The following is a 115,644-nucleotide window of genomic DNA, read 5'->3' as shown; positions in this document are numbered from 1 at the left end:
ATTAATGATCTAAGCCTGTGTAAACCTACAGCAATGTCAACTACAGTTTGCTGGTTTTCTTAGGCCTCTGTGTGTGTGTACAGATATATATGTTTGGGTTTTTTTAAATTTTTTTTCCCAGGATTTGTGAATTCCGGGATTTGGGAATTTTGGGAATCTTTGAGCTGGGGAATTCTGGGATTTGTGAATTCCTGGGAATATTTGGGATCAGGAATTTTGGGATTGGGGAATTCTGGGATTTAAGAATTCTGGGAATATTTGGGATGGGGAATTCTGGGATTTGGGGATTCCTGGAAATATTTGGGATTCTGATTTTTATATATATATATATACACACACATACATAGACGCACACACACATACACTGATACATATTCACTTCTGAATACATACTACATTTATAAGTTAGTTGTCAGATGCATCTTAACTCAAGTGAGGTCTCAGTGCAAAAGGGAAACTGTCAGTTCTGTTCCCAAGGCAAAGTGGAAAAAAGTCAGAAAAAGTGAGGCAATTAAAAGAAGCCATCGTGATATACACAATAGCTCTTAATACATGGATACAGAAGTCTTCCTGAGAAGCAAAACAGCTTTACAGGATATATTCTATATTCTCCCAGTAATGAAACACCTTTTGAGGGAGGTGTTCCTACACCCATTTCCACAGACGAACAGAAGTGTGAAGCATCTAAGGCAGAGGAGAAGAAAATGTCTCTTACAGCATTGTGAGTTCACAGCCTAGAAGTGTATGATTTTTTTTTCCTCTTTAAGGAAAAGAATTTTAGACAATGATACATTTTGTTTCAGAAACATAGAGAAAGCAGAGTATATGCAGCATTTCACTACCAAGATGAGCTGCTTTAGAAAAAGCCTTTGATGAGTAATGGCAACATACATGTTTCACACTATGCTACAGAAAAATGACAGCAAACCTCATGTCATAAGGAAAAGATGATTTCTACTGTCATGTGATGAAAAGTTTTGAAGGCTTCTGAAGATTAACTATTCTGGTGAATAACAACCTGTAGTTAGAGTAACATGGCACTAGAGTCAAATGCAAGGGACTCAAAACTGATGTCTCAACTAATAATTTAATTGCCTTTATTGACAAGGAATATGAAATAAGACCTACAAGCGTCTGCATCTCATATGCAGGATGCAAAAAGCTGTGATTTTAAAATCAAGCTTTCATTTTTCCCAAATGTCAGAGGTGAATCCATAACAAAAAAAAAAAAATCACAGCACACAGTGAGAAAAGTAACTACCTTTTTTCTTTTAATATAGATGTAGTACAGAATGTTTAATTACAGCAGGACAGTGCTTCCAGTTAAATAAAATTAAAAACCTTTATTTTCCCCAAATATAAAATTACTAAATTAATGTCTTAAAAGAATAAGAATATGGAAAAAGCTTTAAATTATACCACCATTTACCACAGTAACCATGATTACCAATTACATACTCCATTGCTTTGGCAAAAAAGGTTTTTCTTTTAATAACTGCATATAAACCTACCATAGCAAAGACTGTATACATCTTTATATTGCACTTATTTATATACAGGGATAAATGAACTGTAAAGTCTGCATATACTTGGAATGAGCAAATTTTCAAAGTAAACTGAAAGCAGAATGGTAAGAGCAGGTATGAATATTAAAAAAATGCTTAGAAATGTAATACATTTATGTACAGACTGTACGGACTGTATTAACAAACAATATGTACATAACAATTTACTACTATTGATATTTTAGTATAATTCAGTGTTCATTAATACAGACCTTTGGTTGTATTTAGTTGTTTAGTAAGATCTAAGCTTGCATACCTCCAAAATGCAACAAGGTATAAAATAAAGCACAACAATTTGCCAAATGGTACAAAAACTACTATTGTCAGTTCCATTAAACCCCAAAAACTAGTGTCTCTGTCTAGCCCCAAAATAGTTCTTGTACTTGGAATCTCTATGTGCCATACACAAAAAGAACACCTGAATGTTACATATCTGCAAAATTACATCCCACAACACTTTTTTGTAATGTGCAATTCATTTTAATAATACTTTCTAATGAAAAACAGAAGCTAACTTCATAATTTTCCAACACGAACTTCTGCAATGACATTGTGAACACTTTTAAATTTTACCAGCAAGATCAAAAAATATATATGTGTGTCTCCCTTACTCTAAAAGACTATTACCAGTAACTGCTATTTGCTAAGTGTGCTCAGACATTCGTATGAACTACGCAGTTTGCATGTGCCCGACATTTAGCTTCAAGGTCATCCTGAGTTTGCACACAATGAAGCAAATCCACAAACTTCAAAAGAAACAAACATACTTTCCTTTACAAAACAATCATGCAACTGAAGAAGAACTGGGCATCCCGTGAACTGTTGTGCTTGTCGGAGTTCCACTTATGGCGTTGAAAATGTGCAGCGAGTTGGGCATGACACTGGTCTTTTCTTCCACTGGAGTAATCTTAAAATGAAAGACATGTATTTACCAAAATGCTTCAAAATGGCACAGGCATGTCTAAAACAGCTAACCAATTTCTTCACGTGCTGCTTATCAACTCAACCTCCCAGTACTTTTTCAACTGCACAAAACTTTTTGGAAATGGTTACTCTTTTCAGCCATCTCCTAGATTTAGGAGAAGTTACTTCTCCTGTCTCAGTTCTCCTAACTCAGATATTACACGTGCTTGGAGAGTTTCTATCATTCCTCCTGCTAACTTTCAAAAGGAGTTTCAGAGTGACAACAAGCTAACTTTTTGCCCTTTTTTGGTTTTTCTTTTTTTTTGACTTAGAGGTATAATTTGAGCATTTCTTACAAAAAGCTATTGAAACACCAAAAAGATTTCCGTCTTAACAACTATAAACAAATTGATGCTAAAATTAGAAATACCATAAAAAAAAGAATTATATAAAGATTAGACAAACTAATAGAACAGAAGTAGAGAAAACTAATTACCATCCCATCTGATCATATTGGCAAGCAGCATAGGAGAAAAAAAAAATCTGTTAAGATTCTTTTATGCATTTTTATAACAAATTTTTTGCAGTTGTTAAGACTTGGTATGGTTACATTACAGCTAATAGTTTATTCAGTGATGCAAAGCTCTTTTTCCCAAAACAGCAATAGGCAGATACATAAAGGAGACATTTAAAAAGATTTTAGTGAAGACCTTCATGTTTCTAAGCCTTCAGGGGAATTATCAGTCTAACTGAAAAAAACCCAAAACACTAAAGCAAGGGCATGTTTTAATTATGTACAACTAATTAGATTGGTATAAGAACACAGTGGTAGGCCTATAGTACATATTACTGCAGTCAGTGCTGTACTTTCATATTCCTTTCACAGTGTCTTATGGATATCAGTTGTTTGCCTAAATGTAAACCAACAGAAGAAGGGGCAATGTGATTTACTGCCGAAGTTTCAGGACATGCTTTTGCTTATCACCAATCTTTGGAAACTCACAAACGTCAGCATCTTTCAAACATCTACATCTTCCACTGAGTTCAAAGTACTTTTCCTTCTGTACAAATTTTCATTTTATTCTTTTACTTTTTCCTATGCCAGGGGAATGCAAATCTTGCATTTATCATTAAATTCTTTGACCAAAACACTTGCCTCCTTACCAAAGGTGTATTCTGTATCACTGTCTAATTCTCTCATGTACCTTGTTCATCTCAATCAGCTTTCCAATCAGTTATCCTCCATTCCAAATCCTCCTCTGCTTATCAATAAATCACACTGAAATATAGTCAAACTCTCCCACTTCTGTTAGCTAAGCAAATTCTTTTTCTTTTCCACAAATCTTTCAAAAGAGTTTCCTTCTACTACTATTTTTTATTAAAATAACAAATCCAAGCACATAATTCTGGAAAAATGGTATCGCTTCCTATAAACTTTGGTTCACAAAGTTTACATCTATTGATGGCAACTAAAAAGAGTTAGTTGTGTCATAAGCTTTTCTCTGTGACAGGATATCAAAACAGGTGAAGGAAAATAAAGCCAACGTGCTTCATCATAATTATATCACAGAGTTACTCAGAACACAGTACCTGAGAAACCACATTGGGAAATAATGGAAAGCAATAAAACATGTGAAGTGCACTTTAGACAAGTGACACATTTTTGAATAAAAAAAAGTTGCCATAAAAGTTTTGGGTACCATCTAAGCAAAGGCAGAATAAAGGCAAATCTCTCTTTAGAATTATCAACCATTCTGTGGTTCTGGAAAAAAGTTATAAAAGTGGATGAAAGAAAAGGGAGCTGAAGTCATGAATATAATGAATAAAAATGTCAAGCATGTCAGGGATTGAGCACTGAACTTCAGCTCTTCCTGTCCTCCTGGAAATAATATCTTTGCCTCTGAACTCATGAGATATTTCTGCCGTAGAACCCAGATGCAAAGGTTGAGTGGTACACTCCACTCCACAAAAGTTCTGGTTTTCCTTCCCCCCATATTTGTAACTTGTCAGTATTGGACTTCCCTCAAGAAAATGTATTGGAATACCTCTTAAAAGAGATTTAACTCCTTGTTGTAAAAGCAACTATTTATACCTCCAACAACGATGAAGAAAGGGCTAAACTTGCAGATCATACATACTAATTTCATTACAATTGTTTTATCTTTATTGTAGTCTTCCTCACCTACAAAAAAACAGGCTGGTGCCAAGAAAACACACAAGCAAAAAAAATGAAGGTCCACAATTTCATGACAGGCTTATATTCCCACAGAAAGGAAAAAAAAACCCCATTATTTTGTGTAAAGCATCCATATATTTCCCCTATTCTTTTCACATTATGGTTACATTCTAAGTGACAATACTATCATTCATAATAGTTGCATAATGCAACTTCAGCACATACTTGCTCATGCATTATTTCAGAAAGCTCTTTTGCCATTTCTCTGTAGTTTGCCTTCATTTCTTCTTGATATTCCAACTGATCTTCCTTTATCAGTCGTTCATTTACACCCAGAGCATGCCCACAGGCTTCAACAAATTGCCTGATATAGAGAAAATAAGAAAGTTCTCAAACAGAAATCCAAATGATTGATTTAAAATGTCAGCTTACAGTATATTATTAATGAATCAGAACATTTTAAAAGTTGAAAGTTTCAAAAATTATTTTTATGAGTCTTGGGAAAAAGGTCCATATTCTTTTTTTCCTCTCCCCCATCCCCAAGAAATCCCAAACCTTCCACGACATACCTAAAAACTTCTTTTAGGAGCTTTACTTTATTGTCTGGATATCTTTTGGTGTTAGTGTCATCTAAGAAAGCTCTTGCATATGCTAATGGACCAGCATTAACCTAAAAAGAACAAGAATTAAAGAACAGTCAGATATATGACATACTGTCTTAGCAATAACAGGTGCTACAGGTGTGTATTGGATCGGATTTTCTTATGAGAATACATTGATTTCAAAAAAGCTGGACTTAGAAAACCAGAAAACTGCTAAAGATGGAGCACTAAAGCAGGAGAGGTCTCTCCAGTGCTATAAACCTGTGCTGGCACAAAGAAACCACTTCAATGATGTGGCAAAGTAACTGCAGATATTATCAATCTGTCATCTCTGTTACGCAATTAGGGTGGGAAAATGAGCTAACCTACTACTGTTTGGTCTGTGTATCTATTGAAAACACATTTCCAAGCTGAGAATTCTGCAAAAACCTGCAGAAGTTTAATTGTGCTCTTAGGGCAGCTACAGGAAAAGTGGTTTCCGTGACTTATGACTCATCCTTATTATTCTTCATCTTATCAACAAGAGCCTCTCCCTTCTCATCCCATAATACTAGCTTGACAGCTTACTGATTCTGGAACCTTGGTTTGGTTTTTTTTCCCTTTTCCGCAGAATGAGACAGCTGGTCATATCAGATGACTGTGTTAACAGTTTCATGGTTTCCAGTCAATTTAAAATAACAGAGCAGCACATTTGTCACTGCATTTTTTGAAGATCCTTTCCATACTGACTTGTACATGCTACACCTGCTTCAGGTACCCTATTTTGGTGAATCTGATGGCTTCTTTATACATTCCACTTCCTGCCTGCCTTAGGCAAAAAGGCATGCACAATGAGATTTTCTATGGTTATCTTATTCCTATATGTTATCACTCACTCTTTATCTCCATAGTGTTCTTACAAAAATATCCTAGACCTACTGTGGGCAGACCTACAGCTAGGCAAATTATGCTAATTTATCTTCAGCTTCATCTATTATCTTCTAGCAGTTTCAGCTTTACACCAAAATCTGGTGGGGCTTGGAACGCAACATATTCCAGAGATCAATCTTAATTCTTTTGTGTAACTGTCTCTGATCAGTTGTTCATATTAAATACTTTTATTTCTTTTCCTATTCAGGAAATAACTGCAGACAGTGAGCATATTTCTAATTTAGGACACTCTTGAATGTGCAGAATAGAAACCAACTATGAAATGCTCCTTATATAACTTTTCAAGGACAGAAGTGAATGACACTGTATGGCAAAGGTCTTACCTGAACACTGACACTTCCCTGTAGCTTCAGCTGCAATTTGATCATATCTACTTCAGCTGAAGAGCAAAGCTGCCTAAGCTCTGCAACTTTTTTACTCATTTCATCAATGGCTACTTCAATTGGGTTTAAATCAGTGTGGTGCTGGTACATCACTGGAATGCGCTTTTTCACATATGGGAAACAATGTATGGCTGTGGACAGAAACAAGTTTAACTTAGGAAAAGGTTTTTTAATAGGGTGTGCTTTGAGAGAATCTTATGCTAAAATCTCATTTTGATGTAATTAGCTGCCCAATTTAATAACTTACATAATTAGAAATATTACCAAATGGACTGGGAAGCAAGACACTGAAATGTAAATATGCAGTGTTACATGCATTACAGCAAAGAAAGATCACTGTCATTACTGCTGTTAATAACCACCAAGAAATAAACCACTGGAACTTAATTTATATGAGAACCCTGAAAAAAATTGCTTAACATTCACAAATCTCAAGGAAGAGAAGAATCCCAAAATAGCAAAGCTATATTTTCTATTTCCTCACAAGTACTGGCCATGGACAGCTATAAAGTCACTTTTTATTATAAAGTCACTTTATTATTATAAAATCACTTATTAGTTTTTACAACTATATTAATACAGAAACTCGTACTTAACAGAGACAAAACACAAAATAGTCTTTTTCTAAGAAAAAGGAAAGCCAGAGTCCAGATTCAGAATTCTGAAAGCTTAAGGAAAAGGAGATAATAATTTTGAGAATTCTCCACTGATGAAATCAATCTGAAAAACCTAGCTGTGGCCAAAAATATGAAAAGGATTTTAGCTGATAGCTATAAAGAACTTAGGTGAAATAAAAAAAAACATACAGAACAAAATTAGACCATTTCAACTAATGTTTCCAGTGGAAGCATCCATTCCATCAGTACCTGTCAAAATAGTCCTTCGCTTACACTGCTCTTCTACTCCTCCTTGTCTTTTACCACCTTGAGTAAAAGGCATCTCAAACATAAAGCGACGAATGTTATGAGTCCTTTCAAATTCTGTTTTTCTTTCCTGCAGCTCCTTTTCTTCAAAGTATGGAATTACATGTGTAACTTGAATATATGCGTATTTTGAATCTAAATCCTTAGGATTTACCTTAAAAACAGGACAAAAAAAAAAGTCAAATAGCTACATTGTGAATAAAGTGGATCTAATAGTAGTCACACAACTTCCAGAAATTAAATTTGGTCTCTTAACCTCTAAATTATTGAAACTATGGGAAATGTTCATGCTTTCACAGGGGTTTCCTGTATTCACTTTTTCACTAATAGGAAGAAAGACAGCCAGATGCATTACGGTGCATTGTGGACTTTTTGGTTTATTTTGGTTCATTTGGTTTTTGGAGGTTTTTAACCACTCACTATCAGGAAACCCAGCCCTTTCATCAAGTCCTCCTCTCGTTTAAAGTTCAAATATTGAAATGTCCACCATTACTGCACTTTAAGGCCAAAATGCACAGAAATTTTTGAATCAAGGATTCAAAATGATCCTTATCAAGGAACAAAAAGAGGCATGAAATTATACTAAGAGGAAATCATCCTGAAGTCTAAGGATGAGGAGAAAAACATAATAAAGGTTGAGGTGTGGAAAAGGGAAGAACTTCCAAAGAATGACTGTGCATGAATGGGTAAGAAATATAGCTAAAATTAAGACAGAATATGATCATAATCCAAATTTGTTCTAAGATACAATTATTCTTTTGAGAGGTAACACTCAGAAATTAAGCTCTTTGGTTGTTCTAAAAGGCACACTTAGTAGGAGATAATACTCCTCTCATGCCTTTCCAACAACAGAACTTTTAGACGCAGATGCTCGTGTGCCAAAAGAGTAACAGCCAGTGATCCCACAGCATTTCAAATAAATTAATGAAAGCAGTATATTAGAATTTTTTAGAGAAAATAAAGTTCATACTTTGCCAGAATCCTGAATCATTTTGACATTTTCAGCTCCAAATTTGTCAGAGTAGAGTTTTTGGAGTCTTTGGGAAATTTCTGAAAGAGGTGTGAGTTTAGGCTCTTTATAGATATATTCCTTTCCATCTTCATCCTCAAAGAAACCCTGTAAAAAATGAAGTAATCAAAATCTTGGAGAATAAAACAGAGGAGAAATTACTAAGATGGACATAATGGGTGTGTTCAAAGGAAATATAGACATTTAACATCAGTATTCAAGCAAACATAAATAGACAAATTAAAATCTAAGTAAAAAGATTTTCTAAGAGAATAAAAAAAACAACAGAAAAATGTAATTCTCTACTACAACATGAGCAAAAGATAATGGAAACACAGAGTTTAAATTTTAAAAGTTTGTAGCAATTCTATGGTGTGACAAGCCTTTGAGATAAGTTTCCTTCACTTTTTCTTAAAAGTGAACTTGCAGCACTGTTTCACTCGCCAAAACAGGTAGTCTTGCCCAACAGGACTATCTGATTCACAAGTGACAACTTTTTTGGCAGAAGTTTACATAAAAATAATCTGAAATTTTTCCTTATGTAGTTATAAAAAGTTAATTCCACAAGATGAAATATAATTATGCAAAGATCTTAATTTTATGATGTACTATTGGCATATACTTCTTTATTTTTATTACACATACCATTGTTTTTAAAACCACACTTAAATGCATGGAAAGTGAAACAGTTCGTTGGTTTAAAACAACAAGCCATGTTGAGTTCATGTTTGAAACCAGAAAATAAATATTTTTGTCATAAACGAAACAGACAAAATAGAAAAGCACAACATATCATGTATAAACACAGGCTAGATCGACAAAAATACCCACACCAAACTAAGGTGAAATGCAGTAGTTTGTACTGCATTGCTTGCTTTGTAAGCAGTTACTGTAATTACCTCAACATCTGTCTCACTGTCTGTAAACTGGTATTGCTATAAAGTCATAAAAGACAACAGAATACATGTAAAATTATACTGCTCAGAGTATTTTACAATTCTCCATGCTCAGCTGGACAATTAAGCAACTGGGCTATGCATGTAGAGAGTGTAGTACTCGATACTGCGTGATACCATAGGGATACAGAGGCATTCTAGACACGTACCAGAGGATGTGAAGCTGCCCAATACACAGCCAGAACTTTGGTTTGAAGCATGCAATACTGATGCATAGAAAAGAGTGATTTGTTCTCTAAATGGAGCTTGATGTTACTTTTTGACTTGCAATGGCTATTAATGCATACCAATCTAAGAAGCAGCCTTGCAAACCACACCGTAGCACTACAGACATTAAGTCAATGCATTGCTAAAAACTGACATTACAGAAAACTTACCGCTGCCTTAAGGGAGTAAACAAAAGAAGAAAAAAGGAAAAAAGGCAAAAAAATTTACTGAGGAAAATGGTAAGAGTTTTACTGGAATTGATAAATGTTTTAAAAATAAATTACGGATGGCATTTCTTTATTTCATACAGAATACACTCCATGTGCTTTTGATGTCACGGCATCAATAAAGACGATGAAAGAATAAACCTTGTAAAATAAATTCAGGTTTTTCCTACTGCATAGAGCAGGCCAATAGAAGCAACACTCACTTGTCCAAAGAATGCTACCCTGAAATAAGTCCCCAGCAGCCTCTTGCCTGTATGCATAACTTCAGTAACTTTACTGTATGCTCGATGAAGGGTGTCATATAAGTGGGCAAGCCTCTAAAAGTAAAAGAACACAATAATGAGGGAGAAGAACAAAGCACAACTTTCCTATCTTAAAATGACAAATTATGTCCTTGTAGCCAGTAACAACTGAAAACATTCTTTTACTGAATGGTAGTATTAGCAGTTGTACAAGGATGGCAATACGTAAGACAAATTTTTAATTATTTATATTTAAAGAAAAAAAAAAATTTAAATTAAAACAAACATTTCAACACATTCAAATTTCAGTTACTATTTTAATACTCTTATTATGTGATGGTCAATGTGTCATGCAGTTAGACTTGAAAATTCAGTACTTTTTTCTTGCTCAAAGTTGTAAATACCTCAAAATCTCTCCGTTTTTCGTAAATGGGAATGATAAGTTTATATATATCAGCAATGAGTTCATAGCGCTCTGCCTTCCAGAGTCCATCAGCACACTGCTCCAACAATTCCATCAGCACATCCTAGATTTGGATACACAATTGAAAGTGTAAATCAATTCAGTACTCATCAAAAGCACAGCAAATAATTATACCAAAATTCTTCCCAGTGAAAAGGGAAATCTTGCCTCAAAACAGAATTATGTACACTTTGTAATTTAAGTTTTTGTGGCAATCAAAAATTGCTAAAAGGAAACAAAACAAGACAGAATGGTCTGAGTGTACACACATACTCCTTGTATTTACAAACAGCATGAATCTTTCAGATATTCTTTAAATTTCTTTGGATCTTCTTCAACCACTCTTGCACCACAGTGGTGAAGCCAGAAGCTGGAAAAAACTCCTTTCATGTTTTGAAGCTACTCCATTCCACCTCCTTCTTCCCTCTGGTAGAGGACTAAGTCAGCTTAAAGACATCACTAAGAAAATCAATTTTTAACACTGCAAGCACAGACTAAAAAATGGTACCATTATCCATGTGCTGCAACAGACCTTAAAATATTTCCTCCTTTCCCCAGTCAGACTCCCCAGTACCTCCATTCTCAGCAGCCAAGTGGTGACAAGTGACAGACCAGTGTCACTGCTGGACCACAAGGGCTGTCCACAAACACTGGTTTATGACACAAGTCTGAATTCAGACACCAGAGGGCATCCAGATGCAGCAAAGTAAAATTTTGTTTACAAAAGGAAAAGAACATGAAGAGCACAAGCTTCTAGTGGGAGAGCTGATAGGAAGGAGCAAAAGAATACAATATTTTTGAGCCACATGTCTCAATATTTATCTATTCTCATGGGAAAAGTTCTTTTTCACATACACAATATTTCCCTTGACACCTGTGAGAACAGGCTCTTGCTCTTAGTGGTGCTCTTCTTGGAAAAGTCTGATTATGGACTGGACTTTTTCCAGTTTGTTGACACCTGTTTTGGGGGTCAGTGCTGGACACAAGGTTAGAGATGAGGCTCCACAAATGCCAGCATAAAAGGGAAAAAATTCACTTCCCTCTGCTTCTTGAGTCAATGCTCTCAAACACCACACAGCCTGCAGTGGCTTTTGTTTCCACAAAGCCTCACTGATGATTCCCATTCAACAGGCTCTCCACTAGAACTTCCAGGTCTTTCTGCAGGGCTGCTGCTTAGCCTGTACTGAGATTTTTTTGCTGATTTTTTTTTTTTAAGGTGCAAGGCTTTGCACTTGTCTTTTCACAGCAATGAGAGGACACTGTGTTCCTGAGAGGCTCCTTCATTTACCCATCTGCCACCCAGGACAATGCCTCTCATGGAATGTCACAGGCAAACAACTGTTTTGATGAAATGCACACAGTAGCCCTGTTAAAAAGCAAAGTCCCAAACTAAATTTTTGGCTAGCTTAGGTAACCCTGGCCTCAGACAGAATTCTTTTAAAATGAGAATGAAATTGAGAATTCCAAAATTTCAATTTTTTTTTTTTTAATGAGGAACTATACAAGTCTTTAGAAAAATCTCACTTAACCATGAAGAGGTTTTTTTTAAACTGAAGAATATGAAAGATATTTGATCCTTTTAAAAACATGAAGGGATTCTCTCTCATCCTCCAATACTTGCAAATGCTCCTCTGGAAATTTAACTCTAAAATAACTAGCAAAAAGGGAAATCTCAAGTTTTAAGGGAAGAAATTCCAGATGGCTTGTTACCATGTATAGGAAAAATTCTCATCAGGGCATCATTTTGCTAAGTAGTAGTAAAATACAGCCTGAAAGATGTTTCTGCTTTTTGACTTCTGTATCAAATTGATCTTTTTTTTTTTTCTCAGACAATACAGTTCTGCTTAGTTTGAACACACTGAGGAAACATCCCATTTATGAATATGTTCCTATTCCTGAAGGAACAGGGCTACCTGTTCTGAAGCACTTCTCAAATGATTTTTAGCCTGCTAAAGCCAAACAGTTTTTCCCTAGTGTTACTCTTGTTATCATTACTATTATTAGTTCTCCCCTATTATTACTTTTCCCATGTTTCAGATAACTTTCAGAAGTTATCTGAAAAACAGTAACTTTTTTCAATATTTCATCAGTTAGAGTACTACATGGTTAAGTTTAGAAAGGGTTGCATGTAGGGAAAAAATGAAATTTGGCTTGGTTTGATCCTTCTGCAAGCTGTACAGGCTTATATTTTCACTCTTGGCTTACTTCCGTTCCACGGAAATACTGAGAGATGGAAATAAACTTGTGTAGGGTTCAATGACCCAGAAAAATCTGTACATTCTTTTTGCAGGGAGTGACTAATGAAAAAAAGAATAAAGACATTCCAATTTTAAAAAATGCATAATAATTTAACTCTGACAAATGGTCTGGCAGGAAAACAGTGACAGAAATTTCCAACAAAACTTTCCATCAGCAGTAGTCACTAGAATTCCTGATCTTCAGTAACTTAGAGCAGCTTACATTTTGCTTTGAGTAACAGCTAAAATTCATGCTGGATCAGAAGAAACAATTATTTTAAAAGGCAGCACAAAAATTGAAAAAAAAAAAACCAACAAAAAAAAAACCCCACAAAACAATTTGCACAGTCAAGTAATATTGTCATACAGCTTTAACATACACTAATTAAAACACAAGAAAAATATTTTTGTTGTACCATTACACTTACAAACCAGAGGGTTTTCCAACATGACTGCTGCCAGTTATAGTCTGCCCCTCTCTGCCACAACTATACCAGCAAATACATAGTGCAGACATAACTTTTCTTAAGCAAGATCATTCACATTTTCATACAGGCTGCTTACTAGTAAAATTTACTATACATTCTGCACAGATGGATCAGCAAAGACACAAGGAGTGAAACTTAAGCCAGGAAAAACACATGGACATGAGTTTGGTGTCAGCAAAACTACTTTCATGTTATGGCATATTTGCTTAGGGAAACTGTAAACAGCAAAAAACCAGTGACCAGATTTTCATGATTTCTGGTGGAGTAATACTGTAAATCCAAGTCAGTTTTACAAAACAACAGATTTTGCTAACTCTAAGAAGTAACCCACACTGGTGTTCATCCTGTCAACTAGAATAAACCCCCAATTTGCTTTTATTCCAAAAGTGGAATAAAAGTTGAGTTGATGTGCTAGCATTGTATTTTAAATATATGTCTAGAGTAAATTCTCTAAATCTAGGCCACCTCACAGAATTTTTTCATTTCAGCTTTAGGGTATGAATAGTAGATCAGAAAACAGCTATTGTATCCCTTATACCTGTAATTCTCCAGACTGAAACATAAAATTTGCAAAAAAACCTAGCCCTTCCATGTATGTAAATTTTAACATTTTTATGTTTACTTACTTCATTGAAGTGAACATCTTGCATTCCAACATCCTCCATCATTGAAGCCTCTTCATCTATATTCGGTGTGATTACTCTGAAAGCAGTACAACCTTGCCTAAACATCCCTGTCATTGAAAAAGAAATTTGACAAATTTAATTTTTTCCAGCAGGATAACACTGGGCCATTTTGTGATTCTGGATAAAGCAGAAGCCATGTTTAAATATACCCAATTCCAAATAAATAAAAAAATAGATCAGCCTCCCACTGCATTATTAAAATACAAGACCTTACATTACCATGAATGTACAAATGGGTTTTAAAAAATTCAAAAACATTAATACCTGGACCCTTACCTACCAAACTGAGTAGTGTCTGAATCTTCCCACTTCATTTTAAATTTATGTCTAATCTACTCCACCCTAAGTCCAAGGTACTCAACGTAATTTTTACAGTATTTAATTAAACTGCCATGAAGTTTACTTACTCAGCTGGAACTGAGTACAGGGGCAGGACCTGGCACATAATTTTTTCCAGTCTGAACAATATGAATGTCATTAACTATAAAAAATTATCAAGGGATGGCAAACCAGTTTATTCAAACACAGAAAACCAGGAAAAAATTAACAAAATACCAATCTAACTTACTTTACTGAAAAAAAAACCTTAACAAAAATGGAGTATAGAATGTTCCAACATGAAACCTGCGTCTTTTACTCATGCTGTTTAGATCTTTTTTAATTACATCAGACTGCTGAATTTAAAAAACAGGATTTTCTCTATCAATTAAAACATCAATGGTGATCAGTAAATATTATGGAAGCTTAAGGATTTGCACATATTTATTTTACAACGCATTCCTGCGAAGATTCTTGCTTCTCAGTTAGGAGTTCTGACCATCAGAGGTTTTATTGAATGATTGCCTCAAATGCAAGGGGCTTTTCTGTTCTTAGAAGTACCACAGATAGAAGTCTGACACTCTACTGAGAGGAAACGAATTTTATATGACAGTATACAAAAACACCAGAACACCCAAAGGACTCACAAATAAATAGAAAGTATCACTAGTTCTCAGGTATCATCAGGCTTCCAACTGGATGCAGAAATTTGTCCTAGCAGCTTATTTGACATTTGGTCTCAGAGAAGGCTCTGAAATCACTGGGGCAAAGAAAACAGCCTACACACTGCACAAGCATTTGGTGAGAAGCACAACAAGAACAGAGATAAGTCATCTTTTAGACTCATGATTTTACTTAATTTTGAACTGTCATGCAAAGGCAAAGCTAAAAAGATGCAAACATGAATTTGCCCACAAATCCAAAACACTATCTCAACATCATAATCAGTTTTAACAGATTCCTGAAATTTTCTTCAAGAGAGCTCTTTTTGTTAATTTAAGTCATATCTGAAATCCCTGACTGGGAACTCTTCTGATCCTGTAGATGAAAGGCAGTTTTTCTACTCTATCTCAAGGGTCATCAGAATCCACTTTTACAAACAGCTGCTGGCACAGAATATACCACAACAAGGTGAAACAGCCTGAGCACTATTGCCATCGATTGAACATCTGAAAATTTGTACAAATTTATTTTGACTCCTCTGGCAATGCCAGGTTTCTCTAGAGGCAGTGAGAGACTGCCTACTTGTAGAAACAGAAATATGCATGGATAACTTTGCTTTAGAAAGGATCTGATTTGTGCTATTAGCAGCTCCAGTGTATAATTAAAATTTTTACTTTCCAAAAATTTTACTTTGCCTTCACTTGAAATGCTGCTCCTCAGATATGCAAGTTTAATCTTTAGTATGTGAGTTTGCTACCTGGTTAGGTCAGAATTTTTTTCCCTAGTGGACACTGAAATACCTACAACTTCCCCAAGGAAACTATTTATTTTCCCAAACTCTAATAAAAAAGATATTTGAATACATTAAAATAAGGTTTTGAAATCATACCTTTTCTTGTGAGATATTCTGCAACCAGTGCTGCTACATGGACATAGCACATTGCTGCCTAAAACAGAAACAGTAACAATCTTTTATAATACAATTAGAATGGGAATATTAAAAACAAGGTATGTAAAGAGGGTAACAGTATGAGACAAGTTGTTCAGTTTTCCTTTTTGCTGCTTTGCAGGAGATACTCTATGACTAGTGCAAGAATTCTCCACCTCATTTATGTAAAGCAGTAACTGTGCAAGTGCACTCCTTCTTAACCAGAGCACTGAGTGGCATGGACAGCAGCTCACAACATAAGAGTGACCCTGGGTCACAAATCACAAGGCAGGAACATCATGCTGTAATCAAACAAGTGAATCTCTCTTTTGGGGAGAGGTATTTTAAGTGTTAAGCTATTAATGATTCTACTCAACATTTGATAGCCCTTCTGCTAACTTGTTTTATCTGCTTTTTGGCTCCTGATCAAGAAAAATGCAGGAGAAACTGGTGACAGGCCATTTGAGAGCAGCAAGAGAGAGCTAAACTGTGAATGGAATTTGAAGGAATTTGATTGGTGCAGTTTGGAAAACAGAAAAAAAAAAGGAGAGGGACAGAATAATTTTCAGATGTCTGAGTTTTTTTATGGATTTGACACTGACCACTTTTCTCCAAAAAATTAAGAATATTTCACATTCTTGTTTTATTAAAAAGGCTTAGGCTTTCAGCAAAGTAACTATCAGTTGAACAGCTCAACTGTGGAGGCTGCACAACCTCAAACAATGGAGGTGAAGGAAAAAGGTAAGAATCTGCCAGCAATTCTAACTCATACTTTGTATCAAGTTCAACTTGATGATTTGCAGACATCTTCATCTAGTTGAACAGTCAAAGATTCTAAGATTTTAACAAAAAATGAAAAAAATAACTGAAAAGGTCTAAAAGCCCTTGTCTTCTCAGATAGGTGAAGCTGTTGGGTTCAAGAGACAAGCTACTAACAGACAATGTGTATGCCTTCTGTGTTGCTACCATGCAGGAGAAGAGAATTCTAGTACTAAGAACTGAGTTTGGAAGATAGCACCTTCTATTTCTCGGAGGTCTAAACTTGCTTACATGATGCTCATTTTAACAGATGTTTATGAAATGCAACGATTTCATACAAAGCGATTTACTTTCAGATGGAAAAACCTTCTAGAAAGAGACAAAATTAATCTGTATCCAGTTAAAGTGTTAATGTCTCATTAAGATATATAACAATCCCCAGTTCTGCTTTGTGCTAGAATTGAATATTTTAAGACCATAATAAAAACAGAAAGCTTTCCTTTTTTTCAAATAACACAAGAAATTATTTGTCAGTTTTAAGAACATTAGTAGCTTTTTTTAGTAAGCAATTTGGAATAAAATCAAGCTAATTCTGTAAGGGCAACTGGAGAAGAATTCAAGGAGTGGCTTTAAGTGTTTAAGCAAGTAATAACAAAGATATTTTTAAGCAAAAGGCCTCTCTTCCATGGCTTGCATTGCGCATTCCATTCTTAGAAGCATGTCAGCTATAGCAGTTAAACATGTTCCTTACATTAATAACTAGAAATTACTTACAGATGTACTTGGGTAGGACAAAAACTTATCAACTATTGAAACCAATCCAGCAACAACTCAAAAATTGTTAAAAATACTTATTATGTTACATGCTAGCAGCTGCATATAGTACATTCCCTTTCTATAAAGATAAGCTTAAGTTTATACCAGAGCTAAAACTTATTTTTTTTCCTCTTACCTCTGAAAGATCTCCATTTTTAACATGGATCCTTGCCATGCTGTCTAACCATGTCTTCCTCAGTTCAGGTGTACTTGCATAAGACTTTGCCAAGCTGTACTGGAGGTCTACAAGCATTTCTGGATCATTCTCATGTTCCTTCATCTGAGCTGTAGCCATCAGCACTGTTCGAATCCGTTTGGTTAAATCCTTAACGTCAGAAGGGAATGTAGTGTGCTAAAACATTGAAAAGTCAGGTTAACTACTGTGTTTTCCTAGTCATTGCACAACAAAGTGACAAAGCATAACTGCAAAAGATGCTATGAAAGAGTCTTCAAGCATCCTTCTACAGTATGGAAATAGGAATAGAAACAGACCTTAATAATTCTGTCATTATTGGCACAATTGTTGATGATGGAAAGAGACTGCTGAAATCTAGTTCCTCCAATTCCAACCACATCAGCAATTAATTGGCTTACTGAAATAATAACCTGGAAAGAAACAAATATCTTGTTAGTGCATATTTCATTAAATACCCTTGAGATGTACCTATGAGGCAATTACAAAGGAAGTTTTGTTATTCTTAATTGGAAAATCATTCTCCTAAATAAAATAATGTTTGGGTGTTCTTTTCCAATTACTTGTACAATAACATAGGCAAGATAAAACAGGCTTGTGTAAATTCAAGACACGTGACTGACTACTAGGTGAACTAGCCAGAGGTCATTAAACTGGCAAACTACTGTTCCCAGCTTTGTCAAGACACACAATTCTCAAGTTATTTGTTTTATTTTAGACTTCTATGTGCTTGTTGCTGCAATCTTTTCCTTCTTCAGATGCAACAGCACTTAACAAACAAAATAACATCTACAAAACAGAATGTTTGCACTGACAAATAAAATTTATTTCCTGCTAAACACAGGGTCATGCAACTGTTTCTAAGTATTTCCTTGTACTGAATATATTTTTATGGCCATCTTCTTAGTCTTAGTACCAGCCTTGCTTGAAGCCCAAATAAATTATTTCAAGTCTATCTGACAGGGCTTTGCACACTGTATGCAACTGTGTATCTACAATATTTTTTAAAAAAAGAAAAATACTAACTTGCAGATGTGTTCGAACAAAAGACTTCTTCCCTGTGTAGTCAAAATTATTTCTCATCAAAAAGTACAGTAACTGTGAAGCTTCATTACGAATTGAACTCAGCTTGGAATTACAGTACTTCAGAATTTCATAGCACAGTGCAGAACACATATCAGCTCTACCTTCATAAAATGTAGAAGGAAACTGAGGAAAAAGAAGAAAACAAAGAATTTATTCATCAAAACTAGAGTCAGATCTTGATAAAATAAGCATGTCAAGAAAAACACAAATGTATTCATATCCTCAAACTATGGAAAGAAAAATTAGAGTAGTTCATGACATAAAATTATTTTTACAGCAAATCAAAGGGCAAGCATTCCACACTGTTGAGATCAGATTAGTCCTTATTCACTAATTTTATTTTAGGATGTTAGTTCTTAAATTCTTATATAGTATATTGTTGACTAAAGAACTGGACAAGTACTTGAAGATTAATTTTTTAAAACTTCTTACCTTGTAAATAAGTGCCCTTAAAGCACTGAATACATTTTTCAATGCTGTTTCAGACTGATTCTTCTGAAGGAAGCAGAGGTATACATCAAATACTTTCTTCATCAGCGGATTATGTCCATGATCAGTCAGTAGCTGATTCTTTAAAACAATAGCAAGGATTTAGGAATTTTGTACAGCAATACATTTATACTACTCTAAGAACATATAGAGATCACCAAAAAGCAGGAGATTTAAAAATATAAGATGTTTAATAACACACATACCTGAATACTAACTAGATATTTCTAAGACTTCATTAATTTTGCTTACAAAGGAAGTTTTGCCTTCTGAACAGACTTACAGAACACAATTGTTTTTATCAGTTGTTAATTAAATCCATTAGTATTAATAGCTTTTTGAGGGGCACACTCAAAGTATTAACAGACTTTGCTTACACTGGCTTTAGCAGCTCAGACAGGGGGATTTTCTCATAGCAGTATCTCCTACTACAATGGGATTTTACAAGGTCCTGCTCCTTCTGCAACTCGGGGCACTCCACTCTTCCTTGCCACCACTGCATATATACAGGCCTCCAAAGGAGTGGAAAAGCCTGGGTTCAGACTGGACATAAGGAGAACTTTTTCTACAGTGAGGGTGTTGAGGCAATGGGACAGGTTGCCCTGGAAAGCAGAGGATTCCCAATTCCTTGGGAGGTTTTTTCAAGACCAAGTGGGATGGGGTTTTGAGCAACCCAGCCTAGTGGAAGTTGTCTCTGCCCATGCAGAAGGGTTGAACTAGATGATCTCCAAATGTCCCTTTCTACCCAAACCATCTGATTTTATGCATTTTAGTGCAGTTTATTGAATAGAAGCTCCTGATTGTCCTGTTTTATTTGTATCTTTGAGATTATTCTGGCATATTCTTGCCTACCTTCTCAACATAGAACACACAGATAACCTTGAAGGATTGTCATTCCAAGCATGATGGGTTGATAATTGAAGGAAGAGTGTTCATTCCTCTTTAGATCTTTATAGCTAGGTTATTAATTTTCAATTCTATAACCAGGTCTGTGGACAGAACTGGCTCTAAACTCTACTAATTAAATTACCAGAAAAAAAGGAATCTCATTGTAAATAAGCTCATGTTTTCATAACTAAAGATAAGACACTAAATTTGAATCTTCAAGCAAGAATGTGGATACACTTCCACAATTAGAGGAGAAACAAGCTAGAGTTATCATCTCTCCTTTTTATGGCTTCGACTTTAAAGTCTGGAAAACCTCAGAAAAACAGCCAAGAGGAGTAAGTAAGCAGGTGTGCTATATAAAGATTCCACAGGAGAGGTACAGCAACTGATACAACTAAAAGAAGTCTTATTAGTGGACAAATGGAAAACAGTTACAGAAGAGGAACACACAAATCACTATTAAGGAGTGCATTACTATAATAAGCAGCCAAGTTCGATATGAAAGTCTGAGAGTATCCAATTATGGTTTTGCCATAGATCTCTCACCTCACATGGCCTTTAAGAGCCACTTTTACCACTAATATTAGATAGATACTAAAGCTCCTAGAACAATTTTTAAGTAAGGTTGAGGAAGGAGCTTTTCCCACAGATTACTGCTGGTGTATGATGTGTAGCTGAAGCCAAAGCATTTTGCTGTGAGATATTATTAGTTTTACATGCAAATAATAAAATACAATGCTAGAGAAGCTAAAAATAGCAATGCTATTTGACTAGACTATAAAAATGTAACTTAAAAAATAGGTTTTTTTAAAGTATTTATTCTCAAAGATACTTAGGGAAAAAGTTAACACCAAGTCATGAACAAACCTTAAAAGCCATTGTGAACAATGATAGAGTGTCCAGAATTGTAATGCAAACTTCAGTGGCAATATTTGCTTCAAGTAAAGACTGGTGAAGGACATCTGCATCTGAATGGCCATAGCCTACAGAAATTCCAAATGAAGTGTAAGTGCTGGATACACTCATTAAAATGTTTCTTATTTCCAAAAGACTTGCTGAACTAGGAAAAGATTAACAAGCCTGACAGAAGTTAGTATTCAATACAGAAAAATAATTCATATGCATATAAATAGTTTCAAATATGGTCAGACAATTATTCTAACATAATTTGCACAGGACTATATATATATACAGGACTATATATATAAAATACATTAAGTAAGAATTCCAACAATAGAAGCATTAAACAGCAGTTAAAAACTATGTAATATTTCATATATATGTGCATCTAGACACACATGTATATATATATATAAAGCTACACAGTTATATATATATATATACACACATATATTAGTAAGTACTGCAGTAGGATGAAGTTACAGCTGAAAATATGCAGTTTTGGCAATTTAGTGATGTTACAATGGTTTCAAAGTTAATCACAAGTCAACCAGGATAAAAATACAAAATAGTAAGAGTTGAAGGAATACAATCCTGTACTTATATGCAGTTTACCACCCAAGTAATGAATTCTGCTCTTGTAGCAATACAATGAAATAGCTCCAGATTAAACAAAAACATTCTATCACTTCTAACTCCATAGTGAATTTTAATAGCTTTCAAAACGTATCCTGCCTCAGCACTGATAATAATGTGTCACTTATGTTCCCTAACACTGGCCATGAAGCACCCGATTGACAAACATGACTGGGCTGCTTTACAAACATTGGTCTGGGTCATGTTTATGTGTCAGATTTACAGACAACTTGGCATCACTAAATCAATGACAAGGATGACAAATATTTTGAGATCAAGTAAAGAACAGAAGAAATACTAAACTCTTTTGTGATGACACCTGGCCACTTCTTTCTGCACCTTCTGGCTTCCCTAGCTGAACTATGCATGTACACACATAACCAGCAGTTTCTTTAGATTTATATGTTCTTTCTTTAAGCACAAAACTATGCTGAAGTTTCTCAGAGATGAAAGGTGCCATACCAGTATTTCAGTTCTATTTCTAGCTTAGGTGGTTAGAAAGGTTGAAAATAAGTTTATAATTTACAGTAATAGACAACTGTCTTGCCAAAGAATCTTGATTTTAGAAACAAGTAAAGCTACTATTTCCACCAGACATTTCCTTTCTTTATGTATCCCACACAAAATATCTGCAAGATTATTCAAGCTCTGAATGTTACTATGGATACATGATAGAGGCAGACTGACAACTGAACAAAACTGGAAGTTAACAACAAGAACAAAGATATAAAAATCAATTTCACACTTGACGTGCTTTTTACAGCAACATATTTTCAATTTGTAAAACCTTGGTCAATACAATGTGTAATATCCTGATATTTATTAACTGTCCATTAAAAAAAACACCTATTATCATTTTAGACAAAGTTATCTGAATAAGACACCTTCCTTCATAATTTCCTTCAGTTGGAAAAGAATGGAAAGTTTCTTTTTACATAAGCATGCATTTTTTAAAATCTTTCAGCTCACTGTTTCCTAAAAAATCAGTAAACATTGCCAAGTTCTGAAAGCATGAAATCTCTTTGCAAAGGGACACGTTATCTGTTTCTCAGAGTTGTTTTTTTTTAAACCAGTCTTTATCTGCAAAGTATTATACTGTACCAAATGTGCAGCCACATAGTGTAAAGGCTTTCTTCTGTGTATCAACAACCATGTAGAAATTATGATGATACAGCAGTAGCAGACTGATTGCAAGGGGAAAAAAAAAATAATTTTCACATACTTGTCTGACATTTTAAAAGCAAGCAATTGCATTTCTTACATTTAAACAGATGTGATAATTCATTTATGAATAGAGAGGTTTTGTGGGATTTTTTTTTTCACTTTTACACAAGACAACGTGATAAGTCTTGTGCAATTAGGCTAAGTTTTGCTTTATATTACAGATAAAGAGCTAAAAGATTTTAAGGGACAGTTAGATACGCTTTGAGAAATCAAAGAATGAACACAGTGAAAATATAGTTAACTGAAATAATTGTTTTACTGCACACAACTCTTCACAATACCAGTGTTATATTTTACTGAATTAGTCAACCAGTTTCATTGTTTTTGAAGCTGAAATTTAAGAAATGGTGCTTTAGAATACTTTATATACAGTATATTGCAATTTAGAAGCAGAATGTTTAAAAAGATAGGCCACAAGCAGATTTAGTTTTCAATACAGCAGTCTATACAAGCTGACTTCAACCTGATTAAATCTTACCATTGTCTACAGAAATTCCAAGAATACTTGATATCTTTCTCACACTGAAAACAGAAAAATCACTTCATTATTGGACGCTTTTTCACTTCCAGACAAACTAAATCATGGGCTCACAATCTTTGTAGAAATTCTAAGAAACTTATTTCTCTTCAGGGGATGTCAAAACATGGAGATATGGTCAGAATACATATATTTAATTTGAGACTAGTAGTTTATAAGACCACACAGTACAAAAAAATTGAAGCTTAATAAAACAAATAGAAAAAAAAAAGTAAATTTTGTTACTGTGCGCAGCAAAAGTTTGAGGTGTACATAATTAAAAGAAAATATTAAAACACAGTTTTAAGACAGACTATATGCTCCATGTTATGGCATCACCCAGCAGTGATTGTTCTATCACAAAGCAGAGAACAGACCATGGACTGCTTCCAGCTATTCATTTCACCTGGAACAGTAAAAGTCATTGGGATGCACTGGTGTGGCTCTGGCACCTGTCTCTGGTGTTGTGGTACTGGTTGAGGATGACAGATGTTATCATGTCATGAGACTTACTGTGGTTAAAAGTGAGAGAGTTATCCAGGCTGCTCAGCTGCTGCAATCTGGCATGCATCATTCCTGTTCTGTTACGGGAAACAGGCAATGTCTGAGATTTTCGATCATGAACTATGGATCCTAACCCCTCCTGGTTCCTGCAAGATGGGTGAAATGGGATAGAAGCAAAAGTTAGACATGTCAAACTGCAGCAAGAAAGGAAGTGCTGTTAGTTAAGCACAAGAAGTTTTATAGGAGGAATTGTAATGCAACCTATTCACTGTTTTCTTTATAAAACAAAAATAGGTAGCTCAAAAAAAAAGCATCACAGCAAACTCTTTCTTAAAACCTCAAAGCATGAAAGCAAAAGCACACAGGCTTTCTTGAAGTGCTAAATTTACTTCAGAGCTTTCAAAAAAAATAGTATTTGCAAACATAAATATTCTGAAAATATTCAGAACCCAAAACTGAATCCTCTATTTAGATTGCAAAAAATTTAGCAAAAAAGTTACGACACACAGCAGTAAAATTAGAAAGCATACATGCAACAGGAGAGCAGGAATTAACTGAGATAGTATCATATACTTCTTACCCAAGCAGGAAGGGAGAAGAGCCATAGACTTTGTTAAATTTGCAGCAATCAAATGAAGAAAACAGAAAAGTGATCTGTGTTAGCAATCAGTACAGGCTAACTTCCTATTGTGTACCACCACCAGAGCTGATGAAAAATGAAAACCAGTGCTTGAACTGCAGAATTCCCTGTTCCCTTTGGTTCTCTGTCATTTGTGTATTTTAAGAGTACGTGCATTGACTGTGATACACTTCAGTGCAGTGACAATGTGAAAGACATGAAAGTTACTTTTACTGGGAAAATTCACAACACCAGATGCTTTCCACAGCTCAACATCTTCAACATGAACATGCAGCACACAGACCAGGTGATCAGTAAACAAAAAAGAGGTGTAGTAGTGTCCTCTACAAACTCATCAAAAAAAGCAGTTGGAAGAACTTTTACAAAAAGCCTGAGAATTAGAGACTCCTGTACATCCAGAGTTTGACATTTGAACACAAAGATTACAATCAAAACCTTAAGAAAGCCAGATTTATTTTTGAGGTTTTTACATTATGTGAACCATTTTTCCCCCCCAGAAAAATCTCCAAGGAGATAGTCAAGTCTGTAGAAGAAGATTCACATTATCTAAATTAAAACCAAAAAAAGCTAACATTATAGTTAGAATGTATTACCATCCAAAGCCAGCAACAACTTCCTCACTGAGTTCAAGAGGGCCAGTATTTTAACCACACCAGTTTAATTATAACACTATTACCATGTCAACCACAGCATAAGGCCTAAAGAAGTTGCTATCTTTTACTCCATTAAAAAACACTTCATATTTAAAAAAAATTATTGTAAGGATATTTAAATAAATTAATACAAGTTTCTGACTCCCATAGATTTTCTTCAGACTCCAAATTTAAAAACAGCAGTGTTGGAATGTTCACTACTCACCTTCAAGTAAAAACACTATATATATGAAATTTCTAAAACATTTCAATTTACGTGGTTTTATGGCCAACTGAGTAAACAAAACATCATAAAATTTCTTTCCCAAAGACATTATTTCAAGGAAAAAAATGCTGTGAAAGATAGCATTTAAGGGGTGGCTCCTGAAGTCACAGACCATTCTTAAACAGATACCAGACTTCCAGACAGGATACAGATTTGTTAATATGGTAACCAGTTACTTACTTCAAAATCTTATGCATTTCACAATAACTCTTCTACTTGTGCACTTTGTTTGTTACAGAGGTTCAAGGCATACCTTACATGATGCAATTATTAACAAACAAGACAATGAAATTTAAATTCCACACAGTACCTGGCTATGTATCGCTTCCCCATGTACTGGAACTGATGTAAACACACTCTGCAGAGAACACAAGACAGAGAAGCCACACTTAAAAAAAAACCTTTTCTAGATTAATGTACACTGGAATTATTCAACAATTATTGTTAACTTTAAACTCTTAAATCATAAAAGTTCTTTATTTCTCCCAGCCTTAAAATTCCCTTCCAGACCCCAAGCTAGGAAAACGTAAATGTGTCAGTTATCTACAAAGGGACACAAGACAGGACAACTAACATGGAAGAGGGAAGCAAAGAGATAACCAGACATGGCCTATTTACACAAATTTTATAAATTGTGTGTAAGTGTTCAAAATCAGGGCAAAACATTTTGCTTCCCCTCACCCCAGCCTAAACTCACTTGGTTACAAATTGGCTTTTTTTGTTTTGTTGGGTTTTATTTCAAGTCTCCAGATTCCAGGATAATAGTTTCTGAAATAACTATTTTCAAAAGGGAATATGCTTTTATAACAAGATGATGACAAAGACAAATTAACAAAAAAAAAATTCATTAAAAAAGTAATCTATATTATTGGTGAGTGCACAACACTAATTACTAATTAACTAGAAGTCATATTTTAAAATCAAGAGAAGTGTTGTGAAGGGAGCTGTAATACTGATTTTATTTTACTCTTTTCACACTGTAAACATTTATTCCAATAATACAGAAAGCAATACAACATCCCTTGTTCCTCCAATAAGATGTTCTAAAAGTTCTTCTTCAAAGTGTAAAGCCAAAATGAAAGCCAGTTTTCAGGCTCTGTCTTCCATGTGCCAGTTGAGAATGAAAGAAAAGACTGCCTTACTGACTCTTCAACTCAGCTTCATTTTTTTACTGAGACCTTGAGTAGCTCAGCTGTCTCCAGCCTTGCTGGGCAGAATGGTGTTTGCCTTCCCCAAACTTGTCATTCTGAGCACAAAATAACCTCAACTCCCCCTTCTGAGATCTCCTTGTCTTTTAGACTAGTGGACTCATGGTGGAACAGTGGACTCATCCTGCACCTATTCCCTTAGGGAACAGCAGAGGACATGTGCTGTTGATGAGTCCAATGCTAGGAGCATGGTTCTGAAGTTATGCAATGCAACCAGTTCTGCTACACAACCACGTATTTGCTATTGAGCAGCTGATATTACGAGACACAGTTAATGCAGAAGGGTATCAAGACAGTTGGTTCCTCCTCCATGAGCACTGCAATACTCTGAGCACTACTTCTTGTTCAAGAACTTTCTGAGATGCCTTCTGTATAGCCTGATTCCAGAGACTATCATGGACTTGGACAGACACCCAATTGTGGACATCAAGTTAAGGACTTCCAAACAGATCATGACAATATTATTAAAAAAAAAAAATCCAACAACAAGCAAAAAAGCATTTATACATGCTTATATCCACACTCATGTTGTTCACAGAACAGCAAAACATACAGATGCACAACAAGCACAGCAAAAACCTACTCTGTAATGGTGAAAAAGTCCATGAGTTCAGATTTTGTAGCCTTGTTCCAATATGTAAACAATGCATCTAGGAAAATGAATAACAATTTAAAAGATAACAATTACTATTTGAAGTTCTCCTTAAAACTGATTATACAAATGCTCATATCAATTCTCCAAATGAGTTTCTGCAACATGATGTTAATTAATAACCCATAATATTCCCATCCAATTTCATATTTTACATAGTAATAATTGTGTAGCCTGTAGTGCCTACAGCCCTGTAACAATGTAAAACTTCAGAGTATTTCAGACTGTTAGTCCTATAACCTGCTTCTTTACAGATGGGTGCCAACTTTTTTTTTTTTAATTAAAATTAATTTTTTCTTTGATTACAGACAGGGATGATTCCAAGATGTATGATCCTAACAAACAAGTAAGATGTGCCATTCACGCCCTATTTCTATACCTCTGTAACCTTCTCCAGGATGACACAACTTTCAAAAATGTTGGATCATCTCACAAACATCCCAGGAGAATGAAGAAGCACTAACACCCCCATATTCCAGAAATGGAAATATATACAACAATCAAATCATTTGGTTCCTTTTAATACAGAAAGTTCTACAGAACAGAGCCCAAGACACTTTTACAGAATAATGAATTATTCTTCATCTGTGTTTTCCAAACCAAACTGTACCACCACACACAAATACTCACTTTCTTAAAAAGTCCTTTAGTTGACCTCACACTTTGAATAAATAAAGAGTACTTAATGCTTACAAGGTTTCAGTCAGAGTTTAATTTGAGTGATCACACATATTTGTAAAAGGCAGCACATCATGGTACCTACACCTAAAATATTCTGCTGATTTTGAAAAGCTATTGAAACAACAGGCATAAATCCAGGAAAAGGCTTTGAATTTATAAAAAGCAGGAGGAATTACCTACCGTCTGACATGCTTCTTAAAATATGCAGGAAACACATGAGCAGACTTTTGATCTCTGCCTGGTCAAGTTTGTCATAGCGAACAACAGAACTTCCTAAAGTGCTGCTCTGTTGGTTCTGAAAAGCAAACAGATGTATTTTGGCTGAAGAGTCCTTAAACTGAAAACAAATGAAATTGTTTTCAATTGCTTTAATAATTCCTGCAGCAGAAAAAGTATCTCCAAATGGAGACAGAAATATTTCATGTAGAGACAGGTCACTAAAACACACATTACACACACCAAGTGTACCAAATTAAACCTCTTTGCTTTGCTTGTTTTTAATTCCTTCTAGGTATAATTTTTTTTTCCCTAGGAGCAAAAGGAAAAGTTACCTAAGAGTGATTATTGAACAATCACTAGGTACCCACACTGTAGAAATCAAGCCTGACCCTTCTGCTTAGACTGAATACTTGAAAACCAAATGCTATTGTTAAGTGATACATATATGCTCCTTTGCTTTTCAAGAGACTTTCTGCTGAACTGTAGACAGGACTGCCTCTACAAAATTCATTCAATTTAAAGATCTCAAGCAAAATTCAAAGATCCTCAAGAAAATCATACATGAAGGGCAATAATATGCATTCTGGAAGACTAACTACTACTAAGTAACTTGTTCTTGCCCTCCCCTCCTTCCCCAACATACAAACAAACAAATCCTCTCCCTGTTTCATTTTTTAATGTAATTCCTACTCTTGTGGAAAGTTTATCAGCAACCCACAATACCACTGTCAGTGCAAAAAAACCCTCAATAATAGGTCTTTCAAAATGTATACCACCAAATAAAATGGAAAAACAAAAATTGTAAAAACAAATTAATTGAATTTTGGGCAAAGACTTGTAAAAAATAATTTCCACACAGTCAAGTGTTAAAAAATCCTCAGTCTGAAGCTTTATAGATATACTGTATAAACTTTTGTTTAAAGTATAAATTATGCCCTTTATAGTGCCTAATTCTCACATCCAATATGCCACTTATACAAATGGAAAATGAACCAGACATTTAATAAGTTTTCTGTAAAGTCAATAGTCTGGTATAATTGATCTGTACAACTCTTACTATAAAAAATTTACAAATAAAAAGGTAGACTCAAGGGAGAAAAGCACTTGATTTTACAAACAAAGCAAGAACTGACATTAGAATAACCCTTCCTGGCATACTCCTAACTGAAAGCAGGAGACACACTAACCATGAAGGAACATTTCACAGCAACCATTGACTGCTGAGCCCTTTTTATGCATTCTGTTGCATTAAAGAATTCTTGTCCTAAAGCAATCTGTGAATCTAATACCAGTAAATGTGTGAATCACATACTAGTCATTGAATGGATGCACAGTGAAACTGAATGTGAAACGATGATGAATACTAGCCAGAAGTTACTATAATTTAGGAGGAGGTGGACACCTCTAGAAGCCAAATTAGTGCAGAGTCTAAAGACCTCAAAAACTGTTTATCTTTAAAATACCTCTGGTGAACAAGGAGGTGCTACTCTACAGCTTTTTGGATGCCATAACAGAGCAGGCAACCAATGGGTGACAGAGCAGAAACAGAATTGTGTTTCCAACACTTTAAGAAACTGCCCAGAGCACCAGATAATATTCCCACTAACACTGTTGAAGATACATACAGATAAAATAGGACTATAGCTACTCAGAAGCTTAGTTTAGAGTCATGTCAATAACCTACAAAGTACGCACAAATTGAAATAGAAACTGATATACTTCCAGTCTATTCTGATTCCACAAGCATAATACTACAGACTATTCTGAAAGAAAATTAGAACAAAAACATGTCTCTTCACCATAATGATATCAAGCAATGAGCCAAAACTTGGAGATAACATGCACTGAACAACTGATCCACTAGAAAGTAAGTTTAGAAAGCAACAAATAAGAAGCCAGGATTAAGTATTATTTGGGGAAAATATCAACAGCATGCAAAACATAAATCCTCTGTTACCTAAGTTGGCAGACCAGAGTAGAATTTTCAAAGGATGTTGACTCCTTTGAAAACCCTTTTACTTGGTGAAAACACTACACATTAGTAATTAACAACATGACAACTAAGTAATAGATGACAGCATTGCCATTTAGCAACAGTGTATACCAAGATATTTCTTTATTACCTTGGTCAATACCAAAGAACTTTCAGTTCTATCAAAGACCACAAGACTCAAATTCTGTAGTTATTGAAACTGATTTGGTTTTTTATACTTGAACTAGATCACATGCATGTACCCCAGGTTTGAACATATTTCACATGGTCAAATTGCATGTATTGGGTTTGAGATTCAACTGTTGCAAAGAAGCGGCAAAACTACTGACCACACACTTCACTCAGAAGCTTAACTATACCAAGCACAAAAACCAGATACTTCTTGTAACTGAAGAGAGAAAGTAGTATGCAAAATTTTCTCTGGCAAAGCTGGGATTGTCAGAAGTGAAAAATCCATAGTAACACGGTTTTTCTTTGGAGGGTGAGAATTTTCTTCTTCCTCTCCGCTTGGGCGCAGAGCATGAGCAGAGTGCCTTCTGAGAAGCTTCTCTCTCTAACCCACGAAGGCATGTCAGAGCCAAGGGGAAAAAGTCAACATGTTGTGACTTGCACAATGAGAGCTAAGCAAATGAAACGTGATCAGTATTGACACAAACTCTAGAAAGACAGGACTCAATACCTCATAGCACCCGCAGCCAGAGTTCCTAATTTGTAACAGCTTTAAAGTGAAATGGTTTAGAAAAGTCAAACTAAGATAAAAGAAATCACCCAGGGAAAGCACAAAAACTGGTTTTTTCAACGTTTTAAAAATGCCAAGTATATTGAGCATAGAAAGGGATGGAGTGATGGTCTCCACAAAATCAAAGAAGCTGTTCAAACTGGAATTCAATTCTCTCAAGCAACAATCAATACAATTCATCTAGTGCCTTTCAGTAGCAAAGGAAACAACTGTTTGCTCTTGTCTCTACATTGAAAATCTGTTTGCATTTTTTGTGAAACAACTCGGTTAATGCAATGCAAAAGGAGTCTGCAAGATAATTATTTCACAAAAAAAATTATATAAAATACTGCTTTGGAGTTATTCTAGAAAAGCCCATTCAAAATAGAGATCAGAGAAGTTAACTTCTATGAGACTTAGGATGAAATTTTAGAAATACACTTTTAGGATTTATTGGTTTGGTTTTTGTTACCTTGTCAAGAGAATTGCTCTTGTCACTGTGTCTTTCTGGGAGACTGTTTCCTGAGTCTGTGCTTATAAGAGAACCTCTTGAGTCAGCATTCCTCACACTATTAATATTTGGAGTTGATGTGGTGTATGGGGAAGCTAAAAAAAAACCAAAACCACAACCTCAAACAACATAAAAATCTCAAACAATACATACAACAAGTCACTCCATAGCTCAGTCAGATTTTTAAAATCACCATATATTTTTAAGAAAGCAAATAATTAATTCTATTTACTTATTTTTAATGAAGACAAACTTCTTCTAGAACTTCAGCAAAGTATATATGTAAACATAAACACAGACTTATGTACAACTACGAGACATGCATAAAAAACATATGTAGCAATACATACACACTTCCATGAAGAAGCATGTCTATTTAATAAAAAAAAACAACAATCTTTTCCCATTTTTTCTATCTTAACTATCACCTTTGACAGGGAAAAAAGCAGCCCTGCTCCAGAAAATAGTGTTAGTTTCATACAAAAAAGCAAACTCCAAAAGATCCCAAAAGACAAATTTCGTTTACAGAGTGAAAAAGTAAAACAGTTCCTCTTTAATTATTTTCTTTTGCCTTTTTTTTTAAGTGCTTACCAATGCCAGAGATAACACCAAACAGATCTTTAGGAAGGTTGTTATCCAATGTGTTTCCTGATTTTTGTGGTGTTACTAACTGACTTGCAGTCGGCAAAATCTGTGCATCATCCTTCGTGCTCTGTTTGGAAAAGAGAGGAAAATGTGATTATTTTCCTATATAAAGGACTTAGTGAATATGTTGTCTTCTAGAGAAATATTTGTTAAGTATTTCTTCCTTAAACTCTAATTTCTATTAAATATGCTCAAAAGAATGGAGATGCTCATATACTTGCATAAGCTTGGAATACCTTAAAACTTAAGATACCTCCGGAAACATTGAAGAAATGAGTATTCTGTTGAATTTGAAACACTATAAAACAGATATTTCAAAAAGACTCACATTAATCATATTTCAAACACCCAAATATTTATCTTGTTGGAAGAGTTTAGGAGATTTTTTTTCTAATACTAAATGGAACACAACAAAATAAGGACAGAAGTAAAATATATGAATAATTAAATCTTAGATTCAATAGCTGTGTGCAACTGTATCAATATACACCCTTCTCAAATTGCATTTTAATTAATTCTCCTGTAGTCCTCTTGCACTATAGGTCTCTCAAAATGACTCCTTTAGGGTTAAGTTCTTCTTTAATTTCTAGAAAATTAACAATCTTTCTGTGGTCCATTTTTTTCAGTGCTGGACTGTGCTGAAAAATTGCACAATTCTGAAGCTTACGAAGCTCTTTTTTTGGCAGAAGTATGCAGTGTTTCATATACAGGTTACCAATAAATTATGATAAAAACAAATCAGAATACCAAACAGAAATTGTCACTCACATTGCTGGAAGGGTTAACAGGAAATGGAGACACATCTTTCACATTGATACGCTGAACATTTTCTATGAGCAGACCAAAGAGTGGCAAATACATAGTGGCTATTCTTGCTTGATGGCCCTAAACAGAGTTTAACAGTTAATTTAAAAACTACAGTTTTAATTTTTAATCACCTACTAGTTTTAATCTATTCACCCCTAAATTGCAAAAAAAAAAAAAAAGGCACTTGATAAATATTTGCCAATCCAGAGCTTCATAAATGGCAAAAGCAGTGATCATCACTGTATTTGATTCTAATTTACAGAAGATCAACAAATTTTATTTACTGTCTGAATACAATGCAGAAAAACTCCAAAATTTATGTCATTTCAGCTAAGACCAACCAAGTAAATTAAGATTGTGTTAGCTCAATGAATTAATGATACCTTTCATTACAATTTTTTGGCTTCTCTACAGCACTGCTGACATTAAAAAGAGTCGGAAAATTAAAAATCACTCAAAATTTACCACCATGACTTGTAGTTGTCTTATACCCATTTCATAAATAATAGATGATGGAAAGACAGCTCCAAAATATTAAGAGCTAATATTTAATGAAATGAAGAGCTTAAAACACACTTGTAGAAATCTGATTACTTTAAGCACAGCAGTTAGAGTACACTGTGCTAAAATACAAACCCACGTATAATTATATTAAAAAATGTTTTGTCATTTCATTTGGTAAAAAGATGGAATTTGCAGATTGGTCTCGATACAGTTTTCATCACAGTCTGGGTGTGGAAAATTAACAAGGGTTTCTTCTATGAAAAAAAAAACATTCTGTAGGTGTGCACACCTAATCTTTATTATTTTGTACTACTAGCATAGCAATAGACTTACCCTGGTGGCATATCTATCATCAAAAGAATGCTTTATCATCAAATTCTTGAGCACACTGATGGCAATCTGCCGCACATCTCTGAACTCTTGTAAGGCATTGCCCACCTCCCTTAGAAGCAGTCCAACCAAGAAGTGATTTTTACAGAATTCATCAGTTAATGAATAGTCCAGCTGAAGGTCTGGAAGTAAAATACAGATTTCACATAAGGAATGGTTTTATTTAAATCAATTTATAAATCAACTTAAAGCTGAAGTAAAACCCAGCGCATCAGATACAGCAAACTGCTCCCTCTTTAAAGTACCTTTTGTGTAATAAAAGCATCCAGTTTATTTATGTACTGAATATATGACCTCTTTAGAGAAACTTCAGCTTGAAGGGCTCATTTATTAGAACATATTTATGTTTACAATGTCAGCTGAGGAGGTGTCCAAGAGTTTCTCATGTTCATTGTCATTGCTCAATACAGTAATCAAAAACGAGATGCTAATCTCAAAGCACTTTCATTTTCCAAAGAACTCTCTCAGTAAGGCAATCCCTCAAGTCAGAAAGAAGCATATCTGAGACAGCACAGCCATTACACAGACATCCTACAGGTGTTCTTGTAACACAAGAGCCAGCCACATCACATGAGATATCTTTTGCTCAACGCAGCAAAACACAGCTAGAAATACTTCTTATAAAGGTCTTCTTTCCTAGCTGAACTCCTAGCTCCCAGGGAGCATTTTATACTCTTATTTATTGTGCAATCAGAAACACTGTCTTCTCTGGTTTTTCTATTTTCTAAGGTTCCCTAAGCTCATAGTCTCTCTTTTCTATGAAAATATTTACGCAGTGTTATTAACCAAGACACTCCCAAAGCTAAAAAAAACCAAAGACATAAAAAAATTCTAAGCATTTGTTCAGCTTGTGGTCTCAAATCTTGCTTTATCTTGCTCAACTTTGATGAAAATGTTAATTAGTGATATTCAACTTTACTAACTAGCAGAGCCTACGGAATAAATATTTCAGAAAAAATAGCCTATTCTACAAAAATATGTTAGGCAGGTTTACTTGTTCCTTGTAAAAGCACCTTCCTTGCCTCTGTTTAGTGATTTCTGCTGTAGTTCAGTGCCTGGAAGAAATTAATGTGTCTTCAGAAGCAATAGCAAACATATGACTTGTTTTGGCACAAGACTGGATGTACCAGGAACCCAGCTGGGCTACACAGAACTTTCATGACTGAGCTCCTACACACACACACACAAAAAAAAAAAAAAAGAAAGAAAAAAAAAGAAAAAGAAAAAAAAAAGAACCATGAAGTGGCTCTGAGAACAAGCTACAAAAGAGGAATACAGAAGTATTCAGGGAGAGTGCCAGGAAAGCCAAAGCTCGGCTGAAACTGGTAATGGACATCAAGAAAAGCTTTCACCACTACATTAGCATTAAATCCCTGAATAAGGAAAACAGGAGATATTCGCTAAATGGGGATTGTGATTTAGAGACAATGGGCTTGGATAAGGCTGAAGTACTCCATAGCTTTGTTACTTTATCCTTCTCTGACAGGAGTCCCAGGCCTTAACAATCCAGAGACTATCTTCAAGAAAGACAATTAGTGCCAGTGGATAAGGATCAGGTCAGATTGCTCCACTGTCACCTTTGTTAAGCCATGGTGAAGTCATCTTTCGGCTCGTGAAGGAGAAGAGTGTGACTGGGAATGGCCAAAATAAATTTTTAAATTTTAAATAATGTTTTAAGACTGGTCTGTTTTAAGGGGAGAATAGCAGATGTTGACATAGTCAACATGGTATCCAAGCTGGGACATTTCAGTCTAGGTGAAGAGACACCCAAATGTGAAAAATAACTATGTGGATCATTGGGCTCAAAGCTGGAGGTTAATGGTTTGTACCCTACTTAGAGACAGCTCTAAGGAATTTCCCAGTGGCTATCCTACTTATTACTACTTCATCAACAACCTGCAAGGGGAGATGGAACACACCCTCATGAAGTTTGTGGGAAGGCCTGACATGATCAAAGCAGAAAACTGGGCTACAGACCTACTCAAGTCCCTTTAAACCTGAATAAATATATGAAAAAAAGTTTACCATGTCTCGCTTTGGAAAGATTACTCTGCTACCTAAGCACTTCCTTTAGCTTTCAACAAAAGGAGTGAAACTTTAGACTTGTATTTAACAATTTGAAGCTTTCCATCATCTCACAGACCTGAAGTTACACAGTGCACACATTTAATAATAAAAAGCTGACATACAAGAAACATGCCATACACTACTTCAGAAGAATTTACCTTGGTATCTCTGAACTCTGCCTTTTCCAAATGGCATTGGTAGATTCAATGGTATATAGTGCTCATGATTACAGACTACACGAAGAAATTCAAATTTGAATTCAAAAAGAGCCTGCAAAAAGAAAACATAAGTTAAACAACTGATGCAGTGATTTGAAAAACATATTAAAAACAAATTTCTAACACAAAAGGGTGATTCACTTCAGTCTTGCACTATGTTGGATATAGACCTGCCAAAGTTCCACATGTCAGCACAAAATAAATCCAGAGTAACTCATACTTAACAACTGGTCTTATTTACAAAACCCACTGTCCAAAGTTTACAACCCTATTATATACTGATGTAAGAAAAGTTTGGACACACAGCAGAATCTCTTTGGGCATCTGACACATGCTTTCCCCATTCCAGTAAGGGTAGCTTACAATATTCAATATCAGCTCTTCCAACTTCAGACTTCTTGTACTCAATGCTTAAAATTTCTGCTTAGTGTGGCACCCCCACACCCCACTACTTCTGTGATTCACACACTCTAGTGTGGCCAAATTGCACCTGAGGATGGGAATCAAAATAGGAAACAGTGGTTTGATGGAAAAAAAATGCTCTAGGCACAGAGCAAGGACTTCTAATGTTACTGGGAAAAGATTTAATGCAGGACTTTATCCCCAAGCATCAAGAAGAGACAACACTTAAAAATAGCTTGTTTAAAAACACCAAGTACCTTCGGATCTCCTGGGGCAAAGCAGCTGATGTAGTTATTGATCTGCTTGAAAACAAAGCCTCTGTCCATAAATGTGAAACATCTCTGGGGAGAACAAGTAAAACCAAGATAGAATTGATTTACAGCCGTCTGTGCATTCAGTAATTATATTTCTGTATTTAATAAGTTTATTTTTGGAGCACATTATTGACATTTCAGTTTGAATATAAAAAACAATAAAACAAGCAAACTAAATATGTGTATACATATATACAATATATATATTGTATATGAATACCAAATTTTCCCTTAAGAGTGCTGATCATAAATCACAAATAAAAAGTAGCTTGAAAAGAACTCTATCTTGACAGAAATGAAAATGTCATGCCACTAGAAGTTTTATCTATCACTTCAGTTCCCATCCTTTTCTATCCCCTGTAGATATTATTGGCTGAAAAATAAAAGACAGTGAAATAAAATGCATTCTAACAAAGCACTGCTGAAAACTATTGCAGGATTTGAAGGCAGCCTAATGATATTTTTAAAGGAAAAAAAAAGAAAAATCAAAATACATTTTGAATAAAATACAAATTCATTTCTTAAATTGCCAAATTTCTGAATGGATGTCATCTTGTTTACAGAAGATGCAAATCATACTTCAAAGCTTTTAACATGGATATAAAACTATATTTAAAAGGCTTTATGCATGTTCAGCTTTATATGAGTTGGCTTTCAGATTCCACAACAACCATACAGAAGCAATATAACTGAAAGAATAACCACAGAGTCCAAATGTCTTTGTGCACCTACTTTTATAAAGGCAGCCAGGCTATGGTTTGCATTTTTTGAGGCCTCTGGATTGTCTCTGTACTTCTGAGTGATGTGTGGCATTAGCATATTAACAACTGTTTCCACTGCATGATGAAAGGAGGCAGAAAATCTCTGGTTTCTCAACAGCTAGAAATTAATTCAGATGCAATATTAAATATGGTTTATAACACTAGAATATATCAGAAAATTTATTTTAGATAGCATAAAGATAATCTGAGAGAAAGAGAGAAAACAGTTTTTGAGCTTTCTCATTTTCTAGAGTGAAGGATCATTTGTTTAAAAGAAAATATTGTAACATGCACTAGCATCTATTACTGAAATTCAAGTAAGGCAGTCTTTGATGACAGAAACCACATGTATAAAAGCTTCTAGGTATAATGCATTAATATTTTTATATACTGAGATAAACAACACAAGCTTAAGAATAAGAGGGAATCTTTTAATTTTACCCATCTTCCTCTCCAAAGAGACACCAGCAGGTTCACATCTAGTAATTACACTATCAGACAGTCTTTTCTGTCTTGAAAAACAACCCTTTTTTTGCTGTTCTGCAACCATCATGGTAATAACTGCTTTCACCATTGAGAAACTGTCATCCATGCTTCTTTCTTTCTCTTACTCCTCAGCAACTTCAAAACCTCAGCTCTTCAGGCATCAGAATTTTACTCTCTCTGTTTTTAAGTTTCCAGAATCAGAACTCTTTTCTCTTACTTTTTGGTAGTTTGCCAATAGCTGAAAAGATTTCCTCTTCATTTATAATTTCTTTTTTCCACTCACCAGCTGTATTATCTTCATCAATGAATTTGTACACTATGACAAATTGGTTAGTGAGTGCTCCTCAGCTTTTTGGCACTGCAGATTTTCTTTTATTTCTCTACATCTTACAACGTTTACTACAGATTCTGTCTTTTGTGTGAAGAGACTAAATGACATGTGGTGTGAGGCTGATGGCATTGACAAAAATTGTTTCAATTGTACAGTCATTATCTCTTTTCTTTTTGAAAACTGAAAGTAAAACATGTGATCTAAGTACTTTTATACAAATGTAGTTTTTTGAACTGCATTAAATGCAACATTCCTAAACAGAATAAGTCATTGTCAAGGCCCTGCATAAATCAATGATTACATAATTTGCTTCCTTTGTGTTGAATTTTGGTCCAAAACCTCCAGCTTTAGTTTAAAACAAAATTAAAAATAGACATTAACGCTGAAAAAGATCCCTTTATAAATATAAACAGTATTATAAATATAAACAGCAAGAAGAAACAAATAAGTACTAAAGGTTGTTTTGGTGAGTATGCCAGTGTTCTACAACACCCTTGTAACTCAGTCTTTGTTTGACAGTAATTAAACATATTCCTTGCTACAGAAATAATTTGGTGCACATAGAAATGCATCTTTTTATCAGATATCATAAGCAGGAAACATCTGAGTGCATGTTGCATTTATTACATTATCTAGTCAGGCAGAAAATTATAAATTATTTAGCTAGATTTTTAAGGGACTTGTAAATCATGAAGCAATGTTCAGGGGTGAAAATACTTGCAAACTGTAGCAAGTTCTACTCCTCTCTCTTTCATATTACAGAGAAGGTGACAATGAGGTTCATTGAACTGGGACTCAAACTCTACTGATGATACCACAGAATACAAAATGTAGAACTATAAAGCTTTTTTCCTGATTGTACAGTTATTTTTCTCTCATGTACTTCAGACTTCCAGTTGCATTCTAAATACACAGTGAGCATATTGATAACAATATCACAGCTACCTGATATGTTACTCAGATGAGAATGTGTTGTAGACTTGAAACTTTCAAAACTTGTTTCAATCCAGAAGTAAATATACTAAAAAGTTGTCAATAATGCAAAAACCACTGCCTACAGGCTAATCTTGTAGAAAAATGCATTTCTGAAGTTTTAGCATTCTCCTTCCAGCATAGGAGATAACACAAAATTAAATATTGACACTTCTTACTACATACAGAAGACTGTAAATTTCATACCTCACTGTTCCCGGGGTCATTTAATATCACAGCTACAGTACTGCTCAAGAAAAAGCCCACATTTTTTTGGATATTGCTTACATCAAATGCTATCTACTGGTCCCAACTTCTTTGTACCACAAGAATTACAAATTCTTAATAGAGAGAGTCTGATGATTTACACAGACTGCTCTACTACATGAATTTTAAGGATTTCCATTATTTTATATTAACGTTGAATCCAGCCCTGTAGTTTCTTCCATCTAATATTTCAACTGATTTCTCTTGCTGCCTCTTTCTCTCCCTTTCTTTCTAATGTACAATAAGAAACGTGATTGGAGGAAGAAGAGACCATACAGATCTTCCCTAGAATATTTTTGGCAAAAGTTGACATACCTTCACTTTGGAGTTTTCTATCAAATGTTGAGCCATTGACTTTATCAGAACTTCAAAGAAAAACCATGAATACTGCAGAGGAAAGAAAAATTCAGTAAGATTGCCACATGTGTTCAACAACTATTTCAGTACACTTAGTTCCTGTTTTTCAGTTATGACTAGGTAAGAAGAGGCAATAAAAAGTACAGTTCAACACATACCTTAAGCAGTTTGTTGCTTGTAAGAAAGTCAGCAGATGGCTTTAAAATTGTTGTCATTGACTTTGTCAACTCTTCATGTACTGTCTTATATTCAGAAGCAACATAGGGTTCTGCTTTATATGCATACTTGCGGAGGAAAACCAGAATTAAATACAAAATTATGGCACAATACAAAAGAATTGAAATTAAATAGATGCAACTGAATTTAAATAGATTCTTTCTTAGGGAAATAAAAAAAGGAAATATTTAATTTACTTTTACCTACCTTCACATAAGATCTCAGGTAGCTATCCAAACCTTCTTCATGACACTGAGCAACAATATGGATAATAACCCTAAACAGAAGTCAGAAAACAAGTAAACTTATAAGAAAAGCTGTGATTGCAACAGCAAAAATGCTACTCAGTTACAGATTTATGTGATAACTCAGTCATCATGTATTAACCACTTTAAATTCTTTAAATTATTTATTTCTTTACCTTGTCACATTAACTGCAACTTCCTCTTGAGTTGCTCTGGTGAGAACTCTGAACAACTGGTTTAGAATAGTTGGCAGGAAAGCTATCATCACATGGCCTTCCATAGCATGAAGGCTCTAAAAGAGAGTAGTAATACTGTCACTCCTGTGAACCAACAGCATTTAAATCACAAATTCTGAAACAAAAAAATTTATTGAAAATATTTTTCCAAAAATACAAGCTGATTGCACCACTTGGTGTTTGTTAGCAAAAATATGGCAGAGAAAGCAATTGAGGATATTTTCCAAAATAAATATTTAGTAAATGTTTTCTACAGGAAAGCAAATTAGGGATACAAATTAGGTGTTATTAACAGCATTTTAGAAGTACTTATTTGTACTTTTCCATTGAAATGCACTCTAGGTAATGATTCAGTGAAAAGTCTGTCCATGTGCCCAACAGCACACTGTTTTGTATTTCATCCACCAATGCAGACATTTAGCAAACATAAGTTCCACAAAAACATGCAGATTTCTTGCCTGAGCTAAGTGCAATACTAATTATACTAGTTACTGCTAAACAATAAACTAACAACTATGTTAAAACTGAGGATGAACTAAAATCCCTAACTACTTAATGGAAATTGGAGACTGTGAATTATTAATGACAATTTCTTCCTGAAATGCCTTTGCACTCCATCACATGCAAAAGATCCTACAGACATAACCACCCAAACAAAAAAGGAAGTGTATGAAGTTAATCCTACAAAGTATTATGCCAGAAAATTCCCTGGCATTAAGAGAATTTGACAAAAAGAATGTATTTGCTGAATGTGCATGCAGATAACAAATATCAAACGTTTCCATTTAGTGTTGGGTGTTAGGCAGCTGTCTTGTCTCTGACTATTTGCCTGCACATCCACACTATTCAGGAGACAAAATGGCCTTTCTTCCTAAGTGATCTGTGTCAGAAAAAATTGACGTGGAAACCATTCACTCACTCTATTGATCTAATCTCAAAAGAGAACTGAAGACATGACAATGATGACCTTCTAGGCAAAATTTTAGAAAAACCAAGAGTTGTGATTCCTTACAATTTCCATACAAAGTTCAATTTGATTATTTTGACAAACTAAGCCATTAGTATTTTGAAATCATGACTCATAAAGCTGACCAATTCTATCTCATTATTTCTTTGTGGTTTCCTCTTACATTGCAATTGTAAATTTATTTAAGGCTTTGTGGGCTTTTTCCACAGCATATTCCATTATTACAAGTCATAGTCAAAGTACTAATCCTCACACTGAAATATGAGACCAGTAAAATGTCTGAAGCTCCAAGGCTTTGCAAAAGCATAAATGAATTATATAATCTGTTATTCACTCTCATTTTATACCTTAAGATATTTCACAAGATCAGTTCCTAGTGCACGAGCTCCGGACTCTGTTTTCTGACAGTACTGAAAAAAATTATGCAAGTGCTGGTCCTGTCAAAGACAAAAAGAACAACAAATTAAACAATATATAACATTACTATCTATAATCCATTTAAATATTCGTTTATGTGTAAATATGTATCTTTGTCCATAGATTCAATTTTCAAAAGTAATAGCTGAAGTCCACTATTCTGAAGACCTATTACGTCTTATTTTTTAATGAAATTTCGAGTGTTATACAAAATGCTACCCATATTTGCTTCCTACTGACATGCAGAAAATAACATACTTAATTATCCCAACCAATCATAATATGTTTTCTATGAAAAGGTCTAACAGGACTCATTGCTTTGCAGACAGTGAACAGCTTTCAGACAACTATGACCTCTCATCTAACTGGAAAATTCACACTAGAATGGATGACAGGAGACAAAAGGCTCATGGTTTGAATAGCTTCCATTTAAAATCTTCTGGTTTTCACATCTGATGTAAAAGAAAGAGACCATCAGAAAAGCCCAAGAGACAAAAAAGAAGTGAGCATACTGAGTTTAAAATCTTCCCATGTGTTGGATATGCATACTATAAACATAGGTAATTCCTAAAAAGTTCTCTAACTAAATTTGCTTTATAACTCACCTGTGTATACACAGTTGACACCAGATGAGTGGATATTTTCAGCAGTTGTTTGCCTCCATCTACCCATTTAATTTCAGGACCAGAATGCTGCACACACATGAGGAGAAATGTAGTAGTATATTAAAATGAAACAATTAACAGTCATTAACAATACTTCTTTCAAAAAGAAAAAAACAGGTTGAAGAAATGCAGTGTGCAATGAATAAAGTCATAAATAAAGCAAAATTATGCAGGCAATATTTCCAAAAGCATTTATGAAGCTTAGAATGTATTTTACAAGTCCCACAGTATTTTCCTTGGTGGCTAACAAAATTTACTCTCTGTGAGTCACAGATTTTGTGTTTCCCCTACAACTCTGCAAAGAAACTTCTGACTAGAGAGAAATATTTACTAGATTTCTCAGAAAAATAACACAAGGATTTCCACAGATACTCATAAGATTTAAAACTTAACATATGCCACTGATAGGTAGCAGCCACTCCTTCCTTCTCATCCCATTTCCAAATAACTGAGAATGAGAATGCTGACCCTGATATCCAGTTAGGGAGAGATTTTATTGCTAAATCTACCACTTGTCATATTGGCCCTTACATTCTACCCATGGGCATGAGCAGAGACAAACAGCAGAGGCATAAAGAATACACCTACAAGGTGAGAAGATGAAAGATGTGAAGGAGACAATGGCTGGAAAGCTTACAGCAGAGTTTAAAAAAGACCAGGTGGTAGAACAGGAGGAGAGCAGCACCTCTTGCAGTTGATTTTAGGTCTCATCCTCCAAAATTAGTCAGTTTTGTCTCTGCATTCAAACTTTGTCAAATTCCCTATCACATTTTAATTTTGTATCCTCCTTGGTATGATTTTTATGACTACAATTATGCAAGCTTTCTGCTTTGAAAAATACAACCATAAATTTTACTTGTGAAGTATAGAGATCACAAAAATCAAGATGTGAGAATAAGACTTGTTCAGGAATAAAGGACTTACTGAAAGGAGACAGCATGAAATGCTAAAAAAAATTTAGTAAAGGACTTCAGATTATTTGCATACCTTCATAAACTCAAAATCATTTTAAATGGTTAAAAATTACTGTAACTTCTGTTTAATTATTACTATAGAAAATGAAACATAAGCATTTCTTAATTGTATCAGCTAAATAACAGCAGAAGTAAGTATGTAACAACTTTCTGACTTTTACAAGAATTTGACTCAACCTGTCCTAATACTTTTTTTTTGTCTCCCACATCTCTTTGGGTTTGGTTTTATTCTCTAATCTGGACATCTGACTTTTGCTAAGCATTCCATTTCAACTATACAAGAAAATAAATTCTATTAGAAAATTATTTAAATCTTATCAGCAGACTGGGGAATTACAACCAAACCTTCTCTCCACTATGTTTGGGTTCTTTTTTAAGATTAGAGGCATTTTCTACAACATACCTTTCCAACACCCACTTCTTGATAACTAAGATAGCCTGAGGGAAGATTTGCTGACACTGGGATTTGTTGCTCATTGGTGACCACTCTTCCATCTTTTATCAAAGGAAGCCAAGAATACCCAACTGCAGAATATGAAAGGTAAGTAACTTTAAATATTATGAAACTCCACATACACCCTTATAACAAAAGTCTTACCAAATAATTCTGACATGTAATTTATAAAATAAAAAATGTTACTGTAAAGGCCAAATGATTTGAACACAAACAACTACAAAACACTGAAAGCACAAAGTAATTGTCACTGATTTTGAAAAACACTGTACGTTCAATGGACACTCTAAATCAAAATTTGAAACATTTAAATTAGAAGAAATATTTTATTATATCTTCCAGTCAGTCCTACGTAATTAGAAAGCATGATATAGATCATACAAGTTATGGGTTACCAGATAAGCATACTTCAAAAAAGTTCCCCAGTAAGTACTGAAAGTAAGGCATTAGTGTACAAACCTTGTGTTTCAACAACATCTTTCTTCTTTGTACTCCCTTTGCTTGAATTATCACAGCTGACATGGTAGAATGTGAACAACAAATGGTGCTTTTCATGTAACTGAGTGGGGAGCTCTATTTTAATCTGAAAGGCAAAGAAATCTCTGCAGAAGTTTTCAGCTGGAGCACTGACATGTGTAACTGGTTCTACATTTAAAGAGCAATTCCAGGTTGTATGTTATTTGAAGCTACACCACAAATCAAACACACAAAACTTTTAAAAAGTCCTTAGAAAGGGGACCTGATTTAACTGGGAACTTTGCAATCCTCTAATATTTTCTTGTATTTTGAAACTTACACAGTAGCTGACCTGGTAAAGTTTCCTCAGAAAGGCAGCTTACCTCATCATAAAACTCTGGGTTTTGATGGTGATGCAGAACAGCAGCAAATGCACTTCTAGTAAATACTGGTCCACCAGGCCTACCATAGATACACTGAGAACAGAGAAAAGGCAAAAAGAGCAAAAAGACCCTGTGATCCTTTTTTATTCTCAGCTTAGGATGTCTCACCCAGAATCTGAAATACTTTAACTTGTGTTTAACTTGGTTTCTTTACATGATGTTAAGTCTGCCTGCTGTGCAGTAGAGCTGACACTGTGATCTCACTTCAGGCTGTCTCTACATTTCTCTACTTCTGGTCTTCCAGGCACCTTTTATACACTGTGATAGCTCATCAAATGGAGTTTGGCTCTGCAGTTGAAATAAATCTTTAATGTTTTAACTTACTGGGAAACAGGTAAAAGCTACCCTTGTTTGCAACAAGTTTATTCCTGGAATTTTAGTAAAAAAATATTAAAGACATGAAATGCTCTGAGGACTCTTTAGAATCTCTTTTATCAGAAACAAGCAATCCAGAAGTTACTCTCAAGCCACCATCCCAAACTAGATCAATGAATCCAGTACTACTGTTACTTAGCTAACTGCTCACTACTTACTTCTATCAGCCACAAAAATGCAAAGACTGACCTTCAAAGGCAAGGAATCCTCTTCATCAGAATCCTTGAACTCAACACACACTGCAATATTTCTAGCCTAAAGCAGTAGTTAAAAACATAAACCCAAGCAATTAATCATAAGGATCATCACAGAAATAAATATGCAAACAACTAAACCTGAGAAAGAAGGTGGTACAGTTTTCCCCTACTCACCTTTGCAAAAGACTTTTGACTGTCATATTTTAAGTGCTTGGGGTAAACATAAAGATGATTGTTGTAGATGGTAAAAGGCTGAGTGCATTTTGGTATACAGGGAACAAACTCCTCTATTTCAAATGCTGTGAGTGTCTTGGTACTGTTTTCAAACTGTTTCATGGGAATGTATGATGAGTTAACATAATCTGAAAATACATTGAAAAAAACAAATAAAGAACTGAAGAGGAAAAAGCCTGAATGTTCATTTAACAGTGTTTGTTAATACTTACTTGGAAAATCTGGTGACACATTGTCAATTGTAACATCCAGATTTCCTAAAATAACAGGAAGTTTGGCCATCTTTTCAGGTCTGCAGGAAGGAAAAAAAGAAAAAAAACCACCTCAAAGTCAGGCTAAATGCAAATCAGATGCCAGTAAAAAAAGATAATAGGAAACAGAGGCAAAAGTAATATCCTGAAACAGGAGTATGAGAGGAAAGGTGGTCTGAGGGTGCATGACTGACGTGGTCTTGCTTTTTGCCTAGATACACAGTTTTCTTTTCCTTTAGATTCTCAGGAAAAAAAAAAAAAAAGACTTGATACACAAGTGTGTCAAAGGTCACAGAAAAGCATGACTTTTTCTTTCTTTAAATTGAGATTAAACACTTTTTCAAAAGCAAGTTTTGCTATGTAATAACTCACTATCATTTGCAGGAAAGAGGGAATCTGTAAGTTTTAAATCTCAGTGGCCAGTGATAAGGATTCACAGCAGTAAGATAAACTTGGGGGAAGAGAAATCAGCAAGTTTCTATATTCTCCATTTTCCAGACTAGCAATTGACCTTGCAAAACCCAAGTATAGATGTTATGGTGTAGCTACTTCAGAAACATGAAGTACAAGTATTTTCCATGCCAAAACCATGCAGAATCCTTTATTAGTAAAGACAGTCAGCAGCATGATTTTTTAATATTATTGCACAGAAAGTGGATGCAAAGTTTTCCCAAAAAGTAATATCATGCTGTGAAGCAAACTTCTGGTTGGAGTTGGGATTCTAATTCCAACAGATATGCCTTAGACATTAGAACCCCTTTCTTACTGTAATTCCTATGAAATACTGTACATTGTTCCAGAAACAGGATGCTGAAATAACCAAAAGCACTCCCTTAACTCACAAAGTTGTATGGCAGGCTAATTTACTGCTTGTTTCAATTCCAGCAATTGCATTTATGGCAAGGAGTACCAGTATAGAGAGCAATTCCACTGCTACGTGAGGTTCAACAAAACCCTCAGGCACTTGCTAAAAGTGAGCTAAAATATCTATTACAAAGTGAGCTAAAGTATCTATTATTGTCAGATTTGCTAAGCAAAAAGAAACTATAGCTCATTTTGTGCTGAGTGATTGTTCAAGTTAATACTCATAAGCCTTGCACACAAACTGGTGAAATCTTTAAGAATACTTGGTAAAAATGTTCTGCTATTTAGGTACACATTCCCAAGGAAGGTGGACTGGAGACTTGCTTTAATCCCTCTCCCTGAGAGCCAGCATCCCCTCTCCAAGGTCAGGGAACAGATGATTTATGCTCACTTGTTTTCTTTTGAGAAACAGATGAGCATATTGTGCAAACATAACTCCTAGCACACAGAGATACTTCAGGATATAATGCTGCCTGCATGTTACATGTGGGATTATACTTCAGTCCTGCTTACAGCCCCAAACCGTGTAAAAGAAAGATCTGTAGCTCATTTGAAGGCCTTAGTTATATTTATACAGCTTCTATATTTGGGGTGAAAGACATAAATACATACATCAAAATATTAGATGCTCCAGTTCAAGACCATAACAAAATATGGTGTGGCTTAGGGTTAGGAGTGAGGGGTTTTAGGTTGGTTTGTTTCTGTTTTTTCAAGTGGGAAAATCAGACTTACTTCCTGAAATCTGCTAACAATTTTAACATGTCTTCATTTGAGAGTTTATTACTGTCTTGTCTGAAGAGAGCAGAAAATCTTGCATTTTTGTCCAGGGTTCCTGAGGCATCTTTAAACAATGTCCTGAAAGTAAAAATCCTACTTTTAGTTGAGTTTATGAAAGTGTTGAAATTCATTTCAGGAAATTTTTTTATTACAAAGCAGATTATCCTTCACCTTCCTTCATTAATATTCATTAAGCATTTAATATTCTACTCATTGTAGGTGAGTTTAACATATAAATAGCTCAGTCTAACAAATAAGTGTGAACCATTTCATCCTTAATAACACAAAAATATTGACAACAGAAAACAGCTGGCAATATCAACTGTTTGAATAATAATGGACATTTATAACTTTTTTCCTACTACAGAGCTGAAGTGCAAAGTTGTTGGAAATCTTTAGTTAATTGAAAGCAAAAGAAGAAATCATTTCAATAGCACATTAAGTTTTACAAGAAGGGAGATGCAAAAAACCATGTTAGAGAAAAGTTAGGAAAAAATACAGATTGACAAGATTTGTCCTCACCTAGCTGCCCAGGCAAAAGGCATTCTATATTGACCTAATCTCTGGCATGCCTGCTTAGCATTCTTCAAAACTTTCTGTGCAACCTACAAGGGACATAAGAAATAGCCATATTGGAAAAGCTACATTTTTCTGAACAATTAGTACTCAAGAAAAAACCCCACATATTGACAGTGATATGAATGAGAAAATCTTCTTTAGAAGATTATAGATTAATCCTAAATATGTGAAGGGAACGACAATTGATAATGCCTCTTAACTATTCATTTCAGGTTAAGCACAGCCTGCTGATTTCACAGCACTTCTTGGGTGAAAACATACCTATCTACATTTATGATAAGAAATAATTAAGCTTGAGAAACATTATTATACACAGAATACAGACTGAAAGCTAAATTGTTTTTAAAAATAAAGCTCCAACTCAAAAAAAAAAAACATTTCCCCTCTCACTTGCTCCCCCACCTATATCCACCACTCACTCTATGTACCAGAACACACTTCTGCAGAATGAGTAGTACAATACTCTGCAAGATTTGTACTACAAATACACAGAGACTAAGGGGAAGAGTTGTACGAAGATCACATGGACAACCCTGTGTATGGACTTTGCAACACTGTTCTCATCAAAAGTTAAAATTCTTGATTTTGTTAACTTTTAAATGAACAAAAAACTCCCATTATACAGAACCAACAAATACAACAATCAGAAGCTAGAAACCCATTGGTTTGAGATGTTCAAGCTGAACCACTTGGGCTTCTCTCTTCCAGAAATCAGCTTTTGCCATGTGTTCACACACAGCAAAACACTTTGCCAGAGGCAAAACCAACTACAGAGTAAAACTTCCTGAATATTATCCCTGATCTGTGCTGTTGGTATTATAAAGAGGTGATTCTATTATTGTGTTTGAGAGAACTCTCCATTACCCTTTCCTGCAAAAAGGGGGAAATAGCACTCGGAAGCATAAAACCTTAGTAAGCAATGACCATTAAATCACTGTATTCAACATTAAAGGGGAGAAAAAGTGATTTCTTTTTGGCTATAGAATTTGCTGTTTCATTTTCCCTTTTTCTTGTTCAGAGTAGTAAATTTCCAGGGAACTGGAATTCACTCCCTACACTGACCCACATGGAGGCTTATATAGCTGGTACTGTTCTATTTTATTTCAGATTAATACAGTGTAGTCCCTGAGAACAAGAACAGAAGAAAAATCCAAACTAAGCATTCATTTGTATAAAATTGTAAGTGATTGAATGCTAGAAAGCATAAGTTAATATAACCATGATCATTCTCATTGTCTACTCCCATCATACAGGGCAACTACAAGTCCAGAACCCAGCATCAAATGTGGGAACACCTGGACTTACCTAACCTCCCCACATGGCTCAGGCCCAAGGACACCAAAATCACCTACACTCAGTTCAGGTTTTATTTTAACTCAGTAACAGTCAACATCAAAACCAGATTCCTAAAATACAAAGCTGCTGTTTTCCAACAATAGCTGGGGGGGAAAAAAATAACTTGCACATTCCTGGAAAAACAAATCAGTAGGCTGATCTATATTAAGACCAAGTGAAAAATACATGTTTTTTTACATGCAGCTTAGCCAGCATCAAATTTGTAGGAAAGAACATTGTCACCCTGCAGAGACTGAAAGTTAACTGTTTCTTCTTAGCTGAAAACAGGCAGAATGTCAACAGTAGCTGACTCTGCTTACAAAACACTTTTCTCTTGTATGCTGGTCTGGCTACTTAAGCATAACTGTAAATCAAAAACATTGAACCTCTGCTTCTTCACTGGCAAACAAGAAGTAGCAACTAACAAAACTTTTTGTAGCTATGTTTCAGAGAAAATCAAAATGTTATGCCATCTTAGATTCCTGGAAACTTAAGATGTTCCAGTGGATTATTTCCAGATGTGATTGGGGGTTCTATCAAATCTGCAAAGCATTTTATACATAAAACCAGAAGCTTAATGATCTCAGTGGTTCTGGAGGAAAAAACCAGCAAGAATGCAGATGAAGTTATAGTAAATATTGTCACCAAAAAGTAAGACAAAACATCAACTGTGTTACACTAAGTAAGATGCATTAACTAAGAGAGACATGCAGTTATGATCTATATTTAACATTTCACTGTTCAACAATTTTCAACTCAACTTTCACACTGAAGTTCAATATTCTTTTGTCAAATCAGTCTACTTAAAGACATCCCAAAAATTACATTGGCACAATTATAAGAAGTGAAATAAATGTTTCCAATGAAATGTTCCTTTATAGATAATGTAATAATAGTTACTAGAAATAACTACAACTTACTGAATCAAATTATCCAGTTACATGAATTTACTATAAAACAACCAAGATTTTGATTTATAGTTATTAATTTGAAATCAATCTGGTTTGCCTCAACATTTTTTTCACGCCACAGAAGAAAATTACATACCTTTGATGAATCTGAACTTTTCATATATGGCTCAGCACAATGTGTAATACTTCCCTGTAACACCTTTTCTATTCTAGCCACAAGGAAAATGTCAGTATGAGGACATGTGACTGAGAATATCCCCTAGAAATAAAACAACAGATAAATAAAGAAGGAAAATGCACATCTTACGTCACTTACTAGAAAGCCAAAGAAATCATGTAGGAAACTTGTATCCAAAATCCTACTAGTTTAAGTTCCTAGCTCTTACCTGCTTTGGGTATTGCAAGACAGCTTCATGAATGTCCTGAATTCTGTGTAAGCTGTCACCACTGCCATTCATCATTTGTTGAGATGCACTGGACAGCATGTGCCTTACTGAGGCGTGGTTCAAATCAACGTGGAAATCTGCTGAAATCTTCCTGTTGTTTTTAATATCAAATAGTGACAGTGTGACAAAGAAAGGCTCTACCTAGACATTAAAATAAAAAGAATCAAGCGTCAGTGCCAGCATCTAGATCACTGTAAAAATGTGTACGAAAAAAGATAAGTAACATTGAGGCCTTCATTATGATTTAAAAGAGCAAAAATCCCCCTAACATACAATTCTCAATCACAACAAGGAATCTCTGCCATTAAGGATAGTACTAACTAAACATTAGGACACTCATTTCCGAATTAACAGAAAGTAATTAGATTAATTATTTACATTTGTTGTTGGTCCTTCTTCATTTTCTGCAACGCAGCTTTGCAAATTAAAAGATAAATCATTACACCTTACAAGAATTTTTTTTCCAAATTTCTCTTCAAATGGCTTCACTTCTGGTTCAATACTAGAAAAGTCAAGTTTCTTTAAAAAGAAAAAAGAAAAATAAATGTTAAGTTTGCTTTCATCTCAAAAGGATCAACATAAAAGAGCCCTGCTTCCATGTAAGAAGTCTAACCTGTGCATCTGGATCCAAGGCAAAAAGTTTTACTCTGCTTTCAGTTTTCAGCTTGATTTCTGCTTCTCTGGTACTCTGTTCAAAATAAGAAAAGAGGTCTTGATATCACACTATTAAAGTGGGCTTTAATTTCATGCCTTTTTCTGTGATGTTCAAAGCCCCACACATTTTTGATTTATGCATTCATTTCTCCCTCACTGAGCTTTGTACCTCCTTAGTTCACACTGATCAAACATGACTAAGCACAAAGTGAGAGCCTCTTCTCCTAATGCTTTTTTCCAGCCCTAGAAGTATAAAACCTTACATCAGCAACACAGAACCTTCCAAGCTCATGGGAATTACACTTCAGCACAATTTATAAATCTGCCTCCTTAAACAGTAACTTTCATAATCCTATTTTATTTAAATAAAACCACATAGTATGACTGCAGGTTAAAGCTCAGAGCTATCCTGAGACCATAAGATTGCTGAGGAAACAACAGATCACCTAAATTAAGAAACATCATCATAGCTTGCTTTCTTTTTTCTTTTTGTTGGTTGTTTTCATTTAACTTTTCTTGAGCTCTACAGCCAAAGAAGTGGTTTTCCTGTGGGCAGCTGGAGAAAACCCAAAAACTTACCAAAGATAAACCCCTCATATTTAAAAGTTACTTTGCAGAGTTCACCGTACACTGGGATTTGTGGATACCTATCTATTCACAGTAAAACAAAAGTGAAGTGGAAAAAAATGGAATGTGAAAACTGATGGTATACATAGGTTACCTTTGTTTGAAAAAGGTCTTATTTAAAGAGCATTCTATGATTTTTAAAGTCAGAGGACACAGCAAATGAACAGATGCATGTACCAAAATTACCCACGCAGAAGAAATGCCATTCTTAAAGTAGCAGCTGGCTAAACAAGGATACAAAATATTACATTACAGGCAGGTGTTTCTTTTTGGATCAGCCTGTATGGGTTAAAAGAAGTTATAAACCCAAAATGCTCATCACTGACCATCAGCAGGAAGTGATCTACTGTCTACATCTGCTTTGCTGGAGACTGAAGAAACTTCTACTATGTCTCAAGAGAAAGAAAAAACAAAAAAAAACAAAAGAACAATCTCTAAGAGCTCATAACCATATTTTTAGGTTGATAACAGGAATTAAAAAATAGAATTTTGCTTAGAGGATGTATTGCAGGAGAGAAAATCCTGAGTTGCTATTTTGAATGTAAATGCTCCAATGGTTTTCATTTACTTTACTTTTTAACCTTAACACAAAAAGAAGAAAAGAGGAGAGTTGCCATGAAAGAGACGACCCAGATACTCAAGACCAGCAGAGTACTGGCAGAATTAGCTTGTTGAACAACTAGTATAATTGGGAAATACAGGAAATATTAAAAAGTTTAAGGATCGCAAGAAAGCTGTGTGCATGTTTTGCAAAGGTAGTATTTAGTGGCAAGACCTGAGGAGGAAGATTGCCTGGCCGTAGGAACTAGACAGAAACTGCTTCAGCTAAAGCATCTTGACTAGTTTTAGATTCTTTAGTGTTTTTTGCATGAAGACCAGATGATTATATGCATTTTTGACTGACAGAACAGGGGCAGTTGTCAGAACTTGAGAATTGAGAATGCATGAACCTGTTACCTGCTACCATGAACCCTGTCTACAGCACATCAGTGGCTCTGTGATTTTATTGCCTCATCTGTAAAACCGAGAATATTTTCCCACCTCAAGGTATTCTGGGACCAATAATGGTTAAGGAGGTGCTTGGGCACACTGATCATGACAGTCACAGCTATTTTAGAGGTCTAATTTATTTTAAGATTAATAAATGCAACAAAAACAAACAACCCCAACCAACCACACAAAAAATCTCTACACAAAACCCCTTCATTCACCATTGGCAGTTAAATTACAGAAAAATGGAACATATAATAGGTAGTAAAGACAGATTGAGACAGATGTGTGTGCATCTATGCACTGAAGTGCAAAGTACCATCTTATTTAGTTTATGTTATAAACAAAGAGCTACTGATAGAAAAATGAAGGCTTGGAGATGTATGTGCTCACAAGGGTTAAACCCTTCCTAGGAAATCTGTTTTTTCCCCTACTGTCAGGTGCTCTACAATCACCCCTGAAGGAATTTCTCTCTCCTCATAAGGATATGAGATCAGCTATTGTGAAATTTTCCTCCTAGAACCAACACAAATAATAGAGCAGCTATAAACTCTTCTAAAAGAAAGCCCAATGCCCTGCAAGGCTTCCACTGGGGAAAAAAGAACCAAATGCAAACAACAGCTGAAAAGACAAGGCAAGAAAGAATAAAGGACAGAAAAATCCTCCAAACAAACACCATTTATCTAAAGCAATGAAGTTAAGACACAAAGAGTAATTAAAAGGGGCAGAGTTTTCCCTGTAATTTTCCTCAGGAAAAAAGGGCTACGGAAGTACATTAGAGGAAATTATTTTGAAAGGCAATGTTTAGGAAAGATGAATTAGAAGGGGAAATTTAAAAAAAATATTTTGAAGGAAGCAGAAATGTAAATGGGCTACAACAATGGAATAAATAATAATAATAAAACATGCCAGCGCTTAAAGAGCTGAGCAGAAAAGAAATTCTAAAAAAAATGAGCCTTAAGAGCTGCATGTTTCTGATCCAAAAGTTATGGAAACAGCAAGTGGCAACTGTAGTATTAGAACTATATGCAGCCCTGAAGTAAAGTTCCCTTTGTAAGGAATATGGACCATAAGCATTATAATAATTGACTAGGAAGAAAGAAAAATCTTCCACACAATAAGAGCATCTAATTTAGTATTTCTTTCTGAAATAAATGTTCATGGCCTCTTGCAAATAAGCTGTTTGATGCTTACAGCCCTTCCAAAGAAGCCTTGATTATATGCACCACAATCCCAATTAATTTCCAAGTACAGCCCTAGCTGGAGCTAGATTATCACAAAACAGCTTTTTGTGTACCTGTGCTAAATTGATTACAAAGCAGTAACAGAAAGAATTAAGTCAGCTAACCCATTTGTGTGCTAAAAGCTTGTTAATGTATTCTGACTGGATCCTTTGATATGTTAGCTACTGTAGTAAATAGAATTTGGTTTGCTTATTCTCAGTTCATGAGCTGCACTACCTTCAGGGGGAGTTACCAGGTCAGACAGATCCTCAGAAAAGAAAGGGAGAGCATTCCACACAATTGTCAAGCAGAAAAGTTTCAATACTCCAGCCTGTACCACATAGAAGAAAGAGTAAGGAAGTCACAGGGAGGAGTTTGGATTCTGCAGCTTCAATAAAAAAGGTCATCAGTTTCAGTTCTTGGTGATTTAATAAAAATTTCTCCTTTACAAAATTCACAAAACCAGCTGCAACACACAACTCACTGATTTGACTGAAAGTCTGCAAATGGGCTGAGGAAGAGTTACTGTTATTTTCTATTTGGTTCCATTTTATTTCATGCTTGTTTATATCACACTTCTCTAAGAAAAAAAATTGAAAAGCAAGAACCATGGCAACACAGGAAGCATCCATGGACCTGACAGTTCATTATAAACAGAAACATCTTAAAATACATTCACTTCATCACTGCTATTAGGCTGCTCTGGATTTTTAAGTCTAAAAATAAAAATTTACTTCAGTACAACTAGATTTCTATACAAACACTTTAACACTTACCTGAATGCAATAAACCAACACAAAATATAATGAATTAATAAAATAATAAGACATGCTGCATTTGAACAGCATGTTAAGATTTATATAAGAAACTTCAAGACAGTATCTTGTTTCCTTCCAAAAGCAGAAAATGAAGCTCAATAACCACATCTCATAAAAGAGCTTCTAAGCTTTCCAAGCACCACAAACTGACTGGAAGCTACAAGCCAATGCCTTACCTTTACTGAAAGTTCATGTGGCTAACTTATGTTTAATACTTCATATCCCATATTGACATTTACACTATATATTACCTTGGCAATTTCAGGATAGTAGTTATCAAAACTACTTGATGAGCTTTCCAGTTTGCTTTGTTCATCATCTGAAATTATAAAACTCATTTTAAAATAAATATAAAAATTCCAATGTGCTCACAAAACTCCATAACAAAATAATTTCATTTTTTTTAATCTCCTAGCCCCTCAAAAATGACAACTGCTAACATAAATAGGTTGTGGACAACTGCATCATTTTTGTGCAGTGATTTCTTGAAAGATGTAACTAGTTACAAAAATCATTAAAGTAGCAGTTATTTCTAATCTTACCAGAACACATCTTTAATTTTAATTTTGATATCTGCATGAGGCAAGAAGATAGTGCACAAACTTACATTACTCTTTCCACAATGCATTGTAACTTGATTTCAAAACAAGTTCCCTCTGTTCATTAGGTTCCCAGCTCTACTCACCAACAGTTACTGGATTTACAAAGCAGCCATTCAGTTAGCTATAAACATCTTCCAGCGCTAAGGTCAGCTAAGGACCACAGAATAAAATGTCTTTCCCAGATTTAGATGCTTCTCCTTTTCAGATTTGCTTTTGTTGCAAACATCACACTAAATTCTGACAGTCTTTGAAGACTGTGAGATCTCATTTTAAACTCTCTTTTGGTTCTCTGTACTATCTATAAAAATACAACCTTCTATAATATCCTCCAGGTTCTTTTGGATATTCATACAGTCGAGTTCACACCAGTTCCCTCCCCATCCACCCTCAAGATGGAAAGTGAATGAGAGGTTATCTTAACTATCCTGTTGTCACTGAAATACTGGTGACATACACTGCATTCCTTACAGATACCTGCCTTACCTATTCTTAAAGGGCTCCAACAGAAAGGATTCTACACCCAAGCAGTCTATTTCAATACTTGCAGGAAATATTTGTGGTCAAGGGAATTATATTTAAATTTAAGCCCCACACTGTAACCACCATTTCTACTTACAGTGACCACAGAACAGATTATCTCATTTTCAGCAGAATTTTACACATTTCAAAACAAGCCCATCTTAAGTTTCTCTTCTTCCTTAAACTGCCTCAGTCCTGTTTCAACATTGTGGGTTCTACTTTTCTAGGCTTAATCAGTCTCATAATTATCTTGTGGACTTGACTCAACTGGAATCAATACAGAACAGTACTGTTTTAATGCCCAAAAGGTTAAAATCCTCATCAGTTGAAGTGGACAGTAAAAAGGCCTGCAATTTTTATGACCAAAGAAGACAAACAAACAAAAAATTACCCACATTAAAGCTCTTCTTTCCAAAATGCATGTAAGAAGACATGGTCATATAAAATTAGCCTTGCTGGAAACCCTGCTTACCTTCGTGGGACTCGCCATTTCTTTTTTCTTGCATTGCAGCCTCAAAGTTAAGCTGAAGGATTTTGTTCAGAGTGTTTATCCACTCTTCCATTTCAAGTTCACTGTCTGCAGCTAAAAGGAAACTACTCTTGTCTTGCATCTTGAGCTCAAATGCGAAACGTCTGACTTTATTGTTCTATAAGAAAATAAAAGACCTGTGTAGCACTTCACATACTGTCTAACCACTATCAAAGGAAGTTACACATATTTCAGATATTAAGTACAATTTGATATTTTGAAAAAATGTGCCATAATGACACTTTTTGCTCTCTGACATTTGACCTTTTGAAGTTATTCGTGGCAATGCAACAAGTGCAAGTAGGAAAGAGAACGGCCTGTTTTCCAGTTTCCAGTCATCATTCTGCTTGCAGTCATTTTATAAAAACCCTAAAGATCCCATTTCCAAATCTTTATGTACTCAGATCACCTAGAAATGAAGCTAACTAAGCTCCACCAAAAAAAAAAAAAAAAGAAAAAGCATGAAACGCTACTATATTTGAGTGACAACTGTTTGCACACTGGGATTTTAAACTGGAGGTAAAATTATAACCAACAGCAACCCCAAATGCTCTGATATTGTTAGTCATATAGATATACATAAAGTTGTGAATCAGTTCCTCCTTTTTTCTTCAACCATTTCTATCATCCTTCTCTGCACAATTTAAACCAGGGTTTCAAATGCTACTTAGCCTGACTCATGTTTCTGGGAATGAATTCAGAAGTCTTAAATGAAAATTCTATAATATCATCAATTTAATTTTACAAATGGATAATGCATTAGATAAACATTAAATAAACAGTAAGACAGACTTAATGGTTGGGGGATTTTTTGTTTAAGTTAAATTAAATGCCAAATTATATATTACTTTCACTGTATCTCAGATTCTTTAATTAACAGACTAACTAATTTTTGACAAAACAGTCAGCTTTCTACCAAAGTTGAGTTTCTGTCAAGCATACAAACAAAAGTATGGACTTCAGACAGACCTAAGGCAATCTTACCAGCTAAAATCAGTGCTGAAATAAATGAAAAATCCTGAGAAAAGTAGCCTCTATATTTCAAAGTATAAAACCTTGACACAGGCAGTAGAGGTCACAGATCTCAGATTTCACAAAACACTGAATTAAAGTAACTATACCTACACATGTGGTTGGATGTGTGAATAGATACACTTGTATATATTATGTGTTCCACATCTCTAATCAGAAAAGTCTCTATATAATTTAGTATTAAAACAAAAACCTCAACAAAACAAAACCAAATGCCAAAACACCAAACAGAATTCTGGGAATTCCAGTCTCTTTATGTAAGTTTGGGAGCAAAAAGAAACTCACCCAACCCAAAAACCCCAACCAAATAAAACCTCTTTATTGCACAAATTCAGCATTACTCCTGATGCAAGTTCTGATGAAGCATATTCTGGTCTACCTTCATGTCTATAAGTGAAGTCAGTATTTTTCTCTCAGGCATCTACTGTCTTTGAAAAAATAAGTAAACAAATGCACTGAATGAACCCAGACCAGGGGAGTGATATAGCAATGCAATAGGAACTGATCTCCCCTCCATGAAAAGACTGACTCTGAAACCAGTAGTTTCATTCTAAGAACAAAATCTTGTAAGTCTAACTACTTAAGAAGAACCATTTCTAGTAATTCCATGTCAGACTACTTCAAAGTAATATGGCTGGGGTCGTTACATATTTTTTTCCTTTACTTTCCCCTTCTGTTAAATGGAAGTGCAATTTCTACTGTGGAGATACCACTTTTTCCCATATGAGTTTTTAAATGCTAATTCAACACCAACAGTAAGGAACAGTAAAACAACAAGGTCAGCCAGAAAGAATACAGGACAAGATAATAAAACTACACATCTGGAATAGGGACATTATGGATAACATTTGATAGTTTTAATCTGCATTTACTTGCCCTCCACCAGATATTCAAGTGAAGAAAAGAGTTATTTCCAAACCCCTTTATTCTAGCCACTTCTTGGAAGTGAGCACTAACTGGTTTTGATTTTGCACGTGATGCTAATTCATAACTAGTCTCTAATTTTTATCTGCAGTTTTGCAGACCAGGTACCAAGATGACCACAGAGGGTACTGTACAATACAGTACAGCATTAGAGACATAGCCAACTATAAATTTTAAAGCATCCAAAGCACAGTTTTACTTAAGATGACTGTATCAGCCCTACTTGCAGAAGAACAAAAGAAACAGTAATACATTGTTTGTTTTAAAAAGCAAGCTTCTGGCAGAGTCTGAGGAAACTTGAGGTTAATTGGATTGAACTGCCGGAACAGAAAGTATGGAACAGTATGAAAGTATGTGTGAGGAAAAGAGATTTTCAGGTTTTAAATCCCAAATGATAGAACAGTTAGAGGTTAGAAGGGGCCTCTGGTCGTGTCATTTCATCCAACACTCCCTCCTCAAGCACAGCCAATTAGAGCCATTTAGCACAGGATCATGGCCAGGGAGCTTTTGAGTATCTCCAAGGATGGAGACTCCACAACCCCCCAGGACAGCCTGTGCCAGTGCTCAGTCACCCTCAAGGTGAAAAAGTGTTCCCTGATGTTCATAGGGATCCTCCAGTGGTTGTGCCTGTTGCCTCCAGCCCTGTCACTGGGCAGCACTGAGCAGAGCCAGGCTCTGTCCTCTTTGCACCCTCCATCAGTATTTGTATTTACTGATGAGACTACAGCTGTGTTTAAGAACCACTTTTGTGTTTGTTGGCTTGTTTTAAAAACACAAATGCAATTCATTTCAGTGAAGTTGGCCAGAATTGTATCTCTAAGGCATAATAATTCCTGAAAAATTATATATATAACTTGCAATATGATAAAATTTATTACAGTTATAAGATTTTTATAGAAGTCACCTATTAAATGTGTATACAAAAAACAATATTACAATATTTGGGTGGGAAAAATCCTCTGTAAAGCTGTTTTATCTCTTTGTGTAAATCTCCAAACAACTTTTTGCTACAAAAATATTATTTAAGAACTACATTTTTATTAAACTTTGCTTATTTCTTTATTTATTGTTCAAGTTTTAAAAAGCTCTAAGACCCACGGGGTTTTTCCAGGTATGCTGCGCCTAACAGAACAGTTACATGCTGTACTATAAATACATAAAAAAAAGAAAAACAATCTTTTCTTTGGCAGTTGCTACTGACAAACATTTTACCAAAGCCCTTAACTTTTCAAAATAAAGAAAAGCACAAAAAAAGTAACATTATAAAGGTCAAATGAAAGCATCTGGAAGGGTGTTTGAATTCAATGCAACTCCCGCAACAAAAATCCCACACAAGAAGCTATGAAAAACATTTTACAGCTCATGCAAGCACAAAAATCTAACTGAAATAAATTTCATGCTGTCATTACCTTGCCAAGTTTGGGGTTCTTTGTGCATTTTCCTTAGAATTTGGTTTGCTAATTACTTGACATCAACCAGCAATTTATGTTCTTTTCAGAAAGATTTCAAAAATTCAGTCTCCTGCCCTTTGAAATCTTGTTCACTGCTTTAGCAAGATGCAGCCTGTCTATTTGTTTCTCTGCATAATAGGTACTTATCTACATTCAACAACACTAATCTATATTTTAAATAACATTTCACTTGCTAATAAATACAGAATTAATTGGCAAACAGGCAAAATAATTATAATTACCTGAACCACTCCCATGCATGAATCTAGAAATATTGATCCTTTAGGTTCTTTTGATATTTTTTCATCTTTGTAGAAATTGAGATTATAGGATCCATCACCAAGCTGGATTAAGTGGAAAAATCTTCTTTTAAATGACTAGTGAAAAGAAAGGAAGGAAGAAGAACAGTGACAACACTGGTATTAATTAGCTTCACATTATATACTCATAAATGCTATTTACATAGCAGGTAATAGGAAAAAAAGTTTTTATTTATAGATAACCTAATCAGTATCTGCAGAAAAGAAAACAGAAACCATTAATTCAAAAAAAAAAACCAACTCATTATATTGGCAGCAGGACTGTACTATATATTGACAGTATTTTTGACCTGTTGAAAGGTATTTAAAACTGACTATCATATACATAAAAGGGACATTGGAAATTATAGTTTTATATACAAATAAATAACTTCCCCATCAATATTACACAGTCCCTTTCCACTAAAATCACACAAGGGTACAATTAGGAAAACTTAACTCCTCCCACATCCTAGATTTTTCATGGCTTTTTTTCTGATTTCCATAAAAAAAAAGCAAGGTTTCACATATATGAAGAACATACAAGCTTCCCTCTTGCTTTTCATACGATTTTTTTTTAGAATTAAACCACATACCACAGACTGACTTCTCCAAGGCACAGGGATATTGAATATCAGTGTTCAAGTTTTTGTTATATGTAAGATATTCTTAAACTTACTCTCATTGTCACACTGATTGCACTGTTCATGTTGCCTTTGTACAGCCATCCTTGTTTTGTTATTCCACCCTTCTGAGACCCAAGAGATGCTGCATCCTGGAGATGAAGAAAGGAATACAGGGAAAGGAAGAAAGAAGAAAAGAAGGAAAAAGAAAAGGTAAATGTTTGCATCTCAGTCCATGTAGTATTTATCAGTAATTCCAGAAGTAATTTTAGAAGTTGGAATAAGAATGGTCATAACATAATAATAATGTACCATGAGTCTCTGCTGAAATTCTATAGCTTTTCCATTCATTTATTTAAAGACCTGGGATGAGATTGACCTCATCCAACTTTTCCTATGTAATCTGGCCACTTTTACAGGCTTTATCTACAGCCAACAGGATGATCCAGCCTATAGACAGCTACACATTAGTCAAGACAAATCCCAATGAAACAGGGGAAAGAGCAAACTTAACAAGTCAAAACTTAAAACATTTGCTTACATTTACCTTGTAACCTTTTCCACAGAGTGTAAGAATTTTTACCAATTTCTATTGCCAAAAAGAACAATGCAAACACATGCTTATCCAAAACTTCGATCAAGATTTCTCAAAACATTTTGCTTTACATACAGTACTTCAAACACATTACTTTCTTAAGAATTTACAGAGAATTAATTCTTGAATTGGGTCTGCCCTTTTACAGATCAGAATCAAAGCTTTGCAGAGAGAACAAGACTGAACTTGGCAGTGATGGCAAGTTCACAAACAGCAGATCCAATGCAAGCATCACACATCACACCCACTGCCTGTACCCCACATCCATCTGCCAGGGGAGGGAACTGAATGACTGCAGCAAAAACCTTAGGATGTTAACAACCACCAAAAAGCAGCCCTCTGCAATCAAAACAGATCAAAAAGACAGATTTATAACTGCCACAGAATAAATATTAAATCACCAGTTCCAAGTAATCTTTTAGAGTACTACGAAGATGATGTTACCATGGTTTCCAGTTGATGTAGCCCATTTTGAAATAAAGTTATTAATGAATTAGACATGTAGGAGGATTTTCATCCATCTAAAGGAGAAATACTCCTGGTAATTTTTTTTTTACTGGAACATTCAGAATTAGCTGAACATCCAGCTGAAAACAAAATCACAAAACATCCTTGAGTACCTCAAGTACTTTTTCTAATTCCTTTTCTTGGCTGTTAAAGAAAACATGCAACAAAACCTGATTATATAATGGGGAGAGAGTCACTAGCTCAACAACTGAACATTAAACCAAATCTTGGAATAACATGAATTTGTTTCTGGAACTGAATCAAGGAACATTCTGTAAAATGTTAGTAGGTAATTTATTTACAGATCATTTAGTCTGTCTAGCTTGCATACTCGTAAGCTTATGCACATGTGAACTTCAAAAAACTGTGAACAGAAGGCAAAAGATGCATCAATCTGACCTCTTAAAATTTACAGTCAGCTTGGTACTATTGAAGTTAGGCCCAGTAAGGATGACATGGTAATCAACTATCAGAGCATCTGATACAATGGCCCAAAGGCACAGACCAGAAATACTCAGTAGATATTTTCATGTGCCCCAAAGAGTCTCACTGTCCAAGCAACACAGTTATCATTTTTCCATATTTTCAAGTCATTAGCCTCCACTGCTCTTCTATTACCTAGATAATTATTTTTCTTGTACAAGAATAAAGATACAGACACCACTTAAAACACTGGGTTTCCAAATATGACTCTATATGACTCTTCACCTCTCCTGGGGCATGAGTTGTACCCGAGGAAAGGGTGGGTTTCAATCACCTTTACAAGTGTAAGGCCACGAGTAGATCATGAGTTATTACCAAAACTTGCACGAAACAGCCAATGCTTTTCTGTAATTGCACAAACCATGCATAGGATCACCTCACATGACTAAAATTCAATCTTTACCTGAGTTAACAAAGATTAAGATTTAGCTCTATTAAGACTCCAGTTCCCATTCTCTGAGGTGCACAATTTCCCAACTCTGTTGAGCTGCATGCTGTGTTCTAGCAATAAAACTGAGCATCATTTGGGCCTCTCTAGTTACACCATTTCTTCTGTCAGGCAGAATTCCTGCCTACAGAGCCAAAAAGCTACTGAATCTTTCCAGCTGACCATCTGTTAATACAAAGGAACCCAGGATCCAGTTGTTAACACATGACTCTCACACTGAAAACACACTTCCTGTTTCCAACTGGTAAGGCAATTTCCTCACTTTTATCATTACTGCTGCACACTGTGCTGCACTTTAAAAAGTGATCTTTCCCACAAACCTGGCTCCAAAGTTTATTTCAACAGCAACTGTTTCAACAAAAACAATCCCATATCTTGATCCCATACCGGATTGAAAAATTCCATTTGCAAACATCAACCTGATGGCCTGATAGCCTGAATTAGTTTTGGATAGGTAATTTTCTCCTTTTTGATGATGCATGATAAAACTAATATTTATCTGATTTTCCTCCCTTTTAAAATCACTTTTAGCTTTTTGTTTTCTATTACTTCTCTTAATAAATCAGCTTTCTTCAAATACAAACAAAAGCGAAACAAAAAGACCAAACAACTTTCAATCTAAGGTTTGCATCTGTGCTTTTTGGCATAGAAAGACATTAACGTCTGAAAGAAACACCTCTGGCATTAAAGCTTTCCTTGATGAAAGAATTTATGGTCCCCCCACTCTATTGTCCCACTAACTTCCCTTTTCCTCCTAGCATGTCCTTTTCTTGTGTTTATTTTCCAAGTTCCTCAAAGAGCAGCAGATCTCTCCTCCAGTGCTTGTACTTCTGAAAGAGGTACCCTGCTCCTGCCTGCTCCTACAGGACACAGGCAGTCCTCTCTACCTACATTTCCTAATAAAACAAATACTACCTGCTAATAACCAAATTATAGTTTTTCAGTTTTTAACTAACTCTACCCATAATGTATTTCCTGGTAAGAATTATAGTCAATTATACATCCATTTAATTTTTTAGTGTTTAACTCACTCTTTTCTAATACACTTCTGTTGTCAGAAATATTATCACAGTAAACAATGCCAAGTCTTTTAAATGTATAATAGTAATCATAATTACTCTCATCCTACAAATAGGAAGTTTTGGATATAGATGCATAAAGTTATTTTTCCAAATATCACAGTGCAGATTAATAGCAGTGCTGGATAAACATCAGCCTGGGACTATCTGCTTGGGTATCTATCCACTCAGATGAATTCCCTAAACAACTTCTTCACATTTAATCCTTTCATTTCATATGCAGCAGTTCTGAGTACCAGGAATTTAGAAGCAAAGTAATTGCCAAGAGGCAAAAACCACAAAAAAGAAAAATTATTTTATTTTAATTCTTGTTTGAGATGTAAGAGTTCAAGTATCTGTAAGAAAAGGTAACAGTGGCATTTAAAAATGTGCCTTAGAACAGGGTGTGGTAAAAAATAAATAAATCACAAAAATAACAGAGGCAGTTGCTGAAAAAGTCTTTGGCATTTGAAATATGCTTGAAAATTGCTCGACATTGTACATCTCTCCTTTCCCTAAGTCAACTACACAAGAGAAAATATCTAGGAGTTTTAGTCAATTTTTAAAGCCTTTGTTTCCATGACAGCTCCTCAAGTCTTATCCTATACTCATATTTCTGTTTAATTGATTTTAGCTCACACTGTACTGTCATGCATGCTGAAGTGTGTGTGCTGTTGTGCTGGAACAGATTCACCTATGGTTTTACTCAATTCCATGATTAAACTGCAGGAAACACTTCTCTCTGGAAACCTGCCTACATAGACACAGTATAAAACAGATTTTATGACAGCTGAAGGATTATATGTCACCAAGTACTAAAACTTCAATTTTATTGTCTGTCAAAACTTCTTCTAGCTCACCTGACAGATCTCCAAAGAACAAGGTTATTTGAAAGGAGACAGGAAAAACAACTGATTTACTTCCCAATAAGGTGGTTCAAACTAATCTCTGTTTTCATGTACTGACATTAACACTTAACCAAACTCACAACCTCTACACACCCAACATTCTTTAATGAAAACAAGAGAAAGTAAGGAATTGCTATTATCTCACCTCATCTTTATCTGCTTCTTCATCCACTTCATATAAATGAACAGGAAGCTTGTCTGGCTTGGTCCCTTTACTACAAAAGAAAAAGCTTCTGAAGTACTAGGAACTTTGTGATTAGTTACATATTTTATTGATGCAAAAATTAACATGTTATTTTCCTACTGAAGAGGGAAAAGCACAAGAATAACTAAGTAAAAACATGTATTTTTCATTAATTCTATTTCTTAGAAAGCACTTTCCTCATTTGTACATCTGGCTGCCAGGTCTCTTTTGTTCTGCTTGTTACTGTGCTAAAGTGTAACTGAAGAGAACAAATGCCTTCTCATTCAATGCACTCCTAATATCTTATAGCAAGAATTCATACCTGCAACCACTGGCCCCTTGCAGGACAATGAATTTTTTTTTAAATTCCTATTGTGGTTTCAGTTCAGAGCAAGTGAAAGCCAGATACTGACTTGTACAAAACCTGTGAGTAAATCAGAACTCTCCAGAGGGCAAGGTAACTATTTCTTAGCCGACAGATGCAGGAGAGCACTTAGGGAAGACATAGATCTTCCAGAGTTGGGGTATTCAGAGCATTTAGCTACTCTCACACATTCTGAACTAAGGTTCTAATCTCTATACTCTTCCTACAAAATTTTGAAAAAGTGGGAAAACATTTCTCTGGCAGATGGTTTAGAAAGTTTGTAACAGATGTCAGCTAGGCTTGTTCTTTGAATCATCCTTGTGAAAACCTGCTCCAACCATCTCAGTTAGGTTCTATTCCCCAAGCTCCTAAAAGGAGTTCCAAAAGCTGCCTTTGAAGTGATGAAAACAGGATATTACCATTTTAGGTTCATCTAAACATTAGCCTGTTTTAGTTATCATACTTAAAGTCACATTGTCAATGATACAATGTCTTGTTTTGACTTGCCTGTTTAATAAGGCAATGTTATTACAGTACCTTCCCAGAAAATAGAAAACGGTTTAACATGATATTACATTCAAGTTCATCAATTCCATCCATCCAGTCTTTATCATCTCTACTGACCATTAAGCATGGATATAGCATATTTCAGTTTACAAATTACACATATTAATATGCTCCTCTAATAAATAAGCCTATATTAAATGCAAAGTTCCTTCACAATTTCAATTCATCATGCCACTAAATAAATTGAATAACATACTTACTTTGGAAGCTGTCGAAACTCTCCTGAGTAATCTTCATATCTATAGTTAACAATATGCCAGTCTGAATTGTAGGTTTTGATGCACTGTTTAAATTAAAACCCAGTATCAATATTAACTGGAAGAGGATTAAAGGTATTCAGTAGACACAGCACAAGAAAATCTCTTAAGATATGTCTGTTTATGAACTATTATGGTTACATACCAATCTCTGAAAATTCTGTACACTTCCTTTCTTTTGCAATAGTCTAATGCAATATAGGTTTCTGGAACAAGTTATATGTTTCAATAGAATGTTATCATCCATGCTAGCCAGGTATTTAATAAAACCAGAAAACGATAAATGCACTCAGCATCTGGATTATCTTCAGTCATCCAGAAAGTTAAACCAGCATTTTGCTGCAGCTGAAAACGTGGCCAAGCTTTCAGAAAATTCAGCTGAAGCTGAAAATGTGACTGAGTCCTTAGACAATTCAGCACAAAAACAGACACCTTATTAAAATAGAATATTCAATTGTGCACATAGCGATACAGAAAGCCAAAAACATATTTTCCTGGATTTATACTTCTAGTGCAATTAAATTAATACTTAAATTTAAACTGTATGCTTGCAGTGGTTGAAAAGCAATTATGTCATTAAGTTCTGATCTAGATCACAGGAAATACCATTTTACTCCACCCATATTGTTACAACATAAAAGTACTGATTTATCTTGGCTTTGAACAAAGTAACATAAAACTGACAAAATCTGTTGATAGAAACCATTCCATACAACATTTTATGTTACACAATAAACCTACATATACACAAACACAGCATCCAATAAATCGTAAATATTTTCTTTGTATTTCAAAACACAACTTTAATACTTGCCAAGCAATTGTTTCAGCAGAAACTCATTAAACTCCATTAATTACCTCTAACACTCCTCCCTCCTCTTGTCTATCCTCTTCAAGTTTATCTCAGCAATGTTTAGGTTAGGTATTAAGGGTATTTATCAGTGTGGATAAAATACTTTGATGTTGATTCAGCTATGTGGAGCTCCTTCAGTTTTATTACTTACAACAGACATTTACTTGTTTCAGACATTAAAATATCAGCTTAAAGCATATCAGTAGAAAACACAAGGAAAAAAAAGGAAAAACAATTGAACCTTTAATTCCTTAAAGGATTCAGCAAGACAATAAATGAAGAACAACCTCACAAAACCAAAGGAATGCCAACCTAAGCAAACAGTTCTGAAAAACTTTAGGGTTGAGGATGTTTTTTCTACATATAGCATATAAGTTGAACAGTCATAATGAATTTTGGCATCCACAAGTGTTAGAATTCTGGATACTTCTGTTCCAGCAATCTGTAGAAGATTATTATGAACAAAGTAAGAATGGCTGGTGTGAGAGACTTTATCAGAAAAAACAAGTCACAATGATTCATTCCAGATTTATTGTAGATCCAATATTATGTATTGAAGTCACCCACATTCATCTGGAAAAGCCAAAAGCATAATGAAGGTGGAGGAGAACCATCTGCAAAAGCCAGTGACGCAAACAAAGTAATTAAAATCTATCCTGTAAAACTTCTTTTCCAGCCACCAATGGAAAAAAATACTGGGTTTTAATATTGGGTTTTCCTGGAAATTTTTCCTTGAAATAATTGACAAGTACCAATAAATATTTAGTTCTTTTTGCAGAGCTTATTTTTCTGGTTTTTTTAAATGGCAAATGAAGGAGAGAATAAACAATTCAGGTATAATATTGTTGTTACACATAGTCACATGCAACTTCAGTATTACCTCAGTTACAAACAGGCTCTGAGCTTCTTTCTCTGCATTTTCAGGAACTGTTGAACGAATGTATCGACTCTGCCGCTGCAATAATGCTGTCTGATAAACAACAAAAGCAATTAATGAAAACTGCAATTAAAAAGAAGGTGACACATGATGGCCACACTCAGTTACACCTCTACAACGAAGAAAAGCTCAGCAGAAAACATCCTATGAATACGATGTTTCAGAATAGCCAGTTAGTGAGAATTTGCCTTCATTCAAGCAACATGTTCCTTCTTTCACAATAAGGGCAAGATTGGAATCAGTGAGGAAGATTCCATAGGACAGTTTTTTCCACTACATTGTCAACATGGGGAAATAAATACTAGAAAAAAATAATTCCACCATGGCAACATGACTCAAACATTTTGAAGACAAACATTAAGGTAATGTTATTACTACACATAAAAACTATTACTCAAGGAAGGTAAGAAAATCACACCAAAATAAAAGTTATTCAACTGTAGATCTCAATGATAAAAAATGAGACTAGCACTGTTTAACTGCAGGTTTAGAGAGGTGTGGGTCACTGAAGTATATATATATACTTCATACTACCAAGCCAGAACTTATTCCTGTCCTATGCCAGAACTCAGAGAGGCACAGGAAGGTTGCCAGAGAGCAGGAAATCTCCCTGTGACCATGAAACTCTGCTTGTCACACCTGTGCTGAAGTAAGCCTTAGGATACTTTACATTTGTAAAGTGAAAAAGATGAAAACTTAACAAAATCTTCTAGACCACAAATGAAAATAACCCCACAACAATAGAACTTGGTTTTGCTCTAGGTGGAAAGGAATCTCATAGCTTAGGCCATCAAAGGTGAGCAAGAGAGTTTACACAGCCAGGGCCTGGAAGGGGGTTGTGGTCCCTCACCTGCTAGTTACAGGACTCCACACATCCAGGAAGGATCAGATGAAAATGTGACAAGAAAAAGCTCCACATGTTACATTGAAAAACAAAGGGTGCATAAGCACATTAGCCTAACTTATCTCTGTTGAGAGTCTGATCCATAAGGTGATTATCTTGGTCATTACCAAAGCCCCACTCCATTAACTGGGAGGGTATTTAAGTAAGAACATTCAATTACTGTAAAGATTGAAAGGGGAAAAAAATTAATCCCATAGTCACGGTCAACTCATTCATCTAGTCCAGAGCACTAAAAGTGACAATGCTGAATTCCTGGGTGGGAGAGGTGGGGAGGTATTAAAAACAAATATGACAAACCCCAAAATATTTAATATGACAAATAAATCTTACAAACTACAGTTTAAAAAAAAAAAGCTGCAAGAAGATATACATTTATATGCTAACAGCTTTTAAAAATGAAGTTTTCTTAATTCTAGAAATAGCTTCAAACCGTATTAGGAATTTGTTTTCAGAAGCTATGGAAATAAAAACTTCTATTAAGAGTAGTAAACTTCCTTAAGACCAGAATTTCTAGATACTATTTTATTGAAATAGCCTGATATTTGATGAGAAATTATTTATACTTTATATAATGCATAAATATTATATGCAGCATTTATATATATTCTACAAGCATACAGTTATATTGTGCTTTCCTAAAAAAATATTATTTTAAGAAAAAGATACTAAGGTGGCATCTTACCAGGCACTTCTCATGGGAAACCCATGAACTCATCAATCAAATTTTAACACTAGCATAATTTGGTAAAATTGAATTTGCTGAACTTACTTTTAAAATGTCTGCTGCTGTTATCCTGCTAGATAACTATCAATACAATACTAAGGGCTTTTTTCTAGTTGTTCACACATAAGATTTTTATCTTAGTACTGTATCAATATCAGTGACAAAACAGAAGAATCTGACTTGTCAATTTTGTTCATATTAGTAATTGTCTTAATGCATCCATCTCCTTCTCAGTGCATCCATCAGCTGCAGTAGTGCATCAATGAGCCAGGAAATGAGTGAGTGAGTGAGTGAGTGAGTGAGTGAGTGAGTGAGTGAGTGAGTGAGTGAGTGAGTGAGTGAGTGAATGAGTGAGTGAGTGAGGTATTGTGATTTGGAACAAACTCCTAGAAATAATTACTTGAGCAGCACCACAATATTTTAAAAGCAAGCATGAACATAAATACACATTCTATTCCAAAAGAAAAATTAGGAAAGGAAGGACTGTCTTCTCAACAAACTCCCTTCACAATTACTTTGGCTGAACTGTTTTGTAGAAATTAAACTTTTCAAGTCTCTGGGTTTGAGTGTTCATTTGATTTATGGCAGCATCAGAAACCATAAAGTGTTTGTCTCATGCTCTCAAAGAAAATTAAAAAACCCTTTCAATTAGTCTGCTGTCAAAACTAAGGAAGGCCACTTTTAACAGGAGCCAGGGCTCACACGCACTTACTGAGGCACACAGTGAACAGACTCTTTTACTGACAACTCCCTGACTGAGTCCCAGGGATTCAGGACATGTTGAGGTCTCACAATAGAGAAGAGCAGCAAGAACATTTCCCCAAGTCAACCAAGCAGTCCTCAGTACCCGAAACCCGATGGAATACGGATAGTGAACCAGTCCACAAGGGGAGCAGACTGCAATGGATGCTCTTTCTGTCCCAAGGCTGTGTTTGCCACTGAGACTGCAACCACAGAGGTTCATGCTCCAGATGCAGAGACAGAAATTGTTCTAAAAGACTCAGTGGAAAAGATGTCAAGCTGTGAGATCCTGTCCTTAAAACAACCATGTGTCAGAAGTGACTTAACCTTGGCTTGGGAAGTGTCAGATCCTTTGTATGGCAAGTGTCAGAACCTGTATTATAAAGTAATTTCTAAATTAAATCAATTTAGAACAGTTAGCTAAAAACTTAAAGAAAAACACCAAATAGATTTTAAAGGGGAAAAATAATAGAGAAATTACTTTGAACATTTAAAAATTAGTATTTGAGGAGTTTAATTTGTGCTCTCTAAAATAAGGACATTACTTGGGCATTTTTTTGCTTTTCCTCTACTGAAGATGTGCCTTCTCATAGAATGACCTGGATTTAGTTTTATTTCTGCAAAGTTGGCATAATATCTATTTTCAGAAGTACTTAACTTGCATTAAATAAAAGCTGAGAGCTTTAAGTGAAAGTGTGTTAAATCCAAATGGCTCAAACCCAGAAATAACAAAGGTGAAATGATGTCTAAGCTAAAGCACTAAACTGCCTTCAAAATAACACTGTGATAACTTTGCAGAGACAAATTTAACATGGGTAGGAATGTACCCAAATTTTATTTGCTACAAGCAAATTTTGCCCGCGTTTGCATTATTTGACAGGACAAAGGGGAATGGATGCAAACTGAAAGAAAGCAGTTTAGATGAGGTATTAGGAAAAATTTCTTTACTGGGAGGGTGGTGAGGTACTGGAACAGGTTGCCCAGACAAGCTGTGGATGCTCCATCCCTGGAGATGTTCAAGGCCAGGTTAGAAAGCAAACCTGAGCAAACTTGTCTAGTGGAAAATGCTCTTGCCCATGCCAGGGGGTTAAAACAAGATGATCTTTAAGGTTGCTTCCCACCCAAACCCTTCTATGGTTTTATGATTTCCTTTAAAAATTGAGGTAGTACCCAAAACTCATGTATTTTGAAAGAAAAAAAAAGGTATTTAGATAAGGGTGACTTATTGCCAAGTAGACACTAGTACTGCTTTGGGTTAAGGTTTCTTTAAATAATTTACCCACTGTGCAATTAACATAAACTTCACCAATTTTGCAGTCATTGAGCAGACAACTTTTAACATCACCACCACAACCACCATGAAGGTGGCCTGTTTTAAATTAATGCTATTTTGTTATGGAGCCATTTCGTTATTGAGCAAATTACTGAAATTCAGGTGAGAAATTTACAAGCAGCCATGAAGAGGCACAAGCTTGGATACAAGAATATCTAATGGATATGGTAATATACTGTTACAAAGGACATGCTCTTCCCACCAAGAGGCTAGAACAGGGATAGCCTTGAAAATCTGGCAGCATTGCTGTGACTGAGATAGCAAGAACATTAACAGAGATGTTTCAATGGGTGGCAGAAAAGTGGTTCTATCATAAGTAACAAACACATTGTATGTGCACCAAAATGAAAGAGGACAAAAATGCAGCTAAAAATGAACAGGCTACAAAGCATGAACAAAGTTTAGACACCCCACTTACTAAGACTGAAAGCAAATTCCGTGATGCCAACAGCAAAACATGTCTCCAAACACGACATGTCTGCCCCTATAAATTTGTTGAGAACAAGGCAGAGAGTAACCTGATAAGTGAATTCAGTGCAGAAAGCTCAGAGCTTGAGCTTGTGAAAAGCAGCTGAAAAAATCTTCAAATGGTAAATTTAAAAAGACCCAACATATGGAGATGAAATTGCTGATTAAGAGCTCTTCTGGTAACTACAGAAAAGCAAATCTTGCTATTATTTAGATATAAGAGCATGAAGGGAAAAAAATAACTTGAAAGAAAAAATTACAAGCAAACTTTTTTGGATTTGAAGCTCTGCACAAAGCAGAACAGAAATCATGTTCTTATGGAAAGTAAATGAACTGATATCAAACATATATAAAAGACAGAAAACAGGTTTCATAACCTCAGCTAACCACATTTGGGACAATGGCAAATGCAGTTAAGTAGAAATCTGGACAGGATCCTGTAACTAGATAGCTGGCTGAAAAACAATCCTTCAAATTTTATGAGTTTTCCAAGACTGGAGCATTTTCTGAGCATTTTGAGCATCCTTGCTCAAATGTATCTTTGGCAGTCATTTGAGCTTAGAGCTGCTTCTGACAGCATGTTTAGAGAACAGTCATACATGAACAGAAAAAGAGTTATTTTCCCCCTTTGTGCTGTTTTTTTTCCCCCCCTTCCCTCACTAGACAATTTTAACCTGAGGAAGAAACAAAGCCAGTTGCTGTGCTTTTTAATTTCTGATATGGAGTAAAAATTAATATTGTCCTCCTTTAATACTAGCTTCTCACACCTTATAAATTAACTTTCAGTTATCTAACTGCATTACCTGAAAAAATCCAAATCAAGCACAAATATTTATTTCCAATTTCTCTCTAAATAATTCAAACTTTAACATAAACTCAATGGTGGTATCATCAATGGTGCTTCTTTGAAAACATGCAGCTTCTTCTGTAATCTTCCAAAAATTCTAAAAGTGATATCTAGTACTGCAAGCTAATTATTTTCTGTGCCATTTTAAGTGCTAGTTTTAGGGCCATGCTGAACAAAATAGCCTTACTCTTAATGTCATTATAAATTAACACTGATGGGCTTCCTTTCCAGGCAAGGGTTTTTATATTGTAATCAATTTAACCTAAGTGTGAGGAAGAACTTTGCAAAGATAAAAACTGAATGCTCTAAAAGGAAATAGCTTGAACAGGTTTCTAGACAATGGTAGGCATTTCCACCTATAAACAGTCCTAAGTGTGTTTCCAGGTAGTTCTAAATGCTCTAGCTCACTATTTTAAATTTTTCTTGAGGGGGATGAGGCCATTATGAAACATTTGAGCCATGGCTTACCCAAGAGCTGCTCATACACTGAGTGACAACCACAAGACAGAGGAATTAAAAAATACATGTGAAGCTGAATGGCAAACATAGGAAATATGCCTTAATATTTTTTTTAATTATTAAAATGATACTGGCAACTATATAATGACTAGTGATTTCAAACCTGTAAATATGGCTACGGAAAACTGAACGGGGTTAAACGGTTTAACTTTCAAATAAAAATAATAAGCACTTAAGAGTTTTCTGTTCTCTGACTTGGGAATATTTCCGTAATACGTTGAATGACAGATTTAAATGCTTTGTGTTGTTGAAAACAAGGTAGATAGATCAAAGTAGTGCAGAAGAGTCATGTGTACAACAAAAATATTTGGAGTTAGCTTGTGCCAGCAAGTCTTCGAAGGAAATAAAAGTTTGATAGCACAAACCAGACTTCACATAAATCACATATAAAATGAGACTGCCAAAACTGGGGAAACCCAGAAAACTTGTTCAGATATTATACAGATGAGGGATAAAGGAAACAGGAAAACTGACTATATTCCAAAACCATGACTACTTGAAGGAAATCTTCCAATGTAACACACACTTCAATGCCTGCCTTGATGAAAATCTGACCACAGAATCCAAACAAAGGATGACAAAAGCCATTACGATTTATGACAAAATTCAGTCATGCCTTTTGAAGGATGAGACTGAGAGCTATGGATTAGCTTCATTCATACAGGCCTGAGGATAAGAATTGCAGGAGGTCACTAGAAATAACAGTTAAACACTTCAGCCATACCCCCAGACTGCTCAGACAAAATGCCTGAGGATATTCTTAATGGGTTTTCTTTCTTCTCCATTGATAATTCAGAGCTGCTCACCGGGATGACCCTGCTAAGTGAACCAGGTAAGAGCATACTTAGCAGAAGTAACCTGGGTTCCTCTTGATCTGTGATACTGAAGAGGCACACTACAGAAGGGGATTTTGGTGGTGTAGCTTACTTATGTTTTTCATGGCTACACCGAAGCCAACACGTGGTGCAGGGTATCATCCTGAGAGATTCCATATTCGAGAACTTTCCTCAGTACGACATCCTTTTCAAGAAGTCTTACTTCCATCCTACAAACTTTCACATGTGGATGTGAACACATGAAGCCCAAACTCCTTTCTAAATAATTGTAGCTTCCCAAAACAAAATTTTTTTAGCTGAGAGTGGGAAGACCACAAGTAGAGTTAGTCATGTCAGAATCAAAGAAAAAGAAGTCCCCAGACTGTATTAAAAAAAGACTCCAGCTGCATTCAGGTAAACACTCTAATAGGCCAGAGAAAATTCATTGCAAATTCAACACGTAATTTGTAGAACTTTAGATGTCCTTCTGTAGACATATGCTAACTCATCATCAACTTTCCCCACAGTAAACAAACTTAGCTCCAACTACTTGGTTGAATAAAATTAATTTACAGACTGTTCAGATGTCTGCATACTTTTCAAACAGACATTTCGATTGCAGGTATGGGCATGTGGACAAGAGACTTTCCTCACTATTTACTCCAACTCCAGTCTCTAAGATGCTTGGTATTTATCCTAACAGGATCTACAAGAAGACTTTTTTAAAAGGTGTACTGAAATAAACTATTTATTTAGATAAACATTGTCATTTAAAAAATATAACAAAGCTTGGTTCAGTCTGGCTTAATCAAGTCAGAAACTCTGTTGTGTAAGGGGTATTTTGCTAGAACACACTTTTGGCTGGGATGATGCAGCTAAGAGTAGAAGACTGCATTTGAACAGGTTCATGTCCTTCACTATTAAGAATGAGGGGGAAAAAAATCAGTTTAAGAATTAAAGAAAGCAGATGCTTTTTTTAAACAGTCATCACATAACTTCCTACATTGGAAAGGGAGGGGGAATACCTACAAGTGACTGATCATTTACTTCAAAAGGCAGTAAAATTGTTGAGTTGCAGAAGTAGATCTTATAATATGGTCAGATAAGGAAATTGTGCTATTTCTGCTGTACCCAGAAGAATAAATCAATTAGGGTAATGGGACCCACAGCAAAGATTTTGTGGGGATTTTTGGAGCTAAAGAGAGTTAAGAAACAAAGAAATAGGGAGTTATGATCTCATGGCTCATACTACTAAAAACCTGAGGTAAAAAAAAACCAAAAACCAACCCCAAACAAACAAACAAACAAAAAAAAAAACCCCACAACAAAACCAGGGTGGATTAAATTACCTGGAAGTCATCATAAGGGAACAGTAGCATCTCACGTAGAGGATCATTCAAAATCTGTGTTTTCCTCTGAACAATGACATTTTCATAGTCTATTGGTTCTATAAGTTTTGGTTTTGCCTACAGGAAAAAAGAAAAAAAATCAAAATAAATTCAGGTATATTGAGGGAATATTACAATTGTTAACTTATTCTAGAAGTTACTCTTTAAAAGATTGGCAGAATTATATTGCATCTACATAAAAAACATGCAGTATTCAAAATGCAGACTTTGTCATGTTACACCATATGGGGAAGTGCAAGTGACAATTAGAGACAAGCATGCTGATTGCCTCAGAATTATTTCACAAAATCCAGTAAGCCAGAGCTTATTAGCATAATAACATATGTATTTTTACTGCAAAAAAAAAAATTTGAAAAAATTACTAGTCTCTTATGTTAATGGTTGCCTTTCCTTGATACAGCCCAGAAAGCTCTGATCTGGGCTTCAGAGGAATGAAAACAACCTTAGCTCAAAGACTGAGCTTTTAATTCAGCAGTAACCTGCAGCAGGGGCAGGCTAATTGACATTCCTCCTTCTTTCTATTTTTTTTTTTTAATTCCCATAGGCCATCTACTTCCCTCTTAATTGCACAAGTAGCTTTCCTCAGTAACTGTGCATTGATTCCACATTAAAACCCCTTTCCACAAATGAGGCATTACAGCTGCCCCTGCACAATCAGACAGAGAAAAACCTTCACCCTGCCAAGCATTCTGTTAAGTGGTCAGCTCTGCCTTGGAGTGTGCAAAAATGGGGTTACAATCTAGCTTGAACTTTCTGCAACCAAAATTCAGCATCACAGAAACATAAAATCAGAAGATATAAAATTACATTTTTTTACAAGCAACAATTACAAGAGACTTTACAAATTATAATTTCTCAAGATCAGTGATACTAATTTATAGGTAAGGTATATTAAAGATAGTTGTAGAAGCAAGACCAGCTTCTGTCATTATTGATAAAATGATAAGATGAGCTTTATATATTTTTTTTGTATAACTCATGAGAATAACCTTCCAAATTCTAATTGTCCTACACAGAACAAATCTCTATCAGTAACTGCTGTTAATCACTAGTATATTAATAATATTCCTAAGAAACCATACAGGTGTTTTCTTCATCCAAAAGTGAATCAAATAAATTTGTTTGTCAAGGAATTAGGAAAGCTTCAGTCAGAGAAAGTTATAAAAGTTTTCAGGCTTAGTTCACAAGCTATTTAAAAGCTATTTGAGATTCCCTCATATGTACCACACAGTAGTTTTTTATTGGCAAGAAAAATGTGGGAACATAACAAAGCATAACAGCTGAAGAGGCAAAGAAAAGCCAAGTCTGGAAAAATCTACCAAAAATTATGAACAAAAATGTGGCTTTGTTAAGAAAAATAGCTAGCATTTACAATCACACAGGAAGGATTTACTAGAAGTTCATTAGCTATGTAACAACATAACAGCACAGACCAATACTTCTAAGAGCCATAATTACTATGTTGTGTTTGACATCTTTGTGCTCAGATGAGATGGAGAAGGGCTGTTCAGTTCACTCCACATTGCACTCTGATGCGTTTGCAGAGCTCGTGACCTGAACCCCAGCTACTGCCTCATCTTCTGCTGTCATTCATGAACATGAGCTATCACAAAGCCAAGAACTAATGTCAGCGTCCATCAGAAAAGGTTTAAGTTTATGTTCATGCATTCTTCTGTAGCTTAAATGGTTGGAAAATTTAGCTCAGAAAAGCATACACGACCTAAGAAAAGATTACATTTTTATTAAGAAGGCACACACAACCTAAGAAAAGATTATGTTTTCTCTAATGTACTAATTTACACAAAATATTTTGGTTGCAAGTTTGCATGTGTGTGTTCAGACTGTGAATCCCAAGCTAATGAAATTATGTGCCCCACACCTCCTTAACACCTTGTCCGCCCAACTATTTGAAACATTTCCTACATACTGACACTGCAAAATTACCCCTTCACAAAATTTCAGACTGAGCAGCCCCACTCCAACAGACTGTCATAACCAGTTCTGATTCCAAATAAACTACAGTAACTTCACCACTTCCAACTCATTCACTAAGGCAGTAACTATCCTTTACATTTTTTTTTCCTTAAGCACAGAGATAACAGAATACAAAGAGCATTTCAAACTTTACTGGTCTACAAATGAAGTACAAGGCAACACATCAGCCAGAAAACAAAACACCCTTTGCTCACCTTTCTCTCACTTTCAGTGTAACAGGTCTCTCTCTACCCATCCAAGCAAGCAACATGCCCACCTGCCAACCCCTGAGCCTGAGCTCTTATGCAGGACACTCTTTCTTAAGTTAAGGCAAGGTTTAGAGACTACTAGAGTAACATGGCTCAGCCACTCCTTTTGGTCAAGTTTGCCCTTCCCATGTGACCACTCCTTCTCAAGAGTTTGTCATGAGAAATTATACACAGCATGCTGTGGTGACAGGTTGGTTTGAGAGTGGTGCAGGATGACTGACCTTTAGCAGAAACAAAAGTAAATACTGCAAAATTAAACTGTGCAGAGAAGGACCATTTGATTTGTGTAGACAGCCTCTGCAGTTAGCTGAAAAGGTTTGGCTTCACAATTGGCTTAAAGCCACTAAAAGCAGGGCTGACACCAGAAGGACCCTTCCCCTCTCTCGTGGCTCCTTTCTGAGAAGTGGCCTTCTCACACAAAGACCAGCCAGAGCTTTTGTGACAGATCAGGAGGTGATCTGGCTTGAGAGAATTCCTTCCAACCAGGGGCCTTCCAGCCAGATTGTGTCTGAAATGCTGATCAGACGCTGTGTGACCACTTGGGGCAATTTGGGGAGTTTTTCAAAGGGAAGAATAAACACGTGCATGGTCAATATTGTCAGAAAGCTCACAAAGCAGGACAGCTACTATCTGAACTAGCAAGTGGATAGATGACAGCCCCAGTTCCACAGCCTGGTACCAAGGGAAAGTTGTCATCTCCAATGGGTAATGGATTTTGACACGGTGCTGCACATGATCAGCACTCTCATCCACTTCTCCCTGCTGCTGACGAGCTATGTCCATCCTCCTCTTAATTCTCTTCGGAAGGTGACAGGTGAAGACTGGAAGAAAGCTAGTTCTGGCTTCTCTCATTTTACCAGCAAAACCAGAGGAAAAGGATTACTTTTAAAGAAAATGCAACTGGGCATGCAAACACACACACTTGTCTAGCACAGCTGATTTAAAACCTTAAAATGCAGCTTTAGAAATCATCCAATTAATTGCAAATGCCTCTCTTTGCTCAGTCACAAAACTGGCTTGCCACACCTATAAAATTAATGAAAAGGAATCTTAAAAGAATATAAGCTTTGCTTATATTTTGTTTGCATGCTGTAAAGACAAGATGAAAAAAAAAAATCCTCCCTCATGAGAAGCTTTTGAAGAATCTAAACCTCACTGGAGCTGAGGTCTTAAATACAGACTTCTCCTATTTAATCAGCGAGGTACTTGATTTGCAGAAATACCATTTATGTAAAAATTAATGAAGAATTTGCTTCCTTGGGTTTTGCTTAAATGTTACTCATTTCTTTCTTAGTCATTTGTCAGATTCAAAAGGAAGAGGATGTTTTATCAGTTTGGACCAGATATGAAAAAAGAAAACAATAAACAACACACTGATACTGGCATTTAGCCAGACATAAAACAGCACAAGGAAGCAGATTCTCTCTCAGGCTCTTCTACACTTTAAAAAAAAAAAAAAATCTGGTCAATTACTTCATGTAATATGAAAGAAAATATGATGGGTAGTTACAGGATTGTTAAATACGATTTATGACCAGCAGACACAGATAAAACTCAGCCCAGTTAAAACTGCAACATCAAATTTATAGGCACTAAAAGTCAGTCTTTACAGCAAGGCTTAACTTTTCCTATTAATCTGCAGCCAACAACACTTTTATTTCTGTAATCTAGGAAAATGCTAAGAGCATAGGCGTTCATGGCTGGTCTTGAGCCAGCCAAAGCTATATTTTTGAAAGATAAAAGAGCAAATTTTCTGCCATACCACTTTGGGTTTTGCCTGAGTATTATAAGCATGGAAACTTATCAGAAATAGGAAATATTTTAAAACAGCAATCATGACACCCACACAGCAAGCATTTTAATCTGTCAGAATACAGTATATATATTTGGACAAGCAGTGTCAAAATTCATCAGATAAAATAAATTTTAAGCTAAGAGTTCAGTGATTACCTACACTACACATTACAGAAAAAAAACCCACAGGACATGTTTTTCTCACACACTTAAATTGAGACAATTGTTATTGTCCAATTCTCTTCCCAGAAAACAAAAGATGGTAAGGCAAAGCACACTGAATATTGTTAGCCCCCTGCTACAAAACATCATTTACCTTATAAAAACATGATTGGCCTATACACCTGCAAATTAACAAGTTCCCATAAGGAGGAAAATGGAGCTACAGGCACTAGCAGGAAGCAGATATAAATAGATGAATAGGTGTTATGTATTTCTTAATAGTGGCCTGAGGAAAGCCACTGTGGCCATACAGTAAGATTATTTAATACTAAATATGGGTAACAGCTCCATGTTTGTATACTGTCCCATAATAAACATAAAATAAATTGCTTAGCTTGAGGTTTTAAAAATTAATTCAATAACTTATTTGCATCCTAGAGCTTACTTTTAACTATTATATTTTATACTGACAGCAAGTTTCCAAGCAGAAAGACGACCTCCAAAAGATCCAACTTCCCAGAAACATCAAATGTTTTGATAAGCAGTTACTACTTGTGACCATCAAAACGCAGCTGGACAGCAGGCACACTCATCCAGCAACTTCTACAACAGCTAGCACAACAGCAGCTCATCCCAAGCAGGGTTTTGAGGCACCATATGGAAAATCTAAATGCTTTTTCCATGGGCTCTCCTTGCTTGTTAACCTCAAGAGCAAAGTTATGACACAATGTAATTCAAACCACAGGGACACAGGACACACAAACTGACATACTGGCACTGAAAGCAGCAGATGACTCTTTCCATGAACCCACCCACCTAATCAGGAAAAGTTAATTCTGGCACAGCACTCAATCAAATAACATTGTTTCAACAACACATGGGATGCTTCCAGTGATAGACACCCAGCTGCCTCAATACACCAAGAGTCATAATAAATATTAAAAAATTAAATTAATATGACATAAATTAATATCACAAAAAACCTGTTGCTTTCCAACAGCTGATTCTTTCTCATCTTTATAAAGAATACTTAATCTGAGTGCTAGGCAAATAACATCATATTTGCACAAAAGGAATACATCCACACTCAAAAAAATATTTTAGACAATAGTAAATGAGAAGTATTACTAGAGTAAACCTACTGTTTACTCTAGTAAACAGTAACTAGCTAGTTACTCTAGTAAACTACTAAAGAAGCCTACTGTTTCATATGCTTTTGAGGACTGCTATCTAATGTGATTCCCGGGTTTTTAACCCAGGAAACAAGAAGTTCTGCTGTTTAGAATTTGTTACAGCAACTAGCAACTTTGTCACTCTTAGTTATTACCTCACTGCACCCATGACAGGGTACCCACCTTCACTGTGCCAGTAAAAATTTACTGCAACATCACAGCCCAAGGAAATAAAAATGGACCCAAATGTCAATGTCAAATGAAACATTACACCTCACTTTTTGCTTTGTGCCTGGCAGCACACTTGCTGCAGATTACTTGTACCACTTTATCTATCCCAGGCAAAAGGGATCTATAATTATGCTATATATACACTTATGCATATATATATATATAAACAGATTAAGAACAAATTAGTAACTGAAATGAAAGTAAAGACATTTTTACAGTGACCTATGCAAAACCTATATGTTCTTCCCTTTAAATATTGACCTTTGTGTTGAATGCATGCACTTTATCCAAAAATGAAAATGAGAGCAAACACTGGAGGTGTACTATTCCATGAACATTAAATTAAGTAGTATTTGAAAAATTATAAGGAGGTACTTAAATGGTGATAAGTAAACACAGTATTGTTTTATACATTTTTTTTCTTAAATAAGTACATATGCCTTGCTGATTAGCTGCAGTACTCCAAGTATCTGCAGAAACACTAATATCCTCTCTGAGTATTCATAGGGGAATAAAAACAATTCTAAATAAAGTTAAACATTCCAAAGGCAGGAAAGCACACAGAAGATTAGCTCATATTGTACTGATGAAAATCTGGACCAGAAATCGGAACACACCCATCCAAAAAAACCCCACATTCTACTAACAACTCTCTGAATAGAACAAAACCAAAAAAAAAAACAGCGACAAGGAAAAGAAAGTTTGTCTTACTAGCACACATGTAAGCTTTTGGTTATACACAGTAGCAATTGCCAAAAAGTTACAGATGAGTATTACTAATGCAGACGGCCAAAATGTTTTAGTTCAATTCTTAAATACGTAGTGTGAAGCTCAATTAGGGCTTGGGGGGGACATTATAATTTGAAGATCATCCCATTAACTTCAACTACAGGCATACAAATAAAGAGAGGACCATCAGCAGCAGCAATTAAGCATGAAATAACACTAATTAAAGTTGAAATTTTAGTAAGAACTATCAAAGTACTTCTTTCTACTCATATGTAAGTACTAGTTTACCAATCCTCCTCTGAAGAGAGTTGGTGGATTCATTGCAGCTCACTTTTACTACATTCTCTTGTTGTACTATTAAAGTTTCAACAGAACTAAGTGTCTAGAAGTGTTTCAGACAAAAAAGTTCTTATCTGATTATTTCCCCCACAGACAGAAAATTCCCCTTTTCCTTCACTGGAAGCTACTTTAAAACTTTAAATTTCTCAGTAATCTACACTGAAAGAATTGAAAAATAAGTCCTTTAACAGACAGACAGATACTTTAACAGAAGTAGTCATTAATTATTGACATGGTTCTTTGATAATTTAAGTTACACTTTAGGGAGTTCAAAGATACATTAATTGGAAGATATGCTGGGCAATTAAAAACAGAGGTGCTAGAAAGTGTTTTAAAGCATATGCAGTTTCCATGCTAGGTTCAAAGAGCTGTTTAGATATGCTAGATAGAAGAGACTGAAAAGCAGCTAGTCTGAAAATCAAATTCCAAAGTCACACTCAAAGAGAACCAAAGATCTGGTAAATTAGAACAGTAAAAATCAATTAAAAAGGCAGACAACACACAGAGAATCAAACCTAAATCCTAAATGCAAATTATTCACAAGTAAGAATGCTGCAACTTCTCATCTGCATCAGATTAAGAAGTTTTTCACTGACAGAGAGAACAGGAATTATTAAAGGGAAGAGACAGCTTGTTTAAAGAATTCTTACCAGCACAACCACGGGACTCTCCGCTTGCACTTCACAAGGACCTGCATCCTTGCCCTTCTGTGGAGATTCTACAGAAAGCTCTTTCTTAGGATTTCTGTTTGTTCTTGCCTGCATTCTTTCATTGAAAACACAGACAGCAGCAAAACTGTATGCTTTTTGGCATCAAAGTAATCAACATGCCAGTGATTCAGTGAAAACAAAAGCTTTTTCCCTGGCACAAGCAGCACAAAGTACAAACTAGTCTAACTTCTCAGCTGCAGTTTGCTAAATCTGTTATGGTGGGAATGCATGACAGACAAAGGCCAGCCCCTAAACACGCTGTACTCCTCTGGGGAAGGAAAAAAAAAAAAGGTGGATCCATTTTAACGCCTTAAGGTTATGAGCCAAACACAAAAGAGAATGTGCATATCTAAAAATACTACATAAAACAGGCTGAGTCTTTTACAGCATGTATAAAATCAAGCCTGCAATAATTCAAAAATATTTTTAGTGTAAGAATTAGTCACTTATTGACAACTGTATCTTCTCAGAAGTATGAAACCCTAAGTATTGTGCTTTTTAAATTTTTTTGCATTAATGTCATTTACTCAGGTGCTATCAACAATCCACCACGACCCAAGGACATTCTCCCTGAACAGATACAATGCCCTTTTTTGAGGGTAGAGTGGGCATGACCCTTTTTATCTTAGTGCTAAATACATATTAAAAGTTTCTCTTAATACCAAATTGCCTTCACAGTAAAAATCTTACATACTTTACCATGATACTCACTCAAAATAAAATTCAAAAAACTTAACTCTTCAACTACCAGGATCCCTCTGCCTCTTTCCTCTCATCAGTCAGTTAGCTCACTCCTGTATTGCATGTTATTTTTGGTCATTCCTCACTCCTCAGAACCCTTCAACACTGTAGGTGTCCATGACTGATCAGCATCCAAAAACACAGAGAAGACAATGCAACAAAATGTTCAAACATTTTGAGAGAAGACACTTGGGAAGAAGACACTTCTGCAGCCATGAAGGCCAGCCAGCCATCACTCGCTGTCTTTGGCCAGCACAGAACCTGCAGGGTGTCAGCCTTGTCTGCTGAACAGCTTGCAGAAGTGTCTCCTGGCCTCAGGATATCCAGGCTACAAACAGTGCTCAGTAGTTGCTCTCTTCATTCTGGTCCTTAATTACAACATAAACTCAATCACAGAACGACTAGGTTGGAAGAGATCTTGAAGATCATAGAGTCCAACCCATGCCCCAACACCTCAACTAAACCATGGCACCAAGTGCCACATCCAGCCTTTTTTTAAACACATCCAGGGATGGTGACTCCACCACCTCCCCGGGCAGGTGACAAGTCATGCTTCAACTTTGCTTTTTTAACCCAACCTACTCTCTTACCATACCAGTACTTACAGCCACTGTGCAGCACACACATACAGTGGCAAAGTAAGAAGCAGCAATTTTATTGGAATAATTTCTGTGCAATTGCAAAGGAATTTTGCATGCAACCTAGCTGACATTTTTGGAAATTTTTAAGGTTTGACTACTCCAACTTCCCCACAGAGTAGTTTTAGCTAAATTCCTCCTGGGGAAAAAAAAAAAAAAAGTGAATGGTGATGAGCAGTTTTCTCCAGATTTTGAGAGGAATATTCTGGTTTTCCCTTTGTTTCTTTTCAACACTAATGAGTTGCAACCTCCAAGTTCACAAACCTCAGTAGCTGTATTTACCAAGCAAAAATACATCTGAGAGAAAATTCAACTCCCCAGAGAAACACATCCTTATTTTAGACTCTCTGTCTACTAAGGAACCAGACAGCTGTGGAAACTAAGCCACCACCTTCATTCAGTTCTCAGTTCTCTTGGGACAGTTAGTTATCTCAGTTCAATATAACTCATGTCCTAAATTTAACTTGTCATGAATTTTTATCTATTCTCTAATAGAAGAGAAAGTCACCTTAAACTGCAGAAAGAAGATGAAGTTGTGGAGAAGCACAAATATCCTCCTTTATTGTTAGAATTGTTAAGAAGGCACAACTTGAGCCACAAGTTTCTTATTCTTCAGACCTAACATAAGATGTTGATCTCCCCTTCTCTTCCCCTTCTCTCCACTCCCACACTTGTGTAACATACTCCTACTTCAGCCTGCACTTGTGAAATTCAGTCTGAACAAGTCTGAAATTGAGTCCACAATGCAACTACATTTCTAAAGAGTGGACACAAAGAAATGATAACATTTTAGTCCAGACAATAATGATTTTTTATGTTTCTGACTTTTTCTCTAGGAAATACAAGTTCAATCCATGTACTTTTTAAGCTGCCTCTCTCATACTGAGAAACCAAACTCCAGAAAACAGTACTTTATGAAGCTTCATAAAGAGTTAAGAAGGAAACCAGCAGTTTAGTCAAATTTACAAAACAGATCTTCCTGTGTAAAGCAAGGTACACAATAGTTCAAGAACATTTAGTTACACTTTTTATTTTGCATCAGCCCCCTTTGTTTTCAGAGAACGGAAGCACAGAACAGCTTAGACTAAATTACACCATTACTTGAGGATGCAGCTGCCAAACAGGAATTTGTTTCATTGAGATGGTCTGCAATTGTACTTAACTGCAAACAGAAATGCACAACCTTATTAGCAAAAGGCATTTGTGAACACTTACACTAATAAAGATTTTAAAATTACATACATTGTAAGTAGTACTTCTGCTTAATTTAACAAAGGATTCTTCTTCTAAATGGCAACATTATTTTACCCTGGTCAGGTACTTCTCCTGAATGCAATGCATTACTTTAATTCATTATAAATGTGATTTTCTTTCTCAGCCATTCTTCTTGTTCCTCTCAAAATGTGGTGAGGGACAAGAAGAAAGCCAACAGGCTAACATTTTTACCTGTGATTTTAGTTTGAGGTTGTAAAACCTCAAATTTAAATCACAGGAAAATCACATCAGTTTAAAGATATAGAAGCAATTTTTCCTTATGAATGACTCATGTAATTTCTATCTTGCATTTCATTCACTGACATACCTTTAGAAGAGGTTCTTTCATTTAACAAAAACAGAAGTGTGAGGCAGTACCTCTGGAACTCTACCCTGCATAAAACAGACCTTAACTGCCAAAATGACTTCCAACATTTATTTTCTGTTGAGGACTTAGTGATTACCTCAAGAATTTAATTAATGTAAAAATACTTAGGGGAAAAAACAAACAAACAAAAAACCACAGCAAAAATATCAAAGCAAACCAAACAAACAAAATCCCAAGAGACATTGTTTATCCAGGCATCATACAGTCAAAATATTTAAGCTACTTTAATAAAGTAGTGTATTGAAACAATTTCCCAATAATACAGTAAAATTCAAAAAGTGAAAGATGAAAACCAGAACTTTAAGACACGATGAAACTTTTACCATCTTGTTACGTGACCTGTAGTTTTAACCTCCTTAACTGCAATTTTTTTAAAAAGTAACAAAAAAAAATACTCAGTTTGTTGCATCGGTCAGTTGGTTACCTCAATAATGATCAACAGAATATCCAGGAATATAACACATACACAAAAAATATCACTGTACAAAAACTGACTGCATTTCCAACATGGCTCTCAAAACTACAGGAAATTACTAGAGACCTATCTGCAAAAAACCTCACAATATTATGGAAACAGTGCAATTCATCTTTTTACAAACACTGTGGCTTGAAGGACTTCACATGGCACTTCTAGCAACCATAGTTTTTACAACACTTCCAACAGCCAAATATTTGGTTCTCTTCTTACATCATACAGTCCTAAGGAACAGGCTCAGTAATTACAAAATTACATATGTAACAAAGGTCTCAGTAGTTCTGGCATACCCCAGTGATTCATCCAGCCAATCTGCTGTCCAAAAGACAAATTATTTGAGTCCTTCAAATCAATTTTCAGTTCAGTAACTTAGTTCATGCACAATACCACAAAATAAAAAGTGAGTGATGGTAAGGGAACAGGCAGCATATGAGAACTTCCTTTGAACTTTAATGGAAGAATAGATGACTACCCAACCTCCATGTAGGAACAGTCTAAAATCTGAGTAGTTTGGTTTGATGGCCCTTCTTTTGCTTCAAGTCCCACTTAAAGTCTGCATTAAGATCACTAAACCTACTGGCTATAATTACAGGCACCAAACTTTCCTCTCTAAGCTGTTCTAGGAAAAGAACTGTCCTTAACCTCTAACAGTTGGCGGGGAGAAGTCGGGGAGAAGAAGAGAAGAAGGAATAATATTACTATAGGCTTGCATGTCCTGTATATGGGAAAACAGAAGGATTTTATATTATTTGCTAAAACCCTACACCTGTTCTCTGCTCTGTGGCTGCACTCTCCACTTTGTGTCTCTAAATTTCCTGGCAACTCACAGCATCTCTTAAAAAAATAATTCAAAAATGAGAAGGACGGATAACTGGAGGGGGGTTGGTGCTTTATTTTGCTAGGGCTTTGAGGGTTGGGTTTTTTTGGTTGGTTGGTTTTTGGTTTGGTCTGGATTTTTAAGGCAGAAGCTCAACTGAAAATATGGACCCACCTTAGCAGTGTGACAAGGACCATTAAAAAGCCAGTACTTCTTGCTCTCATCTGTGTTAGTACAAGATATTCCAGCACTGCCCTCCCACACCTGGCAGCCTGCCTTGCAGCTGTATTCAAGGCTAACATTTCACAAGTCAGTGGAAGATTCAGTGTTGCAGCTATACATATCTTAATGCTGCCAAGTTTCATAAGTGACCAACACATAAGTGCTTCCCTGGAAGAACATATTCACGAGTTCAAGAAAAAGGCTGATAGCAGATGGAATGCAGCATGCAATCCACCTGGCAATTCCCTGCCATCCACGCTACACTCAGATGAAACAGAAAATTCGGGAAGACTCCTTCTATGACAAACACTGCAAATGTGTAATTTGCAGTCCCACCAATAAGGAGAACATTCTCAATTGGAAACTGGGATAAGAAAAGAAAATGTGTAAGACACAGATAGGAGTGTGCTACACATTATGCAACTTTTCATGTTCACTTTCTTTGGCAAAGCAAGAAATAAGCCTATTTCATAATAGGGAGAACAACAACCACTCTTTGTAGAGGTATCTCTAAATCAGTATAAATGATGCAATCTCAAATTTTGCATTGCAGGGAAAATTACTCTCAAAACACTGTTTTTAGGGAGAGAGTTAAGTAGCCTGGACAGGACAGAGATGCTACACAGAAGAGACTTCAATCATGAGCAGGTTGCATCAATGAAAAAAAGTAACATCAATGTACAGGTCAATGTACCACTCAAGAAGCTGGAGTAAAAAAACCCTTTCTTTCAGTAGCAGTTAAAGGATTCTTGCAGTGAGTGTCTTTATTGGATCCACAGTGATTCTCTACAATGCATTTTTTAAAAGCTTTATTTCACAGAACAAGAATTTGGCTAAAGTTGTCAACACAGACATGGCATATCTCATTATACAGTAGCTTAGCTGGGGCACTCTCACATTGTGACAAATAAAAATCAAAACAAGTGTAAAATCACAGCAGAGCTAAACAAAATACAGATTAACTTTTGTCCATGTCACATATCTGCATACCATTACCTATGAAGTATCAACTTGTGGTGCAATTAATTTCACACCATCTTAGTAGGAATCTGTTTTCAGGCAAAACCAGACTTCCTTAATGTCCCAGAGGAAAAAAAATAAAAGAAAACAAATAAAACAAATAGGAGATGTCAAGACTAAAACTGCACTGACATATGTCCTTACAGAGAGGACATACACAGGCAGACTGACTGTGAGAACATTATTGCCCTAAAGACGGCTTTTTTCTTACCTGGATAGAACCTTATGACTGTCAGAAACTAACAGGACAGAACAGGCACACAAGAAGTGGATCAAACCCCCAAGTCTGAAGATCTGTCAAATGGCAGTAGTTCTGTGCCAAGCAAGCTTGAGGATGAGGGGGAAGGGAGATGTGGGAAGGTGCCTAGAGGTGTCCAATGCCAGGTTTGATGGGCCTCCAAACAACCTCTAGGGGAAGGTGTCCCTTCCAAACCAAAGGATTCCATGATTCTATGATGGACTCTAGACGCATTTAATTTCATGACAGAATAGGGTATCTCTTGCATTTCCTGAGACCCCCAACGAAGGTGACAAAATGATGAATCTGACTCCACGTTCTTAGAAGACTAATTTATTATTTTATGATCTATATTCTATTATAGAAAGCTATACTAAACTATATTAAACTATACTAAAAAATACAAAAAGGATACAGACAGAAGGCGAAAAGATACTAGCAAGAAACTCGTGACTCTCTCCTCAGAGTCCGACACAGCTTGGCTGTGATTGGCCAATAAGTAAAAACAATTCACATGAAACCACCTGTTGGATAAACAATCTCCAAACCACATTTCCAAGCAACAGAACACAGGAGAAGCAAATGAGATAATATTGTTTTCCTTTTTTTCTGAGGCTTCTCAGCTTCCCAGGAGACAAATCCTGGGCAAGGGATTTTTCCAGAAAATATGACAGTGACAGGTACCTACATCTATAGATGAGTTAAATGAGCATTCAGGCTGTTGCTAAGGCAAGTGCATAGAAGTATTAATTGAGAAAGAGGAGCAGAGATGTGAACTCCTTTCCATATGCTCACGAAGTCCAGACTCTAGTCTTAAAAGCCCCACCTGTGCAGCTTCTCCACCACAGAGGTCTTCTCATTCCTTAAATCCATGTACAACTTTACAGGGGGGTTTTAAGAGGTTTTTTATGGGGTTTTTAGGGTGGTTTGGGCGCTTTTTTAAAATTTTTTTGGGGGGTGGGTTGGTTTTTTTTGTTTTGGTTTGGTTTTTTTGTTTTGTTTTGGTTTGGGGTTTTTTGTTCATTTGTTTTTGGTTTTTTGGTTTTTTTGTTTGATGGGGTTGTGTTGTTCTTTGGGGTTTTTTTAGCTCCACACATTTTGACTTCTTTCAGGGGTATCACAAGATACCCCTCTGCTACATTCAGGAAGAACATGTTTTCCACCTGGACGTAAACTAGTGCCATATTTTTGGGTTGGCTATCTTTCTGTGCTAGTTCAACATATATTGTCATGGATTAACAATAGATTATTCATGTAGACTTGACCAACTACCCTGATTTTATCCCCAAGCCTGAAGATTTTTTTTTCCTGAAGATAAAATGCTTAATCTTTTCTTCTGCATGCTAGTGCACTGAGTGCTTGCCAGCCTGTTTCTGATAGTCCTCTCAATGCATCTTTCAAAGACATGTATTTGGTACTACACACTTGGTGAATATGTGCTGCAATTTCCCCTGCTGAGAGGGCAGAGGGATATGAGGAAATGGACATTCGAGCATTCTTCCCAAAGGAATCTAATGAAAGGTCAAAAGAAGTCTACAGAAACTACCAGGAGACAGCCAAAACTACAAGTCAGCATATCAGATGCCAGGTTTTTTATTCAGCCAGAGCAGTAAGATGAAAGCAGATAAAAGAAGCGCTCTAATTCAAGTGACCCATGAAAAACCCCATGCCACAGTTAGATGCTGTACTCATACATATCTGTTTCTTCCTCATTAAGAGGCCTAATGCTCCCCTTGCTGATGAATAAAAGCCACTCGTAATACAGTTACAAGTTGAAGCGAGTTATGAGAGTGCAACAACAGACTAACTCGTACAAATTGTCTGCACACCATTACAGGATTGCTGCATAAGCTGTTTGAGCATATTAAAATAAAACAACTTCCACTTACTCAGCACAATTACTTCCTCAGAACTCTTTCCTTTTATATATTTCTACTTTATTTCTTCTAAACCTTTCTACCTCATATAAACAAGTTGATATTAATTTGCAAATTCAGACAGCAAGAACACACCTTAATATAAGCTGTTCATTTAAATGAAGGCTTTAAATTTTATTTAAAACGCAATACATATTAAATTGAGGAGAATCTTTTAAAAAAATTATACATATATAGTTTATTTTGAAATCAAAATATCTGCAACTTGAGTGTCTCCTGTGGAATTATTTCCAGAATGATGTAGCTCACTGCTGTCATAAGTCAATCTTCCCACATGCCCAGACTTTGGTGTATCTTAAAAGATGTCACAGTTTATTAATAAACCAGATGACTCATGAGCAGCACAGGAAAAGCAGTCACCAAAAAACTCAGGAACACCTAATGACGATGCTGCTGTCAAGTCAACTGGTGACACAGACTAAGACACTGCAGCTACTAAAATGTAGCAGGTTCAGTTTCCAGCCAACACCTAAACTGACCCTATTAAAAGCTGTGCACATACTATTTCAAAATGCCCCACATTTCTTTTCAGAAATTGTGTAAGAGCAATTTAAGTAAGAGATATTTTCAACACCAGACATAACAAATTTAAAGACTACTAAAAATTATTAGGTCCCATCTTGCACAAGCTACAGCCATCATACTAACTTAAGTATGTTTACCAAACTACAAGGTTCTAAAGCCTAATGTGAGAAATGCCAGCGCTGGATAGGCCATTAGAAGCAAACTGAGCAGAAAGCATTTCAAGCGTGGAAAAAAAGGAGTTGTTTTCTGCAATCTTCAGACAAATTATAAAAAAAAGTTAATGTCCTTCAGCACAGTCTGTCTCACTTCGGAATTTTCTAGCTCTTCCATAGGTGCTGGTAGCCACTCACCCCAGCTTCTTCCATCCTTGAATACTTCAAGAGGCTTGTTAGCACGCTGCAAACTTTTTAAATTTTGCTAGTTCTGTTATCACCACATAATTTACCCTTGCTCATTTTCCACCTTTATCACCCACCCAACAACATCCTAGCTGTTTAGGACCTAACTTGTACACTAACATTCAACTCTGAGGTAATTTTTGCTTATACAGTGATAACAAAAAAACCCTAAACCAAAAAACCAAGCAAACAAAAAAAGAATTTGAATATAAAAAGAATTTGAATATAAAAAGAAATAACATGCAATATTGTTCTGAAGATTAATTTTTTTAAAATCACAAGAAAATTGAGACAAATTAAGTAAAGTAAATAAGCATTCAAGCTGGTATTCTGAAACTATATCCTTCAAGTTACTACAAAATTAAGCACATTAAAATGTTTTCTCAACACTTGCCAAAAAGAAATATGCCCAAGATGGGCATTCGGGGAAAATATATTTTCATTAATTTTGGTGCAACTTTCAACAGCATCTCAAACTAAATTTATCATCTTTTTTTTAAATAAAGATCCATATCCATGTGGACCTAAAGACCCTACAAGATCCCGTGTTCTAGCAATACAAAGTGATAGGTTAGAAATATGCCTGAAGCTAAGCTACACCATTTTCATTGCAAGTTTGAATGACATGAGATGGACAGAAATAAACCGTACTCCTGAGAACACATTCTCACATGGGCTTCATTTTATCTTTCCTTCAAGCAATCAAAAGAGCAAGTCCTCTTAAGATAAAAATGTAATCAGATTTAACTAGATTTTAGATTTAACCCCCTGACATCGGGGTTAAAGGGTAAATAAGAAAAACATACGCTAAATCAACTGCTTTTTTCTCCTTACTTTCTCCTCAGAGGAGGTGATTTTTCCTTCAAGTGGAGCTACTTCCCTGAGAGTTTCCTTTTCACTGGAAATTTTCAGGTTTTCAACACTGATTTTACAAGAGGATCAATGTGTTGTTAAATGAAAGGACTCCCAGAAATTCACTGGTGCTTTGACAATAGCTCTGTATCAGGAGATATTTGATCCAAAGCGGCTAAGCAGACGTGATAGGAGGTACATCCCAATAGGCTAAGCTAAGGCATTGCAGCTCAGATATGTTACAGCGCAGACAAAGAGGTGAAACCACACACCCACTTGCATCTGTTGCAACAATCACCAAAATAAAAAACAACACAAACAAGTGACACTGCTTTTGGTGTCATTCTTGTTCTTGGCCATACAGGTTCTCTTCAGAGATGAGATTACTGGAGCCTTCACCTCCATGCACAGCTTCTTGATGAGGAGTAACAAAATTTCCCCCCCTGAAAGCCACCACTTTGGAAGGGAAAGAGCTAGACAAGCTAGCTTTCATAGCAAAGCATACAGACATGTAATTTAAGAGATACAAGTCCTATATACTTCTAGGAGTTCCATAAAATCACTTGTCACTGTTGCCAGGATTGCAGTATCTTCCCCCTCCTTCCCATTCTTCTCACAATCCCACTTCCCAGTCTTCAGGGCTAAATCTGCAGCAACTGCTCCCCAGCCTCAGACAACACCTAAGAAAGCAATAGCCAGTGCCAGCTCTGATTATAAGAGCATGACCTTTAAACAAAGGTTCCCGGATTTTTCTTGTAAAACCCTGACTTTTATTTGTCTGGACTACGCTGGTCCATTACAATGACCAGGAAGTCATTCTGACTCCTTGATTCCACACACTCCTCCATACTAACATTCAGGTATTTTTCCCCAGAAAACATCTTCTCTTAATCCACCATTTCCAGTTAAACCAAGCTAATAAAGCCATACTGGAAAATTCAAAAAAATAATGCTATTATTTAAAAGAATCTAGACATTTTGGAGTTGGAAAAAATCCATCCCCCAAAGAGACAGATGTAGAACTTCAGTTGTAAATGGCAGATTAAGCACATTTTGTGTTTAATCTTGCCAGTTGGTACCAATTCTGTAGGATGAAATTAAAGAGAAATTATTGCTGGAACAGTACCATGTGAAACAAAGAAAAAATACATACAAAAACATTTCACTGCATACTCCAAGTTGCAGTAAGTCATATTATATTAAAAAAAAAAGTATTTCTTCATTCAGCCACCTAACTATCTGTAGAATTCCAGGCCAGTAAGGGTGTTAGGTCTTAAATTCAATGGGTCACCAAAGTATTTGCAAGTACTCATTACACAAAATTTAACAAATTTCTAACAATATTCTTTATGAGGCTAACTTAAAAATGGCTAACAGTGTAAAAAGGCTTCTAATACCCAGAGGAAGCCATTTTATTTGTAATATCAAACTATATTAAGCAAATGCAATGCTATCATGAAGGATAATATACATACTATAAGTTATTTAAAGCATCTGAAGACAGTTCAGATTATTCTGTGTTTTCTCCTAGAAGCTTGTGTGTGTATCCATGAATAAAAATATACATACATGTATGCATACATACACACACGTGTATATAGATTGATTCACACACCTTTTTTTTCCCTTAAATTTCAGTTCAGCAAAAAAAGGACCTGAACAGCACAAAGGCAACAAAAGCTTTATGAAATTTCTAAAGACTTTCCAGAGCTGCAGTTGCACAGCATGGGTATGCCAGCCAGATAACAAGCTCAAAATCTGTCCAGCTATTTCAGTGTACCACGCCCCTCTCATCCCAACTACTGAGACAGTGACAAAGCAATTAGCAAGTAAACTCAAATTGGTTTGAATTAATGTTAAAATCCTTGACTAGCCCAATTGTGAAGCAAGCTAAGCACACTAGTTAGCTCTTGCAATTCCACCCCCTCAAGCTTAAATGTAATACACCTGACGCACGAACACGTCATGAACCTGGGGGGTACAAAGACCACAGTCTCACTTTAAAGCCTGGTTTCTATATATGAGGAAACACCTAGAAAGCTTTTCAGAGCAAAGCAGGTTCAGGAAACACTTATTGCTACCTTTAACCATTTTTTTTTTCCTTCTAGAATGCTCCTTTATCCCTTTCAGGAAGTTAAACAGAAATAGAACAGTTAAACCATTTCAGAGGAAAAAAATACACTCAAATCCATAAGAAAAAAAATAAACCTTAAATGCTGGGTTACTGTTTCCTCAACAATGCCTTTCTCAGTTTTTTCAAATAACATAACCATCAGTTGTTCCTCAGTCCAAGTGCCAAATACATTCCAAGAGTATGTTTAGAAAGATGTAAGAGCAGACAATCTTCTACAACAATTAGAGAGTAGAAACTCTTCAGAGCTATCAATACAAATCTAAATGATATATGGAATATGAATCTTAGGCTTTAATATTACAGCTGCATGCACACATACATAACATGCCACATACATGCACAAACATCCTACAATATCAGGACAAGATATGTATCCCTGTCTGTACATAGCAGATGTTAAATAAACATGCTATTCTGGTTTTAGTTTAGCTTTCAATTAGAAGATAAAATTATTAATGAAACAAGTTTTTATTTACCAGGAATGAATGAATCAATATTTCTGAATCTTCATCTGGCAAGCTGAATGCTGTGTATTCAAGGGCATTGTTTTCCCCTTGCTGTTTGCATATGTAACCACAGTTTCTCTCAAAAACTGTACGAATGCCTTTAAACAGAATCACACTTGTCGTGCAACCCATTCCCAATCTGTTGAATTTTGCATTTCTAGCAGCCCTGATTGCATTTGCAGAATGTCTTCTTCCGTTGCTCGACTCGAGTAATTTTCCTGTGCTTTGCAGAAATATTTCTTTGTACAATCCTCATTATGTCCCACATTTAGTATCTTCCTCGACTAGAAACCATCAGCTGCTGAAATGTAATCCTATTTCCTTAAGCCAAATACTGCCAAAAATCCAGCCGCTGAAGACAAAAAATCAGAGGGCGATGAGAAGCAAAGGATACCTCAGCTGTAGAAGGTAGGAGGCTTTCAGCATGTGCTGCACTCCACCAGAGAGATGAAAAGATATTCCAAGGGGTTATGGAAAGAGCTCCTGTATTCAGAGATCCTCAGAACATAATCAAAGATGAAAGGAAACTGCAAAGATACTGCTGCAGTTTCTGCTGCCAGCCACAAAGAATCCTCATCTGCTGCAAGAAAGCAGTCTCCCAGAATGCTTAGCACAGAGTTCGTACTGGCAAACACTTCTTTACTTGACCTACATGTGCTTTTTAATGTCTGAAACAAAAAGCTTCAACATAAAACACTGGAAATATGAGGGGGAAATTCTTTAATCACAGCTGCTATGCAAAGAAAACAGCACCCTATACACACTTCTTTCAATCAAATCTCTATGTCAGAGCATGCTATTATCAGTTCAGGCAAACCACAAGGGAGCTGAAGACTGTTTTCACTTTTCCCTTTCTTTCTTTCTTACATGCAAAGTGAACTGTCAATTCCCACCTGCCAAAAGCTGAATTTATTAGTCCTTGATTGCAAATAATCCATAGTCACAAAATTGAAAAAAAAAAAAAAAAAGAAAATGCTATCTCGTTCAGATTAACATCCATTTCTAAAACAAAAACATAGAATGAAATTTAAAATACATACATTTCTTGGTTTTATAGTGACTCACACCTGTACTGATTGAATTTATCACTACAGGACACTAGTTCACATACTGCAACAGTATCCGCTGTACAAGTACATAAATATCTTTAACTGACACTGAGAATGTTAATTTTTTAAAAATACTTTTAAAGGCAAGCAATTTGCAAAAAAACCCTGTCCCAATCCACATCATAAGAGTGCTGTATCACCCTGTCAGAAAGTGCTGGTGAGTTTTATATTTCTGCTAAACTGAAAGCACTGAGTATTCACTTACTTACTTACCAAATTGTAAAACTGGATGAAAAAGTGATCTTACAGAATCACAGTTGTTGCAGTGGAGTTAAAACAAGCTAAATTAAAAGCATGAAGGGAGGGAATAAACAGATACAAGATGTCAGCTACAGAATTGTCCCCATGAAAATTTTCTTCTCAAGGAAATATTTGCAAGCTATAATGACACTTCACAAAAAATATTTCAAACTTAATAGCATTTTCCCCTGACATCTGCCTAGCTAATACATGTCAATATGCTTCTCATTACATTTCTAACCTAGATAAAACATAATAACATGCAGACACATCAATTAAAAAACCCCAAAAACCCAACAATACTTGACAGTGATCCAATACTTGACAGTATTTCCTGTCAGTCCTATATTCAGAAAGGCAGAAGTTAGACCATTTCTCGTACTGGGAGAAATACCAATTGTTTTAAGGCAGTTCTGCTAATAATGAACAGCTTTATCATGAGGGAGAACAAAGAAGGTCATGGCAAAGAATTTGGCATGAATTCTACTATGAAGGACAGAGATCCTTCATACATAACCATGAACCCTGCGCAGCAACGTCTCCCTACCTATCCTACCCTCTTTGAAAAGAAGTAGGTCAGTGAGGGAAATGCAGTGCTCCATTCACTAAGGCTGGATAACGACATCCTTACAAACATGCAAGGGAAAAGAGTCATGGGAATTACCACAGAAGGCATTCCCCAAATATATATTCAAGTTAACTGTTTCTAGTGCAGAAGCCCATTTTGTTCCCATCTGAAATGCAGGTTTACAGAGACCTGACTAAGTTCAGGTTACAAACGTGGTATCAAAAGTTAGGAGATCATTAAAAGGAAGCACTGATTAGAGGGTTTTCCATGCAATTTCAAAGACTTTATAATAGCAAATGTCTCTAGCAAAGAAAAAAGTAGCTCACACCTTAAGAGAGTGTGAGAAAAACAGGTCACTTAACAACAAGTTATCATACACTAGACAGTTCTCCCAAATGTCTAGAAAATTACCTTACTTGCAAAATACTAGCTAGGTTATGGAGAAACAGGAAGACAAAAAAAATTAATTTGAAAAGAAAGACCATGTAAACACCATAGACTAATTCAGATGACCCTGGGAGGTGTTCTAATTCAAAATCAATTAAGAGAAAATTTAATTCCAACTATATCTTGAATAAATTTAGCATCAGGATTCTGCAGTATTTTAGAAACAGCAACTGAAACTGACATGGATCAACACAATGGTAATGCCACCATGAAAAGCATCCTCATCACAGTCTAGAACTTCCTCAGGGAAGAGAAAGGGCAGACACTGATCGCTTCTCTGTGGTGACCGGGGAGAGAACTGAGGGAATGACCTGGCATTGTGTCAGGGGAGGTTTGGGTTGGATATCAGAAAAAGGTTTTTTGTTCAGAGGGTGTTTGGGCACTGGAACAGGCTCCCCAGGGCAGTGGTCACAGCCTGACAGAGCTCAAGACAGAGCGTTTGGACAATGCTCTCAGGCACATGGTGTGACTCTTGGGGATGGTCCAGTGCAGGGCCAGGAGTCAGACTGGATGATCCTTGTGGCTCCCATTCAACTCAGCTTAGATTGTGCAATTCCAAGTAGACCTTGGAAGGGAAATAATTATGGTGACATGAGGGGTAGGAGGAAACCAGGGTAGGAGGGAGCAGCAGAAATCTTAATAGTACACAATGCAAAGAAGTCTGCCAACAAGCAGACTTTTCATTAATTTGGCACAAAGTGGAAGTTTCCAGCTTCATTAAGGAGATCGCTTGAATGAGCAAGCAGAGCTCAACACTGCACAAGCAGAGACCATCCAGGCAGCAATGTGTCACAACACAGTATTATTCACTTCAGTATCACATCTCAAAGTGAAATGGTGTCATAGTTTAATAAAGGCATTCCCCAATTTAGTGTCCCCAATGAAATCCTCCAAACCATGCACCCCTCATTCATTGCCCCCTGCATGAAGTGGATGGCTGGAGAAGAGAATCGGAGGCATGAAACATAAAAATCACAGGCTGAGATAGGAACAATTTACTGGAAACAGCAATTAAATACAGAAACACAGTAACAGCAGCAATACTAATAACAGTGTACAAGAAAGAGGTGAACAGTTGACACAATTGCTCACCACACCCCCTGGTAATACCAGAACCACCATCACAATACCCACACTGTACAAGATCCCTTCCCCTGTCCCCAGAAAATGGCATAAGGGGGTAGAGAATAACTTCTGGGAACTAGCCATGCCCCCTCCTGGTTACTGCAAATATTAACCCTGTCCTGGCCAGAACCAGGACAAATGGGAGGCCAGAAAAAAATCTTACAAAGGTCTGACAGCACTTCCTCCACTAAAGAGACTAAAAGACAGCCCAAGGTAGGTAAAAGTCTTAATCCAATGCTAAAGATACCAAAGCAGAAAAAAACAATATATGAACAAGCCCAGACGGTACATATGAGCAGCAAACTACCCATTGCAAACTGCCTTTAGCTGAGCCTGGGTTATGGAAAGGTCTTTTTCCATAAGGCAGAGAGTGGAGGGGAGGAATGTAAAGCTATAGAGAGGAGACAACATTGATGCCTGCCCTCTCTTGGTTCATGAAAAAAGGCCTATACCAGAAAGCATGCAGACTTACGAGCTATTTGTGTTAGTACACATTGCAAACATTACACCCCTAAGCCAAACCACTCATTTATATGAGGAACAACAAGCTCCTCCCTGCTATATACCATATTCAATCTGCACTGACTGCACCAGGAGGACAAAAAAATTATTTAGCTGTGTTAGCTCTAGATTGTTCAGAAACATGTAATTTTGAGACATGTTCTTTTGGAAAAGTAATAAAGAAGTTCTAGTTTCCTCCCAAAAAAAATTGCTTTAAGGGCCTAACCACTCCTCTGATTCCAGTAAATTACTAATAATCACTTTCCACTTGGGAACTGGAGGATTTCAAATCAACATGTTAAACAATCCTTTGCCAACCAAATGAGTTCCAAGAAAGCATAATGACACAGGTACAAATTAAATGTGTGTTAGCAATCAGACAGTTCTAAACAATGTTTACAAGTTTCCATTTGACAATGTTTAATGCATACAAAGGCTAGGGAATCAACCTGGCTTGATATAAAATCTTCAGTTCATCCTGTAAAATTCAAAATGAGAACTTAGAGACTCCTAGACAGAAATTGTATAGTTAAGAAGGCAGAGATCAAACTAGGGAGACCTTCCAATTGAATGGGTTACTGCAAAGCATACTTCTGGCTTCAGAAAAGCCACTACTAAAGGAAAACACTTCATAAAAACACAACCCCCTATCTGCAAGAGAACGTACTTCAGAGAGGATTCAAGCACCTAAGTGATAGCATAAGAGCCTCAAAAACATCCTTAATCTCTTGAAACATTAGCATAAGTACTTGTATTTTCACCTGCAAAGTTGTCCACGACATTTAAAATACCCAAACTAAAGCCATCTTGACATGACTGAACGTCTGATTCCTTAGAGATCTTAACACATCCTGACAGAATTTTGCTTTTCACAAAACATGAAGTATTTGTAGGTGGAACATTACCTCTCATCTGGCAGCTGCCTGTATATTGGCTCAGAACACTAAAGATGGGGCCCTAAAGCCTCTTCAGTCTAGAGGTCAAAACCAACATCACTTGGCATTTTTGGAGTGCTTTAACAATCCAATGACAGTATTTCAAAGGCAACATGAAATTTTCACTTCTGCCTGAAAAAGCTGTGCTGCAGAAAAGACCTGAAGATCCAATAGCCCTTCAAGAGTAAAAAGAAATGTATATGAAACTTCATACTTAATAGGAGTGTTCACAGAGGACCAAAAAATCCAGATTCCTGGTTCCTTTTGCAAATACTGTTTCTGCAATGACTGCTGCATGCAGATTTCATAGAAGACTTTTACCAGGTAATTCTCTTCAAGAAGTAAGGTTCCTTCAGAAAGAAGCAACTATGCTGAAAGTTTCTTTGTGGTCACAACGCTGAGTTTTATTTTGTCTTAAAATTCTTAAGCACTTGATTTGTAAAACTAGTGCAGAGGATGTGTTTGAATATGGATTATCCTTAGTTACCCTCATATTTGCTTTCCAAAATGGTAAGGAGAATATGGAAAACTACAATCTGGTAAGATTCACTCCAATCTCCAGGCAAATTATGATGCAAACCCTCCTGGAAGCAATTTCTTGATGTATAGAGAGTAAGAGATGTATATCAGTTCCAAGAAGACTACATGGATTTACTAAGGACAAATTATGCCTGACCAACCTGTTTGTCTTCTGTGACGTGATGGTTGGTTCTATGGACTAGGAGATAGCATTGGACACTGAATACTGTTAGTGAAAGCATGTTTCTGACAGTCTCCCATAGCACCCTTGTACCCCAGTTAGCTAGATGTGGTCTGGACGAGTGGATAAGGATGGATGAGTGGATAAGGATGACATCCTGCTGAACAGGCTTCTCAGGACAAGAATGATACTGATATATTGGACTGAGTCTAATGGAGGGCCATCATGGTGTTTCACATATGAGAAAAATCTAAGAGATCTATCTTGCACAGTTCAGCCTTAAGTGAAGGCTAAAAGGAAATCTTGTTGCTGTTGCAATACCTAATGGGAAGCTAGAGAGAAGAGCCAGACTCTTCTTGAAGATACAGTCACAGAACAGAAGGAAATAGACACAGAATATTCCATTTGCATACAAGGATTTGTTTCATTTCTTTTTAACCATGAAGACTGACAGCTACTGGGGTTAAAGTATTTCCATCTTTGTGGATATTAAAACCAGGTTGCCACAGTCTCTGAGCAACCTGCTCTAACCAGATCTGTTTTGAGCAGGGGATTGCACTAGGTAACTTCTAGAGATCTGCATTTCAGCCAGTGCATTTCTATGATTCTGTGGTGGTACACTGGATAGCCACACACTAACCACTGAAACAGAGAAAGACAAAAGCTCCAAGAGAATTTCGTCCTTCAGAAGAAAGCCAGTGTAGTTATTCCAGGAGTAGTCATGAGAACAGCATGGTTAAATTCCCAGTAATTTTGACTAAGCATTTATGCACTCAGCAACACCCTAAGAAGAGATTTTCATCCAACAGAAACAAAAAGCTACCATGATGTTAGAAATACTGAGTATAGCACCAGGCTGAAGACCAGAGCCTGTTTATCATTCACACAAGATGCCATGAATGTCAAAGATCACATCAAAAGTAAAAGGAAATGCTTATGAAAATTGGAGCAAGATTTAGTCTGTCCTACCTGTACAAAGTATTTTAATGTCTATTATGCCTTTTATATATTTAGAGAAACGAGGAGGCATAGATGAAGCAATCTAAGATATGCTATTTCAAATCTTACATCCACTTATGACAGGTATTACATAGGCACTGATGGGGAGATGCACACAGATTTATAGCCTTGCTAGCTGCAAAATGCTAAATATCTTCGCTAATAGTTTTAGGTTTCATATTTGAGAGCTGCAGAAAGCTCAGTCTTCTCACAGGTCCATTCTTACATGAGTAATACACTTTGATTCACAGATGAGCAATGGGATCTGCCAGTTCTGTGCCTTAAGCTCAAGCTTAACTCAAATATACCTTGAGGACAGACACACCAAGAACAACAAAGAACTTTGGGAAGCTGACCACACCAATCTAAACTGAATAAATGAGCATTTATTGCTAAGCATGAGACACAAAACACCTACCCCTTTTAACTCTGCAAGCCATAACACAGGATTTCTGATATTGAAATATGCTCAGTGGACTCCATCTAGTGGTCACGTAACTTTCAGCTTTCTGAAGTTAAAGTGATTATTCTGGGATTTTAAGTAGCTGATACAATAACCATAACAGAATATTATTTCCATTAGAGAGCTACAAACCAAGACAGTAATTACAAGATATTATTTTAGAAACACTGATGAAACCATGATAGAATAAATAATGGTCAACAATAGAGCAGACTAGGAAAATAAAATTTAAATCCATTTTTTTATCAAGCTTACTGTATTCAGGTTAAGAGCAGCAGACACTTCAGGCTCAGACATCCTTTTTTTACTTTAATTTGTCTAAGAAGGTCATTCAGGTTCAGGTCTTTCTCCTTTCCTTTGTTCCGAGCGCTGCCAGGAACAAGTTCCAACTTCCCCTACAGGAGATGAATTGCTGCCAAAATATTATGCTGGATGTATTGTACCTTGAACTTCATCAGCAAGACTGTATACAGCAGGATTATTTGATTTTTCTTTCCTAATAAGAACCTCATATTTAATGTGAGGAAAAACTTAATGGATCATGTTGTATGCTCTGGCTGGGAAGAAATTAACATCCGTATTAAGCCATATACAATACCAGTCAAATGACTCCAAAGTGATAACAAGCCTGGCAAGCAAAAATCCCAGGACAATTTCTGAAGGAAACTAGAATAGCATCCTTCAAATAACTATGATGTGTGTCATCTATTCATTAACCTGAATGCTCCTTTTAAACTCACTGACGTTTTGAGGACCAACACAGATTTAAAAGCCGTTTTGGACTAGCAAACAGTGAGAATGTGGCCTCCTTGAACATCCCTTAAAGACAAACATCCTACTACAATTTTCACATACACCACCTACCAGATCAGACAACATGACATTGCACATATAAGTGCCAGTGCAAGTGGGTGCAAATATGCCTGGCAGAAAGGCATCTGAAATACCACTTGACAACATCACTGTACTGGGAAAAATGAGACATGGGCTAGCTGAGATCACTGTCTATCTTATTTTCACAAAGCTTCACTTCTGTATTATTTTGTTGCCCAGTAGTCCCTTGCTAACATGGCTACAAACAAGCCCAGAAAGGCATGAAGTGAAGAGCAAGCAGATTCTCTGTCAGAATCAGCATCCTGGTGAAGGACAGGACGTCCTCTGAAACCAAGGGATATAAAGACCATTATGCTGCATTAAAGAACACAGTGTGAAATAGTATTGTCAATGTGATCAAACTGGAAAATGGATGACAACCCTTCCATCACCTTAAAACTCAAGTCTCTTTTCTGTATGTTGATACCCACAGCATTTCCATTTGACTTTTGATTTCTTGACAAACCTGTTAAAATAAGAACAGGAACTATCTTACTGACACCCAGCTCTTTCTGTGGAGCATCCACCTTCTCATTTCAGCACTCCTTTCAGCCTATAAAGGGCAGCTGTGCGTTGGGTAACCAGTAAGGTAGCACGATCATGCACCTCCATATCAGAACTAAAGCATGCAAAGGCAGTGGAGGCTCTGGATTTGCAGGCTGAAACCGGATTTTAGGTCTATAAACTCAGCCACACTGAATTCCAGGCTCCTGAAATCAGCTACTTTACAATTTGGGTGTTATAACAAGTGATACGTATTACATCCTGCACTGATGTAACCCGATCTTTAAATGCTTTCTCTACTTCAAATTATGCAAGCTTTATCTATTCTGATTTAAATTCTCCCACTCTGTTGGCAGAATAATTTTATAGTAGTCAAAATATAAGCTCCTGTCTTATCTCTGAATTCAACAAGCAACTCCTCCCCACCCACAGAGTACCTGGAAGTACTAAAAACAGTTTCATCTATGCTTCAAATTTCCAAACCCAGATCAGTATCTGTCAACATGCCATTTCTTCTTAAGTCAATAGCTCCACCTGAGTATCAAAAAACACACAGAAGTACACAAAGCAGCAGCTAAGGATTATTTATTTACACTGATGGATCTATATTACAGTCTTCTCTGAACCCTAGCAGCTATGGATCAGCATTACTCCTTCTCAGGTTTGTTGTGACTACACTCATGTGTTCATCTCCCTTGGTTTTTTTCATTTTGGGTGGTTTGGCATTTTTTCTCTTGTTTTATTTGGGTTTGGGGAAAAGTTGTGTTTTAAAGCATATTTAGGTAGTTTAGCTAATTTTATGTGAGGTCACTTGACATTTCCACTGCATGAAAAATAAAAGTTTCTTAGGAGAAGAAACTTCAGAAGGGACTATTTGATTGTGACTTGTAAGGACTAACACTGATCATTCTTCTCTGAAAACTTTAAACAAGTTTAGAAGAATAAAGTATCATTTTGAAAAGTGACTACTTTTGTAGATTCAGTGTCCTACATTTTTTTATTTTCCAGTGTTCTTTCCTAGAATTGTTACTAGAAGAAATTTTCCATGAGTACTATAAATAGTTAGGAGAAAAAAAAAAAGTCTAAATCATGTTTCCTTTATTTATTAATTTCAGAATTATAAAGCTGACACTTGCTTTCTGAACTATTGTTACTGAGAATGCTGCACAAAACAAGGTCTGCTTTGCATTTAACCTTTCCAAATACTGTGAATCTGATTTTTTAGGCAATGTGCAGCCTCAGCTGACTTATTTCTTCCTCCTCCCAGTCTCCAGATTGAAAAATGACCCAGAACTTTCATAGGTTTTTGGTTTGGGTTTTTTTTTTTTTTTGTTGTTGTTTGGTTGGTTCTGGGGTTTTTTTTTATACAGTTGCAGGGGTTGAATTACAAATGTTTTTCTAAAGCAACCTGGCATTCTTTTCATCAGCTACTGAGCTGAAAAAAAATTCTAGCTGGCTGTCTAGTGGAATGGGCCTTTCTATTCAGAGAGGGCCCCAAGACAAAACTTGGCCTGGACCCAGAGATTTAAAACTACAATTCCAGAAAAAGCTTCCATGAACACTGACACCAACAAGTACTCCAGTCTGAAAGAGCCTGCAATCTGCTTGAGCCACAGATGTACTGGACAGAGCACAGCAATGGGCCAGAAAGATGATTAAGGAACTGGAGCACCCCTCCCATGAGGACAATCAGAGCTGGCACTGCTCAGCCTGGAGAAGGCTCAGGGGATCCCATCAATGTGTATAAACACCTGCAGGGAGGGTGCAAAGAGGACAGAGCCAGGCTCTGCTCAGGGCTGCCCAGTGACAGGGCTGGAGGCAACGGGCACAACCTGAACCACAGGAGGATCCCTCTGAACATCAGGGAACACCCTTTCACTGTGAGGGTGACTGAGCACTGGCACAGGTTGCCCAGAGAGGTTGTGGACACTGCATCCTTGGAGATACTCAAAAGCTTCCTGGACACAGCCTTGGCAACTGGCTCTAGGTGACACTGCTTGAGACAAGAGATGGACCAAATGACCTCCAAAGGTCCCTTCCAGGCTCAGGCAGCCTGGGACTGTGTGACAGAACCATGGCACTCCTTTGCATCTCATCCCTTGGAGAGATCTTACCTGCTGATTTTGGGTTGTTTTTTTTTTTAATTCTGGATATTCACCACTTGGCCCAAGGTTAACAGTGCCTTACACAGAGCCCTAGTCCAGAAGGGAATGGGTTAGTTTCACCAGCCTGAGGTGCCAGATACAGAGTTTTTAACAAAGGGTTTTGGTTTTTCCCCTCACTTGAACTGCCAGGAATCTCTGGACCTGGCAGGAAAATGCAGAAGACAATACCTGGATTCCCATTCCTCTTCTTACATCTGATTCATTGGGCACAGATGAAGAGATGACACACTGCTGTAACAGATGCAGCCGTCCATCCTCACACTAACAACGAATCCCATCTCTCACTCTTTGCAGCCAGAGTAAGACTTTTTATTTTCTTAATGTACCTGCAGCAAAGCTGCTATTTCTCCCAAATAGTCACAATGTAAGTAGAAGACAACGCCAGCAACAGATGTTGGATCCAACCTTTTTGGTCCACAGGAGTTTTCTTCATAAAATCCCGTTCAGAGCTTCTGATTACTTTTTGAAGAGCTTCAAACAACCTAGCACACTTTTTTGCCAAAGCAGAGCTCATTCCACCAATGAAATTCTAGCCCTTGCTTAATACAAGAAATCTAGTCCATAATGTTAAAAGGGTTAGGTTTCAATGTGTGTTAATTTATTTTTACTGCCATAAGGAATCTCTATTTTGAGATAATACATGTTTACTTTCATTCTCACAAAAAGAACTTTACTTACAGTAAAATAAAATTTTTTAAAAACCCTGTAGCTTTCTCAAGATGCAATAGTTACCACTGTCTCATAGCTTGTTAAATTTAAGAGACCAAAAACATCGGTGCCTCTGGACTAAGACAGAATGTAAGCCACCTTTCACAAATCTATCTATCTTCTAAATTAAGGTCTTGAATATGCTACATGACCAGAATTATTGGAGTATCTTCTTGTCTTTAGAAATAAGTTATTTCAAAAATACTTCAATGAGAAAAGCATTGTGTAATTCATGGACTACTTCTGCAACTTTTCTGCCTTGCATATTTAATGCTCTCCATGGACACAGACAATCTAAGGAAGAGCAAGGGAAAATGGATTTCTTTACTCTCCTAAAATGATGGAGTACCCAAGCCCAATGAAGCACTTGAGACTGTTCAATTTAAAAATAAACAATAAACACTAGCTAAGGAAAGAAGTTTTACATATATATTATTTTAATACATATTATTTTTTAGAGTTATTGCATTAGTAAATCCATCAGACACTTCAGGTCTAAATGAGAGCTCCCTGAACACCAGCACAGAAGATGTCATTGCACCTTTTATCTCCATAAAGAACCAGTGGCATCAAACTACCTCTAACAATTACAGAAATTCTGAAATAAAAGCACTACTGGCTATACATTTCTCAGGAGCACACAATCAAGCTGTTTGCTGTCTTGAAAATTGAACTCCCCTTGTTTGCTTCAACAGCTTATGAATAACCTCTCATTATTTTTAGAGCAGACCCATATGAACTTGGCAGAATCTCCAAGTTACCTAAAAAATACAATATACATAATATACCTAAAAAAATACAATATCTGGCAAAATGGACAAGTTCACAAATTGTTGATCTTGCATACACATTCATACCTCTGATGCTCATCTAATCTCAGGTACACACTACTCACAAGAGAACCCAGTGACCACATGGGCTTAAACATTACTTGAGCATTCACACCCACGCAACAGAAAAGACAGTTTACACTAAGGGTCTAGTTTTTTCTAGATGAGTGGCTACAGACCTTTTTGAAGCATTTGCATTGAAGCATAATGAAGCATAACCAATGACTTTAAGCTAGATACATGCTTTTATGTTTATTGCACAAGATCTTAAAAAAGTAATAATCACAGAGTTGTGAAAGTCGCAACTTTAAATGTAGGTGAAATGAGTTCTACTTCCATTGAGATAGAAACATCCTGATGGAGGATTAAAGGGCATGAGTAGGAGGAAGAGAGGAAAGATAAGGTATGCTGTGGTATCTCGTATTGAGTAAGATGGGAAACCCAAATCAGCATCAGGTACATCTGACATTTACTGTATTAGAAACAACTACTTATATAAAGCACTTATTCTTCTATCTTAAATATAATTATCCTTGTCTAGCAGGAAAGAAAAATTTCCAGAAAATAATAAAGAAAGAAATTGCACCTCACAAGAATGATCTAATGTTGTTGAAAGTTTAAATGTCTACCTGTTCACACAGAAACTCAACTGTCCTGTATTTTGTCTCTCAAATTGCCTTCCTGAGCAAGAGCTTTAATATTCAAATAAGTTTAATGGTATTTCTTAATGGAAATTTTAGTACTGTAGTCCAGCCTCTGAATCTTTACAACCACAGAAAAGTCTATCACACCCAGTGAGTCCTCTTTGCAGTATCAGACTTTCCAGAAGTGTTCTAACTACTCTCTTGTATCCAATCAAAAAGGTTTATATATTGCACTTTGCAAAAATAAAATTAGCACCTTTATTAAAAATATCTTATTCTCTGAAAATTCTTATTTCCTTTACAAAAGGTAAGCAGTACATACCCTAAACTAAAATAACTTCTTAGGGCCAAGTACTAGGCTTTTTCCCCCAGGTAAAGAAAGTTCAGCAGTTCAGAGTGACTGAATTAGCATTACCATTTTTAGCACGTTCCTACAAGATGAAATATGTTGTGGTGATGTTCATTGCCAGCAACGATTTTTCCTTTAAAATCTTGAGTGTCAGTTCACATCTCCCTGCTTTCACTCACCCATTCATAACAATTTGCTGCTTCTAAATTCCTTATGTATACAATTTCACATTCCATGTACAGAAAGCTCAAGCTTCATCCATGCTTCCAGCTTTTCTGTACCCATCAGCTCTAAAAGATCCCAGTCCTTCCTCATCCCTTTAGCATTATATACCACTTTTGAATCCCTACTTGGCTAAAGGAAGCCATCAACCCTCTTTTGCAGACACACTGCAAATGAAATCTGGCACTTAATGAGGATGCAAATACTCTGTTCATCACAAACAGAGAAGCTGCTTTGGAGAGAAGCACACAAGCCCTCTGTGCACATGGCATATGAAATGATATGGAATCAGAAAGGAAAATCCCAACCCAAAATACATACTACATAATCCTCCTAGTATTTTTAGGAAAACACTGTATTAAAAACTTGGCAATAACACAGCACAGAGTGCACCTCACCATCTTTTCTTAATGAGTGGAGATTCACAGGAAGCAGTGATCAGGATTGGAAGGACAAAGTTGACATAAGTTTTCTTATAAAGAAAAGAAAGAATACCAACGAATTTAAGACCAAAGACTCAGTAGGAGATCCAAGCACTGTCTTTGTGATATACTGATTTTCTACTGTGTCTGAAAAGCTGAATTTCTGGAAGTTTTAGAACTCAAGAGCTCCTTCAGGTATCTGAACTTTACTTATGAAGCCCAAGACTGTCTTAAGATACAGTTCTAGCCTTTAAATAATTAAAACCTATTTTACATATCCAAATCAAAAAGAAGAACTGTATAGAGCAATTTAGAAATCTCTCAAATTTCATCCTGATTTCTCATATTGCAAATTTCTTCCTTATAATATTAATTTTGACATGGGGGAAACAACTTTTGCTGCATTATTTGGCATATTTAATAATTTTCATTATCTGCATATTGGACAAAGGCATTTTATTCACAGCTAGGCTAAAGCAGATCAAATTTCATAGGCCAAACATTATCTTAACTGCTTATTGTCCTTAAATGTCAGCTCTGATATAGGCATATTATTATAAATAACCCCAATGTAATTTTGTCACTGAGATGAGTTATCATTAACATACTACTGAACAAGACACTGATCTGTATGCAACATGCTTTGAGTAACTCATCATCACTTAAAGACATCACTTTCAATTATGCATAATACTAAAACTGCATTGAAAACTGCTCTTGGCAAGATTGCTGGTTTAAGAGACACACTTGTCATCCCCATAATCTTCCCTCTCAGACATAAATGTATTTGGGTGGCCAGAGGCATCAAATTAAGTCACATGACAAGTCTGAAGTCAAAACAACATCAACAATGCACAAGAGGATATTCAGCAAGGATGCTACTGTCAAGCAGAAAATATAAAAACTGAATAAAATAATCAAGAAATACATTCTGTGCCTTACAACACAGCGAAAAGCTGATTGCCAAATAACAAGATTTCCTTTCAGCCAACCAAACTGTACTTGTTGGTTCAGCAAAATACATCCAGCAGAGAGAACGTACGAGATGTCAAATGCTGACAAGACAGCTTGCTTCATTCTGTGATGAAAACTAGCTTGGCAAACCACATCTGCTCCACGTTTTTCTACTACACAGTCAAGTTATTTAGTCTGTCAGCTGGCTGAAAGTCTCTGACTTTTAGATCCAATGAAGAGCAATCTGAAAATTTATGATATACCACACTATCCTACTGACATGCTGTTTCAGTTCTATTTCATCATTATAATCTCAAGGATATTAATAAAATGGAAAAAAAAGCATATTTTAGTAATGTGATTTAATAAACCTCATTTAAATATGGGCAAAACTTTTCTTTTCCCTTTTTGATCTAGCCATACATTGTTGATTGTAAAAATGGATGGAACTGTTAAACAGTAGCCACAATAGCAACTTACAGAATCTACTCAAGCTCAGAGATATTCGTAGCTCCCATTTATCTGCTACTGCAAGTAATGACTGGATGTTTTGCATCACTGCTCAGTACATTCTGCTGCAGAGATGCACAGTCCAAAGCAACAGCTGGTTGCAAAGATCTGGACAGATCATCCACCATGAACTACTAGTTGGAATTAATTCCTTCCTACCTCCACATTTCACACAGCACGACTAGCCAATGGCAAACAGCAGTTTTTCAGTACTGGAAAACCTCAGCACTTGCTCATGAGCAAGTGATGACAGTAAGATCCCTTTAGTTACCAGTGCTGAACTATGTTTTAAGCAAGACAATTTGCTGACAACTCAGTTGAAAAAATCCTGGGAAAGTGCTATATCAAAGAGCTTTGAGAGGCAGCTTTGGAAGAAAAGTGGGTCTCCTTTACTTTAAAGTCCCACATTGAACAGAGCATTCCACAACTACTGTAACACTGGTAAGACTCGTATTTTCACCAGGTCAGCCTAAGAGATTGTTCAGATAACAAAGCCCAGAAACTCCAACAGATAAGAAATAAGTCAACCTGTCAAACTTAGAGATGCAAATTTTTTTTAAGTCTTATGTAGCAAAAAACAATACTATCCCACCTAAACTTCTCCTTTAAAAAAGTACTATTTCATTCCTAACATCAACATTCAACAAAAAGAGTTACAGTATACTAACAGGAGGAAGAAAATGTAAATGTAAACTTGCAATTACTAGCCTTTTATTTCATTATTTAAACAGTGTGTGCACAAGAACACTGGAGTTCAGTGATAAAAAGAACAGCACTTATAGTAAGAGCCTGGTAAAATACAGCTGAAATAGGAAGGTGAACTTCAGCACAAGACTGTATGCAAGGGAGATGGGGATTCAGCTTCATGCATCAAGCTAACATAAAAGGATCAAAAACCTGACGTGAATGTTAAGGCACCATGAATGGTAAGTCACCTCTTTTGCTCTCTAAAATGCTGATGAAGACCTTATCCAGGATAAGATCAGGACAGTACATCACTCTGCAACATCACTTCTTTAATCTCCACAAAATCCTGCAGAATATGCTGTTGCAACAGCATAAAAACACCTGGGATATTAGTGCCTATCACCCCATTATGTACTTAATAATTTAATTAATACAGGTTGACCATTATTATGGTCTACCTGAATTAATTAAAGATGCACATAAATATTTTCCAACTCACTGACACTAGTCATGAGTGACCAAAGGAAAAACCTTCTAAAGGCAGAGAAGGGAATGGCAGGGTTGCAGATTACTGCAAAAGAAATATTTATGTTATGAAAATACCTAAATCTTTTTTTGTGTCCCCCAAAACAAAAAATATTTTAAAATACATATACTCTTTTTCCACAGTTCCCAAAAAGTACTTGATCCCTGGAGAAGTGTTAACATATTTGGATGCTCACTCCATGAAAATGTGCTAACACCTTGTGAAAAGTTATCAGTATCCAGGAAGACTCCAAATCTGCACATTTTATAAATTCTGTGATGCATAGATAAGTAAAGAGCAATTTCATTTTAGGGCCATTGTGTTTTTTAAAAAAAAGGTATTTGTCTTTCAATCACAGCTACAGCATTTGTTTTTCTCACAACACACAGCTATGAAAAGACACTGTCCCAACAGGAGGTTTAAAAAACAGACAAGATCATACTTAGCAAGAGCAAAGAACAAAGGACAGAGCAGCTTCCAGTATCAGGAATCCCAGCACCAAAACTTCTTCACTTACACAGAGTTAAATGCTTACTGCAACATTCTCCTTGGAGATAACAAAACCACAAAGAAAACAAATGCATACCATGAATAAGAGTCCTAGGAGAGAAACCCTGGAAAGTCTTACTGAGGCTGTTTAAGATGTCATCACCTGCTGCCTCAGTACAGCATCTGACAGAATTAAATCCTTAAGGTTGGAAAGGACTTCTGGAGATCATCTAGTCCAAACCCCCTGCCAAGGCAGGGTCACCTGGAGCAGGTGACACAGGAACACATCCAGGTGGGTTTCAAATGTCTCCAGAGAGGGAAACTCCATGACCTCCCTGGGAAGCCTGTTCCACTGGTGTGCCACCCTCAATGGAAAGAAGTTCTCCCTCATCTTGAGGTGGAAATTCTTGTGTTTACATCATTGCTCCTTGTCCTTTTATTGGGCACCACTGCAAAGAGTTTGGCACCATCCTCTTGACACCTGCCTTTGAGATGTTTATAAGCACAGAAGAGATCCCCTCTCAGCTTTCTCTAAACTAAAGCACCTGGTTCAGACAACTACTTACACAAATTTACTTTCGGCAGTTTAAATTAAATGAACGCGCCCAACCGTGCACTGGAGAGAGCGGCAACCATGTGCGAGCGCGGTGCGGGACAGCCGGCATAAACAACACACTAAAACATCCCTGCTGCGCTTGCCAGCGCTCACCGTCCATTCCGCACAGCGAAAAGCTGCATCTTAGCTGTAAAGAGAGGAGGGAGCAGCGAGACGAAAAATCACTTTCGCGCCGCTATTTCGACACGGGCGAAGCGACCGGGTCCCGTCAGGCCGGGCGCAGCTGCCCGCTCCACAGGTGAAGTTTGCCCGGCCGTGCCCGCCGGGAGCCGCATCCCGCAGCGCCCGGAGCGCCCGCCCCGCAGCTCGGCCCGGCGCGGCAGCCGCCCGCCGCGCGGGATGCCAGCCGCCGGGATCCAAGGGCCCGGCCGCTGCCCGGGGCAGCGCCGCAGCCCCGCGAGGCCGCGGGCCGGAGCCCCGCCCGGGCCGCCCCGCACTCACCAGGAGGACGGAGCCGCGCACCACCTCGGAGACGCTCTGCCGCAGCTCGGCCGCCGTGCCGGGCTTGCTCAGCGCCCGCGTGAACTTCCGAGTCTCCGGAGCCACGAGTGCCATGGCTGCTGCCTCCGCGCTCCCTCCCTCGGCGCGGGGCCGCCGCAGCCCTCCCGGCGCGGCCGCCGGACGGACGGACGGACGCGCGGGCGGGCGGGCAGCCGGGGCCGTCCGTCGGGGGCGGGCAGGGCGGGCAGGGCAGCGCAGCGCAGCGCAGCCCCGCCGCCGGGTGCCGCCGGGTGCCGCGGGCAGCCCCTCCTCCCGTTCCCCTCCCTGCCCCGATTGGCGCGGCCGCCAGCGGGGCGGGGGGCGGGGCCTCGCCGTGCCCACCTGTTCCCGCAGCGCCCTTCTGATTGGCCGCCGGGTTACCTGCCCGGCTGCGGCTCCGCGCCCTCATTGGCCCGGCGCGGAGCCGGGGCTGCGGCGGGGCGGGGCCAGCTCGAGCCGGAAGTTGCCGCCTGGGCAGCGGCCCCGCCCCGGCGGGAGCGGCGGCGGCGGCTCCGTCGCGGTGCCCCGGCCGCGGTGCCCCGGCCGGCTCTGCTGCTCCTGGCTGTACCTGCACGGGGTAGAACACATCCTGCCCCGGTACTCGGCCCGGGTGAAGCCCCATCCGGAGTGCTGTGTCCAGTACAGCGCAGGGGAGTCCTGGAGCGGGTCCAGCGGCGGGGAACAAAGATGAGGAGGGACCGGAGCATCTCTCGTGTGAGAGCGGCTGAGGGAGCTGGGCCTGTTCAGCGCCGAGAAGACTGAGACAGGACCGCATCAAGGTCTGTCAGCGCTGAGGATGGAGCCAGGCTGTGCTCGGTGGTGCCGAGAGCCGGACAAGAGGCAACGGCAGAGAGAGACCAATGCACGGGAAATCCACTGGAATATAAGGAATAACTTCTTTGCTGGGCGAGTGACCGAGCACTGGAAAAGGTTGCCCAGAGAGACTAAAGATTCTCGTTATGGGAGATTCAAGAACCTCCTGGCACAGCCCTGTGCTCTGGGATGACCCTGTTTGAGCAGGGACCAGACATCCCACCGTGGTCCCTTCCAGCCTGTCCATTCTCTGTACCTCTGTACACAGATGCACATGGAGCTGTATAAGTGAAAGAGTCCAAAACCTTGGGAAATGGTTGCTGGAGTTGCAGCACCCACAGTGTGGTATGAGCATGTGTGCTGCTCATGCTTCTCTGAGGCTTTCCTTTTTACTTTTTTGCCCTTACAAATAGTACCTATTTGTAGGTAAAGTTGCACATGTCCTTATTTGAGTAAGGACCACAATGGTGATGAGGGCTCTGGAGCATTTCTTAGGAGGAGAGAATGAGGCAGCCTGACCTGTTTAGTCTAGAGAAGACTGCAAGGGGGTCTCATTAATGCATATAAATGTCTAACGTGCAGGTGTCACAAGGATAGTGCCAGACACTTCATGGTGCCCAGAGACAGGATGAGAAATGGCCATACACACAAGAATTTCCACCTCAAGATGAGGGAGAGCTTCTTTCCATTGAGGGTGGCAGACCAGTGGAACAGGCTTCCCAGGGAGGTCACCTGCTCCTGGGGGCCTGGATTAGATGATCTCCAGAAGTCCTTTCCACCCCTAAGGATTTGATTCTGTGGTTCTGTAAAAGTGTGGATGCCTCAAGAATGCTTAATTACCAGGAATTCCTGCTGAGAGCCTGGCAGGCAGCACTGCTGGAAGGTATGCAGGCATTAGGCACGTTTAAATGCCTGGAGCATTTGAGAGCATTAGAGCTTGTGCACCTTTATCTTCTTAAGCACCTTTTTATATCAACTAACAACGCTTGTCTACACTGAATATACAG

At 36.5% G+C, this 115,644-nt stretch overlaps 1 protein-coding gene across 13 annotated transcripts; it reads right to left on the bottom strand.

The window, feature by feature from the left end:
- Window positions 1-1,249: 1,249 nt before the first annotated feature.
- Window positions 1,250-114,037, bottom strand: DOCK9 (dedicator of cytokinesis 9). 13 transcript variants are annotated; one of them, XM_064408388.1, is made up of 54 exons: window positions 95,729-96,354; window positions 76,174-76,290; window positions 68,417-68,506; window positions 66,627-66,709; window positions 65,457-65,526; window positions 61,369-61,464; window positions 60,633-60,767; window positions 56,927-57,101; window positions 55,585-55,652; window positions 51,635-51,709; window positions 51,400-51,540; window positions 50,962-51,162; window positions 50,712-50,834; window positions 48,273-48,355; window positions 47,706-47,828; window positions 46,071-46,150; window positions 45,799-45,986; window positions 45,617-45,682; window positions 44,993-45,085; window positions 44,613-44,736; window positions 44,103-44,224; window positions 42,666-42,752; window positions 41,991-42,080; window positions 40,617-40,732; window positions 40,403-40,472; window positions 40,138-40,263; window positions 39,938-40,009; window positions 37,538-37,684; window positions 36,749-36,832; window positions 36,030-36,141; window positions 33,748-33,926; window positions 32,872-32,988; window positions 32,050-32,170; window positions 31,420-31,553; window positions 28,198-28,312; window positions 27,268-27,334; window positions 25,787-25,834; window positions 23,376-23,419; window positions 21,005-21,120; window positions 19,193-19,330; window positions 18,701-18,883; window positions 17,974-18,087; window positions 17,618-17,833; window positions 15,868-15,925; window positions 13,938-14,044; window positions 10,528-10,650; window positions 10,085-10,198; window positions 9,391-9,426; window positions 8,453-8,599; window positions 7,426-7,636; window positions 6,500-6,690; window positions 5,214-5,314; window positions 4,870-5,008; window positions 1,250-2,472 (listed from the first exon to the last, which is right to left on the bottom strand). In XM_064408388.1, exons 1-54 carry the CDS (start codon window positions 95,888-95,890, stop codon window positions 2,350-2,352), a joined length of 6,261 nt encoding a protein of 2,086 aa, XP_064264458.1. In that variant the 5' UTR covers window positions 95,891-96,354; the 3' UTR covers window positions 1,250-2,349. The 13 variants fall into 13 exon arrangements, with proteins under 13 accessions (XP_064264458.1, XP_064264457.1, XP_064264459.1 ...); XM_064408387.1 differs by lacking the exons at window positions 23,376-23,419; window positions 95,729-96,354 and adding exons at window positions 23,928-24,064; window positions 83,554-83,825; XM_064408389.1 differs by lacking the exon at window positions 95,729-96,354 and adding an exon at window positions 83,554-83,825.
- Between the last annotated feature and the right edge of the window lie 1,607 nt (window positions 114,038-115,644).

This window comes from Passer domesticus, chromosome 2 (genome assembly GCF_036417665.1).
Source record: "Passer domesticus isolate bPasDom1 chromosome 2, bPasDom1.hap1, whole genome shotgun sequence".
In the NCBI taxonomy this organism is placed as follows: Eukaryota; Metazoa; Chordata; class Aves; order Passeriformes; family Passeridae; genus Passer; species Passer domesticus.
The sequence above is the reverse complement of the archived record's forward strand: the minus strand, read 5'-3'. Positions and strand labels throughout refer to the sequence as shown.

What these genes read in the sequence shown, in the direction of transcription:
- DOCK9 (XM_064408376.1), bottom strand. Translation starts at nt 95,890, where the DNA reads ATGGGTTGCACGACAAGTGTGATTCTGTTTAAAGGCATTCGTACAGTT. An exon ending in AAGAAGCAGATAAAGATGAG is followed by an intron (nt 61,465 to 65,456) that starts GTGAGATAATAG and finishes CTTCATCTCCAG; the next exon opens with GATGCAGCATCTCTTGGGTC. An exon ending in GTCAAAAGTCTTTTGCAAAG is followed by an intron (nt 45,683 to 45,798) that starts GTGAGTAGGGGA and finishes CTACTGCTTTAG; the next exon opens with GCTAGAAATATTGCAGTGTG.